General features: G+C 37.3%; 1 protein-coding gene across 1 annotated transcript; it reads left to right on the forward strand.

The window, feature by feature from the left end:
• The first annotated feature begins 2,404 nt into the window (after positions 1-2,404).
• LOC145989858 (U11/U12 small nuclear ribonucleoprotein 48 kDa protein-like) lies at positions 2,405-86,047 on the forward strand. The gene is made up of 6 exons (XM_083125318.1): positions 2,405-2,646; positions 40,287-40,458; positions 45,740-45,802; positions 59,347-59,512; positions 67,839-67,965; positions 85,186-86,047. Exons 1-6 carry the CDS (start codon positions 2,527-2,529, stop codon positions 85,777-85,779), a joined length of 1,242 nt encoding a protein of 413 aa, XP_082981444.1. The 5' UTR covers positions 2,405-2,526; the 3' UTR covers positions 85,780-86,047.
• The last annotated feature ends 58,132 nt before the right edge of the window (positions 86,048-144,179 follow it).

The raw sequence follows: 144,179 nt of genomic DNA on the forward strand, positions 1-144,179 counted from the left end.
TAAGCCTCAACAGGTTTCAAAAATGGATCCTCTGGCTTTGTAGAGAGTTACGGTGATTTTTATTTTTATTTTCATTTGGTATTTTAAGTCCACTTTATGCACACAAAGGCTAATCGAGACTGCATCTACAGTTTAAAGTGGGATCCTAACCACTGTGTCTCCACCGGGTATCGAACATCGAACCGGGGACTCCTTGATTACAAGGCGGCGACTCTACTACAGCGCCATCGGGAAGGATGAGAGAGAGAGAGAGAGAGAGAGAGAGAGAGAGAGGAGAGAGTTACTGTGACTACGATAATTACGATAATGAAGAATTGAAAGTAGCAGAACGACTAAGCTATTCTTTTGTCAATATTGGGATTGTTAATGAATGTTATGAATGTCAGTTCAAATTGAAAAAAATAAACTAAAAAATTCCAGAGTGCCGTTACAAATCGTTAATTTTTCTCTTTCCACATATTACTTTGCTACTATGTAGACATTTGCATGCTAAGATGTAGAAAGTGCTGCATATTCAGTGTGTGGAATTGCGATTTATTTCTGAGAATGGAGTAGTGGTAAAAGGATCACCTCACATGTTTGGATTATACCCCCCCCTACACACACGCACACACAATATATCGGCTGTTGTTCTTATAAGGAAGTATAACATGTATGAATTGTGTCAAGAAATATTGAAGCCTATTCACATCCCTACGGAACTTGGAAGAAAGCCCACGTAGAGGTTGGGAAGTTTTGTTCAGACAAAATTGGGATGTATAGTAAATTAAAAAGCAAAGTCCTACCTTGTGCTTTGCACCAAGCCATGAAGGCGTGTAGGGGGTGTGGAGTTAGTGGAGTCAGGGCCCCACGCTTTCTTCATCAGGCCGAAGGTGGGAATGATGTGATCAGCACCACGCCCCTGTCCGCCTTACCCCCCCCCCTTTCCCCAGAGTTTCCTCCAGGTACCCACTTATACGACGCTGGTTGGCACCGAAGCAGTTTGGACAGGTGGACAAAATCCCGATTATCCCCCGTCGGGGATCGAACCCAGATCTCTCACATGGTAATAAAACGCCCTAACGACTGTGCTACTGCGGCACATACAGTAATTAAGGCAAGAATTGTTTTAGCGTTTCGTTCAACGTTTCTAGGGGAATCATTTTCGGAGATATAACGTGTAGCTCTTGTCGGTTCTGCGACCTGGCTTGAGAAAAGGCGATTTTCTGACGAACAACATTCCACCTGACAAGTCACGTGACATTCCCACCTTTCCTGTGTCTGTTGGCTATTGCATGAAAGACGAGTTGCTCTTGAGACAGACAGAATCACCCGATCACCTAATGGTGCAATGTGTGTTGCCTACTCTTCCGGCATTATTTACTGCCATTAAAGTCTTATGGGGAAGAACTTTTTTCCACCACTGTACGATGAGATTTATGATTAAACTTCTATATTTATTCTTTAATGCTGTTTTCATTAGTAAAATATTTACACGTTAATGTTAATGAAATATTTCACGTCATATGAAAACGATTTTGTCAGACAATGTTTAAAGTCCACTTTTATGCTCCAATAGGCTAATCGGGTCTCCCCGATGGCGTAGTGATAACGTCGCCGGTAATCAAGGGGTACCGTGTTCAATACAAAGTGGAGGTTCGGATCCTCCTTTAAACTGTAGGTCCAGTCCCGACTATCCTATCTGCACATAAAGGCTAATCGGAATATTGTAATCAAGAGGTCTGTGCCTAACACCTTCTCAAAATTTTTACAAGACTCCCCTAATATTTTTTACTAACATTTAATTTCTTGTAATTTTAGCGCTAATGGTTTGGCCGAACTTGAAACTACAGGACAAATTTGTTGGCTGTTCTTCGCTGCCCGTCATGGGCTGAGGTTGCGCGCTCTCTCTCTGCAAACAACACTCGCGAGTCTCGAGCTCGCGAGTCGACTCTTTCCTTCGTTCAAAGAGTCGCTAAGGTGTGCCACGACTCTTTCAACGAAGGAAAGAGTCGACTCGCGAGCATGCTCCTTCCCCTCTCATCGTACACGGCACGTTTCAGCCAGCTTTACGGGAAAAGGAACAGAGAGGACCCCCCCTCCCTCCCTCTCCTCTCCAGTCCCCATTTGCTGCCCGCAGAATCGACTTGCTTTCTTTCAAAAATTCCGGCCGCCAGGCGAGTATACACTTGCGCATGCGCCTTCCTCGCAAAATTCGTGGAAAGGAGAGGGAATAATGGAATAATAGTTGCTTGGCGGGCGGAGGAGTCGTGGCACACATACGACTCTTTGAACGTGTCGTTCAATTCTGGTGAACGAGTCGTTCACCGCTCACAAGAGAGAGTCGTTACTTTTGAATGACTCGTTCACGAACGACCCATCACTACCTGCGTTGAGTATTCTGTGATTCTTTGATTATGATGAGATATTTTGGTGTCAATATGAAACAGAAATGTTAATATTTAATTACAAGTTTAAAGAAAGTTCTTGTCAGTCACATTATGGTATGTAAATGCGAAATCAAGAGTTTCAGAGATCTATTTAGGTATGGATACTCATATACGTCGAGAATATTTACGTGAATACCACAATTTTTTAGAAAGCTCAAGGACTGAAATTCTGAATGTAATCTCAACTTTAGAATGGGATGTAGAGAATGTTTTGCAGGTAATTATTAAACATTTAACACGTAAGTCATGATATGTTTTCACTAATAATTAATTTCACGTGGTTTCGAACAGTGTCCATTGTAAGTCCGTTTTTTTTTCATTTTTAACCCTTAAACACAAGAACGTTTATATTTTTTGTAACATGCATATGTTTACTATCCTTCGGACACCTATAACTTCTGAGTTTCTTGTTTTTGTAACTGAAGAACGTACGTTTCCGAAAATGGTTTGTGGGGCTATGTGTCAATGGTTCGTGGGCTATGCGAGAATGGTGTGTGGCGCTATGCGAGAGTGGTGTGTGGGGCTACGCATATTTTTATCGAAACCAATTTTTAACTATTGTGACCCTACCTAACCTAACCTTAACGGAAATAGTTCGTGGGGCTATGCGTCAATGGTTGAATTTCAGCTATCAAACATTCCCACATCACACAAAACACCTTCCAGATGTTAGAGAATACTACAGGAACATATTACGGTAAGTAGTTTCGGTACCAGTAGTATAAGCCGGAGACACATTAAACTCGTTTGTTTTCAAATAAAAATCATTGCTACTTACCTTATATGCATAGCGGATGATTTTTCAAGCTGGGGATCACTTTTTTTTCCCATGAAAAAAGCGTTATTTTTAACATTATAATCATTTATTGGTCGTTGCTAATTCGGCGTGCAAATTTTGACTCACGTTGTCTATCGTCAGCTGATATGCAGTATCGTCAGCTGATGTGCAGTGTTTGCAAACTTATGAACCGATAAATGCCGCACAAACTATTCACAAAAGGTTTTTAAGCGAAAATTGAGGCTAGACTCTACTTTACGTCCTTATCTGCATGGTGATTGCTTCTTTGCGTTCGCGGTGCGCGGTCGTTTTGCGGCACCCGGCATCTCTTCGGGTAAGTACCTTTTTCTTTTTACACTTTCTGTTCACGATAGCCCCACTATCCATTCACGGGGTCGAGGAATGCCTACGAGGTTAGGTTAGGTTCCATTAGCACTCATTTCACCCCTAAATATGTGCTTCATCATCTAAAAAAGTTCTTCAGTACGTTCAATTGCGCATATCCGGACAACAACAGTTTTTCTCGATTTACTCCTTCAGGAAATTTTTGCTCACTTTGGGATTTACGTTGTTGAATTCCTTATAAAATAAGCTTTCCAACGATATATGACACGTACGTATTCCTTAGGAAAAGGACGTAAACTAGAGTCTTACCTTACATTGGAAAAAAAAAACCTCGCTCACACGCCATCTTGTCAAACTACCGCGTGGTTGCTACACTGTGAGGGGGTTACATAATCGAACGCACGGAACATTTGATTCACGTAGTCGACGGTAATGGCGGCACGAGCTATCGTACAACGGAGATGCATGATTGACGAAAAATACCTTATTTACAGGCAAAATACGTTGCACGATTCTAAAAAACAATTTCCCCGGCTTCAGAAAGTCCCCAACAACGCAATTCCGTAAGTACTTTCTCGTCTTTTGTCCTGTAAATTTTAAGAAATCCGTCTCCGTCTTATACTACCGTTATCGTAGTTTCTTCTGTAGAAATCTGTCCAAAGGATAGTAAACTAGTTCCATTTTGGCCTCCTAATCAAGAATCTGGTGTAAAAAACCGGGGGTCACGTCTGGAAATTGTATATTTTGATGAAAAAGGTTTGTTAGTGACAAAATCCATCCACGGGTATCCCCAAAAACCATCCACGGGTAGCCCCACAAACCATTGACGTTAGCCCCAAAAGCCATCCACGTGTAGCCCCACAAACCATTCACACGATGTTAGGTTAGGTTCCATAAGCACTCATTTCACCCCTAAATTCATCGAAAAAATAGGGATCGTACTAGAATTGAACATCATAAATCATTTTCATGTAAAACAACGGCGTGGTTGGACACAATGACAGGAGATTACATTTTTGTTCGTAAAACTACACATATACACCTATATATAAAAAAAATTCAATCGGCTTTTTTTCAAATTTTCAGACGTGACCCCCATTTTTTTTCAACAGATTCATGATTAGGAGGTCAAAATTAGTTATTATACTGAAAATTAACAAAATTGGAGACTCTCTATATTGTAAATTTGCTCCTTTAAAAATTGTAAACTTTTGGTATCAGTTCGTTACATCAAAGACACTTTAAAATCGGATATTTTGTGTTTTGTATGGTTCGTACTTACCAATTGTGTATTGCGGAACATATTTGAAGGTGCCATTAAGGTTTTCACACGATTAAAAACCTTTTTTACACTAAAATAAGCCATTTCTCGAAGTGTTACGGAATGCACGTCATGGTGCGAGCACCACAAACCATTCACAGATAACCCCAAAAACCATTCCCGGATAGCCCCACGGACCATTTACAGAAGGTTAGGTTAGGTTCAGTTAGGTTATTATTAGGTTATTAAGTTACTTATTAATTGAGGCCTTCTAATCACGAATCTGAAGTTAATTAATTGAGGCCTTCTAATCACGAATCTGAAGTTAAAACTTGTCGGAAACGTCTAGAAATTGCAAAATATGCTGGTAACGGTTCCGATTGTTTTATGATTTCTCCTAGCACAAAGATTAATTATCATAAAATTTTGGAAATCATTGTAACACGAAATTTGAACCTTACTTAAAGTAATGAGCACTGTTTAAACTCGAAAAAAAGTTGTTTATGTTGAAGAAAAAAACAACTTTTTAATAACCTTATGCACTTCTCATGGACAAGATATTCTCAGTCGACAAGCGACACTAAATATCGTAGAAGTAAGTCGGAACCTTAGTAGAAAGCATTTAGGGACTTTATTTTAATGCTAAGGGAATCAAACCTAACCTTCCTAACCTAACCACGAAAGCATAACAAAACCTTAAGTAATAGCTTAATCTCCACAGTATGTGTTAACAGACGTACATCAAAATCGGATCGTGTAAAAATTGCATTCGTAGCATTATGAAATCGCAATAAAACAAAAGGAACTTGTGCCGAAATGTATATATTCCTGATAATACCACGACACCAAATTTTAACTATGTTTGCCTAACCTAACCACATGTCAATGGTGCGTGGGGCTAGCTAGCGTCAATGGTTCGCAATTATTTTGCAATTTCTAGTTCCTGATACTTCCACGAGACCAAATTTTAACTACAGGATGTTTGCCTAACCTAACCACTCGTCAATGGTTCGTGGGGCTAGCGTCAATGGTTCGCAATTATTTTAAAATTTCTAGACGTTTCCGACAAATTTTAACTTCAGATTCGTCATTAGCAGGCCTCAATTGGTGTTCCCCTGTGCTTAGCACCACGCAATGAAGGCGTATAGGGGGTGTGGGGGTAACGCCCCACACTTTCTTGATCCGGTCGTGAGTGGGGGTGATGTGATCAGCATCACGCCCCTGACCACCTTTACCCCCCAGGGTTTCCCCCAGGTACCCATGTTATTCGACGCTGGGTGGGCGCCGGGGCCGCTTCCATCGTTAGAAAAGTTCCCGGATTTGAACCGGCCGGGGATCGAACCCGGGACCTTTAGCATGGTAGTCAGACGCGTTACCGACTGAGCCACCGCGGCCACACGGCCTCAATTGGTAATTATGTCAAATATGAAGAAAATCAGAGAGGGGTCCGCTCATCTTAAGTCATACCAAAAGTGCTAAGGGCCCAAGTTCCATTTGTTTTATTGCGATTTCATCATGCTACGTATGCAATTTTTACATGGTTCAATTTCAATTTACTAATGTTAAAACATACTGCGTAGTTTTAGCGGTTACTTACTGCGTGTACTGCATGTTTGGGGCCTCCCCATGGTGCAGTGGTAGCATTGTCGCCTTGTAATCAAGGGGTCCCAGGTTCAATACCTGGTGGAGGCACATAGTGGTTCGCATCCCACTTTAAACTGTAGGCCCAGTCCCAATTAGCCTTACTGTGCATAAAGGACTTAAAACACCAAATCAACCAACTTACTGCGTGTTTCCTTGACACTGGTTTTTCACTTCCCAATACATGCATTTGTGGTTTGGTTAGGCGGGTCAGATTTAGTTCCCTTAGCATTTTAATAATTTCCCTAATACTTTCGTTGTTAGGGTAGGTGGGTCAGGATTAGTTCTCTTTCCCTTAAAATAAGATCCATAAATGCAGCCAAAAAGTTCGAATTACCTTGTCCATGGGGAGCAAAAATAAAATAATTTTTAAGTTGTTTTTTTTTTTTCAACACAAATAACTTTTCCAGAAATCCAAACATTGCTCATTACTTGAAGGAAGGTTCAAATTTCGTATAAAAATGATCTACGATAATTAGTCTTTCTGCTAGAATTTAAGAAAAAATCATCAAACAATTGGAACTATTACTGTGCTAAGTGTCGTAGATAGTTTCAAGTACATGATTTCCTTCCACATAGCTGTCTTCAGAATCAACAAATTTTGGCATTCCTCCTCATCCACGTGTTCATCATCAAATTCAACACATTTTCCAAAATCGATACCTTTGACCCCTTGAGAAAATGATATATTTTGCAAGGTTCATGAAGATTATGTTGTTTATGAACAATTTTTGTTGTTTTTGGCTTGCAGAAATGTGTTATTGTGAATTAACTTATGTCTTAATATCTCAGAGTGAACAAAACAGTCTGAAGGCTTTATTGTACTTATATTACCCTGTTGAGGAGTAGCTCGAGAGTTCATACAAGAATGTGTATGTGACAAATTTATAATACTATAATACTACAAGAAAGTAGTGCTTAACAAAAGTACAAGATCAGTACAAAAACATAATAGTATATGGGTCATTCCATGTCAAGTGAACCAATGAAAAACACCTGACAATCTCTAATTTTATTCATACTTAATTGTCATGAAGTACCACCTAAGGTAGGAAAAAGTGGCAAACTTGCAGATTTGTATCTGTTATAGTTCTCCAGTTAGAACTCTCTGAAATATGGAAAAAAGCACAATTTTCGGCACACATACAATTACAAAAAAATACATAAATCAAGCTAGAATTGACATAGAAGGTAGGGATAAGATGCAAATTGTTGCTTGTGCTATGATCTTTAATTAAAGTGAGAATCAGACCTTCTGTAAACAAAAGCACGTGTACCCTAACAGTGTTGCAAACTTATTAAAAAAAATAATCCACATAGCCTACAAGGTGTAAAAACATTCCATTTGTCAACAGATGCGGAATAAGCAGTGTATCACTGATGACCTGTTGAAAGTTATTGAATGTATGTGAAAAAAAAGTTAAAAATGTACATCTTGCCTGGTGGCCGACTTTCAGACTCATCACCGAAGTTACGGCTCAGGTGTTATTTGTGAGTGTCCCTTCATCAATTTCATCTGACGATCACTCATTCTCATCGTCGGGATTAGCCAAAAGTGGAAGAAAAGCAACGCTAAATTAAAAAAATCAAATACAAAATTTACATCTTGTCCACCACTAGTAAGATGGTTCCGTACCAAAGGATTAATTTTCTCCCATATTTTACTAAAAAAACCTTGCTAGAAGAATGAGACACATTGAGATAAATTACATTTTGAAACCGGTGTCTCTTCATATTTTTTTTTTTCATGTTTGAAAGTGTTATGATTTATTATTATAGATAATGAAAGTAAGCTCTAATACATATGATTTGATTGACTAAATTAATAATTATTAATTTGATAGAAATAATGGAAATAACTCATTTGGTTTGATTGATTTGCTTTATTTTACTTCCCCCTCTTGTGCCACTTATGACTAATTTGCGATGGGGATGAATGATGATGATATGATGAAATCGATAAATGGACATTCACAAACAGCCATGCCCAGGGCACGATTCGAACCCGGGACCCCTGGCATCGTAGCACGATGTGCTAACCACTCTGTCACGGGGGCAGCTAACTAATTTGGAATTCAAATATCACCTATCCCTCATCGTCTCGTAACTAATGACAAATGTGCGTGTCACAACGTGGTCGATCTACACCTCAATGTCACACATTCCAGTATCCTCCAGAGTGTACTTCAACATCTCGAAAGTTACTTCATCCAAAAACACACTCGTATGTTGGTCATTCCATGGCAAATCACCGAAATGGTAGTCGCCACTACGTCTCCAATTTTAATAAAATTTTGCACAAATGTATGTCTGAGGGTATTATGGAAAACTGTAAAATTACTTATGTCTACGGTCATTAGTTTGGGCTACAGGACTGATTAAAGTTACCGTCTCAGTGTGTAGTGACGTGGTAACGTACAGCACGAAGGTACAAGATAAATGCTTGTAGCGTAACGAAAAGAAATGACATATGATTTCTAGTTGTTGTATTATGTAAAGGAAATATATACAATGAAAAAAGTTAAGTTTGGTGACAACTATATTAATTTGTGGTTGTCTTTTTCATAACCAAAAAAGCAACTTCCGACACATATATGTGGAAATCTATGTCATATTTTAAAGTGGAAGGAAATAAAGTGCAATCTTCATAGTTCTCACAAGAACAGTTCCAAAGGTGTGGAGTCTCCACACTAAAAAGGAAGACTGCAATATATTTCCTTCTTGCTTAAAAAGTGTGTCATGTATGTTAAAAATATGAAAAAGCTAAAAAAAGCACTCTTTTTGGGTGCAAAGTTCCATATGAGGGAAAGATATAAAGAAGAAATGAGCGGCAGTAAAATATTGTACTATTCCAACATGTTCCTCAGGAGAAATTTCATGATTGCACTCTGAACCATTTTCATAGAATACTGAATTATGTGTATTGCCGTTCTACTAATATCTGCTTTCACATATAATGCGTAATTGAGTTTTCCTTTCAAATATTTCAGGTTGCTGTACCGCAACCCATGCACTCACACCTGTAGAAGAGTATATTCCAAAACATAAAAGTTAATGCAAATTGTGAAACATTTGTGCATTTTGATCCTCATTTGTTTCATGTGAATTTCAGGACACTTTTGTTTTCTCGCCAAATCTATTGTGTGATATGAGGCTGGCTTCTGGTGGTGTACCGTAATATTTTGGTGAGAGTAGTGGTGTTTTTAGATTATTTAGTGTGAAGAACAGTAAGACTTGTTAACAAACTGTACTTAGAGACAGGAAGACATTCATTCTGTGTGTGATAACTCAAAGTGAAATAAACACAGACATGGCATTGGCTCAGGGCTGTGTGTCACATGAACCCTGAGTGGAGTGCAGTGTAGGCTTGAAGATAGACAGTGCTTGTCACCTACATCACTACACACCAAAAACAGGAACTGTAAGAAGTCACTAAGGACAATTACTGTAGAAACAGCAAGGATATATGGTGGTAAACTGATTCCTGGGCAAAAATTGTGTGGAAAGTGTCCCAGACAGCAGTGCTGGTCCATTGAAGAGACTGAATTCAAGTCTGCATGAAATACAAGTATCTCCCATGAAGACACTTACTCATGTGAACAAAGAGAAGAGGAAAATGTATGGAAAGGCAAAAATGAAACAAATACAATCTTCTATTACAAAGCATGGTGCAGCAGTTTTACATATCCCTAAAGAGTCAGAAGAATCTGCTGAGGCTACAAAAATTCATGCTGAACGCGACCTAAACCTTCTCATGTCAGAACTTCAGCAGAAATTCATCAAGTCTTCAAGAGCTGAACAGCTTCCAATACTCACACTTGCTCCTCATAGTTGGCAAACAACAAAGGTTAAAGAATATTTCAACACTACTGAGTACATGGTACGAACAGCCAAAAAACTGAGAGCTGAGAAAGGAATACTGCCTTCACCAAAGACCGGCATTGCTCTGGATTCAGCAACTGTGCAACGTATTCACACTGCATTTGCGACATACAAATGAGCTGTTTTCAGTGAACTAAATTGACAACCTTCACTGTCAATGTAAAATTATATTCCACACTGCTACTCTCCGATTGATCCCTTGAAATTACTTTCCACTTACAACTTCCAGTTGACTTGGGATATGATTATTAGAAACTCCCGTATTACAGACATTCTACACTGCATGCATTTCGTATGTCCGCAACAGATACCAAATGAGGCAGAGTGCAATTTTCATATTTCCTGTAAATAATACCAAAGTTCAGGTGTTTCCAATTATACCACCTGCATAGTGTTGTCACCTTTCCCATTACAAGATTTTAACTCCTGAAATAGCCTCATTTTGCACTTTCTTTCCCACACATACTGTAAAAAGTGTCTGTAATTTATAACCAGAAACATTAAACAGCAATATGAGGGTGTGTGCTGATGAACCATACATAGAAGTCATACTGTGACGAATATAAAGACTTTGGCTGATTTCCTCAGCAGGGGGAAATTAATAAACTTACCTGATTTTCTGCCGCACATCTTAACGACAATGAATTTCAACCACTTCCTGGGCATACACATACAAAGGTAAGGCAAAATCTACATTTCGTTACAACCAAGTATACTTTACTTTGTACAATAAAGCAAAAACATACTTTCTATCTCAGTTCGTTGTTCCTTAACAATTATGTGAAAATGTCGTTGTCTTGTACTTTTTTTGAAGGATCACATTCTTTAGAGGCACCCTGTACAATATGTATTATGTTTTGAAACGAGATATTTCACACAATGATATTTCCTTACTAACTCTATACGTGCACGAAAGCTTGTTACAATCTGTTACTATGAGGCGACCCGTTTCCGGACAATTCTGGTGACTTCCCATGGAATGACCTTTTCATACCGTTCAAAAATGCTGGATTATGCAGCAAAGACAACAGAAATATTTTGAGGCAGTCACATTTTATTGTACGCTACATATAAAATAAAATGCATATTTGGGGGTGAATTTTTAAATATTGTCACATGTTTCTTCTCTCTTGTTGAGAGGTGTTCATTTTAAATCAACCTCCCTCACCCTACGGCCTGCCCTTCTTCACCCGCAATAGTATTCTGGAGTGTGAGGATGTCACCATCCGGATGGTGAACACCTCTGAATTATAGATCGACTCCTGCATCCGCCATCCTCGGAGGATCGTCACTGACAATGTGAAATCACACTATCATATACCAACATTCGACATACCACTTCCGTTTCTGTACTTAGTGAGAAGTATTGAGGTTGGCAACAGCCTAATAACGGATTTCTTCCGCATCATGTAGTCCATTCTATGAAAGTACGCTAATGGAAGAAAAATGTGTAAATTACATTGGATTATACATTTTAAAATATATTTTCATTAAAGGTTTCTGTTTATAATAATAATACGTGATTATTGTATACATTACAATCGATCACGTGAACAGCAAGAAAATAGCGCCAGTTTCGAACATGGCGACTTCCATGCATGCAGGAAGGTCTCCCGTGTTTTCAGAGTAGTCTTTCGGAAATACAGCTGTTTGAAAAGTGGAAAGAAGCAGGTTGTTCTTAACGTTTATGTGACATTGTGTCGGTGCTATCCTGAGCAAGCAGTGAAGTTGGTGTCCAAGTGTAATTGTGTGTCTGCGTCTTTTTGTTTTTGGTGTGGTGAAAGAAAGGAAAACGACCGGTCAAGTTGTGAGTCCCGCGAAAAAAAACAAAACGTTGTTGCTCGTATAAACAAGTACACCGATTTTGAGATAAGCGCAATACAACGCGAGGTGCTTTCGTATTTTTCAATGAAAGAGCCGTCCTGTCCGGGGAAGGTGTTGATAGTGATGATTGATGACGATCTCCCCAATTTTAGCAGTCGACGTTAAATCGCCTCTTATGCTACGTTGCGTTCCTTTTTGGGAAGCAAATTTGACAGACCGTACTGTGACAGGATGATGTCTAGCGCCGAAAATGCCTCCAGTTCAAAAAGGAACTGCTGAATCAAGGTAAGAAAATACATTACTTGCATGAGAAGTGTGTAAATAATGTGCTTATTATCATCTTGTTTTCTAGTGCACAAGAAACTGAGAGAAAGATAAACAATCTCTTTTTATTCCCCGGCTTATCTTTGTATAGCTTCTGCTAAAACTGGCGGTATATTTGTTGCACAAAGGAGAAAACAATACTCAACATGTCAACATTGTTGGGCAATAATTTGGTGGAAGAGGAAGCAATAAAACCAAAAGGCTTGAATTTACTGAAACGAATCTCTCACCCTCTTGTATAACTTTGGCGCTGTCATAATCAAAGAGAATCTCTTAACCCAGTGTCAGATAAATGGAACTTTTGGCGTAGAAAAATATGTTCATTCTTGAACAAGAACACCTATTTAATCACTTGTAGAAAATTTATTATACTTCAATGTGTAGATTATCAGTTAAAATAAGAATACGTTTTTCCATGTTACGTAAAATTAAAGGTTGCGAGTGAGCAGCATATGATGGCCGCGTCATTCACAAACAGCTGGTGCAGAGTGATACGTTACTCGAAGTGAGACGGTTGTTTACAGAGGGTCGGAAGGTTCATGATTCTTACTTTAGATATATCACATGACTACTTTTCAATTTTTTTCATTACAAGGTCATTCAACCTTTTTTTGAAATTCGAAGTTTTCAAAAATCTATATTTTGAATTTTTTTTAAAAAATACCCATAGAAACATACATATTTCAACATCAAGTCTTAGAAGTTTTGTTATTGGATCGCAATGGGATCATAGTTTATATTTTAAAGAAAAATATTTAAACATTTTTAAAACATTAAATTTAATATTTAAAATATATTTTAAATCAATTCAAAAATACAAAAAAGTTTACATTATATATAGGGTAACACTTTACTATAGGGGTGACGGATTTCTTACTTTTTACAGGAGAAAGTACTTACGCAAATCATTTTCTGTAGCGTTGTGAATGTAGTTTTGATCCATTTTAATGCGAATGCATGTTGTTTTCTGTAAAAATCTCTGTCTGACATGCTGTTTCTGCTGCCGCCATTTGCTTTCTGCACGAGAGCACAATGTTCCGTGTGTTAGATGACGTAAACCTCGTAGTCAGTGTTTCAAACTCACCGTGACTATAACATCACTATAACATGACGTGTCGAGCATTTTTAATTTTGATTTTAACTATGCTTGCCTAACCTACAGCACCTTGAATAATGTAGTGTGGAAAACGACCCAAGAAACTGGTTCCCCAGACGGATGAGAAACACAGATGGCTGTGCGATCAATGTCGGTGCTAATTTTCTTATGAAAGTAATTCGGCTTTGTTAGTTTTTGGAATATATTATGTAGATTTGTTTGTCTTGAAAGGCGGTATGTGAATTGATGGAAACAGTTATATTTGTGGAGTGATTTGCAGTCACGAAATGACATTAATTTGGAAAGAAAAGAAAAATAAAATTAATAAATAAATAGCATGCGTAACACAAGAAGAAACATCACAATGTGATTCCGGACGTCAGGTCTTAGACTGTGTATTAGAGTTTATTTTTCAATGTTATTAGAATATAAATAGTATCCTGAGAGAAATTTCATACTGAGGCGACAAACCACAAATGTCGCTTGAAAGCGAGCAGTCTTTCGAACCATAGGGACACAAGCTCTGACTGCACCGTTTCCTCAAGGAGATTTTAGACCAAAGCGATACGCGACAAACGATAAAAGGATTTCACACCAAAGCGACATGGGTCATTCGGTCCAAGGCATCTTTCATACCGAAGCGACCCATGTTGCTTGGAAAGGAGCCAATCAAGAGCAACATTTCACATTGTAGCGACATGACGAGATGCACAGGCCAGCAGCGTTCGGTTGGTGAAATCCTCAAGCGATAAGTGTCGCGTGCCGCTTGTCGCTTTGGTGCGCAATCTCACTAAAGCAAGACACTCATTGCATCGCGTATGCGCGAACAACAAACCACGGCAACATGTTGCAAGCTATTGAGGAAATGGCCCAGTTTAAGCGACGCAGAAGCGACAAAAGTGACACGTGTGGCTTATCGTGTCGCCTTGATCTGTTGTTGTAATGTGCGGTTTCTCGTGTCGCCTATCTGTTGTTTGCAAGCAACACTTGCTAATAGACTGAAGGCACCATGTCGCTTGTCACTTAATTGGGAACTCCCCCTGCAGCGCGTCGCTTCGGTCTGAGCACCCTTCTTGTAAGGAGCTTTCCGACCGAAGTAACAAGTAGCTCGCGAATACGCCATATGAACGTGTCGTTTGCTGTTTTGACCCTCATGTGCAATGAATCCTATTTTACAGTCTGGAAGTGTGTGTCACTAGTGTGACTGTGTGAACATCCCATGTTGCTTGTCCCATTGGTTTGAAAGTTTCCTTACACACATGTCGATGGCACGAAGAAAGTTTTGTGGGGTTCCCCTTGTCGTTTCATGCAATCATCATTATCATCATCGCCGCGATTAGTTTAAAGCGGAAGAAAAGAGACAGTAAATATCAAATATACAAATGCTTCTGTGTGTATATCTTTAAAAGAAATGATGATGATGATAATAATAATGAAACCAGTTCATACACAAAAATTTAGTTGCCAAGAGCATTCCGCATGTATTTTTTTGGTCCCATATTATTAACGAAAGTATGACGATAACAGAACATGATCGACTGTCTAGAATGTTCGTTAGTATCTGCGCGACCACTGTACCAAATATCATAGCAATTATCACATTCAAGAAATGCTTCATGTAAAAGAATCAGACGTTGCAGTCGAATACCAAGCACCGGGTTCAGTAAGTACTCGTAAATGTAAGTAATAGACATTATTTTCGTTAGAAAATCATTACTTCACCTAAAGAAATGTTCCGCATTCCAGAATAGTGCGTTAGCAATGTAAAAAAGTGCTAAATAAATGATTCATAGGTGTCACCTCTGTAGTAAAGTAGTACCATATATATATATATATATATATATATATATATATATATATATATATATATATTGTAAAGTTGTTTATTTTTAATTTGTTTTAAAATGTATTTTAAATATTAAATTTAATATTTAATATTTTTTTAACAAACATTTGTTAAAAACTTGCCTCCCCCACAAAAAAAAAGTGAGACCTAAAGTTTGAGTGCCTTTCCACCCTCCATATTTGCCCGTTCTTGCACCTTCCAGTTTCCACACCTTTGGCCCACTGAAAGATGTACTAAGTTGATCGAGGTTCCAGAATGACGTTGAGGTCCAGTAAGCGGTGCATGAGTGGTTACGCACGTGTCCAAAATATATATTTTTTCCTGTGGAATCATTGCCCTTATCAAGTGCTGGAATAGGTGCATTGAACTAGGGGGGGGGGGGGCATTCCATGCCAAGTGCACCAATGAAAAACAGCTGACAATCTCTAATTTTATTCATACTTAATTGTCATGAAGGAAAAATGCAAAATTTCAGATTTTTATCTGTTGTATTTGGTCTAGGAATTAATTCGTATGGTTGTTACGCACACATTGAAGCTGTAGTTCAAACACAAAATACATAAATACCTTAAGAAAAATATTGTCCATCGTGAGCCACCACTTTCGCCCATCTGTCAGGCAAGTTACGGATTCCGTGGCGAAAGAAGTCCTCATCCTTTGAAGCGATCCAGTCAGAGACCCATTTTTCGATATCTTCTGAAGAAGTGAACCGCTGTCAAATCAAATCGTTATTCATGCAATCGAACAAGTAGTAGTCCGAAGGAGCAACGTCTGGTGAATACGGCAGGTGGGGTAAAACTTCCCATCCGACATTTTCTAAATAGGTTTTGACCAGTTTTGCGACATGTGGGCGAGCGTTATCATGTTGAAAAATAAGTTTATCATGTCTGTTCTCCCATTCTGGTCGTTTCCTGGCCAGAGCTTGCTTCAAACGCATTAATTGTCATCGATAACATTCTCCATTAATAGTTTCACCCGGTTTCAGCAGCTCATAGTACACCACACCTTTCATATCCCACCATATTCACAGCATAACCTTTGCACAGTGAATATCTCGTTTCGGTTGTGATGGACCTGGTTCACCTGGCTTCACCCAGGCCTTTTTTCGTTTCGGGTTCTCATAATGGATCCACTTCTCATCGCCAGTAACAATGCGATGCAAAAACCCCTTTCTTTTCTGTCTTTGAAGCAGCAATTCGCAAATGGTTTTTCATCTTTCAACGTCTCTGTCTTTCAATTCATGTGGAACCCAATGTGACATCTTTTGAATCATTCCCATGGCTTTGAGGCATTTGGAAACTGTTGTTTGATCAACGCCTAATGCTTCTGCAAGTTCTTCCTGCGTTTGACACGAATCCTGATCGAGCAATGCTCTCAATTCTTCATCTTCAAATTTTTTTGGCTGTCCAGGTCGCTCTTGGTCTTCCAGGCCGAAATCACCACTTCTAAACCGTGCAAACCACTTCTGACACATTCGCTCAGCTAGCGCATGGTCACCATACACTTCCACCAAAATACGATGACTTTCGGTAGCACTTTTCTGCATGTTAAAGTAATGAAGCAGAACACCCCGGAAAAACACTTTATCTGGCACGAACTGCGCCATGTTCAGTTGACTACAAAATGCTGTTGTTGACGTGTCAATCAACTGCTCTATACTACGAACGATGCATGCTGACAGGAGTTTTCAACGCATGTGTGGATACACGGAACTGTGGGACGATACGCTCGTTACGCCATCTCTTGTCCAGGCGCACGAATAAATTCCTAGACCAAATACTTCTCTAGGTAGTATGAACAATAGCACAGTTTGCCGCACAAATGCAATCACAAAAAAAGTCATGAATCAAGCTAGAATTGATGTAGAAGGTTGGGATAAGAACCAAATTGTTGCTTTTGCTATGAGCTTTAATTAGATATATCACATGACGACTTTTCATTTTTTTTCATTTGAAGGTCATTCAAACTTTTTTGAAAATCGAATTTTTCAAAAACCTATAATTTGAAAATTTTTAAAAAATGCACGAGGGACAATCCATGTCAAGTGGTCCAGGATATGAGAAAATCGTTGCTCGACAATTTTTAAAAAAATATTTTTTTCTGTGCAGTTACTTTACCATGTTGTTAGTTGAAAACAGTCATTATTTTAATTCTAGTGGCTGTAGGTTTCGAGTGGCTGCCATATTTGATTTAAAAGATCCGCCATTTGGTGGTGTCGTAAGGGGTTACTGAATCTGAAATACTCTTATGTGATCAAAAGTATCGGGACACACTTCGAAACGTGTGTTTATCATAGAGGGTGACACAGTACTGGTATCTACCGCGTGGAACACATAGTGAGCGAACTCAGTAGTCTGCAGACTGTGTGAGACAGCAGTATGGGATGGTCTGAGGAACTCGCAGACTTTCAACGTGGTCAGTTGGTTGAGTGCCACTTGTGTAGGATGTCTGTGTGTGAGATTTCCACCCTCCTAAACATCCCTCTGTCCAATGTTATAGTGAAGGGATGTGTACAATCCAAAATCGTGCTGCCCAACCTCCCTCGTTGACCTTCAGAGACCATCGAGTGTTGAAGAGGGTCGTACAGCATTATCGTCAATCATCCATCACCACCATCACACAGGAATTCTGAACTGCGTCAGGATTTACTCCAAGCACCATTACTGTTTGGCGCAAGGTGCGGCAACTTGGTTTCCGTGACCGAGCAGCTGCCCATAAGTCAAACATCACACAGACAAATACCAAACGCCGCCTCGTGTGGTGCAAGGAGCGTCGAAACTGGACCATAGAACAGTGGAAAACCGTTGTGTGGAGTGATGAATCACAGTACACAATGTGGCGATCCGATGGTAGGGTGTGGATGTGGCGAATGCCTGGTGAACGACATCTACCAGCCTGTATAGTGCCGACAGTGAAATTCGGAGGTGCCGGGGTTACAATGTGGTCATGTTTCTCCTGGAGGGGGCTTGGCGCCCTTGTTGCTTTACATGGCAATGTCACGGCACAAGCTTCCGTTGACATTTTAACAGCTTTAATGCTGCCTACCGTCGAAGACCAGTTCGGGGATGACCGTTGTGTCTTTCAACATGACCGAGCACCCTTCCATACTGCAGGGCTTGTGGGGGAGTGGTTTGACGACAACAACGTCCCACAAATGGACTGGCCTGCGCAGAGTCTTGATTTGAAACCCATAGAACATCTCTGGGATGTTTTGGAATGCAGACTTCGTGTTAGACCACACTGATCCACATCAATACCTCTTCTCATTTTGGCGTTCTGCGAGGAATGGGCTGCCATTCCTCAGGAAACCTTCCGGCACCTGATTGAAAGTATGCCTGTGAGAGTGAACGCTGTTATCAAGGCTAAGGGTGGGCCAACACTGTATTGACTGCCAGTGTTCCCAATGGAGGGTTGCCCAAACTTGTACTTTATTTTCAGGTGGGTGTCCGGATACTTCTGATCACATAGAGTATCTCAGCCCCATCCTATCGATGTGGAACAAAAACCAAAATGATCAGGAAACTGTAAGCTACAAGACTGTGTATTAGCCATTGTTATATATGAATTATAAAAGGGTGAAATTTACGTTTGAAAAAGTAGGTCATTAATGCTATAAGTCCCGATTTTAGCAGATAATATTTGCAAGAAGGGAAATGGTCAGGAAATTGAGCTTTACTGGATAAAGAGCTCTGATATAGATGCGCTCATTCACCAAGTTTCAACCCTTAGACATGCCCCCTTTTTTTTCTAGAAATGATTAAAAAGTAAGAAAAGTGAAAAAAGTGCACCTTTCACAGGTAGATAGATATCTCTGGTGGAGGACCTGATAAAAATATACAATCCCTCCCCATAACAGTTTGGTATGAATATATTATGTACTAAAAATTAGGATTTTCAGATTTCATTAAAAGTACCTTTAATATTAACACAAAGTTATACCTACAAATAAGCATACGCAGAAGTACGAATAAATGAGCACCTCACCATAAACAAATTTCATATAATTCACCGCTTACATCGGATCCATTAAATACCCTTTTGTCTCGTACTTTTTGCAAATGTGTGTGACCGTTCCGTTCAAACTCTTCTAGATATCGAAAGTTCTGTCTCATTGTTGTCTCGCACGTTATTCAATTCCCTTCGTGCTGCATTACCGCCCCCTCAACTTAGTCATAATCCCTATCAAACTTAGTCAAATCCCTATCAAACTGGAATTTTTGTCCTGGAAATTGACTGTTTGGGTGGTGGATAATTTACCATTCCCCTTGATATTGGGAAGTGATTTTTTAGTGTCACATCAAGTTACAATATCTTTCCCAGATAATTTAATTTCCTTCCCTTACTGGCCGGACGGTATTGCATTGTGTAGTTTGGATATTTCTGCAGAGGGGATTGAGGATACAAATACCAATATGGGCACGTGCAACCTGGATTCTCATGTCGTACAATTGAACAAACTGTTTTCATTGTATGACGATGTTGTAACTGAAAAAGTAGGAAAGTGTCGTCTTGGTCCTTTTAACATCCCTTTTAAGACTGATATCCCGGTTCGAATACTATCATATTTATGTAGCACTTCAATTCTCTTAATAATCTGCTACCTAATTTACGAAGATCTTTAAATAAATAATTGAAGTGTGTAAAATTTAAGAAGGTGCTACATTAAGTATCAATCGCCCAGCCCAATATTACACCCTGATTCTCGTGGATCGACTAGGTTTGCTCGCAGGAGGCAAAGAACTCAAAATGCATGAGTGAACAAATCTGGATTCACGGAACCTTGTTGAGAAATGGGGGAATCGTCTAGTTCGCCCCTCCCAACAAAATTATGTACGACCGATAGGAACCCAGATATAATGCTCTCATTCACACAATATATCATAAATCAATGGCTTATATTTAGACAAGTGATGAGTTTACTATTTGCTTCATTGAAAGATGTACTCAATGTTAACAGGCTTTTATTCATAAATAATTTCTATGTGCAATAACATCAATGATTCGACCAGTACAATAAACTTCGAAATCTCAAAAACTCAGGCTATAACAAATCGACGAATATATTTTATGTAGCCAATAAAAATCACATGTTAACAATAACTGGACCTCAAAAATAACTTACATTCTCCCGTTCTTTTTTTTTTTGTTTAGCTGTCAAGAATAAATAGAAATCTGTAGTCCCCAAATTTATAACCTACACATTCACACACTCAGTCATGCACTCAATAAAAAAACATAGTTATTAAAACATACTATATACACTCAGTTGGAATATATCCCATCAAGCATACTTACACTGCCAAAAGTATCGCCAAAAGAAGTCACTACTAGATTTTGTAGAACTGTTACGTATTATTCGGCCAGGTCAGAGAGAGAATAGGATAAAAGGAAGGAGGGCCACAAGGGCTAAATAAAAAGTGAAAGAGGAGAGAGGAAACACTCACCGGACAAAGGAAAAATTCAAATTTTCGTGATGGTATGTCACATCTTCAGGAGTAGAGAGACGTTGTAGAACTAAGTGACTAGAGGGAAGAGTAAGCATGACCTGCAGTGTTGCCAAGTCCCGAAGGAAAAAAAAGTGTTTACAGTACAAAAAAAAGATATATGGTTCTTTCGCCTGGCTTGTCGAAAACTGTGATGGGGGGGGGGGGGGGGTTGGTTTGGGAAAAGGTGGTGGTGAGGGTGAGGATAGGGGATGAGGGGCGTTACTGGGTGGCCTTGTTCAGGCCTGGAGGTGTGGTTGCATTCATGATCGATATGTAGGCCCTCTCCCATCTTCTACGTATTGAGGTGTTGGTGGATTGGGGCAAGGAATGGACGATTGCTACCTGGAAGCAGTCATTAAAAGGAATATTGTGGTGATTGTTGTGAATGGCAACAGCAAAGTCCAGGTTTTGGGTAAAGGAGCGGTGGTTGTTGATGCGGAGGTTCAGGGCTGTGGATGTTTCCCCCCAGGTAGAAGCTCCCACAGATGTTGCACGTGAGGATTTAAATTAGGTTAGAGCTGTTGCAGGTTCCTTTGGGGTAGATGGTGAATTTGCCGGTGGCAGTGTGGATCTGGAGGGTGCGGGAAGTGACAAATATGGGGCAGGTTTTACACCTTGGGCGGTTGCATTTGTCGGGAGGTGCGAGTTGATTGTGAGTAGGTGGATTGTGGTGGACCAGGATGTTTTGGAGATTGGGAGGGCGTTTGAAGACAACTCTGGGCTTGTCGGGGAAGATATTTCTGGTGTCAGGATCACTGTGCAGTATGGGAAGGAGGGAACGTAGAGTGTGTCTGATTTTGTTGAGGTGGGGGTGATATTGGGTGACAAGTGCAGGGGGATTGGTGGGAGTGTATGAAGCAGCTCGGGATATTTGTTTGGTGACCAGGGTGGAAGGATATCCATGGTTGGTCAAGGCTTGGTGTAAGCGGAGGTTATAGTTCTGTCGGGAGGTGGCTGAGGTGTTGAGGCGTTGACCTCTGAGGGCCAGGGAGAATGGGATGGCTTTCTTGGTGTGGAACGGATGGGAGCTGGAGAAGTGTAGGTATTGCATATGGTTGGTAGGTTTGATGTGGATGGAGGTTTCCAAATGTCCTTCCTTCATGTGCACATCCACATCCAGGAAGGTGATTTGGTTGGTGGAGTGAGTCCAGGTGAAACTGATGGAGCTGAAGTGGTTAAGTTTGTCTAGGAAGGTGGTCAGGGAAGGTTCTCCATGTGTCCAAAGCATGAAGATGTCATCGATGAAATGTAGCCAGAGGAGAGGTTTGAGAGATTGGGTCTCCAGGAACTCTTTTTCAACTTTGCCCATGAACAGGTTGGCATAGGATGGGGCCATTCTGGTACCCATGGCTGTGCCCCGGATTTGGAGATACTGCTTGTTCTCGAAGGTGAAGTTGTTGCACGTGAGGACAAGGTGAGCTAGATGAGTCAGGAAATTAGTGCTGGTGTTGTGGGGTTTTGGTCTGTTGTTGAGGAAGGATTCTATGGAGCAGAGGCCATGGGAGTGAGGTATGTTGGTATAGAGAGAAGTAACATCGATCGTGGCAAGGATAGTTTTGGCAGGTAATGGTGGGAGAGAGTTAATTTTCTGAAGGAAGTGGCTGGTGTCCCGGAGGTAGGAGGGCAGAGCTTTAACAAGAGGCTGGAGGTGGGAGTCGACAAAGGCTGAGATTCTTTCAGAAGGTGAATTGTAACTGGACACGATGGGTCTGCCAGGGTTGCCAGGTTTATGGATCTTGGGCAGCAGGTAAAAAGTGGGGGTGCGGGGATTGTCTGGGATGAGGATGGATATGGTGGAGGCTGTCAGGCCCTCCGGGGGACCTCGGGTGTGGATAAAGTCCTGGATTCTGTTGAGGTGTGTAGCTGAAAGGTCAACCGTGGTGGTTTTGTAGGTGGAGGAGTCGACCAGCTGGCGAGTGGCTTCCGCCAGGTAATCTTGAGAGTTCAAGAACACCGTGGTGGATCCCTTGTCAGCTGGGAGGATTTTGATGTGGTGGTTCTGGCGGAGATCTTGCAGGGCTTTATCTTGAGAGGGATTCAAGTTGGGTTTGTTGTGGAGGTTGTCAAGAAATGAGCTGTCAGTGATAGTGGAGATTATGGCAGTGATGTATCTTTCCAGGGGATGGTTGGTGGGCAGGGGGAGTGGGTCTTGGGAAGATGGTGAGCAAAATTGGAGGAGGCTTGAGTGGGTTTCTTTGGTTGTGGTTTGGGGGGGGAAGGGTTTTTTGCCCAGAAGTGTTGCCATCTGAGGTGTCTGGCAAAGGTGAGGATATCGAATAGGAGACAGAATTGGTTGTGGGAAGTTGTGGGGGAGAAGGTGAGGCCTTTGGATAGAATATCAATTTCGGTAGGGGTGAGATTGTGGTTGGACAAATTTTGTACACTTTGGTTGTGTTGGGGTAGGTTAGGGTCGTTGGTGACCATGGGTCTGGTGGGGTTGGGTTTGTCCGTGGACTGGTTGTTTACCAAGGTGCGAGAATTGTGGGTGCAGCTTTGGTGTTTGTGTGGTTCTATTAGTGGTGCTGGAGGAGGGGGTAGTGGCAAGGGAGGGTCTGGCAGTAGACGGCATGTGGATTTGGGAGTGAATTGTGGTGGGAGTGGAAGGGGGAGAGTGCAGCCAGCCTGAAAAGCCTGGCGGCATAGGTTGGACAGTTTGTGTAGGTGTTTGTTGCTAAGTTCGTTTGAGATAGAATGGGCTGCATGCCAGAAAGATTCAATTTTTTGGTTACATTCACCTGGGGTCAACAAAAGGATTTTTGTGAGGGATTGGATGGATAAGGACAGTTCCTGGGCACGATTAAGCTGGGATTGGTACATGGTGTGGGTTAGCTCAATAGCAAAGTATCTCGCAAGTGGGAAAATCATGGGTTTAATACTTGGGTGCATAGCAGAAAAAGGCTGTTTGGGTGTGAGGCTTTTAGGTGTTAGGCCTAATATCAAACATGAATGCAGGAAGCGTGCATGGGACATGGCCTTGGCATGGGAAACAATGAGGGTTCTAAGGCGGTTCAGTTGAAGTGAGTTGTACTCAGAAGGATTCATTCCAAAGTTGGAAAAATTGGATAAAAGGAAGGAGGGCCACAAGGGCTAAATAAAAAGTGAAAGAGGAGAGAGGAAACACTCACCGGAGAAAGAAAAAAATCAAATTTTCGTGATGGTATGTCACATCTTCAGGAGTAGAGAGACGTTGTAGAACTAAGTGACTAGAGGGAAGAGCAAGCATGACCTGCAGTGTTGCCAGGTCCCGAAGGAAAAAAAAAAGTGTTGACAGTAACCCCCCCCACCACCACTCACAGTTTTCGACAAGCCAGGCGAAAGAACCATAGGGTAGACCGGGGCTATATCGATCATTTCACATTGAACAGTACATAAAAAATTGAAAAAAACTTTTCCTCCCAAAACTGTTAATTTATTCTGAAACGCCATTCTTTTGGCTACAAAAGTGCACAATTTAAAATTATATGTTTATATTTCTGATAGTTGTAAAAATGGAAAAACTGAAACACTACACATTGCAAGATTTTCCTAAACTACGGGGTAATTCTGATCATTGACGGGGCTATTCTGATCACTTGCAAAATCACATGTCTAGATACATTTTCCACAAATGAATTGTATCTTACCAAAGCCCCGTCACATATGTATTTCATGAAACCAAATGTTCCATCGTTGACCTCGTATCCAGTCACCTTTAACAGTACTTTCGTTGGAGTAGTACAACTGACCGCAAAAACGCAAGTGATATTGTCTTCATCGTTACCGACATTCTTAATTTGCTGTCGTATTTTCATTTTCTTCCCTACAGGCGTATGCTCGTCAGATAGCATGCTCCCACTTTTCTTCTACATCGTTTTGTCTTTTCTGGCTGTTTGGTGAGATATGGGATTAATTCAGAGAATGGTGAAGTGGAAGAGGATCGTAATGATCGTAAAAGCCCCAAAAGCCGATATTTCTTTCATTGGTTGGCTACACTGCGCTATACAACTTTGGCGCCACGAACGTGTATGACTAACAACTAATATACCTGCCACATTGTTACATATATAGTTACCCACTTACTAATAATAATGTGGCTGGTACAGCTTACGTTCTGAAGCTTATCTGTTTAACTATGCGAAAATGCACATTCAGAGTACATACATTGTTTCCAAAACCAATTTTTTACAGGCACATTAATTTACAAACAGCAGCAATATCGTGCGCATCTCAACCGTGTAGGTTCTCCTTCTCCACTGATGCCATGCAGTTTGCCAACCCGAGCATTAACAATGCGCTAGGATCGAATATTCTTTCGTCGATCGGAATAGCCCCTTGGTCGAAATAGCCCCGGGCTACCCTATATATATTTTTTGTACTGTCAACACTTTTTTTTTTCCTTCAGTTCTAATTTATATCCTCACGTGCAACATCTGTGGGAGCTTCTACCTGGGGGAAACATCCACAGCCCTGAACCTCCGCATCAACAACCACCGCTCCTCTTCCCAAAACCTGGACTTTGCTGTTGCCATTCACACCAATCACCACAATATTCCTTTTAATGACTGCTTCCAGGTAGCGATCGTCCACTCCTTGTCCCAATCCACCAATACCTCAATACGTAGAAGATGGGAGAGGGCCTACATATCGACCATGAATGCAACCACACCTCCAGGCCTGAACAAGGCCACCCAGTAACGCCCCTCATCCCCTGTCCTCACCCTCACCACCACCTTTTCCCAACCCCCCCCCAACACTCACAGTTTTCAACAAGCCAGGCAAAAGAACCATATATATATTTTTTTTGTACTGTCAACACTTTTTTCCTTCGGGACCTGGCAACACTGCAGGTCATGCTTACTCTTCCCTCTAGTCACTTAGTTCTACAACGTCTCTCTACTCCCGAATATGTGACATACCATCACGAAAATTTGATTTTTTTATTTGTCCGGTGAGTGTTTCCTCTGATTTATTTTAGTTTTGTAGCAAAGAGGCTAATTAAACTTACTCGTGAATTTAGAACAAATTTTAAAATTCTTAACAGTAAATATCTCGTTTTAGGGAGTTACAAAAGAAAACTTGATTATACAAAAACTCGTGTTGACCCCTTTCCTTCCCCGTTGCGTAACTTGGCAGAATCCAGATCGATTTGGAAGATAGGCAGCTCAAACGGGTTACATCAGCTATATAGCCATGCCAATTATGCAACAAAGGGGAGGTAAAAGGTCAGGCTGTTATTCCACGAACTGGTTGATAAACCAGAACTCTCTCCTCTCCGGCTGGTGTCTGTACTTGGTCTGTGTTCCCAGCGCTGCCCGATCGGGAAGAATATTTACGCATGCGCAAGGTTACCTCTCGGGGAAGCGCCCTCTGTCGAGAAGGCTTCGCAACTTGACAATGTTACGTAATAATTAGTGACGGATTTTGGCGAATCTAATACTTCACTCACATACATCAAGGGGAGAGTGAAGCTGTGGCGGGATGATATTTATGTATATTTATATCAACTGTCACAACAACTTGACATGGATTGTCCCACATAGAAACATACATATTTCAACATCAAGTCATAGAAGTTTTGTTATGGGATTGCAATGGGATCATAGTTTTTGACATGTATAAACAAATACTATACACTAGGTAAGACCATATGTCACGGGAATATTACAGTTAAATCTAAAAGTTCATTAGACTCTAGAAGGAAAACATTATCGTACCTTTCCTTCATTCATGGCAACAACTTTAATTTATTGTACCGTAATTTTCAAGAGCCATGTTGCTGCATTCATTTCTTCCTTTGAAAGGTAGTAACTATGGCCAGTGGGACATCTGGGTTCCACAAGGGTGAGGATCTGAGTGACAGTCCCTTGTAGTTTATATGCAGTCGCTTTTGAAATTAAATGATGGAGAAGGACCAGCAGGGTGCAGAAACTCAACTTCCACCGTATTTGCAACCTCATTCTTGTCCAAGACTACAGCAAACCACCAATGATTGTCGTTTTCACATGTTACATATCCTTTCACTCTGTTTCACGCCTGCTCCTAACATAGTAAAAGTGCATGACTGTTCACTTGTTGAAAATACCTTTGTCACCAACACTGTATCAGACACCGGGATGAAACTGTGAAATTTATGTGTACCTGGTATCGGTTTTGCAGACAGAAATCTATCTGCAAGTATTGTTTGTTCTTCATTGTGTAGTTTCTCATTGAAGAAAAAGAACTGTATGGAGTTGATGTTTTCCTCACACCATGTAAATAGTAGGGATGGCCAATAAAATCCGGATTCCGGAAAATTTGAAATCTGGATTCGGAAAATATACTATCCTGATTTCAGAGAAAATCCGGATATCTGAGGGAATCCAGATTTTGGAGGCAAAACAGGTTCTGGAAGGATAATGGACTACAGAGGGAAAGCGAATTTTGGAGGGAAAATGATTTTGATCCATATTTTCAATAATTGTCTCATGAATTTAACAATATATTCTAATCTACCAACCCAATGTCAACCTGTCTTCTACGTAGTACACTCTGGACTGCATTTAGCAGACTAACGAGACTATGACGTCTGGACTCTCAGCCAGTACAATCCTACGTGGAGCTTGTTTGTGATATTGTGATCTGCCCATGTGTGTTTTTGTTTGTCCCTTTGTCTGCTTCATCTTATCACAATTCATCCTCATCTTCGCGATTAGCCAAAGATGGGAGAAAAGTGAAGTTAAATTCAACAAATAATCAAATCAATTAATGTAATATGTCGTTCAACTAATAAAGTGTGGGCTATGATAAATTTCTTCTTAATTTAAAGCGATAAGATAAAATATCCCCTGTACAGTCACGGACACTTCTGGGTTATAACAATTCCATTAACATTCAATGGAATTGTTACAACCGAGAAGTGTCCATGACTCTACAAACCAATTGAAGGGCATCAGGGAAGGGACACATACATGAGAGAGGTAGGGAGGCCATATCAACATTCACACAGGAAAGATAGATTGATTGAGTTGGTGGTTTAAGTCCACTTTATGCACAGTAAGGCTAATCGAGACTGGACCTACAGTTTAAAGTGTGATCGAAATATAGGAATGATAGCCAAGAGGTTTTACAACAGGTGACGACATCGGTTACTTTCACTACTTTCTTGTAGACTGGAGGGGCTGGAGAGAATTTTAATTAGAAGATTTGGTGAACGGATTACCAAGGCAGATGTGTCTTTTAAAATGCAGAGAGAGAGGTGGATGGGAGTAATACAAGCAGAGAAAAATGGTGGAAGGGAAAATAAGACGTACAAGAGCAATGAGCAAATGTGAATGAAACGCGAAGGAATTCGGGATAGGGCGAGGGAATATCTGTGTGTGAAACTCAAACTTTATATCTGGCAACCCTAATTTATCAGTATTTGGCTCCTGCCCACCCGGTCAAAATTTTCTGGCACCGCCCATTAAAGAAACCGACTGGGCTTAGTAATACAGTATATTTCCCTTCTTTTATGAAACAATTGCATTACGTTATGTTTTCCTTTTTGGCCATCAATAATTGGTACAGATTAACAAAAAGTTGGTACTTGAGATCAGATCTGCAACAATCAGATGTAATCTAAATATTTTTTACACGTATGATACGAGAGCAGTGGCGTGTTAATCATGTAGGTGTGCTGAGGGTGTGTGGAATGAAATTGGGGGGGGGTGATGTTTAAAGTAAAGAAAACGTGAAACATGCATGCATTACATCAAATACCAATGAACATTGAATAGGCTTTTGTGAAAATATGCCAATGAAACTGGAGACTACATACGTGTTTCAGTTTTGTTTGTTTTGACCACTACAAGCGCATGTTTTGTAATTTGAAATGAACAAAGGTTGTTTATGCAGGCCAATGACCATATACTGTGTCTTAAAAAGGAAAATATATTTTTAACCAAAAAAATTGTAATGGTGGAAGAAAGACAAGAGCCACTAATAATTGTAGAGGAAATAATAGAGGAAAGCAAATGTGGGTTCTTTTTCAGATTACGATCAATGTTATTGTCTACAATGACAGCGGTGTTACTCCAATGTGATGACAAAGTTTTAGTAAGTCATACATAATGTAACATGGCAGATGCGGAGTATTAAGGGGTGCTGTACAACCATTTCGCACCTTCTTCTCCACACCACCAATGCATGAGAGCAAGAAAAGTTTGGTCGAAAGCAGAGAGAAATATATATGACATTTTGTGTTGTATAAAATTTCATTGTTTGAGCTCCAAAGCATGTAATAGGCTTTTTGTAGGCCTATCGTCTATCTATCAGCATGTTTGAAATGGCCAAGGTGAAGGAACTTAGTTCCGATCTGAAGGATGTTATTATAAATTTGGCCCTTAGAGGTTATTCGTTAAGAAAAATTGGACAAATAGTCAATAAATCACACTCCACAGTTCAATACATAGTAAACAAATTTACAGAGGAAGGTTCAATATAGAATGTGCCGAGAAAACCAAAAGAGAAACGGTTGAATAAACGTGATGAACATTTTATTTTAAAAAGAGTGCGAGAAAACCCCCGACTAAGTATTCCTCAGTTACGACCGTTAGTAGAAAATGTTGCTGGCAAGATGATGTCCGATCAAACTGTCCGACATGCCTTGTGACAGTATGGATATTATGTCAGAATACCACGAAAGAGGCCGTATGTAAATAAGGTGAATCGCAGGAATAGACTTTAATTCCGGAAAGAGCACATCGACAAGGACCAGAAATTTTGGTATAGTGTCATATGGTCAGACGAGTCTAAGATTAATATATACTGGTCAGATGGGATAAATAGGGTCTGGAGAAAATCAAATAAAGACAATGATCACATTAAGGCTTGGCTGGACCTTTGGCACCCGAATGGGTGCATTTTTTTAAAAAAATACTCTCTATTTGAAAAACTGCTGTGATATTCCAAAATATGAAAAATTACATCAGCTTAGAATTGCTTCTAGAGCATTGACGTGAATTTTTGTGTAGTTTTCTTTCACTGTTGTCTAGATATTATCAATAGTTTCATGATTATGTAATTCTATTAAACTATTGATAATATCTAGATAACAGTGAAAGAAAACTACACAAAAACCTCAAATTAGGCTAAAAAAATCCTGAAATAGGTTGCAAAAAGACTTAATTTGGTACAAAATTTCTGAAAAATACTGATTAGATACAATCGTTAATAACAAAATTTCACAAGAACCGTAATAACCAAATATTAATTTTCTAAACAAATTTTGGTGCTACGATAATTTAGCTGCTACAAAACGAATAAGCTAATATCATTATATCAGGGGTGCCCATCCCCCCACCCCCGAGGCCAATGGCGCATCTCGCCCAAAATCATGTCATGCGTCCCCCCAAATCATATCATTCGCACCCTTAAACCATACCGTAATCCCCACAAAATAGTTAATTACGACGTCATGTCTACCGAAAGTACCTTTTTCCTTAGCTTTACTGAACATTAGAATTGATCTGCCCCTCCTCCCTGAACAGGGGTGCCATCACTCAAGACCACCCCTAAAATCGGTCATCATAATCGAGAATATCGCGTGGATCCCACTTTAAACTGTAGGTTCAGTCCCGATTAACCTAAGAGTGCATAAAGTGGACTTAAAACACCAAATCAATCAATCGAGAATATCGCTTGTCTTGTAATGCGGCTTTAGTATAAAAACTTCAGATTCATGTCAGTAAAGCGCCAAGCACACATCGTAGCAAGAAACCAATGCGAGCGAAGCAAGGAAGAAAATTTTTACATTAATTTCTTTGCAGGCTTTGAAGAATATTAATTTAATGGGGTGTCAATACTTTCTTATGTAAAATGGCTAACGCTGTATTTGGAATCTTCGGTTAAATAAATAAAATGAAGGGACAAACGCATATGAACGGCGCACAACAAAAGTTCCATAGAGGATTTTACTGGCCATGGTTCCAGACGCCAGAGCCTTGTTAGTCTGCAAACTCAGTCCATGGTGTACTACGTGGAAGTGAGGTTGACATTTGGGTGTCTTTGAAAAAGGGTCACCCCTTAAACTCCTTAACTCGAAATCATACAGCTTTACATAATTCCATAAATGACAGCGAAACAATTGAATATTGACATACAAGGTCATTATGTCATTCTAGATGTTCAGTAATTAATCTTCTACAAAAGAATGTTTATCATAATCTACAACTTCCACCTCCTTCCTTCAAAATGACACAGTGCCGACCTCTGTAGCGGAGTTGTTGGTACAGCATGCTGCAGCGCCAGAAGTTCCGGATTCGTTTACCGTCATGGGTGTTCTTTGTGAGTGTCCCTTCATCAGTTTCAGCATATCATCACTCATCCTCATCGTAAATGATCTTAATGACTTTAAAAATATATGCATGTTGTATTGGATGAAAGGGAACACGTGTATATGTTCACTAATTTGAAAAGTTTAGAAAGTAACTTTATGGAAGTACTCTAATATGGTACAAATATTCAACACATTATTGCCTATTTTCATAATAATAAACTGGGTAATTATAGTCAGTTTCAAAATAGTTATATGACCATAAAGTAGATGTGCGTTTGTGTTTTTTTCTTGTGTAGTGGTTGTTATTTGTTTTTGTGTCTTGTGCAGTAGTTGTACTGTGTAGAGTGTTTAGGTTTGTCTTGTGTAGTAGTTGTGGTGCCTAGTGTGTTTGTGTTTATTTTGTGTAGTAGTTATGCTGTCTAATGTGTTTCTGTTTGTCTTGTGTAGTATCGGTGGTGTGTATGTATGTGTCTTGTGTTGTAGTTGTGCTGTCTAGTATGTTTGTGTAGTAGTTGTGCTGTCTAGTATGTTGATTTTGTCTTGCGTAGTAGTTGTGCTGTCTAATTTGTTTGTGTTTGTCTTGTGTAGTAGTTGTGGTGTGTTTGTGTTTATATTTTGTTATAGTTGTGATGTGTTTGTGTGTGTCTTGTGTAGTAGTTGTGCTGTCTAATGTGTTTGTGTTTGTCTTGTGTAGTAATTGTGCTGTCTAATGTGTTTGTGTTTGTCTGGTGTAGTAGTTCCTCCATTCATATTGGGGGTTAGGCGTAGAGCTGACAACTCTGCACTGTAAAAAGACATGTCAAGAAACAACAATATAAGGCCATGGATGTTCCCAAGGTAAAATATTCCAGAGGTAAAATATTCCCCCGTTCGGATCTCCGGGTGGGGACTACTTTGGGAGGTCTCTGGACTAAGGATAAGATCTACATTAGGAATAAGGATATTAAATTAGGCACCTGGAATGTTCTGAGCCTTTACCGGCCTGGGGCATTTCAGTGTACAGTTAATGAAATAGTTAAGTATAAATTAGATGTAGTAGCTGTCCCGGAAGTTAGGTGGCCAGGAGAAGGGAATTGTAAAACTAAAAAATATACTTTTTTCTATGGTGGTACTGAAAATCATAATTTTGGAACAGGCTTTTTTATAAATAATAGAATTATCTCGGCTCTTAAAACAGTAGAATTTATTAATGATAGGATATCATATGCAGTTTTACAGGGTAGGTGGTATAAAATTATTTTAATAAACATACATGCACCAACGGAAGATAAAGATGATAATACTAAAGATGATTTTTATACAGAGTTAGAACAGGTCTTCGATAAATTTTCTCAGTATGATATGAAAATTCTGTTAGGTGACTGTAATGCAAAGATTGGCAAAGAAGAGACATTTAAACCCACGATTGGTAAAGAAAGTCTTCATGAATTAAGTAATGATAATGGTATAAGATTGATTACTTTTGCAACCTGAAAGAATTTAATTGTGAAAAGTACCACTTTAAAATATAAAGATATCCATAAATATACCTGGTTTTCTCCAGATGGTAAAACTCATAATCAGATAGATCATATTCTCATTGATAAGAGAAGGCATACTAGTATAATTGACGTTTGTACACATAGAGGTGCTGACTGTGCCAGTGACCATTATTTAGTAATTGCTAAATTAAGAGAAAGACTCTCAGTGATAAATCATAAGCAACAAAATCTAAAAGTCCTAAAATTTGATACAGGAAAGTTTACTGATGAAAGAATTAGGAAAGATTACCAAATTAAACTGTCAAATAGATTTGATGTGTTGCAGGATTTAAGTGATGATGAAAATATAAATGAAACAGACGTTAATAAGAATTGGGAGCACATACGTAATGCAATAGAATCCGCAGCTATAGAAAGTATAGGATACCATAAACCGAGAAAAAGTAAGCCATGGTTTGATAATGAATGTCATAATCTAATAGAAATAAGAAATCAGGCTAGACTTAGGTGGTTAAATAACTCTGATGATACAAATCTAACCAATTATAATAGAATAAAGCGAGAAGTTAACCGCACATTTAGAAGTAAAAAAAGAGATTACTTGAAAAGCAAAATTAACGAAATTGAAACAAACAGCAAAAATAAAAATATCAGAGATTTATATGAAGGTGTAAATGAGTTTAGAAAGGGGTGGCAACCTAAAGTAAACTTGATAAAAGATAAAGACGGTGATTTTCTAGCTGACCCAAGTGATATTCTAAATAGATGGAAGAACTACTTTAATGACCTTTTAAATGTCCATGTAGGAGATAAATCAGAAGTAAATGAAGTACACACAGCAGAACCTTTAGTTCCAGAACCTAACTTGAATGAAGTTAAAGATGCTATTAAAAGGCTAAAGAATAACAAAGCACCTGGCATTGATTTAATACCAGCTGAGTTAATTAAATATGTTTGAAATTCATTAATATGTCAAATTCATAAATTAATTTGTTTAATATGGAATAAAGAAGAAATCCCTCAACAGTGGAAAGATCGATAACTGTTCCTGTGTTTAAAAAAGGTGATAAAATGAACTGCAATAATTACCGTGGAATTTCTCTACTCTCAACAACATATAAAATATTATCTAACATTCTTTTAACAAGACTAACCCCATATGCTAATGAAATTATAGGTGATTATCAATGTGGATTTAAACGTAACAGATCAACTACAGATCAAATTTTTCACATCAGACAGACACTTGAAAAAAAGTGGGAATATAATCAAAATGTCCATCAGCTATTCATTGATTTCAAAAAAGCATATGATTCGGTCAAAAGAGATAAATTATATAATATATTAGTAGAGTTTGGAATACCTAAGAAGCTTGTTAGTATGATAAAAATATGCACCAGTGAAACAGAAAGTAAAATTCGTGTGGGTATTAATATGTCTGACAAATTTACAATTCATGATGGGTTAAAACAAGGAGATGAATTATCTCCATTGCTCTTTAATTTTGCCTTAGAATATGCTGTTAGGAAGGTAAAAGAAACTAAAGAAGGACTAAAATTAAATGGTGTGACTCAGTTGTTAGCATATGAAGATGATGTAGACTTACTGGGGGATGATGTGAATACAATTAAGAATAATGCTAAAATATTTTTCAAAACTGCTAAAGAGATAGGTTTGGAAGTTAACAAAGAGAAAACTAAATATATGCTTACATGCTGAAACCAACTGTTAGGTAATAATCAAAATCTAATTATTGATAACAACTCGTTTGAACCAGTTTCCAAATTCAAATACTTAGGAGTAATATTAACAAATGAAAATGATATTAAAGAGGAAATAAAAAGTAGGCTTACTTCACTAGATGCATGTTACTTCTCTCTTCATAAACTTTTATCTTCTCGTAATATATCTATGAAACTAAAAGTTAAAATATACAAAACAGTAATTTTGCCTGTAGTATTATATGGATGTGAAACTTGGTCCCTTACATTGAAAGAGGAACATAAATTGAGAGTATTTGAAAATAAGATCCTTAGGAAAATCTTTGGACCTAAAAGGGATGAGGAGACAGGTGAGTGGAGAAGGTTACATAATTTAGAACTACGTAATTTGTATTCATGTCCAGATATTATTAGAATAATTAAATCAACAAGACTTAGGTGGGCAGGCCATGTGGCACGAATGGGAGAGGAAAGAGGAGTTTACAGGATTCTTGTTGGGAAACCTGATGGTAAGAGACCTGTAGGAAGGCCAAGACGAAGATGGAGGGACAACGTTGAGATGGACCTAAATGAAGTCGGTAGGGATGGAAAAGAGTATATAGATCTTGCTCAAGATAGGGAAACATGGAAGGCCTGTGTTGCTGCAGCCATGAACCTTCGGGTTTAAGAAGGCTAGAGAGTTAGTTAGTTAGTTAAACAAATTTTCATTTCTTTATATCATTTTCAAAATTATCTACAAATTATTATAATACTGCACTCGTGCTGTTAGAAAAAGTTACTTGTTGATATGAAAAATAAATTACGTATGTATAATTTCCTGCACAATATCAGGGTGGATACTCACTTTGAATTCCTTGAATTCCGGGAATTACACCTGAATTATTAGCTCCGGAAATTATGCGTGAATTATTGGCTCTGGAAGTTATTCATGAATTTTGGCAAAACATGAAAATAGGTACAAGCGGATATTTTCTTTATTCTAATTTTTTCTCCGTAGACATGAAAAATTGCAACTTTTATTAATCCAAATCCCATTAAATTTAAACACATTTATAAATACCCTGAGGCAAGTTTATCTCAGTTTAGCTTTTATTTTTTTAGGAAGAAAAATGAAGCTACATGGAGAATGAACAAAAATTTCTCAATCTGTTTACTTTGTTAGTATCTTTTGCAGAACAATCTATCTGACAGACGAAAGATTATTACAAAATAATATATCTTGAAGTTGATTAGGTTAATTTTTTGGTACATTGGAATCATACAAACCCTTTATATTGTTAATTTTTTTGTGTGTAGAAGGGAGGTTGAGAGTTGGTAATACGTAAGGTTGGAATAGAGATAACATCTGCTTGTATCCTTGAATTTTTGGAAAGTTTGCCTTGAAAACCAGGAATTATACTTGAATTTTATCATGGTACTAGTGACCATCATGAATCTTTTTCCGTTATCCACACTCAAATTCCACCTTTTATCTGTCAGGATCATTTCATGTGCTGAAAATTGTCTTTCAACAGAAACATAGTCAGTAGTGCAAATTTGAATGCTGAAACATTACTTCGTAAGGTGTGAATGCCAAAAAGGACCAAACTGACACAAGAGTGAGCAAGGCTCACAGATCAGAAGTTTGCACTTGGGACTGTTGATTGATTGATTGATGTGTTGTTTTAAAAGTCAACTTTATGCACAGTAAGGCTAATCGGGACTGGACCTACATTTTAATGTTGGATCTGAAACACTTGTGCCTCCAGTGGGTATTGAACCGGTAACCCCTTGATTACAATGTGATGATGCTACCACTTCACCATCGGGGAGGCTGCACTTGGGACTGTGAAGCAGTAGAGACGATTGGGTGCCAAAACTGAGAATAGGGAGGAGGGGGGTTCAAGGACAGTTTACTTTATCTTAGTAGGCAAGGCTTAGCATTAAGAGTCTATAGTATAGTGCAGGGGTAAAAAGTAGGGGGGAACTGTCCCCTTTCGCTGCCACTGTTTAGTTTAAAGCTTTGATAAACATCATATACTAGGAGGGAGGGAAATCAACAGAAAATATGTTTCACACACACCAGTCATTGAATTATTTCACCACCAAACCTAGTAAATACCTCTGTGAGATATAAAAACCTATAAAAGGTTTAATTTAGGCACATAAACCTAAAATAGGTTCTAACAAGCAAAGTAGGTTATTTTAGGCACTATAAAACTTTGTCGGTTGTTTAGTTTTTTAATGAAACACTGATATACCTTATTTGTTATTTACCTGCAAAGGAAAAAAATAGGTTAAGAACCTAAAATCCGAGATCTATTCATAACAACTAAGTATGAATAAAATTCGAGATGGTCACATTCAAAATTGACCAAAATTTGGTTCACTTGACATGGAATGACCCGGGACTATGTTGAAACATAGTACTGTGGTCCTTTTGGTTCTTGTAATAAATATTTGTTACAACATATTTCCGGTTATATGTATATTGAATGAGCCTAGTAAGTTGATTGTTATCTAACCACTTCTTAATTGCATATAATACAATACATTAACTTGATATATGGTGGAGGCACATAGTATTCAGATCCCATTTTAAACTGTAGGACCAGTCCCGATTAGCCTTACTGTGCATAAAGTGGACTTAAAACACCAATTCAATCAATCAATCAATTTACTTGATATACAGTCATAATTGTCGAGTTTAGTAACCAAAACTGTGTGGTTCACTAAATCAAAGACTTTAAATAAAGCCTGCATCACACGGAACTGGGTTTCCAGTAGGTATGCCCTAGTTGGCGCTGGACTGGTTACCAATTTGCTAGTTTTCACCTCACACGGAACTTATCAGCGTACTTGTCTAGACTTTTGTTCCCATACGAGGGAAGTTGTAATGGCGGCCACGTGAGATGTAAACAATGTATCACTTCACATTTTTAAAAGCCGATAACTATTCAACCGAGAGGAATAATGTGTCGTATAAAACGTTATTAGGTACAAAACAATGGCGCTGTTAATACATACTTTACAACGTTTACTGTACACGCAGGGAAGAATATTTTAGTTGTTTCAAATGTAAACACCGTGTGTTCAGCATAGGTGGTGTAACTCAATGCGGTGTAACTCATGCTGTATACATTATACATTGCTGGAGTAACACTCAGAAACCACAGACAAAGATGCTCCTTTGCACACTCACAGATTATCTTCACATGGCGAAACTTTGCTCTGATTGGCTGTTCCACAGAATCCAGTCGAGGAAAGCAAGTAGCAATTAGAACATGTCCTATTCCTCCAAACCAGTCAAGCAGTCATCTAGGTGGCCATGATTGCTACCTAGAAAGTTAGTTCAGCACCAACTAGGGCATTCCTACTAGAAATCCAGTTCCGTGTGATAGGGACTTACGTCTAGTTGATAACATGCAATTGGTGTTTTTTGCTGAAAGCCTGAGAAACGTCTGTTATCACGTTAACTGCCATGTCGGTCATAATGACCGAAACATGTGGCTTGACTTTGTTGTTTCTATGGTGCTTTGGTCACGAGTATAACAATAATGCACATAAGGCATAACCGAGTATGCATGGGTTACAACTGCACATTAAAAGTTTTTTGACTCTTCCATGTTTTACAGAAAGAAAAGCAAAATTTTCGAGTTTGCCCAATAACCACTCTGGTGCAGGAGGCAAAATTGCTGAAACTACCTTGACAGTTAGTGTATGAAGAAGATCCCTTTGTTTAAAGTCCACTCAGATGGGCTAATTGTGACTAGATCTACAGTTTAAACTAGAATCCAAACTGTTGTGCAATGTGCCTCCATCTGGTATCAAGCCTAGGATCCTTTGGTTAAGGCAATGCACATTACTACTATGTCATTGGGGAGATACCTTATGCTTTATTGTTAATCACTGTGTGAGAGGAAGTAAATAAGCATGTATTTCCAAAAAAATCCAGTAAAATTAATAGAGTAATTAAGTTTTACTTTCACCTCGGGATTTCTACTTTGCTAAGCTAGAACATTTCAATTAAATAATACAATAATAAAACTTGAAACACCACTGTTCTTAAAGTGCTTCCCCTATGGCATGGTGGTAATGTTGTTGCCTTGTAATCAAGTGGTCACGCGTTTGCTACTGGCTGAAGGCTCATAGTGGTTGGAATCCCACTTTAAACTGTAGGTCCACTGAATATCTGTGTATAAAGTGGACATAAAAATTGAGAACATATTAGTAGCTGTAAAATTAGAAATATTTTTCAAAACTGCTAAAGAGATAGGTTTGGAAGTTAACAAAGAGAAAACTAAATACTATATGCTTACAGGCCGAAACCAAGTGTTTGGTAATAATCAAAATCTAATTATTGATAACAACTCGTTTGAACCAGTTTCCAAATTCAAATACTTAGGAGTAATATTAACAAATGAAAATTATATGAAAGAGGAAATAAAAAGTAGGCTTAATTCACTAGATGCATGTTACTTCTCTCTTCATAAACTTTTGTTTTCTCGTTTAATATCTAAGAAACTAGAAGTTAAAATATACAAAACAGTAATTTTGCCTGTAGTATTATATGGATGTGAAACTTGGTCCCTTACATTGAAAGAGGAACATAAATTGAGAGTATTTGAAAATAAGATCCTTAGGAAAATCTTTGGACCTAAAAGGGATGAGGAGACAGGTAAGTGGAGAAGGTTACATAATTTAGAACTACATAATTTGTATTCATGTCCAGATATTATTAGAATAATTAAATCAAGAAGACTTAGGTGGGCAGGCCGTGTGGCACGAATGGGAGAGGAAAGAGGAGTTTACAGGATTCTTGTTGGGAAACCTGATGGTAAGAGACCTGTAGGAAGGCCAAGACGAAGATGGAGGGACAACGTTGAGATGGACCTAAAGGAAATTGGTAGGGATGGAAAAGAGTATATAGAACTTGCTCAAGATAGGGAAAGATGGAAGGCCTCTGTTGCTGCAGCCATGAACCTTCGGGTTTAAGAAGGCTAGGGAGTTAGTTAGTTAGTAAAATTAGAAAGAAACCCTAGTCAACAGTAACAAAATTACAAAATTAAAACAATTATTTAATGTGTATGTTAGTTTCTTCAACTGTGGAAGTTACAGTTTTGGAAGTCAAATGTACTGAATATACCATATTTATGCATGTATAATGTGCACCCTGCTTTTGGATGGGGAAAAGCACAAGCAATTATATATCGTTTATAATACACAGTACAATTGAAGTTCAAGAAATGGCTTACTTAGTTGTAGGTTGTAAAGCTGTTGCTATGCCGATCAAGAGCGAATGACATCATACTTAATCAATGAGTCACCAACCCATGCCAGCTCTCCCTCCAGTGTGTTTAGCATCCCATTGTTTTCGCTTCTGTAACCACATTGTTTATTCTGTAGTAGAAGAAATATGATCAAAATTATGTTGTATGTTTGCAGTGCTCAGGACGTTATTTTATATTATTTCTTGTCCGACACGGATGTACATTCCGTGTGACAGGAGGTACATGCTCAAATTCTACAAGATGGTGCCGCTTTTTGTGATGCCTGAAAATGCTATGATACAAAGTGAAAAACTATGGGAAGTGGCCATTTCATTTTTATAGTGGTTTAAAAAAATATGTATTAAGAAATCCAACCTGGTAATTTGTGCCTGTTGTATGTTAAACGCCGTGACATAGTGTAAACATTAATGGTTTCATGTTGCCTGTCCAAATTATTCCATGCATAATATGCAGCAACAGTTTTTGGGAGCAAAAATTATGGAAGAAAAGTGCACATTATACGTGAGTAAATACTGTACTAAGTAAGTTTTATTCATGTACCCCATTATCTACCAACCATTATTTTGTCTTTGCAAGTACACTGACAAAGCAAAGTGCATTATTTGTAATTGTTAACATATTTCTTACAGGGGGAGGAAGCTATCGCAATATGTCCTGTGAATTCAGAGCATAGAGTTCCCAAGAGATGCCTAGAGGACCATGTGTCAAGATGCACGTGGAAGGCCGAGGGGTATCACCAGGATGATCATCCTCTACCGGCCAGCTATTCAGATGAGCAGAGCCATTCTAGCATTCAGATTGGTAAGAAGTTTTTTCGTGTTTTCTGTATCTAAGACCTATGCTTCTCGACAGTTTATATAGCCTGTTAGCATCACTAATAGATAGGGACGTGACGTTTTAGTTTTAACGATAATACCGAAAAGTTGAGGAAAGCAAAATAAAGTTTTTAAAAGGTATTTGGGTAGGTTACGAAGACAAGTTTTTGGTGTTTGGAAATAGCGAAATAACTCGAATTACGCCATTTTTCAGAATAACACCGAATTTGCACTTTAATGCGAAAAACTCTGCGAAATATGCACTATAAACTGGGCTTAACACTTCTGTTCAAAAAGAACTACCAAAAGCGCTATGAATTTTTTTCCATTTCTAGTCTAGCTAGTGAAAGTTCGATTCAAAAGAGTTTGTCATGCTTCATGTATTGCAGTTTGGTGCAGAAATAACTGACAATGCTTTGACCTCGTCCTGAAATAGATTTTGCCACGGGAATCTTCTCTGAAGGGAAGTTTTGCAGAAACGGGAAAATGTTCAGAGAGAAACACCTGTTGTGTGTGGAGGAGCATAGGGGTGTGGTTGCATGTGTGTACACAAAATGGTATTTTGAGAACTGACTGTGTTTTTGGCATTGTTAGGGAAATTTCAGTCAGTCAGATCACTGAAGCTGCATGGTTTGTGCAGTGTCTTTCATTTCCTTTTCCTTCTGTGCTGTACTTCGCAGCATCCCAAAGCCAGCAGTGAATGCATTAGTTTGCTTCTGAAAGACTTTATGCTTTAGATAGAAGTACATTATTTTGTAATCACTGAATTTCAAAATAACATTGGAGCGGAAGGATTCCTTGATTAAGCGCAATGGAAGTGAGAGGCTGTTTCACGTCCACTTTATGCACATAAAGGCTATTCAGGACTGGACTACAGTTTGTTGAATCCGAACCACTGTGGTGCCTCCACCGTGTATCAATCCCGGGACCACTTGATTACAAGGCAGCCACATTACCACTACACCGAGGGGGAGGCCCGAGAATAAAAGTAATGTGAGTGTAACAACCGGCAACTTTCTGTCTTCAAAGACTTCGAGAAGCTTAAAAGAAGGAAAGAAGATATGGTGTGCATCACACTTCGAACTGTGGAAGCCTTTGTTAAAGCAATAATTCGATTGGAGTGAATGAAAAAAATAAAACTGCTATCTTTCTATTTAGAAGTTTTTTTTATACATAGGAAGTGTGGTGAGTGAATACTGTGAACATTTACTACGCACCATCTGTGCATGGAAAATCATCAATATTATTGTAAACTGAAAAGTGAATTTAAGAAAACAATTTTTGAAAATTTTATTCCTTGAGAGTGAAAGGTTTGAAATATGATTGTGTTCAAAGATTTGGGTGATATCCTTCAATAAACATTTCATATTTAGTGGCCGATGAGATGAAATAGTTTTCCAAATGCAAGAAATTTGGTAATTTCTCACAAAGGTTAGTCTTCGATTTATTTATTTTTGTCATTAAAACTAAAATTTGCCTTAATTCTCCATAACTAAAGCTATGTGACAATCTGAAGCATAGAAGGAACAATAAATAGGAATGTGAAAATAACACTGATTTTCTATTAATAACACCGAAATTTGCTTTAAACCACGAAAAGTAACACCTAATTGCAGTTAAAAATAAACCCTGAAATTTAGGGAAAAATAAAACTAAAACTTTACGTCCCTACTAATAGACAATTCAATACATAGAGAACTTGTTAAAATGAGCAAGTTGCAACTCTTCAGCTTCACTTACAAAACTTTAGCTTTACTTACAAAACTTTTACCAGGCTAAGTGATTTTAAAGTGCTTTTCAGGGCCGTGTCATCCGTGGAGCGGCGACTAGCATGCCAGACTGTGAGAGCGTGTTAAAAATAAGCATGTACAAGAGGTTACATGTTACAAGAGGTGTTAGAAATGTTGTCCTCCTGCACTCACACATTTACCGCATCTTTATAGAAAATTTTCACTAACACATATGTTCCTCTTCTGAATTTGCTTCAATTTCTCTCTGATGTTTCAAAGCTTGGTAGCTCGCCACGCAGATGTCAAGGAAATATCTGTTTCTTGTGCAAGGCGTTGAAAGACTTTTTGAGGAGTATGTTCCAATCGTGCTCCAACATCGTCTAGTTTCTCCTCAGTAAGCACACACCATTTCGCACTTCACTTCTTATCAAGATCAGATACTGTTTCCCTAAATTTGTTCATTAGTTTTTGAACACTGTCTCTGTGTGGAACAGGAACGTCTGGGAATTCTGCTGCAAAATACCTTCTAACATCCTCACAACAATTAGTAATGATGTAAGAGTCGTACACAAAAGACCATTGTTTTAAATTGTACGTATTGTGTGGTATTATTAGACTGCATGAAAGCACCGGTAATGTGTAAACTGAAACAAAACACTTGTTAACACTTCACAAACTGGATACTGAAGCACTGACGAGTCCAGAGAGAACGAGGGTATGCCAAGGTCTGCATAGACTTTAATCGTTAGCAGACAGGAATCTCTGACACCTGTAAGCCTCTCAGGATAGGTTTTCAAATGTGTAGTGATATTGTCAGCATCAGAAATGAGCGGGGGGGTTACACACGTGGTCCTGAACGACGAAGTTTCCGGAAGGACCACCCACAGGTCGCAATGCAGGCAGACACACAGTCGCTTTGCAACGTTGCTTCGGGAGTGTGATGTGATCCCTTCAGCTTTTACTTTGCAACTAGTTTGTTGACACCCATCGGACAGAACGTGCCAGAAATAGCCATCAAGGTTAACCGCCAGTTTGAGTTGCAATCAGTTTAAAATAAGAAAATTAAAATTTTTAAGAAAATAAAATCCTGATGTAGTTTAAAAAATCGACAGTTTACTACTCTTACGGTCCCATACCTTTGCATATTGTAGGTACCATGCATAGATGTGTGTGTCCTACGTTTGCACCCCGTTTTTGGCACCATGTTTTGTTTTCTGGTTTTATCTAAAAACCCATCTGTTTTGGGTTTTTCGAAAAACCCAGGCAAAATGCCAACCCTGGTTCAAAGATTTGTTTGATATTCTTCAATAAATATTTCGTTTTTAGTGGCTGATGAGATGAATTAGTTAACCAAATGCAAGAAATTTGGTCATTTCTAGTTTCTAGGGTGTCTGCCTGTCTAGATAGTCATGAAAGAGTAATAAAATCAACAAGTAGGTCAAGAACTCAATATGTCAAGAAATTATGCTTGTGGTCAGTCACAATGACTGATTCATTGATTTAGTTTTTTCATCTTCACTTTTCTCCACCTTTAATTTATGTACAATTTCTTCTAAGTTGGTGATAAAAGACGAATAGAAGAGAAAATCACAAATATATAGGGACAACAACACCAGCCCTTCATTAGATTATACTGGCTGGGAGTGCAGACACCTTGCTTGTCTGCCAAATGTAGTCCAGGATGCATTAATAGATAAAGCAAGTCTAATTCTCTTGTTAAATACAGCTTCAGTAACACCAAATTACAGTACAAAATATCAAAATTTAGGGAAAAATAAAACAAACTTCACATCCTTAGTTATAGTATATGGTTGAAATTTCCATGAATACCTATTGTTTATCATGTACTATTTTTCTACTTTTTTGTTTCATTTACAGTATTGCAACCTTAAGGGCATGAGGAAGGGTTTCCACAAGGCCCTGCCTTCTGTGGCGGCGGCGAACATTATTGCCAACTTGTCTCTTTTGGAGATAGCTAGGTCTGCTTCTTCCTGCACTCGTTTGACTGTTAACTGAGGCATCTGCTCCACTATGATGCCATCACTGGCTCCGGTCCAGGTAGACCAACTACTGCCATAAATATACATTTTGCACATGATATTGTTACATGGCTCTATTGCATCACCTCCCTCTTACCTCACCAGCTACTTTTTAATAGTTGCATGGCTGACATGAAGGTGACATAATATTGTTCTCTGAGAATACTTTATTTTCGACCATCGTTGGATTATTTAGATGGGTGATGCTGCCAGATCTAGACAGTGAAAGCTAAGAATAAATTGTCATAACTTTAAAGTTAACGGCAATACCAGCACCTCCACCCCCTTTTTGGTACCTAAAAGTACCTTAGGAGACACTAATCGTGCTTTCGAAAATTTAGCTCCTTGAAAGTCAGTTTTAAATCTATTTGAGGTGAAATCTAGCTCTTTTATTCTCATCAGGTTCAGCAACACTGTCAAGAGACCATAGGAGGCAAGGAGAAATACATTACGCTTATGGGAGTATTTGTTCTCTTGGGAATATCAAACTTCCGGGTATAATATATTAACCGAAAGAGGACAGGTTGAAGCTGTAATTGTCAGGCGGAAAAGTTGATACTTCCATTTGATTAGCTGTTTGTTTATTTATATATTTAATAGAAGATTCGAAATACAGCATTAGCCATTTTTTATTGGAACGTATTAACAAAAGAAAATAACAAAAATAATAGCATAAAATAAGAAAATTAATTACATGTAATAATCGTAACATGAGGTTAAGCGACTTGTATACTTTTAGTCAACAGTCTTCTAAAACGTGCCAGATTAACAAAATGTCTATTTGGCTTGTCAGATTATTGTATTGGCTGGGCAGTCTAGGGAACAGTGAACGCTGGATGAGGCACAATCTTGGCTTCTGAGAAGTGAAAAATTGAGTGCTTCTTTTTGAGTGGGGTGGCACTCGAAAGGCAATTTCCTGTAGAAGGTGGTCACTTCTGATGTTGCCATAACTATTTTATGCAGGAATATATGGTCTGCCAGTCTATATCTCTCGTGAGGAGTTTGGATATTTAATATATTCAGAAGAATTGGCTTTAGTAAGTGTTTTGTGGATAAAATTCGGTGATGAACAATGGGCAGGAAGAAATTTAGGACAGAATTTAGTCTATCTAAATTTGAGGGGCATGCCATAGACCATATCGGAGAACAGTATTAGTTTTTGGTGAAACAAAAGATTTGTCAAAAGTGCTGAGAGCAGTCAGGTTGTTTATTTTGGTAAGAAAACATAGTAGACCCAGCATACACATGGAACCCTTAGTGACTGCAGAGATGTGGTCAGAGAAGGAGAGGCAACTCTTTGAACACAATTATTTTTTATGAAATATTTTGTATTTAATGCATTTTTCTGTAAGAAGGTTCCCCATTCAGACGATATTGAAATAATGCACACAAGGTGTGAAACTTCACTCTTCACCTTAACACAATATGGTGTCGTAGTTCCCAAAGGATCTTTTGTTAGTTTTCAAATTGACTATTTGCTTCTTTTTTTCTTTCAAAGGTGAAGAGGAGCAGAACAATATTATTATGGAGGCCAGGAGGAACAGTTCCCAATTGAAACCAGGTAAGCTAACTTGATAATCAACATTAAAACACCATTTATAAATACTTACGTTTCATAGTAACTTCAAGTCAACTGTTAAATTTAAAATAATAAACTATTACATACCCATGCTCAGAGCTCGCAAAATCCCGGTCGCCAGGTTGCCATGGCGACTAAAACTTTCAGCCTGGTGACTGTGATCTTTTGCTGTAATATGTACGAAATTTTGATGGATCTCTAAGTTCAAATTGCAGTACAGCGTAAGTTAGCAAATGATCTTTTTTTCAACGTTGTGAACATTCAAAGTCCGTAACAATTTCTTACCCTTTGTCCCCCAACACCCCATTTTCTGCTTTATCAAATAATTTAGTGATGTTTTGAATACCGTGATGCTCAGCATCTTATACAGAGTCTTTCAAAAGTTACACAACCCAAACGTTGGAAATGTATATCATGAAAACCGTAAGAGATATTTACACCGGGTTTTCTGCATTATAAAGCCTCATCCATTGAGATATTTTTCAATGCTTAAAATTATCAGTCCACTCCGTACAGAAAATTATATAAATTAATAACTGATGGAAAGCAGCATTAAAGTTTTTCCAGAAATGAACTTCTGAGCAAGAAAAATATGTAAGAAATTATCGAAGGATCATAATTAGACATTTGATGACTGATGCCATGTCAGTAAGTCATTTGCGACCCATATTGGCCATGTTCAACGTTTGATGAATTTTTGACTGGCAATTTTATGGATTGAGTGAAAGTGCCATTTTTGGGACATATCTCCGTATATGGCAACACTAGCAGGTCGAAATATTGCCAACAGTCGCATGCAACATATGTCTAAGTATTGGCTATACATTTACGTGAAAAATCGTAAATAAAGATGTTGTGCCGAAATTGGACTCTTGAGAGAGTCCTAGGCTGCCCCAGGTTACATTCAATTCTCTTCGCTCACTTTTGCCGCTACCGTGCCTGTTTTTTTAATTGATTCAGCATGGCGTATTCATTGTACCAGTGCATGTGCATGTCTGAAAAGTATTTTACTACTCATTCTTACACTCATGTGCAAGAGGATTTCCAATGAAAATGCTCTGCTTCTGCTATATCTCACAAAGCAACTGTTTTAGAACCAGTCAAACACCAACAAATGATCCCACAAATTGTTTAAGAGTTGGTATTTATTGTTGGAAATCAGTTGTCAGATGTTTTCAGCAAATTAACAATGTTTTTTTTTTAAAATAATGTAATTGCTTTTATTTAGATAAATGCTAATATAAATTTATGAACCCAGTGATAGCCTACAGGATTAGTTTAGTGCAGAAAACCCGGTGTAAATATCTGTTACAATTTTCATGATATACATTTTCAAAGTTTGGATTGCGCGACTTTTGAAACATACTGTAGTATGCACAATTGCTAGTAGGCGGTTTCCTGGCGCTTGATTTTCAGAGCTGGCACCTAGCTTTGAAGAAAATTTATCGAGCACTACCCATGCTAGCTTTCCAACATCCAGATGTAATATTCTTGTGACACCAGTCCACAAGCTTTCGAATGATAGTTTCATCCTTCTGGTTTGGTTACCCTGTTTGTATTGTTTTGGAGCATCCAGTTCCCCCTGCATATAGCACTGTGCCATGAAAGCACATTTAAGGGATGTTGGTATAGGGCCCCACCCATTCTCGATCTTGGCCATTTTCGAGATGATGGGATCTGCTCCATGCTCCAGGTTCCTTTACCCCTACTATTGCCCGCAGGTACCCATTGATTTCAGGCTGGGTGAGCCCCAGAGCCTCTTTATGCAGGGACAAGACCCAAAAAATTCCGACTTTGGGAATCGAACCTGGTCTCCAACTTGCAGTCAGACACCCTACCAACTAGACCACCAGATGAGGGTGAATATTAAGAAAATTACATGGAAAATGTTTTTATTATGTGGAGAATTATAATTTAATTTAATGTCAATAGCTGAGCCCAACAAGTGGTTGACTTTCGATCTCAGTATTGAATTTTCAGGGTTTGAATCCCAGCCTAGGCATTAGTGTTGTTTTGTGATGTCTCTTCATTGAATCATCTCTCATTCTCATTGTTGTGATTAGTCAAAAGTACCAGAAAAGGAATGCAAAAGGAAAAATACACACACTGTACCACTGTTGTCCAACCTGGGTTATATATGCCCCTAGTATTATAAGATATCTAAAGGGATTGGCATAACATATGTTTTAAATAACCTGTTATGACTAGGGATGGCCAAACGGATCCGGATCCAAAAGTTAAGGATCTGGATCCGGATCCGAAAATTCTGAATCCGGATCCGAGAGTTCCTGATCTGGATCCGAGAGTTTCGTATCTCAATCCCATTATAATATTACCACACCTTAAAAGGTATTATGATCTTCGATTACAAAGAAATTTTTCATTAGTTAGTCCTACAAGAATTTTTTTCAAGTGTTGTTCCTAAAATACTTCGCTATGCATCGGCTAACACACTCGTGCACAAAAATAATCTTACTTGTTTAACATAAAATGTCAGAGGTGATTTTGTAAATGCCATTGAAACGAATATGTATTCGAATGTATTCAAATTCGAATGTATTGGAAATGAAAACACATAAATGTGAGACATTCCATTCCAGGATGAAACCTTTAACACATATAACAAGATAGAAATGTTATACAAAAATTATACAATTGTTCTACAGTTACAGTTTTACAAATTAAAATAAAACATTATAATATATGCAGTGTTATATAATTACAAAGTGTAAGACTAACAAGGGAGATTATCTAAGTGTCCCCCTCCGATTTCCATGAAACTTGGCAGTATAGTGGGGCCCAAAGGAAGAATTACGTGTTTTTTTGTTTCAGCTAAAAAACTGTTTTAGGGGGCAAAACCCCTCAAATGTCAAGATGAGGACAAATTGAAGTGAGGATCTGACCCCTGTGTCCCCCTACGATTTCCATGATACTTGGCAGGCGTGTGTATAAACGGGCCCAAATGAAGAAATGCGTGTTTTTTTTTGTTTCGGCTAAAAAACTGTTTTAGGGGACAACCCCCCCCTCAAATGTAAATATGTGGACAAATTTAAGTGGACATTTGACTTATGTGTCCCCCTCCGATTTCCGTGAAACTTGGCAGGTGTATAGTGGGGCCCAAAGGAAGAAATACGTGGTTTTTTTTTTGTTTCAGCTAAAAAACGGTTTTGTCCTCCTCCATAGTTGAGCAGGTTAAGGGATTCAATCGTCTTGAGATCGTTCGCTGTGGGACGGCGTAGGTTCGAATCCGGCTCTGGTTGGAATTTTTCGGCCTACGTATAGGGCCGGTGGCAACCCACCATCGTGACGAAATTGGGGAGCTCCGAGTGAGTGAGTGTAATCCGGTCGAGACGACCTACTATAACGGCTGGGGATACGTTGGGCTGACCCCCCGACTATTCCAATACTGGTTGAAGATCTCCACGCTTAGAGGTGACGAGAGAAAGTGTGGGAGGAGACCGGCAGTCGGTATTTATGCCCAGGCCCTTCATGGGCTGTTGCGCAAAGGATGATGATGATTATTATTATTATTATAAAAAACGGTTTTACAGGGCGAAACCTACTCAATTGTCAAGATGAGGACAAATTGAAGTGGGGATCTGATCCCTGTGTTCCCCTCCGATTTCCATGAAACGTGGCAGGTGTATAAAGGGACCCAAAGGAAGAAATACGTGTTTTTTTGTTTCAGCTAAAAACTGTTTTAGGGGGCAAAATCCCCTCAAATGTCAAGATGAGGACAAATTGAAATAAGGATCTGACCCCTGTGTCCCCCTCCGATTTTCATGAAACTTGGCAGGTGTATAGAGGGGCCCAAAGGAAGAAATACATGTTTCTTTTTGTTTCGGCTAAAAAACTGTTTTAGGGAGCAAAACCCGCCTCAAATGTCAAGATGAGGACAAATTGACGTGGGGATCATCTGACCCCTGTGTCCCCCTCCGATTTCCATGAAATTTGACACGTGTATAGAGAGGCCCTATGCTCTCTGTTTCTTCCTATGCCATATATACACCTCTATACACCTGCCAAGTTTCATGGAAATCGGAGGGGGAGACTTAGACCTCCCTTGTAAGTGTATTAATTAATTACAAATCGTGCATGTGCGATATATATATATATATATATATATATATATATATATATATATATATATATATATATATATATATATATATATATATATATATATATATATATATATATATATTAGCAGGTAACAATATGTTATAAGCACATTCTTACTTTCCAAAGAAGCGCATGTGGGATGGCAAAATGGATCCGGATCCGAAAATTCTGGATCCGGATCCGAAAGTTCTGGATCCGGATATGAAAATTCCGGATCCGAAAAATTTTAGGATCTGGATCCTTAGGATCCGGAACCAACCGGATCTGATTTCGGATCCGCCAGGATCCGGATTTGGCCATCCCTAGTTATGACCATGTAAATTGTATTTTATTACTCTTTGTGATGTTTTTTGTAAAGTTGGAATCAGGGTGGATTTTTGGCGATTTTTAATGATAGTTTGCAATGTTTATTTACAGTTTAATGATTATAACACTATACGGTTTAACATGATTAGTATCTTGCATATTATTCTACAAATGTTTGATATTTTTACCTATAAAAATATTGAATTTTAAATCAAGAGAAATTTAAGTGTGTTTACAGTTTACATTTCCTTTCGCATCAGCTTCACCCCATCAGTACATATATTTTCTTTCCTTTCTGAGAGCCTAAGAAACACCATTAAATGATTTCAAGATTAATGTACTTTCACCAAAAGTGATTCTGATGTCTACAAAATCCTTTTGTACATTATTCTATAAATTATTTATTTAAAGTGATTTAAATCAGTGATTATTTTTAAGGAATCACGCAATTTAAATATTGATTTATATTGTAATTTAAATCAACCTGATTAACAGGGTGATTACAAAGTCGCTATACATTTCTACATGAACAGGATTTATTGCACAAACACTGAAAAGCATATCACAGTAGGACACAATATCAGTGTAACTCAATGTGACCACCCCTCAAATCTAGACACAGATGCAGCTGATCCAACACAGCCCGAAACACCTTCTCCAACATTGCTGGTGTAATCTCAGCAACTAATATTTATAAATAATTTTAATTTGCTTTAATTAAACTTTTCAAATATTTTAGAAGGCCGTTTACCAGAAAACCATAGAAGCAATTTTAAGTGTGTTTAAAATAAATCCGATTTAAATAAAAATCAAGAATGATTTTTTAAATAAAAATTATGATTTTTATCCACCCTGTTCTGTTAGCACAGCAGGTTCTACTCTTGCAACAAGTTGAAACTTTCATTGAAAAAAAAAAAAAAAAAAAGAGCCACATATAGCCCTCCCTGCCCACCCCATTGCTCAAATGATGAACATTTTTTTATCCATCTTATTTACTGGATTTTACTCCATGAAAATATTCCTTGGTCCAAGGACATTCCCATCAGCTGATGAAGTGAAAGTGGTAGTTTGTAATTGTTTTCGAAACCTGGAGAAACACCTCTGCTGTGATGGTATAATCTCAAAATATAAGGTCAGTCAGTGGAAAACAGGCCACCTCGTATATCTCAACGTATAGATGTTGCAGCTCCATGAAACTTCTGCCACTGGAAGGGGGTTCCATTGTTGCCTGGTAGATGGCAGTTGTGTCATAGGCTTGTGTGAAGCAGTACAAGTGTGAGCTGTGTGAAATGCAGACATGCAGGGACTTGCTGTCTGGCATATCGTGGAGGTCAGTTAGGAAGAGCAGTGAGCAGTTGAGCGTTTGCAGGTGACGAAAGGTGCTAGGACGCAAGACATTCACCATCGAATGACGGCAGTGTATAGGGAAGGAGTGGAGTTGGAGTTTTTCTTCAGAAATACGTCAGTGCAGGACAATCCACAACCTGGACCCTCTGTCAGTATCGCAAACAATAGCATCATCCAACCTGTGAGACAGCTTCTTCCGCCACCAGGAAATGCATGACTGCTCTCTGCTCTTCCTTACTGTCCTCCATGAAATACCAGACGGCTTGTCCTTGCATGTCAGCACTTGACACAGCGCACACTGGCACTCTGCTTCACACAAGCCTGCAACACAGCTGGCATCTGCCGGGCAACAATGGAACTCCCTTCCAGTGGCAGGAGCTTCGTCGAGTTGCGACATTTACACATAGGTGGCTTGTATTTACATGTAGGTAGCTTGTCTTATACTGACTGATCCTTTTAAAAACAATGTTGAAAAGTGTAAGTCCTTAAATATAGTTCGTTCCAAGATCTTTCAAATCACCTTGATACACATACAAATACAAATGAACATATCAGTTTATATATACACACGTAGATAGAAAGAGTGTATTTGACATTTAGGAACAAATTTGACATCAAGAAAGAACAATTTTCCTGCTATTGTGAGAAATGTTAACATGATAGAATAATTTAATTTTAAATTCGAGTGAAGTATAAGTTGTGTTGTATTTAGGATTTTTTTTTGTTTATCTTTAAGATTTAACCCTATAAAATACTTATAGTGTTTTCATATCTATGCTTATGTAAACTCTATGCTTAGCCATAGTTTAAAGAGCATTCTGTAGTTAAATTGATCAGTCATGAACATACTAGGACTATTCAGAAATCAACTTCCAATTGGCTCGTAAAAAGCAATACCTAACTGCAGCGACATGACGCATTCGCAGTAGCCAGCAGTAATGTGTAATTGCAGTCCACACACAACCGCAGTCATTTTACGTCAACAGTGCATGAGTAGCAACTGACAAACATGAACGCTCATATTACTGCTCCCTCATACTCCCCCATAGTTGTGAGGTGCATGGTGTGATTTGATTCCTTCAAGCAGAAGGAGTAAATGCAGCCAAAATTCATCATCAATTGTGTCATGGAAATTCGAAGAAATTCCTCAGAGAGTTGTGAAATTGTGAAATGGCATTTTGCTTGCACGATTTCTTCAATCTGTCGGACGAGTTCATCAGTCACACTTGAATGTCTTCCTTGGCCTCCCTCATTATGCACATCTGCACACCCTGCCGTACATTTCATGCACCAGTCTCTTACAGCACTATCATAATGTCATTGCCATAAACACGACACAAAGTTCCTACGTGCGCACTGTTGATGCAAATGGACTGCGGTTGTGTGTGGAGTGTGATTACATATTACTGCTGGCTACTGAGCCTGTACCATGTCACTGCAGTTATGTATTGCTTTTTACGAGCCAATCGGAAGTTGATTTCTGAATAGCTCTCATCTGGGTTGTAACAATTCCACTGTATGTCATTAATTTCAATAAAAGCTTGAAGTTTGTTCATGACTGTATGTAAATGATGTGGGAGTATCATATCCAAGAATTACAACACTGTTATATTTAATTTGGCTTTACCATTTCAGCAAATCACCAGTGAGTATTGCAGGATCTTTGTGTGTGTGTATTATGTAACCTATATCCTTTTTTGAATATCCTTTATGTATGGCGTGTTAAGTTTTCAAAATTGTGTGCTCTTATCACAACAAAGATAACTTATACTTAGATTGATACTTACCGTATTTACGCATGTAATGCACATAATACACACCCTAGTTTTTGATGGGGAAAAGCAACAAACAATCATGTCTCATACATAATGTGCAGTACAATTCAGGTACAAGAAATGGCTTTGTTAGTTGTAGGTCGTAAAGCTGTTGCTATGCCAATCAAGAGTGAATGGCAGTATGCCTATTCAATGAGTCACACCTGTTTCTATGTGACCAAGAGAAAATATCATCTTGTGTATACCCACAGAACCTCCTTCTCTCCCTCCACTGTGTATAGTGTCCCAAAGGTTTCACTTCTGTAACCACCGTGTTTATTCTGTAGTAGAAGAAGAAAGTGAGAGCAAAATTATGTTATGGATTTGCAGCACCCAGGAAGTTATTTTCTATTATTTCTCACCCAACCAATATCGCTGGTACATATTCTGTGTGACGAGAGGTGCGCTTTCGAATTCTGCCAGAACACATGCTGCTTTTCTCAGTGTCACAAAACATTCTGTTACAAAGTGAACAATCATGGAAAATGGCCATTTCAATTTTTACAGTGTTTTTTTTAAAAAAATTTATTACTGTAGAAATCCAACCTAGTAAGTTGTATTTGCGCTTGTTGATTTATACCTGTTTTACACAGTGACATAATGGAAACATGTATGGTTTTAATGTTGGCTGTCTGAAGTATTCCGTGCATAATAGAAACCACAGTTTTTGATGGTAAAAATTTTGGAAAAAAGTGTGCATTATACATGAGTAAATACGGTATATAGAGAGAAAGTACTGATTTTAATTGTAGCTATGAATAGTAAAATAATATTGTCGTCTTGGAAGATGATTTTTGCTCATTTGTATGAAGGTAAGTTTTAAGTCCAAATCCTGCTCGTACGTCAAATGTAAGCGAAAAATCCTCAGAATCTTCATGTAAATGTACATATTGACAATTCTGATAGACGAAGTACAAGGGATGAAGTGGCAGAAAGACTGAAATCAGTTGTCTTTTGTTGAAGTAAATTGAATGCCAAGTCTTGCCTATCAACAAGGAAAGAACCAAGGTCATTTGGTTGCAACCATTGAGGAGGCTACTTCCAGCTGTTCAAAAAGAAGACATGGGTCCTTGAAGAAATTATGTGTCATACGGGCCTCCCCGATGTCGCAGTGGTAGCGTTGTCACATTGTAATCAAGGGGTCCCGGATTGGATACCCAGTGGAGGCACATAGTGGTTCGGATCCCACTTTAAACTGTAGGTCCAGTTCCAATTAGTTGTACTGTGCATAAAATGCACTTAAAACACTAACAAAGTTTATGTGTCATACATGCACTATTACTCAATAACTGTGCAAAATTCAAGAATGGGACGCCAATAGTATCAGGAGTTATATTAGATTTAGGATAGGTTAGGTAACATATTTTCATAGACAAATTCCTATAATTCAAAAGTAAAAGTTAAACAGGAATAAAGTACAATATTGTTTGAATTAATGTACATGAAGCTTATGTTTACATTCCCAGTTTTTAGAAATACAGGATGATTCAAAAGTATGGTCCCATAGGCAACTCTGTTATTAGTGCACATAGCGAAAAATGAAAAGAGGGGAGGAAGTTGTTGGAAATGGTGAGTTTCAATCTAAAGTACTTGAATTTTCAACCTAGTATGTACCGTTTAGGTGTACACTGGTATGAGCCTCATTGGTAGCCGAAAATGCTACATGCTTGTCCTGGAATACTGTATGCCATTGCATTACCACACAATACTGGGTAAATTAAGAATTGATGACTATCATTACATTTAAAGTAAATAAGTAAATAATGTGAATGCGTAGTGCCACAGTGTGAAGTACATATAGTAGCCTGATTCACATTTGTGCCTGTTAACCTTTTCTAGTAATTAATGAACACAAAATACATTTTTATTGTTGCTCAAATGGTACCAAAGCCACCACAGATACCGTAAAATGACAGAGACAACTTTTGCAGCAACAGAATTCTTCTGTCCCTTCTTCAGTAATTGACTGTAAATTTGACAGTTGTACACATGCCCCCGGTGAAAATCTTCTCATCAGTAAAATTAAGAATTTTGAAGAATAACATACTTTTTCCAATTGCTTTTGTTTCATTTCATCGGTAAGGAAATGAATATGATCACAGTTTCTAGTCTAATATTAAATAAAGAATTAAAAGGAACACATATATTTTAGAGAAATGCAAATATCACGAGGAAAATAGCTCAAAATAAGCCTCTGAACCTTTTCACCACCCTGTATACAATACATTCCTTTGGGTGATAGACCAGTCACAGGTGAATGTAATATATGATTTTTCATCTACAGAACATTGCAAGTTTTGTAGTTCATATTTTTAATTTAGAAAATTTTCAACAAAGAAAAAAAATCATTTTTTACATATGGATTTGCATTTGTAAAATACAATAAATACATTGTGAACCATTATTTTGTCCATATTCATAATTATAGCATGTATAGTTAAAACATAATCAAGAGTGATTGATTGTTTTACTTTGCTTTTGTGCCAGTTTTAACTAATCACAAAGATGAGATGAGTAATGACACGCAAAATAAACTAACACAGTTATTTTATTATATTTTTTTTAAATTTATTTTATCTGCGACGTTTCATTGTGTTTTCCCAGAACTTTCTCAAGTTACATATACAACAACACAACTTCAGAAGTGTAGAGTGACTAGCCCATGTGAGGTGGTGTTGTATGTGTAGCTTGAGAATGTTCTAGGAAACCAGAATGAAACGTCACAGATAAAATCAAATAAAAACCACTAAAAATAACTGTGTTAGATTATTTTGCATGTAAAAAAGTGGTTATGCGAACCTTCAAGAAGAACATTGAGTAATGACACAATGAAATTGATGAAGGGACACTGTCAGAGGTCCCGGGTTCGAATTGTGGCCCAAGTATGGTATTCTTTGCATCATATCATCTCTCATTCTCATTGTCATAATTACCCAAAGTGCAGAAGAGTAACACCGAATAAAAATAAGCAAATCATATTAGCATTTTGTAGGTTTGATGCGTATTACTCACAATTCCAGAATATAAAAAAAAGGACGTTAAAAACTATACTTACAGTTTTTAAATCATATTAGATCATGTGTTTTGTCTCAGAAGATGAAATTGAACATTTAGAGATTTACATAAAAAAGATGGATGTGTTGTGCATTTTTAATAATAATAGACAAATATACACTATCATAGTTACTTTGAAAAATGTCAGATCATTAGAATTGTTAATTTACTAAGAGAACAATATACTGGTTGGTATAGTTGAATCAGTAGGCATTAAAAATAAAAACACTTGGTTCCAGGTTTGAGTTCTGGCTTTGACATGGATTTTCCTGCCTTTTCTACCTTCATCCATTTCATCTAAACATTATTCAGGTTTAATGTAATGATGTGTAAGTGTGACATAAGATATACAAAATAAATAAACTGATAAGCCTATATTAAATACAAGTAGAATATTACAGGTTGATTCAATAGTCCTTGAACAACCCCTAAAAAGATGTAAAGGAGTTAGACTGGGTACAAACAGGTTAGACCTAGAGGGTACCATATTTGTGTGTTCCAAGCGGACGTCTGCCATATTGGTGGCCGCCATATTGAATTCAACTCAAATTTTTTAAATGGGAAATGGGTGATGTGATATATCAGGTCAGGCTAGAATTTCACAAGAAATGCAATGGTGAAGGTTTTTTCGGTGTATCCTTAACCAGTGAAGAACACTTAAAGAAAGTACTGCTGTCTGGGGGGGAGAACTTCATGTGCCACTGCAGATGATTTATCAACATCACCTCCAATGAGATCCAGTGTCGCATATGACAGTTGTGTAATTGTCCAAAACACCATTCACAATATTCAACTCCACGATCCAGATCATCCTCACTGAGATGAAGTTGAAGCTGAAGTTTATAGGGGCATCAAGATACAAATGATTGATGGTTGACTAACACCACATTCTTGTCATAATCGGTGTGTGATATGTTTTGCGGACTTTGCAAATGAAGCCAGGACTTCTGTGGCTGTTTCTTCATCAATGGAAGTCACCTGTTATTGCCTGATCCTATCTCCCGAAACTTTTGGGCTAATGGTGCGACTGTCACATGTGGCACTGAATCTGGTGGGGGGTATCGTTCATTAAAATTTCCGTGTTGGCATGAATATTAGCCGCACCCTAAAATTTGAAGGGGGGGGGGAGGGGAAAGAAAAATAAACTAATATAAGCCGAGGGAAGAAAAGAAAATTGGTCCCCTGAAAGATCTTCTCGTTGAAGTGCATTTTTTAGTTTCGGCTCAGCAGAACCCAACATCACACATTAGATTCGTCAAGTCCATTATTCCTTTCAGCCCCTCTGGTGCTTGTGGCTTTAGCGTAACAAACAACTGCAAGTTTGAATCTTGCATCGTAAGTATGCCTTATTCGCAGGCTTGATGATGCTTTCTTCTCCACACGATCGTTCATATTGGCGACAAACCTGTAGATCCACTTCAGTAGAAATGAATACCTGTACAAGCTTAGAGAAGAACGAACACAATCTTAATAAAATCATAGGGTACGTTATGAAGAATGCCTACAGTTTTTACAATGCCCAGTTAGAAACAACAATTCTATTGTTGGATAACATTATGGTATCTACAATGTGACCAGTTTCTACAATGCTATTTTTGCATTATCGTTATTTCAAATGAGAAATCAGCACATTTTTAACAGCATATGATTTGATGAAATGTCATAATTTTTTTAAAGTCGCGAATAAAAGATGCATCCTAATTTTTCAAAATTTTGCAATGGCAGGTGAACTTCTCTCTCCAGACAGCAGTATGATATCGATGTGTTCCTGACATGTTCGGAACATTCTGGCACTGGTTTCTCACAATTGGAAAATGAGACATTTATTACAATCATGCAGTCATAACATTTTACTGGTTAAAGGTATGTCAAAAAAACTTCGCCATTGCATTTCTCGTGAAATTCTAGTCTGATTTGATTTTTCATATCACCCCCTGCCCATTTTAAATTTTGAGTTGAATTCAATGTGGTGGCCATCAATATGGTGGGACTTTTGAATCACCCTGTAATTCATTATTATTAATAATTATAATATTCTCCAGTTATATTTTTGTTTGTGTTTTCATCTATATTAACTAGTATTTATTTTACTCATATGAAAAGTTTGCGTAACCATAGTCATAACGATATCAACATTGTGGTATTGTCTACCCCTTTTCCTAATTTTTCAACCCAGATATTTTCTTTTGTTGCTCAGAAGAAATTGGCATTGATGTGAAATGTCAGGTAAAGGAGGTGCCGCGTTAAGTATCTTTTTATTATTGATGTGATTTATTTCCCTGATGTACAATATTTTTACTAATATGGAAATTGTGTAACATTTTTGCATTTAACTCTTGCAACAATTGTATTTTCCACAGATGATATACCATCACATGTGTTAAAATTTCCTTAACAAAGATATTGGTCAGTTCTATTGTGTGAAGGTTACATATTTTTACTAGGGTTGAACCGGTACTCTCACCGATTCCAACCAATACCGATGCAAATGCTTGAAAAGTATAAAAATTAAAAGTTGTTCAAATTATTTATTAATAATAGTGTGTAAGTATTCCCCAATATATGTACATTAAGTAACCAAGATTTTTGCTCTAAAATATTTGAAAATTACATCAGAATATTAAGTTAGAACAAAATTCAGATTTTTTTTAACACAAAACTGGTGCAAAATTAAAATATACTCTGAATAATATCAAGGATAATTAGACTTCGGGAAAGTGTTGCATGGCATTTTTCAAGACTCCGTGAAAAACCAAAACACTTGAAAATCATTGGTAAATAAATTCAGACTGATGCTCTCCGATGCCAATACCACTGGTATCAGCTCAGCCCTAGTATTTACCAAGATTCAACCTCAGATTGTTCTTTACTTTATGAATACAGGTTATGGAGATGGATTGGTTAGAAAGTGTACACCTAGAACAGCTGATCGGATGTTTTCAGAGTTTAGTGCTGATGAAAGACTAGCTCTTTATGATTATGTAGTGAACAACACAGAACCAGCTGCACCACTCCCTGCGTACGGCATTGAAGATCTTGGAAATTTACCGTAAGTAATTTACCTGAAGTTAATTTTGATTTCTAAGTACATAGTGTTTAAAAAAAATGTTTTTGAAACACCCTGTGCATGTGAAACTAAGCATATTTGGAGGAACATATGTGTTGGTTTAGTTTTCATGGTGGTCCTGCCAGAGTTTGAACTAACAACCCTGAAAGCTCTGTTGATATGATTGGAGTGTAGCATGAAATATCAGGGTAGCAAGCATGCGCTGACCCTGTTTGTCTCACAATGAAAATAAGAAATAACTTCTCAGTAATTCATTTCAATTCTTTATACTTAGAGAAATGTCATATGTGTACTCTTTCATTACAATTTAATATTTTTAATGCAAAATTTAAGAACTTGAAGCAAATTGCAGATATTTTTGCTAAATCATCATTAGTAAAATCGCTCTTCCAAGGAGAGGCTACAGCTTGAGAAATTGAGTTTTGGAACTGTAGTGGTAGGATACCCTGTGTCAGGATGCTAGTGCGCACTAGACAGCTATTTCTGAGAAAAAGAGCTTCAAAGTTTTGAAGTATACCAAGCTTGCCTCATGAGACAACCATATTGTCCAATTCCTAAAGGTGGCCTGGTGGCAATGTATCACTTTCACAAGCTGAAGGTTCTGAGATCTAAATTTGGGGAACAAAAAGAAGTCCTTTGAATCTGGAGATTGGGAAACAAGTGTCATTGAGTTCTTGACCAAAACCTCTCTTCTAGTAGTGTCTGCTTTTGATCCTTTGACAACAATCGTGACAATTTCTTTCTATGAGGCGGTGCATTCCAAAAATGTAGGTCAGAATCTCAAGACACAGTTTTTGAGATGTTAACCTCTTCAGCTACTTCCATGAACTGTCAGGCAATGGTTGGAAAATATTACTTCATTAATTTTCTGCACAATGAATAAGTCTTTGACATTGATGATCTTCATGAAGAGGCATCATCTACAGCAGAATTGCAACCTTCTTTTAAACGTTTGCTAGATCAAACTACTTTTCAGCCCATAGTACACAAAATGTGATGCTAGAGGGCTGTCCAAGATTAATTCAGATCCAATTATTGGTACATAATTTTAAAAAAATCACAAACTTTCTGGACAGACCTCGTATATGTGCTGGCACCATTAAACATGTCACTTTTCCAAACCTACAGATGATATTTCCAAAGCTACAGATGATATGGCAGTTATGTTTGTTTTGTTATTTTATAAACATATAAAGATAGAACATACCCAAATTACAAATCAGTGTGGGTATTTTACGGTTGTTAAAAGCTGTTTTTATTTTTTAATTGATATGAATTTTAAAGTGTGGGGTTTTCAAATGAGTGGATATGTTATTTTAAAAATATGAAAAGAGAACTATATGTCATAAAGCCTTGAAGTTTGTTTAATTTTGAATAGAATGGCTAGGGCTTTCATACAAACTAAAATGTTGGCATTCTGTCTTGATGCAGGTTCATTAGAAGAAGAAAGAAAGAGATATCTACTTAAGAAATTCGTTGTCAGGGAACCGTTGTGGCCTCCAAGTATACCAAAGCATACAGAAAAATCTATGTACCTGCAATTGTTGTATGGTTTGATATTGTCCCATAGTTTAGAATGAATACATGAATATACAGTTACTCACAATGTTGTTTGTACAGACGAAGTGTGAGAAGTAAACGAAAGCAAAAATTACAATAAGCCTTAGTACATTAGGTATTCTCCCTACATGTAGGTATAACACACATGGTGATTTCTTTACAACCCTTTGTTCCCCCATAAACTTTATTAATAATGCAAAATCATACAGTTTAGCACAAACATGTTACTTTGATGTCAAATTTCTGTCTGTACAGTTGCAATAAAAACAAAAAAAACACACATAAAAATGTTAAAAATATGACAGTTTAATAGCCAGATGCATAACCCTTTGCCTTAATAAGTTCTTGGCATCTCCTGTGCATAGAAGCGACCAAGGTCTTGCAGATGTCTGGACTGATTCCCTCCTACTCTAAAGCGACGGCTCTTTTCAGATCTTCTTTTGACTTGCACTAATGTTTATGAACATTTTTCTTAAAAAAATGTCCATAAATGCTCAATTGGATTTAGTTCTGAAGTTTGAACTACATTTAAAATCAACCAGTCCCTGTTGAGTTGAGCAGTATGTTTGCTGTTGTTATCCTGCTGGAATGTGAACACACGTGACAACCCCATTTGTTGGACATTTTTTTCACTTTATTCTTCAGGAAATTGTTACAGACATGTTTGTCCATGATTCCATCAATGACTTGCATTTTTATTCGACATACAGGCTGGGCTCCCCGATGGCATAGTGGTTGTGTTGTTGCCTTGTAATCAAGAGGTCCCTGGTTTGATACCCTTGTATGTATGCATCCATGTGTTGGGTGGTGGTTAATGAAAGGTGCATATAGGGACCAGACAAAATCCCACCCTACATCTTCAAAGGATGTATAGATATATTTAAAAATCCTCTCTTCATTATCTACAACACGATTTTATCTTCTATGCAGTTTCCCAAATGGTGCAAAAAAAAACAACTTCTGTAGGTCCTGTACCAAAATCCCCCGAGAACAGAAACCATCGTCCCCTAGCTCTTTTATCTGCCCCTGCTAAAATATTTGAGCAAGTCTTATATTGCCACATATACTGAGTGAGTTTTTTAGCATGACACAACGAAATATCTCGAAGGGGCTCATCCAATGATGCCAAACTCCACCCCCACCCCACCTCCTGGGGGTGAGGCGAGGGGCAACTGTGAAATCTCAAATGGGAACCCCCATTTTTTATTGCAGATTCGGATTCTCCAGACAAAAATACGTAGGTTTTGTCTGAAACTGTTTTTTTGGATTTGTGATCGCAAAAAGTAAGATTTGGTGCAATTCTCGAGAACACTGTCCTCTTCGTCAGGCTTCGTGGCTGATTATACCGTGTCTGTTTGACCAGGAAACAAGGTGTAATGGTTTGTAAGATAAAACATGCGGTCCTGAAACATGCTCGGCAATCTGTTAAAAACTAGGTTAACCAATTATAAAACTGTAAAACGTTGAAGAAAGGGAATGTAGAGGAAAGATGTTAAAAAAAATGGAAGAAGATAAAAACAAATAGGCTTTAATGTAACGAAAGAAATGAAATGAGCGTTCATGATAATAGAGGAGTTCCAAGGTGGAGGGATGACGTAATAATGCAGGAGTAGCGGGGAAAAGGAGGGGGGAGGGAGGAAGCAAGTGGGCGGGACCAGTACCAGCCATCGGCAGCACAACATTAGCTGTGAAGACGACTAACTTGACGATCCATTCCGTGGAAGTGAGATTGTTTATTTTCACATGGTCAAAGGTTTTTACGGAGCTTTGAAATCTTCAACGTTTTACAGTTTTATAAGTGGTTAACAACGTTTTTGAACAGATTGCCGAGCATGTTTCAAGACCGCATGTTTTCCCCCAAAGACCATTTGACCTTGTTTCCTAGTCAGACACGGCATAATCTGCCACGAAGTCTGAAGACTGAAGAAGAGGACGGAAGTAGTGGTGATAACGGTGCAAGAGAAAATTGAAATGGTGTACATTTATGGAGAAAGTGGCAGGAATATCAATGATGCTGTGATTCTTTATGGTCAACGTTTTCCAAACTGGTGCGATCGCACGCTTCTTTTCGCAGAGTTGTTCAACAGTTCTCCACCAAGCGAACTGTACAACCAAAAAAAAGGAATCGCCGAAGAACAATTGCTGGAGAAAATAATGAAATTCCGGTAATAGCTGCAGTGGCTCATAACCCCCACGTTAGTACTCGACAAATAAGTCGTGAATCGGGAATTTCGTAGACTACTGTGTGCCAAATACTGAAGCGTAGAAAATATCATCCGTTTCATGTTTTGTTGCATTAAGAACTTCATGGCGATGATTTTCAAAACAGAGTGACAATCTGTCAATGGGCACTTCAGCAAATACAAGGAGACCCCAATTTCTTTACTCGAATTTTGTTCTCTGACGAGTCTACTTTTACACACCACGGTACGATTAATCGACACAACATGCATTATTGGAGTGTCGAAAACCCGCATTGGTTACGCCAAGTTGAACATCAGCGCTCTTGGAATGTAAATGTTTGGTGTGGAATAATTGGTGATAAACTTATTGGTCCATATTTTATCGATGGGAACTTAAATGGTGAGAAATATCGAAACTTCTTGCAGAGCAAACTTAGAGTATTGCTTGCAGACCTTCCCTTAGACGTGCGATAAACATTGTGGTTTCAACATGACGGTTGTCCAGCACATTATTCTGTTGCAGCACGGGAAGTATTAGATCGCATGTACAACCGTCGGTGGATCGGAAGAGGTGGTCCACTGTTTTGGCCTGCAAGATCGCCACATCTTACTTCGCTTGACTTTTGTTTGTGGTGCTATGTGAAGAGTGAAGTTTATAATGAACTGCCAACAACGCGTGAGAACATGGTTGAGCGAATCACCAATGCATGTCGAAAGATTTCACCGGGCACGCTTCTTAGTTGTGTCCAATCATTCCAAGTGGGGATAAATCAGTGTATCGATGTGGGTGGTGACATTTTCAAGCACTTATTGTAAAATGATTATTAAAAACAAGCACCCCGATGGTGAGAGGCGAGGCGACTCACCTAAAACAAGCACCCCGATGGTGAAAGGCAAGGGGACTCACATTAAAAAAGCACCCCGATGGGAACAAAATACTGCTACATCCACATCATTGTTCCTGGGTTATGCTAAATGCAGTTTCTTATAAAAATTCAACATGCCTCACGTCATTTTGCGAATAAAAGTGCATTTTTTATTTACCATTTCTGCAATATTTCATTTTGCGATTACAGCGCCATCTATCACAAATCCACAAATGCATTTAACACATTCGGGTCTGGAATCATAATACAGCATTGTTACCTCTGGTCTGCAGTTTTTGGTTGTTTTTAAAAAAAATCATAGAAAAAATATTTTAAATTTGTTTTTATTTACCACATATTTCTTAAATCTACAAAACTTCCTCTTTTCAATGAAAAAAAAATTGTTAAATTTTATTTTCATTTTCAGACGTTTTTTAATATTTTTTCAGCAATGTTTTGTGAAGAAGAAAAAAGTACAACATTGTAACAAATGTTAATATAGAGATACTTTAAGTTCGTAATCTGGAAATTTCAATAATTAACTACATAAACTATCAATACATCTTTTGAATCTTGCATAAGAATACTTCTTATGTGCACATAACAAAAAATAATTACAAATTACAAGTAATTATCGTTTGTATGAAAAAGTGGCTGCAGGACAGGACCAGACGATGTATCAGTTGGTTCTGCGTCATCTGTAAAAATTAAAGAAATAAATAAGTAAACTAAATAAATTAAATAAATTTTCATTTTACATACACTATACAAAATAATAAATGGAAAAACTAAAAATACATCAGTGCATGTAGGAGAATCAAGCAAGAGGCAAGATGAATAGACCCAAATAATTACCTCTTCTCACTTCATTCATAAAATACTAGAGTTTGCAACACTGTTTATATTGTCGACAATAATTATTATGAATATAACCTACCTTCCAAATCTTCAAATTCATCTGCATCATCAAAATCGTCGCTAACTTCAAACTCTGAGGTGGAATCCTCTATGCAGTCTGGATCTAATGATGCCATTCTAAACAATGCACAGTACATCAACCGGACAACAAACAGTCACAGGTGCGAGATAAAAATAGCACATGAGTCACCTAGCGGTGGGAATTTCAACAGAGGGGCTTGAATAAACACGTGCATGAGACGAAGTACGAGCCTAGCCCGTCGTTCAATCGGCAAAGCGATTGCATACCGCAGGACGGGCTATGCCCGTCGTTCGTCCACATTGACTTTAAGTGCACTGCAGGCTATGCCCGTCGTGAGACCCCAATGTGTTAAGACAAAACCTACGTATTTTTGTCTGGAGAATCCGAATCTGCAATACAAAATGGCGGTTCCCATTTGAGATTTTAAATTTGCCTCTCACTGTCCTCTGATCTTCAACCCCCAGGAGGTGGGTGGAGGTTAGAGTTTGGCATCATTGGATGAGCCCCTTCGTGACGAACAAATTTCATTCAGAACTTTTTTTTGATCAGATGCATACTTTTTGAGATATTTCTTTGTGTCAAGCTAAAAAACTCACCCAGTATATAGCAATGTCAAGGAAAATTTGTCTGAATTCCAGCATGGATTTCTGCCCAACTGCTCAATAGAAACAAACCTTGGTGAAAAACTGCATTACGTAAGAATGGTACTAGATGAGGGGGGCAGGTGGATGTAATATATACTGATTTTTCCAATGCTTTTGACACTATAGATATTGATGTACTACTAAGTAAATTGGGCACTTTCATCTTTTCCCAACCCCTCAGGATACTTATGGTGTCATACTTAATGAATAGAAAAAAATATGTTTCATATCAAGGCCACACATAAAGTGAATTTCTAGTATGTTCCGGAGTACTTCAAGGGTCCAACATAGGACCTCTTCTATTTCGTGATTAATTCTAGGAAACTGTTTTTGCAGATGACCTAAACTTCTTCCAAAGAATAAAAAGTATTGAAGACTGTGTTTGTCTACAACAAGACATACATAGATTGAGTGTGTGGTGCTTGTGCAAAGGTCTTTCTTTGAATGCAGCAAAATGCTATTCCATTACTAATTCTAAACAAAGAAGTATCTTAAATTTTCAATATAAAATTAATATTTACCAACGTTAAAAAATTGGAAACTGCAAAGGATCTAATCTATTTTGACTCTAAGCTAATTTTCACTCACCATATTAACAAAGTAATAAGTGATGCTTACAAACTTACCAGGTTCATTATTAGAATGGACATAGGCTTTCGAGACACTCATTATATTACTCTTTAGTACGCTCAAAACTTGAATTCAGGTCTGTTATTTCGAACACTGACAGTATAATACAGACTACAAAAATAGAGCGAGTACAATCAAAAATATTACGTTACATGAAGTACAAACTTGAAGGTACTTATTCCAGATTTGATTCCTAAAGTTATCTAATAGAAGAGCTCCGAATGCACAGGCTTGACGATCAGAGGACAGTCTGCGACCTGCTGCTGCCCTGGAAAATATTTAATGGGAAACTTGGCTTTCCTCTCTGGATCTTACAATTTAAATTACACGTTCCTAACAACAAAACGTGACCTAATCATCAAACATTTTTTGTGAATAGAGCACAAACAAACATTGTCAAAAAATCTCCTATCTGGAGAATGAGTGTCCTCTACAATGCCTTAGGGAAGCGTAACAAAAATATTGATTTATTCTGTATATCTTATATGCAATTTAAAAATGCTGTTATGAAAACACACTCAAGTAACGCTCACTGAAGCATGTATCCATTATGTCATGAACTCTCTAACTCGGCATGAGCCTGTTGGGTTCATTTATGTAAATAAATAAATAAATAAATAACTTTATATGTGATGTAAAAAGTAGGGATAGTCCTACATGAAATTTTTGCCAGTACTAATAAGTACCGGCATAAAATTGCCAATGTTTCATGAAATTGAATGGTCATTTACTTCCTTCATTACTGTAAGCAACTGCAATGGAATTTGCATTTGGAGAAGAAGTTGCATATTTAGACATTTACTTTAAAAAGCCATTGTATATGAATTTAAATTCATAAGAATACTAGCAAATTGGTAGAATTTTGAACTAAATTACAGGCTGTTTAACAAGTTGACTGCCACAATAGAAAAAAATCCATTTTGCTACAATGTTTTATTGCGAGAATAAAATAAAAATATTGAAAGCAATATGTTTGTTGGTGATTAGATGAAAAATTGATATTTTTTAATTATTGTATGTGCATGAGTCATATGCAACTCAAGCTGTGCTAGAATTAATTATTACGCTGCATGCCACATAAGTTATATTTGGCTCACATCATATTTATTGTTTTTTTTTTCTGAGCGTTGTTTTTTTTTCTGAACGTTAAGTCTTTTGTTATTTATAACATAACTGTGCCATATACTATTGTATTGATATTGTTTTAAAAATAAATATAAACGAAGTTAATGTACATCTATTAATTTGATCCACGCTTTTAAAATTGTTTGCATTTATTGCAACAATAAGAGCATCACTAGTTGAGATTTTCACGAACCATCTGCAATTTTTTTGTCCATAAATCTAGCATAAAACTAGCATTAGTTGAATACAACTCATGTGGCAGTTAACATGTTAAGGAGATAGATCAGTAAAATTATTAATTTACCAATTACTATGTCTTGTCCCTAATAAAAGTATTTTATCATTTTTTTTTAATTGTAGTGGACAAAAAGATCATGAAGGCAAACGACCAAAAACTCACATGGAGATTCTGGCTGAATTGAGGGATGCCAAACGTAGACGAATAAGCTACAAGAAGGTCCACACAAACCGTAAAAGTCATGTTGAGGTGAGTATGCATACATGTTGATGAAAAAATATATATATATATTTTTTACATAATTGTGAGGTAGGAATTGTAGCTTTCCTGGCAACGTGATTCGAACAAGTGTTCTTGGGTTATCACCCAGGTTAAGTTGATGTTAGCGTCCAACATTTCGAGTGCATGCATTGCTCTCATCATCAGGGTATGTTGAATTAAAGACCATTGCAAAGTTATATGTGTAAGTGTGAAGGGGGCGGAGCTTAGGTTCTGTCCCTGTGATGGGCTCGTTCTGGATCCTGGTGTTTTATTGGCGAATGTCTGCTTTTGCTGAGAAGTAAGTTTCATGCGTGTAAGCTGGTGTCCCATGTCCCTGTTGAGAGTCTTGCTTTACCGTGAAATGGTCATGGCTTCTTTTATTCTTCTTTCTCAGAAGCCGGGACATCCACCAATAATATACCGGGGTCTAGAATTAGCCAATCACAGGACAGAACCATCACAAATATAACTTTGCAAACATCTACTTAACCTAGCTGGTAACCCAAGAACACTGGTTCAAACTGTGACATAATTATACTATATAGTAGACCAATATTTGTGGTTATTAACAGTTGCATAATAAAGCTCAGCTGTTCTTGGTAAACATTGGGTGGAGTGAGCGGTCACCGACTCACGTGGAGGCACATTGCACAGTGGTTCCTGGGTGGCTACTCACCGGGAATGCCTTGAATTCCGAGAATTGTACGTGAATTATTGGCTCCAGGAATTTTGCGTGAATTCTACTTGAATTTTTCTTCGTAGACGTGAAAAATTACAGCATTTTTAATACAAATCCTATTCACATTTTATGCAAAAGGTAAAAAAAAGGTAAAGTGCTCCCCTGTGCATAGCACCACACCATGAAGGCGTATAGTGGGTGTGGGGGTAATGCCCCACACTTTCTTGATCCGGTCGTGAATGGGGGTGATGTGATCAGCATCACGCCTCTGACCACCTTTAACCCCCAGGTACCCATGTTATTTGACACTGGGTGGCCGCCGGGGCCGCTTCCATTGTTACAAAAGTTCCCAGATTTGAACCGGCCGGGGATCGAACTCGGGACCTTTAGCATGGTAGTCAGACGCGTTACCGACTGAGCCACAGCCACATTTTATGCAAATAAAAATTATTTTTTCGTATAATTTTGCTCGCTACGCTTGCAAATTCCTCCTTTTCTTAGTCTTATCAAGTTTATAACCATAGTTAGGGGACGGCGGGAGTCGGCCCTGGGCACCGAACTATCTAAATTAAAAAATGTTGTAAAATTGATTGATCGATTTGTGGTTTTAAGTCCACTTTATGCACAGAAAGGATAATCGGGACTGGACCTGCAGTTTAAAGTGGGATCCAAAGTACTGTGTCATGTGCTGAAAAAATAATTGAAATCGTTTGTTCAAACACAAATGCTTTAGCACCAACTTCTACCCTCTTTTTGCATAATTCACGAGGATAATAACGTCTTTGATACGACTACTACTACTACTAATAATAACAACAACAATGTTGGTCCCGGTGGGTTCGAATCCCAGCTTGGGCATGGATGTTTGTGACTACATTTATCAATTTCATCATATCACTCATCCCTATATTCGCAAATTAGCCAAACGTGGCACAAAAAGCAAAGTAAAAGAAAACAAATCAATAATAATAATAATAATAATAATGTTAATAACATTATTAACACTATTATTATTAGTATTAGTACATTTATCCTGCCATTTTCTCCATGCCTGTGTGGTTGCGCCTCTGATTGTAAATTGAAACTTAGCACCTTAAATTAAATATTTTAAATATATTATGTATACCGTTTAATTGAATTATAATTTTTGGATGTTGGAATCACATAGACCCTTTATATTATTAAGATATTTGTGTGTGGATGTTGAGAGGCGGTAATACGTAAGGTTGAAATAGAGAAAACATCTGCTTGAATTTTTGGAAAGTTCACCTTGAAAACCGGGAATTATACTTGAATTTTATCATGGTCCTAAAGTAGACCCACTTTAAACTGTTGGTCCATTCCTAATTATCCTATCTGTGCATAAAGTGGACTTAAAAAATCATTTCAATTCACTGGGGAGGCATGAGAACTTCCGGAATTTTTTTTTTTTTCTGAAACTTAAAATGTATTAATAGAAAAATACATAGTACGTTCCACATTGATATACACAATTTTTTTCTTCTTCCCCACTCACACATAATAGTTACACCTCGGTAGATATGTCAACCTTCTCAATGTAGTCTCCCTTCATCTCTATACTTCTCCAAGATCTCCTGAAACCACGTTGTTTGAGTTTGTCTCACCCATGTCGAGACAGCTGGTTGGAGGTCCTCAACGTCTGCAAAATTATGTTCACACAGAGGTTTCTTCAAAGCACTGAACAGGTGGTAATCAGAAGGGGCCAATTCGGGTGTATGTGGTAGCACCTGGAACCCCATAGAAACAATGGCGGTAGTCATCTCCAGACTTGTTGAGGTCACGCATTGTTGTGCTGCACGAGCACACCTTGCGCCCATTTCCCTGGCCTCTTCCTTTGAATTGCTTGGCGCAAGTGCTGAAGGGTGCTCACATATGCTGTGCTGTTCATGGTGGTCCTTGTTTCCAGCCAGTCAATCAGGAGGATGCCATCCTTGTCCCAAAACACCGTAGCCAAGCTATTGCCTGCCGAGGATGTTGTCCAGTACTTCTTCGGCGAGGGGCTATCTTTATGCTTCCTCTGCATGGATTGGACTTTGGTCTTTGGTTCATGGTAATGAATGCAAGTCTCGTCACCAGTCACAAGTTTTGACATGAAGCCTTCTGGATCCTGGTTATGGCATTGCAAGAGAGTGTGACTCACGTCCTCATGCTGTTGTCTCTGTGCTGCATTAAGAGTTTTGTGCATCTACCTGGCAGACAACTTCCCCAGTTTAAAGTGTTCGTGCATGATGTTATGCAGGGTGAGTGGTGAGTCCTGTGGCTGCCTCCATTTCTGAGAACGTTCTTCTGAATAAGCCTGTCCACTCGCGAAATGGTGACTGGCGTCATCACTGTCACTTTTCTTCCGGAACTGGTTCCGTTCTCCCTTGTTGTGCAGCCCTGTTTCCAGCCATCCACCCAGTTGTACAAGGTTCTTTGTGATGGTGCATACTCTCCACACACTGCTACCAATTGCCTGTGAATCTCTGCTGTGTAACACCCTCCTTCCACAGAAACCACGTTGTCCAGCGCTGTCCCTGCTGATCACTCTCCATGCTGTCACCGCACGTACTAACATCTGTTGGCGATATGCACTGTGGTTCACAGGTATTACATCCCCCTATCCTCTGCTGACACCTAGCAGCAGACCTATTCACTACCTATCAGTGACCATTATGACAAGCGAAATGGCAGACCATGGGTAGTGGGAATTTTGAAGTGTAAATCAATATCATCTTTCATCTTGAAAACAAGCTAATCACGATTTACTTAGAAATAATCATTTTTTTCCTTACGACGATGACAGAAACAGCACACAGGAAGATGAGAGTTCTGGCAATAGCGCATGACTCAAAATCAAAGTTTTTCTTAAAAGCTTGAGGAGCGTTGTTATTGCCAAGTGTAGTGAGGTCCACCAGCATGTTTTTCATTCGTGAGTAAAAGTGCTGTCCCAATGAATAAGTTTCTAGGCATGTGTAAGAAACGTGAACTGGAGATAATACAAAACCCGGTGTTTCTGAGAAACCAAAACTAAAGTACAGGAAATATGATAGGACATGGTTTCCATTTGTACTACTGTCGGGTTGAAGAACAGCCTGGATCTGTCATTGAAACGACATTAAAGTGTATTTACCATTCAGCGACTGTGCCTACAAAATCCCTTCCAGCATCGTAAAAAGTAGCATTGATTATGTTCACTTTTCTGCTACTTGTGACTAATCGCAAAGATGAGGATGAGTGATGGCATGATGAAATTTATGGGTCACACCCACAAAGAACACCCATGCCCAAGCTGAGATTCAAACCCCGGACCCCCTGGCATCTTAGCGCATTGTGTTAAGAAGTCCACCATATGTCGACATACAAAGTAGCATATCGTGTAGCACAAAAGTGAGTAAAAATTAAAAAGGGAGGAAATTTTCGTGAGATAATTTCTAATTATAATTTAATTTAATATAATACATATTATATAATAATAAGAACCTCTCTTTATATTTTAAAACTCACACCATAGCTGAAGAACTTATTTTGCCAGCAGTAATTGATATGGTCTCGGGTATGGTTTAATCTGCTCCTAAACAATTGAGCAGTGTTCCTTTTTCTGATAGCAGGATCAGTCATATAATAGTTGACCTGACCGAGAATATACTTAAATGCGCAATTGATCCAACAACTTAAGGACAAGAAACTTGCTATCCAATTGGACGAAGCAACTGATAGGAACAATGATGCGAAGTTGACCTGCTATGTGAGATAATGGGATTAATTGCCAAAAACAATAAGTTTTTTTTTAAGGTCTGTTTTGTGAAAGTATCACAATCAGCACAACAGCAAATGAGTTGTTTGAAATTGCCGACAAGCTTTTGGAGAACTGCATAAGTGACTTACATGGCATACTGTCATTGGCAAAAATAGTAGAGAACTACGTCAAAAGTCGGCCTCCAAAACCCAGATTATTATAATTTTTTTTTTTTTAATATGTGTTGATATGGGAACTCAACACACTTCACTTCTGTATTATTACTCACAGTTGTCTCATGGCATCTTGTGTGCTGTTGAACCAGAGTTTGCCCGGATCGGCTCAGCCAAGTTTTCCCCATGTGTGTTTTTCAGAAAAACCCACCAAAAAAAAGCCAATTCTTTTTTATTTTTTTCCCAGAAAATTTTAAAAATTATTGCTTTAAATACTTGTGAGATTCTAAGATTGTCAGAAAGTTTTGGAAAACTTGTAAAGAAAAGGCTTAGCAGAGCTTATAATACTAAAAATAATTAATGCAGTACAAGTCAAAGTGGGTCTTTTCAGGCTGTTTTCCTCATATTGCTAGAAATGGATAACAGAAATAAGAGGAACATATATATCCAAGAAACAATAAAGCGAAAGTATCAGAAAAGTTTAGTTAGAACATTTGCATTGATTGATACAGCATAGTTGAATGAAGCTTATAATTTTGAAATGTGGTAGCACTTTGGTTATCAGTCACTTCCTTATGTGGGGAAAACCATAGTGGCACATCACAGTTTCACCTGTGACGATCAATTGATACAATAAATTTTTGCGTGTTTAAAACATTACATGGGAGAATTGAGGACATTTTCGTTAATTGTGGCATAATTTAATCGGAACACTCTTTAAAAGAGTTTTTTTTATTTCTCATCATAATGGATTGCTTGCCTATGTGGCTATGCAGGATAAATGGTATTTATATCTGGTTAGAAGCTCTATAACCATGAAGCCTTGCACCTTCATAATCTACCACAAGGGCCTCCCCGATGGCTCAGTGATAGCATCGTCACGTAATCAAGGGGTTTGATACCTAGTGGAGGCACATGGTGGTTTCGGATTCCACTTTAAACTGTAGGTCTAGTCCTGATTAGCCTTACTGTGCCTAAAGTGGAGTTAAAACGCCAACTCAATGAATCAATCAATTAATAATCTACCACAATTTCAATTTTTTTTTCAAGGGTGTTGGGTACTCAAGTAAATATATTGTATGGACTAGAGTTTTGAACTTTGTGCACGAAACTTAAGGAAGCATTATGGTATTATTTGCACTATAATTTGACAATAAAATTTTCAAAATATGGTGCATGATTTAGGAGGAGCATGAGTTGGTGTGGATGGGCAGAGAGGGATAAGTCATGTATTTAGTGGCCACGATAAATGCTGTAAATTTAGAATCATAATGGAAAAATTATTTCTGCAGCTAGAAAATTTTTGATCGAAATTGGACAATGTGTGTCAAGATGGTGGCTTACAAAGAAATGAAATAAATGAGATAAAAAAAATGTGTTTTAGCTGTACATAATTCATTCCAACATAGTCACAACAGTGCATTCACAAAATAATTTGTTTCATAAATTGAAGTTGAGAATGGAATATTCCTAAAAAATATGCTTCAAGGGAGATTTCACGCTGAAGTGATAAGCTGCAAGTGACACTTGTTTCTCTGCTCAGTTTGCATGATGATACCAATATATTGCACTTAGCAGTTTGTTAGTCACCAGAAGAAAACGTAAGAAGAGACTTTGCTATGTGTAAATCATGTTGTAAAATTTGTGCAAGTGATTTAAACTCGTGAGAGGAATGTTGTCCTTGAGAAATAGAAGAAATCATATGCACCAACCTCAAACTGTATGTGCTTGACTTCTCACATTCATTTACAGCCTGGCTAAAACAAAGACATACATACTAGAGCAGTGGTTCTCAACGATCATGAGTCCGTGGCCTGGTAAATTCTTTTTTTTTAGAAGTCAATGTGCGGATCCCAAGGATTTTTCTCATAGATATCTTTCCAGTATTTAAATTTTTTACATAAATTAACATGTACCCTTGAAATTAAATATTAATAAATAAATTCTGGCATAATCGTAAAAAGCAATAGTTTGATTACATGTAGGCTTCTTGACAAATATCAAAATGTGGGAGGCTTTTATGTCATCACATTGTAATAATCGATTGATCGTGGGTTCGATACCCAGTAGAGGCACATAGTATTGCAGATCCCACTTTAAACTGTATTTCCATTCTTATTTAGTCTATTTGTGCATAAAGTGGACTTAAAAAAAAATCTCAACTGAAATATGAAATTAGGATTATGTTATTCGCCAACCACTTTTAGCAGAACCTCTCACCGCTAAGTATAATAGATACCAGGGTCCACTACCGGTCCATGGCCCACCGATTGAGAAACACTGCACAATATTTGACTGATCTATACTTTGGACAGACTTGCCTCCAAGTGTTGCCTGTTTCAAACAAAGCAGTCATGACCTAAATGGCCAAAATACGACCTCTACATGATATTGAAGGCAAATTGCAGCCAAATATTGTGTTTAAATCTTGAAACATTATTCATACTGATAATTTATTATATATATCAACAAATTAGAGGTTCAAAAATGTTGTAAGTCTACCGGTTGGTGTGTATTCTAGACATTTAATATAGCTCATTGGGGTGAAGCATTCATTGCGTATGTCCGAACAACAAACTGAGGCTACATGATTCATGGTACTGAGAAAACTGCCCAGTCCAAGTGACATGCAAGTGACAAGCGAGACACATGCAGCTTGTCATGTCACTTTGGTTCAAAAGGTTCAATTGATTACTTAGCGTTCGCTTCCAAGCGACATGTGTCACTTGCAGCCTTCCAGCTTGTCCCCTGTTGCATGTCACTTCGGTGTGAAATCTCTCTAACATGCTTACATTTGAGTATCATTGCAGGGGATAAAAGATAACAAATCTGATTGATAAAATTAAAAGTCTCACTGTAAAAAAGTTTACAGTTATTGCATTTTTTTGGAAGAAAGGTTTTGTCACTATTCTAGTTGATTTGTTGTGTCACTGTGTTGGTTTGGTAATGTGTTCATCATAAGAAGTACTCAAAATTGTGTTATGTTCATAAATGATGATGCATCCAATTATATACATACATGCATTTCTCTTGTTAAAATAATATGTTTTTAGTTTTTTTCTCACCTATAATAAGGTGCCAGTATGGAGTACTGCTGTGTACTGCCAGAAAAAAAAGCACTGGTTATCATATTTTGTACCCCCCTTCCCCTCCTGTAATTGGGGAGAGGGGGAGGATATGAAAAGTTCAAATTGCACATGGAAATTATCGCTGGCATGTAAGAAACAGAAAAATATTTGCATCATTGTCATATGACCAATGTAACGACACACACCTACGCACAACTTTCACAGACGAAAAGCTAGAATGCAGTGAAAAATGAGCGCCGTTTCTTGCAGCTGCTTGAAATTTTATTTTTAGGCAATGCAGGTTAACCTGTGTTGCAACTGGTGGAACACTTGTGCTCAAAAACAAACGTTTCCTTCAGCGTGCCTCGAAATTCCATTCTCACAACGCAGATTCAACAACCAGTCTTCCCCTCCCCCACCCCCACCCCTTGCTTGCGCCCGAATGGAAAACTTTTATTTCGACATCTGATACTTATAAACAAGCTTCCTTCGAATGCAATTACCAGGCGGGAGTGAAAAGTATTGCTTTAGAACAACAAAGCCGGTCTTCCTTTGTCGGCAAAAATTTTCCCTTGAAAAGAGATGCTAAAGAGAATTCCCTTTTCCCCTCCATTTTCATGAAGACAAAAAAAGTGCAAGAAACATTTCTGTTAAATACATGTGTTAGGAACAATATATATTAAAAAATCGAAATTCTAGCCAAAAATGGAAAAGTTATAACGTAAAAACTACAACCTTGACACAGCGTCTTGATCGAGATGCTTGGGACCGTGAGGGTTACATATGGGTATCTCGACCGAAACACTTAGGACCCAAAAGGTTAAGTGTATACCTCGACTTTAAAAAAAAAAATGGTCCGATGATGCCATAAACCACACCATACAGTGACCTTTTACGGATGCAAGGGCTTCTCTTGAATCTCTTGTGAATTATTTTAATTAAAAAAAAAAAAAAATTGTTTGTTAACATATCCACTTAACCAGAAATGAGCTTCATCTAAGAAGATAATTTTTTCCCCAAAATTATGATCCATTTCAAGATGTTCTAAAACTCAAGAATCAAACATTCTTGAAGCATGTATTTAGCCATGATGAATTGTCACAGTATACTAAACACAAATGAGAACTAATGACAGTTATAACATTTGAAGCATACTTGCCAGTTCATTTCAAAATCATATCATTCTTATTGGAAAACCCTTTACTTCAAGAAAATAATCTTTGGGATGTACATGCAGTTACATTTGAGCTACTGTAAAGGAGTTTTCAACCATCTATATATAGTGCATCAAACACTTTTTGTCAGACTTTTAAGGTATTTCATTTGACTCCCTCGTATTTGTCTTATGTCACTTTTTGACATTTTTCGCTAATTGCACCAATGATTTATTGATTGAATTGTTGTTTTATGTCCACTTTATGAACAGAGAGGCTAATCGGGACTGAACCTACAGCTTAAAGTGGGATCCGAACCACTTATGCCTCCACTGGGTATCAAAGCTGGGACCCCTTGATAAAGGCAATTGCACAAATGAGAATGAATGACAATAGATAAAACTGATGGACACTTGCAAAGAGATTCAAACCCATTCTGGAACTTAAACAAACGTGTGAATCACTGAATCAATTCATTTGACCACTGAAGGGGCTATTAAGTTCTTCAGTTTCATCAATTTTATGTTTCCGCTAATGTAAGTTAGTCAATATTATTGCCAGAATACTCAAAATAGACAAGTCAGTTTTTGTTGTATCAGCTGTCTGGAATTGATGGCATGTACTAAGACATAAGCAGTTTAGCCTCTACAAGGTCCAAAAGTTGTTAACTTTTTAAGATTTCGGGGGTTTGTTATTTGTGTTGGGGGTACCTAAAATTGTTTCTTGGCAGTTTTTAACCCTTTATAACGTGAATTTTTGTTATGGAACAAAATGGTAGTTTGAAACATGTATTTGTATTGGTAACACTTCCTGTGGCAGGATTGAAAACAAAGAATCATCTCACATTGTAATAATACTAATTACAACTAATGGGACCTGAAAGTCCCAACAAGCCACTAATGTTTTGTGTATAAACAGAGAAATTATGTACGTCAGATGGTGCTTAGTTATAAAATATATACTCTTACATGCAAAATATCTACACCGTAACTGTTGCACATTTTAGAATATACTCCTCAGAAGACAAATATATAAATTAAAAGACAAATAAGCAAGAAAAAGTGAATAAAAACAGTCATCACTCTTGACTTCCCATCAGTGGTGTGCCCTGGCTTTTGGTAAAGGGTTAAGTTATATATACATTTTGTTAGTAGTCAGCCCTTATTTTCCATCTTTTCCCCTTTATTGACAATTTTTTTTAAAATTAAAAGGGAAGGGGGAGGGGTGTTACAACCCCCGCCAACATTCCCTTGGGCAGACCACAACCTTATATTCATCTCTATTTTGCTCAAATGGTGTTTCTACATCAGAGATATTTTCTGTCCAGTCACCCATCAATATCGATATTTATGCCATAGCCCTACAACACCAAAATGAGCTGTCTAGTGCATTGTGGCATGCAAGGAGGGAGAGGGGTGGGGTGGCTGTGGGGGCGTCATATCCTCCATTTCACCCAGTATGTCAAAATTAGGAAAGAATAGCAAAATGAAGAAATGAAACAAATTTAAGCAATTATAATAGAATAAAGCGAGAAGTTAACCGCACGTTTAGAAGTAAAAAAAGAGATTACTTGAAAAGCGTAATTAACGAAATTGAAACAAACAGCAAAAACAAAAATATCAGAGATTTATATAAAGGTGTAAATGAATTTAGAAAGGTGTGGCAACCTAAAGTAAACTTGATAAAAGATAAAAACTGTGATTTTCTAGCTGACCCAAGTGATATTCTAAATAGATGGAAGAACTACTTGAATGACCTTTTAAATGTTCATGTAGGAGATAAATCAGAATTAAATGAAGTCCACACGGCAGAACCTTTAGTTCCAGAACCTAACTTGACTGAAGTTAAAGATTCTATTAAAAGGCTAAAGAATAACAAAGCACCTGGCATTGATTTAATACCAGCTGAGTTAATTAAATATGGTGGAAATTCATTAGTATGTCAAATTCATAAATGAATTTGTTTAATATGGAATAAAGAAGAAATCCCTCAACAGTGGAAAGAACCCATAATTGTTCCTTTGTTTAAAAAAGGTGATAAAATGAACTGCAATAATTACCGTGGAATTTCTCTACTCTCAACAACATATAAAATATTATCTAACATTCTTTTAACAAGACTAACCCCATATGCTAATGAAATTATAGGTGATTATCAATGTGGATTTAAACGTAACAGATCAACTACAGATCAAATTTTTCACATCAGACAGACACTTGAAAAAAAGTGGGAATATAATCAAAATGTCCATCAGCTATTCATTGATTTCAAAAAAGCATATGATTCGGTCAAAAGAGATAAATTATATAATATATTAGTAGAGTTTGGAATACGTAAAAAGCTTGTTAGTATGATAAAAGTATGCACCAGTGAAACAGAAAGTAAAATTCGTGTGGGTATTAATGTGTCTGACAAATTTACAATTCATGATGGGTTAAAACAAGGAGATCCATTATCTCCATTGCTCTTTAATTTTGCCTTAGAATATGCTGTTAGGAAGGTAAAAGAAACTAACGAAGGACTAAAATTAAATGGTGTGACTCAGTTGTTAGCATGTGCAGATGATGTAGACTTACTGGGGGATGACGTGAATACAATTAAGAATAATGCTAAAATATTTTTCAAAACTGCTAGAGAGATAAGTTTGGAAGTTAACAAGGAGAAAACTAAATATATGTTTACAGGCCGAAACCAAGTGTTAGGTAATAATCAAAATCTAATTATTGATAACAACTCATTAGAACCAATTTCCAAATTCAAATACTTAGGAGTAATATTAACAAATGAAAATTATATTAAAGAGGAAATAAAAAGTAGGCTTAATTCAGGAAATGCATGTTACTTCTCTCTTCATAAACTTTTGTCTTCTCGTTTAATATCTAAGAAACTAAAAGTTAAATATACAAAACAGTAATTTTGCCTGTAGTATTATATGGATGTGAAACTTGGTCCCTTACATTGAAAGAAGAACATAAATTGAGAGTATTTGAAAATAAGATCCTTCGGAAAATCTTTGGACCTAAAAGGGATGAGGAGACAGGTGAGTGGAGAAGGTTACATAATTTAGAACTACGTAATTTGTATTCATGTCCAGATATTATCAGAATAATTAAATCAAGAAGACTTAGGTGGGCAGGCCATGTGGCACGAATGGGAGAGGAAAGAGGAGTTTACAGGATTCTTGTTGGGAAACCTGATGGTAAGAGACCTGTAGGAAGGCCAAGACGAAGATGGAGGGACAACGTTGTTATAGACCTAAAGGAAATCGGTATGGATGGAAAAGAGTAGAGTATGTAGATCTTGCTCAAGATAGGGACAGATGGAAGGCCTGTGTTGCTGCAACCATGAATCTTCGGGTTTAAGAAGGCTAGAGAGTTAGTTTTAGTTAATTTATATGAGCTAAGAAAAATGTATAAAAAATTCTGGGGTACTTACAATTGTTTTAACACCTAAATTTCATAAATCTGGTCAATAAGGCTGCATTACTGACGCTTAGGTCTAAGAAATTATTTACTGCTCCCTTGCATATACTTCCAGCAGCACCTGCCGTTTCTTGTGAGTAGTAAACACTACATTTAACAAGGATGCACATGTCCCATCGAGTCAGAAACCAACTGTGTCATGTAGCATAGGGTGTAGGGATGTGACGACCTCATCACCCAGTGACTTGTTCACTGCAGTTAGTCAACCAAACAGAGTGAAATGGTCAACATTTTTCTCTGTTGGGATTTACAGAGCTGTCCTGTCATGGTCTATGAACATCCCACAATCGGCAGAAGTGAGGTATGTTTGGTGAACTACAATATGATCCTCCCAGTCATCGAGTCAGATACCAACTGTGTCATGTAGCAAGCGTGTGTAGGATGTGAGAATTTGAAGTGCCAACAGGCGATAAATGATTAACTACCATAGGGCCATTCCATGTGAAATCAACCAATGAAGAGACACTTTTCAATCTCACATATTTTGATTCATTTGAAATTTGGCACACTGAAAGGGCCACGTGAGATGTGAAAATGTGCAAATTTTCAGATCCATGCAACATTTCGGCAACCAGTGCACCTATAGAAGTGATTTAGAGGGCATTGGAAAGGTCTTGAAGAGCTTTCTCACATGAGATATTACATTCCTGTTAAGGGTATATATATAAAAAATTGAAGGTGAAGGTGCTGCAAAGAAAATTTTGGTAGCAATTTTCTTAAAAACGGTCTCTTAATTCTTTTAAGAAAATTGCATATAATAGATACTTACTTACTGAACTGTACAAAATTTAAAAATGGGATGCTAATGTGATCTCGAGTTATGTTAGATGTAAGTTATGTTAGGGTAGGTTAGGTAATGCATGATAACATATTTTGATAAAAAATTTACTATAATTAAATATAAACACAATATTGTTTGAATCAATGCACAGGATGCTAATATTTACATCCCAATTCCTAGAAATACAGGGTGATTCAAAAGTCCCATCACATAGGTAACTCCGTTAGTGCAAATTGCGAAAAATGGTATGAAGGAAAGTTGTTAGAAAGGCAAGTTTCAATCTAAAGTTCTGGAATTTCCAATGTAGTATGCACCATTCAAGCTGTACATTGGTATGAGCCTGCCTCACTGATAGCCGAAAATTCCATATGATGTCATTGAAATACCATACAGCACTGGATAAATTAAGGACTTGTAATGATAATTACATGAGAGGTAAACAAGTAAAGTAAAGAATGTGAATGTGTGACATACACAGTGTCACAGTGTGATTAACGAACACAGCCTGTGTAGCCTGATTTTCATGTGTGTGTGTTTAGCCATTTCTAGTGGACTGGATAAGAGAGGGGTATTTGCGTCACATGTTCAAGTTTTTTACTTCTTTCATTTGCCTGTATTTATTACCACCAATTCTTAATTTACCCAGTACTGTATGGTACTGCGATAACACGAGAGTATTCCAAGCCAAGCATGTGGCATTTTCCGCTATCAGTGAGGCTCTAGTGGACAGCTTGAATGGTGTATGCTACGTTGAAAACTCAAGCACTTTAGATTGAAATTTTCCTATGTTCAACAACTTTCCCCCTCTTTTATTTTTTGTTATGTGCATTAATAACTGAGTTGCCTATGGAACATGACTTTTGAATCACCCTGTATTTCTAAGAACTGGGATGTAAATATCAACTTCGTGTATGTTAATTCAAACAATATTGTGCATTATATTTAATTTTCATTCCTGTTATGCCTTTACTTTTGAATGATAGTAGTTTGTCTAACATAATTCCAGATACCATTGGCATCCTCTCTTAAAATTTTGTACAGTTATTCAGTAATAATGTATGTATGGTATAATATTTTTAAGAAGAATTGAAAGACCCATTTTTGAGAAAATGGCTACCAAAATTTTCTTTACACCATCTTCGCTTCTATTTTTTACACTGACATAGGCTTGCTATATATTGTGTGAAAGAGCCCTTGAAGATCTCTTGAGTGCCATCTGAATCACTTCTACATGTGCCCTGATTACCAAAATATTGTATTTTAAAGTTAACAAGATGTTGAAAAAAGTGGTCAAAATCGCACATTTTGCACCCTGCAATTTTGGAAATACAAAAGAAATGGATCTGCAACTTTGCATATTTTCCTCCCTCAGGTGGCCCTTTCAGTATGCCCAATTTCAAATGAATCAAAAAATACACTCATGCTCATAAATTAAGGATAATAGAGGTTTTGGTGCCCCACGATACAGCACTGAAACAAACTAGTTGTGGTAGCACAGACACATGTTGAACACACAAGAAAGACATCCACATACCCTGTTTAACCCTGTTTATTGCAGAAAACGTGAGAAAAACCAAAGAGCGCACATATGATACAAAGCAAGGGAGATTGTAAATTGTTGTTCCACAGTTCTTGGAGCATGTGCACAGGTTTCAGTATGGAATGTGATGCCCATGCACATTGACACATGCAGTACAATGGCTTGGCCTACTCTGGAGGAGGTTGTCGAGCAGCTGTTGGGATATGGCCTCCCATTCTTGCACCAGTGCCTGTCAGAGCTCCTGAAGAGTCCGAGGAGGTGGAGGACGTGTGGCGACACATTGGCCTAGAGCATCCCAAGCATGTTTGATTGGGTTCAGGTCGGGGGAATGGGCAGACCACTCCATTCGTATGATGTCTTCTGTTTGAAGGTACTCCTCCACAATAGCAGCTCGGTGTGGCCTGGCATTGTCATCCATCAGGAGGAACGTAGGACCCTCTGCACCTCTGAAAAGACGAACGTAGTCTTGCAGATAGCATCCCGGTACACCTGACCTGTTACAGTACCTCTGTCGAAGATATGCAAGGGTGTACGTGAACCCAGGATAATGCCACCCCATACCATGACACCACCACCTCCATACTGGTCCCTTTCGACTAAGTTACCGGGTCGGTATCTGGTTCCTGGTTCATGCCAGATGGTTACACGATGAGAATTATTGTTGAGACTATACCTGGACTCGTCAGTGAAGAGTACCTGAGACCATTCTTCCATTGTCCATGTCCTGTGATCTCTACATTAATTGTTATGGGCTACTCTGTGACCATCTGACAGTGGAATGCAAATTGCAGGCCTCCGGGCGAATAAACCGCCTGTTGACTCGTCTGTACACAGTGAGTCTGGAAAACTGTTCCAGTGGCAGCTGCAAGGTCTCGAGCAAGACCCCTGCAGTACTCAGTCTGTGTCTCTGGGCACTTACGGTGAGATACCTGTCTTCTCGTGGTGTTGTACACTGTGGAAATCCACTGCTGTAGCGCTGAGACACGTTTCCAGTCTGTTGGAATCATTGCCATAATCGTGAGATGACACTTTGTGGCACATGGATCACCTGCTGTCTTTGGCCCGCCTCTAGCCACCCAAGTATCCTTCCCCTCATTACATCATCAATATGTGTTCGTTGAGCCATTTCACACACAGACTCACCATTAGCACAACCGAACACAACTGCACACTTCCTATAGGCACTGTACTCTGGTCAGCAGTTTCGCTCCTGTGAGTCATTTGCTTACAGCACCACCACACACTGGATCAAGGTCATAGTCAACACAGGTTCTTTGGTACAGTACCTGGACATCATTTCAAGCTGCAACGTGCACATCAAATATTTCTTTATACAAGATTCAGCATTATCCTTAATTTATGAGTACGAGGTTGACCTTTTTGATTTGACATGGCCCCGTATATAAGTACAGTGAGTGGTTAAGATCCCGAGTTGTAGGCTGAGTGGAGTAACGGGATATGGACACAGAGTAAATGTTATGAGTAATACAGGCATGGACGTCCGCAGGATTTTTTCCAGGGAGGGGCAAGGAAGGTATTTTTTTCCAGGGGGGGGCAAACGAAGGCAAATTTTCCCCAAAAATAGTGTTGTTCCCTAAAAAACATTGCTTAAATATGAATTTATGGTGTTCATGCAATAATTAACACAAATTATTGTGGCTAAAATGAAATTATATGTGTGAAATACATATTTTTTGGTTGACTTTCATTTTCCAGGGGGGGGCCACGGCCCCCCCTTGCCCCCCCTTCCGGACGCCCATGAATACAGGTATTAGTAATTGTGTGTCTTGTTCTGTCAATTATTTTAAATTGCTGTATGTATGAGGGTAAGTCATTAAATAACAGAAATATTATTTTATTCTTCATGGAGATTTATGCACAACGAACATTTGTATTTTGGGACTCAAAATAGCAACACGAAATAAAGGTGGTGTGATGCTCGAGCAGTATGTGCCAGCACAGTAGCTCGTAAAACATGGCTGCTCCACTGTTAACTTGCACCGTAGAAGAGCAAGGAAGTGTTATTCATTTTTTGTGGTCAGAGGGAGTGAAACCTTCTGATATCTACAGCAGAATAAAGGTTCAGGACTGGGACAATAGTTTAAGTCAGGGAAGAGTGCATGAATGGGTGGAAAGATTTATAGACTGACGACAAAAAATGTCAGTGAACACCAGAATGGGAGTCCAGTTTGTGTGCCAACTGAGGCAGTCAAACAGCAGATCGACCAGTGGATCCGTTAATTTTGAACATTCTCCCCTGACTTAAACAATTGTCTCCGTACCTTCATTCTACTGTAGATTTCAGAAGGTTTCACTCCCTCTGACCACAAAAAATTAATAACACTTCCTTGCTCTTCTACGGTGCAAGTCAACAGTGGAGCGGCCATGTTTTACGAGCTACTGTGCTGGCACATACTGCTCGAGCATCACACCACCTTTATTTCGTGTTGCTATTTTGAGTCCAAAAATACAAATGTTCATTGTGCATAAATCTCCATGAAGTATAAAATAATATTTCTGTTGTTTAATTACACCCTCATAAATTGTAATACTGTGACAAATTTTCTCACCTTCATGTAATATTTGTTGCAGATCATTCGAGAAGTGATACAGAATCAAATGGAGCTTTTGAAGGAATGGTCCAGTCAAGAAGAAGTAGCAGAGGGCCACAACAGAAAGGACAGTGCAACAGCCAGCAACAGAGATGGTGACGAAGAAATACCCACGAGAAGTGTTTTCTCAGATGAACATGGCAGAAAGGACAAGCACAAATCATTTGAAGGAGAAACTCAAAGGGAGAGAGAGTCAAAACAAAGAAGACAATTCAGTGATAGGTACAAAGCACGAAATATGCACAGGGCATATCGTAGTAGACGTGAATCTGATGAATACAGTACTGTAAATGAAGGTGACCAGAATGGGAGACACTACCACCGCCATCGTCACCACAAGCATCGTGAAAAGAAACATAGATCTGAAGCATCATCAGAGGATGATTCTAAAAGCAGACATTCATCCAAAAATAGGCACAGTGATTCTAGGAAAAGCAAGCACAGGCATAAACATAAAAAGCACAGAAAACACAAGCATCATAGACATACGAAAGACAGCAGTGCTCGTTCGGAAAGTGTCTCTTCTAGAGCTAGTCAATTATCTTCATCTGATGGAAGTGATGATAAGTCATAGTAGTTTTTTATTCTAGTCAAATCTTTTCTGCTGACATGAACAATCTAAAGAAGAAGTATATTCTAAGTTTTCATGTAAAAATAGGTATCCTCAAACTATGGCATCTGACACCAAATTTGAATAAGTTAAAATTGCATTTTTTGTAAAGTATTTTCTTTTTTTTAAGAAAAATGTGCAAGACATCTTATGATTAAATTTTTGTTGTTCTTTTCACACATTTTTTCATTAATTTGTGTATTCATTAATTAAAGCTACATGTATGATTCTATTGAGAATTTTGTAATTTTCCTATTGCGGTGCTGTCTTGAATGTATAAACTACAGGGTGAGTCAAAAATCAGGTTACATAGGCATATACAGTATATTTTCATTGTGTGCACCTTGAACATCAATGCATTTGTCCATGAGACGTTTCCAGTTCTCCAGAACCTTTTGCAGAACATCTGGCATAATCATGTTTGCACTTTACCCAATGTGTTTCTTCAGATGCTGGATGTTCTGAATCTTAACTGATTATATGAGCGCCTTTAAATGACCCAAAGGAAAAAAAAATCCATTGGTGTCAGGTCTCGAGACCCTGGTGGCCACTCAGGAAAAATCACCTCCACCCATTTGTCTTTTGTCAGCATCTTCCTTCACTCACAGTCTGAAACTTCCATTGTAACCTGACTTTTGACCCACCCTGTATTTAGAGAATGAATTGAGTAGTGTTGTTAGGTTTGATTTAATCACTAATTCTAGTTATAAGTTTCCAGTGTCTGGGCGTCCTTGCAAGAGTCTATTTCCACAGTGTCATTGGAATTATGCATAATGTAGACTTAAAAATTAACCCAGATAAGCCGGTGAAAAAAATAAATTGCTCAAAATCAGGTGTCATTGTAATGTTTGGATGTCAATGAACACATTTTTATGAATTGTGCTGCAATACATATATCATGCTACAAGTTATGCTATGTCCTATATATAGGACGTCAGGCTCAAAAGGAGGTGAATGTTTCTATTAAAGTTAATCATGACAGTAATGGTCACCAGGCCCTATAGGTTGCACAATACTTATTTACTACAGCAGACATATTGCAATCAGGGTTTGGATTATAAGTGAAAAATGTAGCTATATATGCACATTTGTATTTACACACTATGATTGATACATTTTCGTCCTACAAATTAGTAAATATAGACATTTGTGGTTTTTAATTTATGGCTTATTGCTACATTGGGAATAAAATTTTCACCGTGTTTCATAGGACTTATTTTGTATGGTGGAGCACAAAGCACATTTGATGCATCAGGTAGTAGTTTTGGCATGACACTCTGCATCTGCTTTGCTTATCCTGTTGAACAACCCAGTGATCAAGACAGTCATACCGTGTATCTATATTTAGTCTCTGTGATGGCCTTCCCTGCGATTTTGCTGTACGTTCAGTTCTTTGCAACATATAGCAGGCAATTCTTCTCCAGAAAGTGAGGTGGTCCAGTTTTCCATTATGTTTATGCAATTGCCGTGCATTTTGTACTGATATGTCAAGGAAATGTGAGAGAAGGCTGAAATACCATTTCTTCCCTCTTACTGAGGTTCTATAAAGAGCAATATTTTGGTCCGCACGATCCACACCTCCCATGTACTTATTGTATGTGTGGATAAGGTGTGGTTGCTTTACAATCACACGCTTCTTTTCTTTCTGAAAATATCGACTTACATTGTGCAGCGGATGTACAGAGGAATAATTTGAAGCCATTGTTACCACTTATTATCATTCCACCTTGCAATCAGTATTCCTTTGTCTTCATGTTTTACGAAGTCAGCAGTACCTCTGGCAGTTTTCTTGAACTCCTTTGCTGATTGCAACGGGGCGTCACGTATTCGATCATTCCTAAGAGTCCCTGTAGCCCTAATACCTCTTGCTTGCAGTTCTTCAAGCAACTCAATGGATGTAAAATAATTGTCGAAAAAGAGCTGAAAGGGAAAATTTCCAAATTTGTGAAGCACATCTGCACACAGCAAGACAACGCTTTTGCCTAGATTATTGTTGTTCTGACCTTCAACTCTGTACTTTGCACCTTGATAGGGACTCATCCACACAACGTATCTCTTCCTTGTTGTGCCGGTCCATATTTATAGCCATATCTGATGGGCTTTCCTTTTATAAACTGTTTGCATCCATGCTTACCAAAATATGGAACCATCGCTTCATCTACACAGTGATACTCTTCATGAGGTGCGTGATAGAAGAATCGCTTGTTGAGCTCGTCAATGAGTGGTCTCACTTTTGCAAATTTATCATTCTTATCCAAGTTATCATTGTCACACACATGAAAATTTGACATTATCTACTTGAATCTGTCACGAGATAATGCATTTCCAACTAACACGTTTTGCATATCTTTGTTCTTTTCCCAAAACATGCGAACCCGAGGAACATTGACATACCCACTAAGAAGCAGCACACCAATGAAACACTTCATTTCCTTATCTGTAATATCACCAAGAAGATTTTTCTTTGCAGCGTATTGATTAGAGTATTTCACCAGAAGCTCGAAAAAATGATCATCGAAAAAGAGTTCAAAATACTCTACTGGTGAGAGTGAATTTGAAGCAGTGCTTTTTGCCATCCATTCCACAGCAGGTACTTCTAAATCAGATTGCATCCATCTTGCACTGCCCATGCTCTTCTTTTGTTTCTTCTGTCCAGTGTGACGTGTAGAGTCCGACTGATCACATTGAGATGAAGGGTGCACAATGTCTATTTCTGCTTCTGCACACAACTGACTCCCTGGCATATTGTCAATTACAGGTGATTCTTCCTCTCGAAGTCTTCATCTGTTACGTCATCACATGCATTATCAGGAGGAAATAGTGTAATATCAAAAGATGGTTATTTGTCAAAACTGTCCTCATCGTCATTCAGCAACTCCAGAACTTCATTTAGGGAGAGACCCCTGAAAATATTGAACCATACAATACTATTATGTATGACACGGGGCTTCCCTATAGGCCTGGTGACCTAAATGTATGACACTGCTGTACTAATGTACTAAGAAAGTGGCAACAAAGCACTGCCACATGCAATGTGTCATTATTCATAGGTTTGTATCTTTCTCAGTACAATAACACACTTAAAAGTACTTAAAATATAAAAATCCATTGAAATTATTACCTTTCAAATATAAAACTGCTGTCTTCCATCAGCGCTCAACTTACACGTGACTTCAATAACTCCAGGACTCCACACAACAACAAAGAATGACGTAAATAACGTGCAAACACAAAGAAGAGACTTTTGTGAAAAGGTAACTATCATGCCATCTATCCGTAAAGACTGAAACTGTTTCCACAGGCAGCTACATAAGAAAAGGCACGGTGTCCTTTATATAGGACAAGAGGCTTATCTGGATTAATTCTGTGCCAACACTGTGTAGTGTAGTGGCTTTCGTAATTAAGTGGTATAGGTTTAAATGTTTTGACTTTACTCATGAGCAGGATTTATATGTAGTAAAAGTGTGCTAAATATGTGAATACATATTTTGTTTTTTTCACCAAAATGTGGAGTTAAATTTTGATTTAAAATAGTTAAAATTTACCTTTTTAATAATGTAGGACAGTACACGAGCAGCATAAAGTACAGTCTTGGTGTTGTAACTATTACAGTGACTGTCTTGAAGAGAACCCTGAAGCAAATCTCGTATGAGAGTCAAAATTGTTGCTTCTGGCACTGCTGTAGGGCACATGACAGAACACTTCTAATTAACGCAATTCATCATCATCATCATCCTTTGCCGTTTCCTGCCTCTGGCTGGTTTGGCATAGAAGTCAAGCCTCTCCATTTTTTTCCTGGTCTTCCACCGCTCCTCTCTTTCCACAGTATTCCAATCTTGTCCTCTTCTAACACACACTGCTATCTGCTCCACTAACATCTTGGTCTCCCCCATGGCCTTATTCCCACTCCTTGTGCATTGTAAGCATCCATCCTCTTCATGTGTCCGAACCATCTCATTTGTGCCTGATATATCGTGTCTTGAAGCTTCACCAGCCCCACTGTCTGTCGGATCTCCTCATTCCTTATTCTATCCCTTCTAGTCTTCCCCAATATACTCCTTAAAAATTTCATCTCCACTGCCTGCATCATTCTTTTGTCTCTCTCTGTCATTGTCCAAGTCTCTGCTCCAGTCTCTGCTCCGTATGTAATTATTGGCACATAGTATGTGTTATATATTACCTTCTTGGATTTAATAGATACATTCCATATTAATTTTTGAACGCTTTGATCTAGTTCACCACCCATTTGTCCTCTTCTGTTTACCTCCTTATCTATTCTTCCACTTCTCTCAATTATTCTTCCTAGATATTTAAAGCTCTCCACTACTCTCAACTCTACCGTGTCCACCTTTATTCTTGGTTCATTTCTGGCTCTTGCACCTTGATTTTTTCTGCACTGAATTTTATTCCTGCTCTTCTCATTTCTTCATTCCAACTATCAAGCTGTCTCTGTACTTCTTCTTCCCAGTTTCCCGATATTACTAAGTAATCAGTGAACACCAGGGCCTTCATCTCTTCGTCTCTTATCTTCTTTCCCACCTCTTCGTTAATTGCATTCATTGCAATTATGAAGAGCAGTGGGGAAAGAGCACTTCTCTGTTTTAGTCCATTACTTATACTCACCTACTCCGTTCTTCCCACTAGTGTCTTTACACATCTCTGGTTGGCCTTGTATGTGCTCTGCACTCTGTACACTATCTCTTCCTCGACTCCTTTCTCTCTCAGAGCCTTCCAAATCTTTGTTCTGTCCATGCTAGCATATGCCTTTTCTACAGGGTGGCTCAATAAGTGTCTTAACACCCCTGGTACAAAGCTACTGCAGTGCACAACATTGAAATGGTGACGACCAATTGTTGCCAGGTCAAAGGGGAACCACATTTACGCCACCCATGCCGTCAGTGACCATCTTGAAACCAACGTGATAGTTTTGAATGGGAAGGGAGCTAGAATTTCACCAGGAAACCAACTGTGACATTTATTTGCACCTAACTTCAATTGTTACAGGATAACGGTACCACAAAAGTTATAATGTCAATATGGCATCCCTGTTGTGCAACATACACGTGTAAACGTCTCTCCCATGACCTTACCACATCTTGTAGAACCTCAGGAGAGGTTTGGAGTTTTGTGAGTGGGCCCAAGGACAACTGCAACATGACCCAGCCTTCGGTAGCGAGATTCTTTTCAGTGATGAGGCCAATTTTTATGTGTTGGGGAAGGTGAATAAGCAAAATCTGGGGTAATCTGGTCACACGATAATCCACATTGGACAGATTCTGTTTCTACTCCTTTGATTCATCTTTTGGAACTTTTGTTTGCAATATTTCTTGATATTTCTCTTTTATCATCTTATCCTTCAATTCAGGTACTCACATTTTCTGCGAAGCTGTTTTAGTAATTTCTATTAATTTCGGTAGCCACTGCCCCCATCCTTGTTGGAATTCGTTGTGCCGTTCCTTAAAATTACTTAAAGCAGCTTCGCGGAACACATGAGTACCTGAATTATCTAATACTAGTATTATGAATTTATATGAATTATCCTTCAATTTCCACACCCTTATCCTTATAATTTGACACAACAACAAACACAAATTGTAAGTAATAATACACAAAATATTAAAAATGATTCACAAATAAACATAAAATATGAGGAAATCCACAATAGGCAGTCCTCTATTTTGAAAGCCATTTTTGGTGGTTTTCCCATGGTCCGATTTTGTCTGATTTTGGATATGTTATTCAGCAATGATTTCTGAGCTAGAAATTGTTTAAAAAGCTTCTGAGGCAAAATTGCTTTAGTTTGCCTGGGGAATTGCTTAAAAAAAAAGTAGTTCAATTTTCTCAAGCCTCTTCTAGGTATACCTGTACTTCCAGATAAATGTTGTTTGTCGTCTGAAAATCTAACCATGTAGAAAATGTTTCTGGGAGATAAATTTGTGCTAAGAAGAAGTGACAGGTTACGAGCCGGACTCGGATTGAGTTTTGAGTTTTTGTTTAACTTCACTTTATGCACACAGGCTAATTGGAACGGGACCTACACTTTAAAGTGGGATTGAAACCACTTTACTTTACCACTCTGCTGGGTATCAAATCTGGGACCCTGGGTCAGACTCGGATCAGACCTCGTAATAGAACAAACACTAATGCATTCCCTGTAAAGCAGGGAGGACTCACATGAAGCAGGTTTACAGAAATCTAGAAAGCAACATGGGTGTTTTCCACATGCCTATGTTCCACTTACAACTTAGCAATGCAATAATATACCACAGTTTTGTTGAAGAGTGGTGAACAGCACAAAGAAATGAGAGAAAGTGGACAAATGGAGGACAGTAATGATGTTAACATAGCAATCGAACGCCTGAAATCCAAATCCTCATCCCATTTTCATTCACTGCAGCACAAGTACAGTCACAGCTGATCCAAGAGTTAATTTTGATGAATTGCATTACATCGATACATTGAAAATGATTGAGAAAGAGAAGTTCAAATATTCTGTCACAACGTTGACAAAGTGAAAACCGTAGGATTTTCTGCTGCTACTGCTGTTGTGAGCCTTGTCAGATACGATATACAAGTAGATGCAGCACTCTTTCAGAGAATGACAACTTTTGGCACTGGCGGTGCCTAGAAGTTGTCATGTCTTACGAGCTTCGTGCGTATCCTCGTGCATTAATCGAATGTCAAAGTATGTTGAGGAAAGCCGACAAGTGTCACGTCATGCAATACTCAAATACACCAACAACTTAATGGAATAAGTTCAGTGTAAAGTCAGTGCATTTTGGATGGTGGATCTATCCCACATTGAGTTCCATTGCGTAGGAATGAAGCACAAGAACATTAAGAACATTGCAATCTCTTATGCAGATTTCACTCTGAAAATGGATGGAAGGGCTATCGTTGTTTCCAGTGGTCAGAAGTAGCGAGCTACTTGTAGCGTCGCTACTGTAGCTAGCTACAAAATTTGTAGCTGTAGCTGTAGCGACGCTACATTTTGAAAATTGTAGTTGTAGTGGTAGCGAAGCAACAAAATTCCTGTAGTTGTAGCGATCGCTACAGCTACATTTTTCCTCAGTATTTTGAGGTGAATTTTGAATGTGGCAACAGCATCAGGAAAATCGACAATAACCCTTAATTTTGCAGGAGGTTCATAAAAACTGTCTATTCTATTATCTAGATTGTAGATTATAGATATCTGCGTAATTTATTTAATTAGTATCTGAATAATTCAGATATCCAGATAAGTAACTGACATATATGAACATATTCCTGCTAACAGCTACGTTTTTTTAGCTGCATCGCTATTTTGGGGAGAAACATGCCTCGTTTGCTGCACCACTGGAAAAAAGTGCCTCGTTTGCATCACTCCCGGAACAAATCCTGTGGATATTCATGGTGTAAGACACCAAAATGTCATTAATTGCTGTGTAAGACACAACTTGCAGTGCAAAAACAAGCGATGGATTTTCCACTGAACTAACAAGGGAATAGTGCCAGCAATAAATGGCCAAGTACGTTAACAGCATTGATCATCGTCAGTATATAGGATCTCACCAGCAAGAAATTATTGTTACAAGAATGATAGAGTTTCTGGAATTACAATTATTTTCGCGATAGTATTTGTTCACAAATTTTAAAATTACAATACGCTTAGAACACTCAGGTTTACACGACAGTTTCCTCAATAATTTTATCATATTGCAAATAGTATGTACGAGTTATTGACTTTCCTGCGGAAACGACAATTTTCTTTAGTTAATATATATATATGGTTTTCAAATTTATGTATTTTTCCTACTTTTGCATCACTTTTCTGTAACTTTTGCTAATCATGTCATCATCATCATCATCCTTCTCTGTTTCCTGCCTCTGGCTGGGTCAGCATAGCAGTCAAGCCTCTCCATTTTTTCTTGGTCTTCCACCACTCCTCTCTTTCCAAGGTGTTCCAATCTTGTCCTCTTCTCCTAACACTCTCCACTATCTGCTCTTTTCACCAACATCTTGGTCTCCCCCTTGGCCTTATTCCCACTCCTTGTGCATTGTAAGCTCTTACTGGTAGTCTTTCTGCATCCATCCTCTTCATGTGTCCGAACCATCTCATCTGTGCCTGATCTATTCTGTCCTGAAGCTTCACTACACCCACTGTCTGTGGGATCTCCTCATTTCTTATTCTATCCCTTCTGGTCTTCCTCAAAATACTCCTTAAAAATTTAATCTCCACTGCCTGCATATTTTCTTTGTCTCTCTAATTTATTGTCCAAGTCTCTGCTCCACACGTAATTATTGGCATATAGTATGTGTTATATTTTACCTTCTTGCATATTTCATAAGTACATCCCTGTTCCATATTAGGCTAATCTTCAAACACTTTGATATAGTCCACCACCCATTTGTCCTCTTCTGTTTACCTCCTCATCTATTCTTCCACTTCTCTCAATCATGACAATGAGAATGAATGGTTTATTTAATTATTCTTTTATCTATAGTCACTTTCTGCCACTTTTGGCTAATTGTGAGAATGAGGATGAATGATGAGCAGTGTGGGGAATGGAGGAGCAGGAGGATCCCATCCTCCCAACTTGACGTCTTTCCTAGTTTTTGTTTTGAGTCCATTTTATGCATAGATAAGCTGATCGAGACTGGATCCTAACCACTATGTGCCTCCGCTGGGTATCGAACCTGGGGCCCTTTTGTAGTCAAAGGGCTCCAGGTACTTTTCTTTCAAAATGCTGACTTCATATCAGCCTAAAAAAAATGAAATATTTATTCTCAAGAAAAATATGTTGATGTGAACATAAATACGTAATCCTACCAAATTTTATTTGTGTATAGTTGCAATAATTAATTTGGGTAACACCCTAATTGCAATATTCATATATCAAATTTGAATTGAAATGCCACTTGCATAGGTATGGTATTCTCAAAAACTATAGTAAAAATAAGTAAGTGAAGTAACACTGCTATCAAAATTATCGAACGACTGGAATAATGATAATAAATAACAGAATCTATTTACCAGTAGTAGGGGATTTTTTTAATACCCATATGGTGGTTTCCATTTTTTTTTATGCAGAAGTAGCGCAAAAAGTAGCAAAGTAGCGAGTAGCGAACAGGAGTAGCGTAGCGAGCTACTTTTTGGTAAATGTAGCTGTAGCTGTAGCGAAGCTACATTTTGGAAGAGTAGCGGGAGCTGTAGCGAAGCTACTTTTCAAATGTAGCGTTTTGATCACTGGTTGTTTCTGATGGCTACAGTAGCTTTCCTAGAATCAAGGGAATAACCCTCAGAGACACTGAACCAAGACCAGTGGGCAAGAAAGAACACTAACTAGCTAATGAAAACAACAACAAAGCAATTATTTTCCTTAGAAGCGAGACTTTGAAGAAGGTCCGGTGTGCTGTGTACAATGCAAGTGAGGATGCTCATCTGGACATCGTGCTGCAGTCTCATCATCACAAAATGCAAGTATTTGTACGACAGTAATAGGGGGAAGAGGCTGACTTGTTTCTGTACCATGCCAAGGACAATGGATTCAAGTCATACTATCGCAGTGCTATAAGGTGGGGAACATCTCCCAATACTGTGTTCGACATCCTCAGAATTCAATCATTGTTGGGTCGTGACATCCGCAAACTGTTTTTGTTTCTGTATGTTTTCACAGGCTGTTATACCATACCCAGAATTTTCCTGACCTCCCCGATGGAGTAGTGATAACGTCCATCGCCTTGAATTCAAAGGGCTCAGGGTTAGATACCTGGAGGAGGCATGTAGTGATTAGGATCCCACTTTAAACTGCATGTCCATTCCTGATTAGTGTGTATCTGAATAAAGTAGCAAAAACTCAAAATCACATCCACAATGTGTTCAATTGGGAAATCCTCAGCATTAGACAAATTTATAAAGGTAACTGAACTCTGTTCAGCTGCAAATTAATTTAATTTACATTCCTGTCAGCATTCAGATATTGATGCCGTTGGAAGAAAAGCAATGCCTCTGTTGTACGACTGTGAATAGTTGGAATCTACAAATGAACTATGTCGTCGAATGTTAATTTGAAAAGATACTTAGATTGTTATACCTGAGCGTTTGCCACCTACCGTTTATCCACAAAGTATCACAGCTTTCAAAGTAGAATCTGGAAGTATACAGAAGAGAGGATCAAGGGAAGGATGGGATTGGTATATAAAGAATAACTCCTGCTATGAGGGCTGATGCTTCACGATGTCGATGGAAGTGTAATCGAATGTCTTCTTCAACAGCTCGTGGCGAGTGGTTGCAATAATAATATGATGACAGTCGCTAGCGTGACAAGGGAGTATTTTTTTTATGGTGGGGGGGAGAGTTTGAATTGTAAAAATTTGCATCACCTAGGTTCTACTGAGGGTAGAGGGACTTACACAATAAAGTATTTCCTATATTTGGTACTTTCACTCAAAATTGTAATCTGGTGATTAATTAAAGAGGGATTTGCATTTAGCACTATTATGGTTTTTTCTAAGTTCTTTGCTGCTTTCATTTAAAAATTTTGATTTTGTACGCTAGTGTTTACAGTGATTAAGATGATTAATTAAACTTTGTCTATCCTTAGAAGTTGACTTTAAGAGATCTTGAAAAATAATCTTATTTGGAGGCAATTGTTATTTTCTCGTTTTCTAACTTCCATAAATAATTTTAAATATCAAAATTACGTAAGAAGTGGTACATTGTTGAAAGGTAGTTTTAGTTTAAATATTATTAAATGTAAATAAAAGCATTATCTCTCTCTATAATGCGTAAAGCACTTTATTTTTGCCTTTAGTAGAAAATAGCTAGTCAACCATTTTGAAATTCGTTTTTTGGGGTATTCCCGTGGTCCGATTTTGTCTGAGTTTGGATATGTTATTCAGCAATAATTTCTGAGCTAGAAACTCTTAAAAAACCTTCTGAAGCAATTTTGCCCAGGTCAAAGTGTAAATTGCCTGGACTATGGGTAATTTTTACGATACTGTCGCCATGAAGTGCAGTGAGGTCGTGTTTGTATCACATCAATGTGCTCACGTATTCGTTAAACTCGAATGTACATTTCCCTGTCTTGCAGAATCAAGAACGATCATTCAGGTAAGAGCCAGGGAGGGGCAAATGCCCCCCCCCCTTGCCCATATGTAGAGGTGCCTATGGGGCCATTCCCACCCTTGGTTCCACCCCTGAACCCATATTATTGAGAAACTAAAAATAAACTTGATTGAATAGTGTTCTTCTATTCATCATGTACAAGGTTGTTTGTGAAGGTGAGTGGCATCCATCGCCAGGGAAGAACTTTTGATCTGCCAGGTTCATTTCATATTGATTTTTTGGTATTTGAATCTTGTTTGGTGAAAATCCGACAGAACTTTATTGGCTACCTTTATATTATCGTAACTTAGAGTAGAAATTTGATATTAATAATCTAGGAACTAGAAATCTACACTTGTTATTCATATTTACCATTTCTTAGTGTGATGTTTGGTAAATAGTTACCAGAAATAATATATTACTAAATTTTACTGTAATTATGTATTATTTACACTGCAATTGTAATGAATTTTTAAAGAAAATAAATCTTTGTTAACCATTCATCAATTCATAGGGACCTTGGTTTTTCGCAAACTCGATAACAATGAAAAATGTTAATTGCTGCAGAAAAGTGTTTGTACCTAGTCTGGCCATTAAATACTGTTACACACTATTTTGTGAATAAATTGAATATGGTTTCAGATTTTTAAATGTTCTTTTAGTATGTTACACACAAATAACACCAATCAGTTTTCAAAAGGTACACTTTTCGCACTCACACAGGCTCGAAGTCTCCCTGGCCAGTCACCTATATAGATGATATCAAGGAGCGCTTTTAACTTTCAATTATATTATAGGGTGCCTCTTCTTGCAGACAGTTCCCTCTAGCTCTGGGTACATTTTGTAGTTCAAGGTACTGCGATCATGGCTATCAGATGGCCAATCAAAAGTGGAGATGGAATCGAGTACACTGGTCTCCATTCACCGTCGCGTCATCCTTGCCTTATGAGCTGGCGCAGAATATTTCTTGAACATCCAGGATTAATTGTGAAACATTGTTTGGTTCAACAGTGTCACGAGAGGGTCCAGGACACTTTCCACATACACTTTCACACGTCTTTTAAGCCCTTTTCTCAAAAATGAGTCCTGGTGGAACTCTCATAGCTTACCCCCCAGCAAACCATGACTGAGGAGGCCTGGTGGCATCTATGATTTTTGGGAACTCGCTCACAAACTTTTCGAGAGTTTGAAGCATACACCCTTTCATTTTGGCGGTTAAAACTTGATTCAGTGGTGAACAATTTCTTATCAGTGAAGAGAATCCTGCAATGCTCATTGGCAAGGTATCTCTGCAGGAGCCGTCTCGATTTCAGTTTCCTCTGTTTCTTCACTTGTGTCGTCAGGAAATTTCCATTACTCCATCGGTAAGCTCCAATTCCAAGGTCTTCATTAAGTACCCTGAACATGATTGTTGTGAAATGTTCAGCTCCTGTGCCATTATCACTTACTTTGGGATGGGATTTCGGCGGATGCGAGCCATCACTGCTTTAACAGCCGCAGCTGTTCATATGGTGTGAAGTCGACTAACTCTTGGGCGATCTTTCATGCTACCAGTATCAATGAATCTCTGGATTGTCTGATACACAAACCTTTTGCTGATCTTCGGGATTTTTAGGGGTTGGAAAATCTCAGTGAGTGACTTCCCAACCATATACAGAACAATTATGGCTACTCTGTTTTCATATTCGCCCCATTCCATGCTAAGCACAAGAAGATACACGTTTGCTCTTTCACAGCTGAACACACAATGGTCAGGAGTGAACTTCAGCACAAGCATGGTTCATGAGCCTGACTACTGGAAGTACAGTCCAAGCAGAACGTTTGTAACAGTATTTATGGCCAGACTAGGTATATGTGCAGTACATGCTCGAAACACATTTTGCATCCATTCTAAATAGCAAAATAACTCGAATTTCTCATAAAACACCCCGTTCTCCGGACCTTACGCCCCTTGGCTTTTGCCTTTTACCATAGTTTATCAAGAGAAAATCACTGATCTCCGACATCTCCAGCACCGGATCCAACAAGCATGTGATTCTGTCGACCCTGCAGTGTTATTGCATGTCCATGAGGACTGGCTGAAACATCTTACGTTGTGTGTAGCACAGAACGGACAACACATAGAGCACATCTTGTAGGATGCCAAATATGAACTTCAACTGTGAAAATATCCTCACCAAATAAAGTTAGTGGATAAATAACTGCATATTCTGATTTCTGAGAAAACGCACATGTAAAATGATTATCTACGTGACCCCCTTCCCATTTGAAAATCTGGATGTAATTCCAAGATGTCCGCCATGATACACATTAGCCCCATCTTGTGTGCCCCCACCCTAATTACCCATATCCGAAATTTCATCGCCCTCCGTATGGTCTGTGTAAGATTTTGGTTTCTCTCCCTCTGAATGAAAGAAAGGTATGGTTAAGGTAAAAGCCAATAGATGGCACTGATCATAGGTTACGTCATTCAGTTTGCCGGTTGGATGTAAGAATCCTGAACCGAGGCGCTCCACTTCTAGCTGGCACAACTTCAAAATCATAATCCAACAGGGCACTCGAAGTGACAGGAGAGGTCAACAGGGGACTAGACGCACGTAGTGATGATGGTTTAATTTCTTTTCTTTCATAGAGAATTAGTTTAATATTGTTTTATTTAATTTTGTAGAGTTGTTCGTAGTATTATATTAATTTGCTTGTTGATCTTTACCGAGTGATCGTCATTACAGACAAGCAGAAAAAGGGGGAAATTTAACATAGAAAATTCTTTTAGGCAATCAGATACAACATGGATGGATAATGATACCAATTAAATAGTCAGCAAATGGAGAGAAAGTCAATTATTAGTTAAGGATAACTATTGAAAATTATCTTGTTATATATATATATATATATATATATATATATATATATTAATGTTATTGTTGAGGTCATAATTGATAACGACAGTTTATGTATATATGTATATATATATATATATATATATATATATATATATATATATATATATATATAATATTTTGTTCTAATACCAAATTTAAATTTTGTTAAATAAACTGTCATCCATTCCTATTCAATACAGTTTATATTCTAGTAATTAAAATACTTCATTTAATGTGTACCACGTACCAATGGGGGTCCAGTATGCAGCTTCATAACTATCTTTCATCGCTTAAACGAAAGGGTATCTTTAATCCCAATTAAAACAAATTGTTATATATTAAATCCGAACTAGAGCAAGAAAGAAAGGGCTATATCAGTCAAGTCGTTTTCAAATTAAGAGAGTGGTACCGGACTTTTGCCTCACCCTGTATAGCACTGTAGTCAAGGATCAATAGAAAAGTTACATCTAATACGACTGATAATGAACACAGATCTGTCTACGAAGGGGGTAGCAGGCAGGCAGGCACATATCTAGAAATATACGTATTTCGGGGGGGGGGGGAGGGTCCGAACAAAGTGTCTCAGAAATAATAATAATTTGAATATTTAAATTAAGTGGCCGCGGTGGCTCAGTCGAGTTCCGTGGAAACCTTCAGAGAGAGCGGACGCGGAAACTAGTTGCTCCGTGAAGGACAGTGAAAATTTGCCTTCAGGAAACAACGAGCGGGAGTGCCGTGTGTGTGTTGCTTGTGGCGTTTGGTGCAGTTGGCTGGCGAGTAAGTAGAATTGGAAAAGTACTTTAGAATAGAAAAATGATGAATATCATTAGACAAAATACCACCCAGATATGTTTTCCGTTCGGGGCACCGAGGCCGTCGGCGCGAGAAATTTATGACTTTATACATGCACAATTTCAACTCCACGTAGATGAGATCTTGGGAATACAAATACCTACGCATTTTCGATGTGTTTTCGTAAAATGTATCAGAGAAGCAATAATGACGCGAATGTTAGAAAAATGGAAAAATGTGGTCCGGAAACAAACTTTTGTTATGATAATGGTGAAACTGTAAAAGTGCTTTTGAGTGATGCGGGGAGGGAAAGAAAAGCGGTAAGAGTGTTTAACTTACCACTAGAATTAGATGATGACTGTGTGAAAGAAAAAATGACGGAATTTGGGAAGGTGGAATGTATAGAAAAAGAAACGTGGTCAGAAAACTTTAAATATCAAGTTTACAATGGGGTGAGAATAGTGAAAATGGAACTAAAAAACCGATTCCGTCGTTCATTACAGTAAAATCTCATCAGTGCCATGTGATATACGACGGACAGCCGAGAACGTGCAGGGCGTGTGGAAAAGAAGAACACGATAGCTGGCAATGTGATAGTCGTCAGATAACAACGCTTCGTGTGAATAAAAATCGAGAGACAAATTATAGCGATATCGTATCATTCTACTGAATGATGGGATCAGAACCAGTCACTTTGCAATTAATTGCTGGGTGATGTAAGCTATTCATCATTCATCCTCTGATGAGAGCACTCGTCATTGGCATGACGAGTTAAAGCTTGGCAATACGAAAGGTACAAATAAGATTAAGGAACTAAACTGCTAGAAAAGACAATGGTCACTCGTTGGGTTTTCTGAACCTTTGAACCTGAATCATGGCTGGGTGTTAGGATAGTTACCTGTCTATCTGATGAATTATGATGAATAAAATATACGAAGTCCTGTGTTGGCTTCTGTATTGGTTGACCAGAGCGTCGTCTCACTTCTGCCCTTCTGCTCTCCTAACCTCTTCTCCCTTCTCAATTCCAATCCCAAGTCAGTCCCCTCTCAGCTTGTCTCCTCTCTATATCCCTAGGCCATGGAGCTAGCTCTTCCTCCATGCCGAATCGTGTTTTTAATTGCCACTATGCAAACCGCTGACTCCATAGGCAGAAGAAACTACCTGTTTCCTGAATAGCTCAGGAGGTTTGCATAGCACAACCCTGTGCATTGTTTACATGCCTCAGAGGCTGAGACAACTGAGAAAAACAAGTGAATTCCCTGTTCAACGTGAAGCATTCAGAGAGGCTTTATAAAATAAACATATAATCTTAGGGATTGATACGTTCTACCGCCATGGAGAAAATTTTCCATGTTGAAAATGTTGAAAAAGTCAAATCGCAAAGCTTGACATGAGCCAGGTTCGCCAATTCCATATATTTTCTTAGAAAAAACAAACATACAAAATATAAAAACAACAAAAACAAAATTAATTACATAACATAGCTTTCTCTTGTTTTCCTAACCCCCCAAAATTATTCCGTTACCCAAAACCTTCCAATCCATAATAATGAGTATATATGTCGATATGATATATATAAAAAAATTATGTATCATTACATGACTGGTATTTACAAACGTTTATGTCATTGTATGATATAACTTGCGACGTAACACAATTGTGCGTACGTAAGCCTTTTGATGTAGGATTGCTCATTCCTACGGGTCGCGAGTGCTGGGTCGTTTGTGTTTTGTCCATCGCCAGTGCAATGGCAAAGCTTGACTTCCAGCAAGGAGTTCGCCTTGTGCTTCGGTGTGAGGCGGACGTTTGTGTTGTGTTCGTCCTATTCATACCTCAAAGGACCCATTTACTTATTAAGTGAATGGGAGGAAGAGTTTTGTGCTGTCTTTTGTGTTCCTATTTACGAAGGACCTATTTATGCTTATAAATAGGAGGAAGCGTTTATTTTAACGCGGGATGTTATCGGATTTTTTCCGATGCATTCCTTCAGTACCGTTGTCCAAGATCGCCTCATTTAACGGTGATAGGGACATTTTGAAGAAGAAGAAGACTTCCAGCAAATGTAAACAAAGCGTACCTGCAAATGGCCGACGTGTTTTCACAATGTTTCTATGGAATTGAGCCCGATGTGAACCCTTCAAATACGTTTCGAAAACAAAAAAAGATTATAAGTAAGTACACGAAAGCGTGGATTCTCACATATGTAAGTAAAATCGTAAATAAGCATGTAGAACATATATAAAAAATAGACGTAGTATGTTGCATTGAATCTTGGTATACGAGTGTTCGCAGTAAACTTATCACAAATACACATATCACTGTTTCTGCATGTAAAAAAGCCTGGGTACACCAAAATGTAGTACGTTTTTCTTAATTTATAGCCACTTCACTTATTACCAAACGAAAGGAAAGTTGATGTTATGCACTGTTTGTATCAAATCTTCCCTTCGTTGCAAGCCAAATAAGCCTCTTCAAATATATAAACTGTTACTGGCTATTTCGCTTATTTCTATGTATGAGTAGGAAGTATTCGATGCACATAATTATTTACACTGAATAATAAAACTGTTGCAGGCAAGAAACCCAGATAATCAAAATAACATTCGATTTCCTTGACTATGTTATTATGTACACTGTAGTAGAGCCTGGTAAATACTGTTGATATATAACTGCTTGTAATGAACATATGCATAAAACATTGGCATAATAAAGCATACTTCGTGAAATGTTCGAAAGTGCTGTAGGAATGCTTTGCTGTTACTTGCATGTTCGTTTGGCTATCCGTTGTAAAAATTTCTTCTTATAAAAAAAAATGTACACTAGTTGTTGCTAGTGCTGGTTAATTGGCACAACTGGTGCTTGTCGCCTCCTTGTATTATGATGTAAAATATAATGCATGTTAAAACTGGCTAGCATGCATGGTACGAAACTGAACATGTGAAGAAGGGCTATGGAAAAATATTATTTTCCCCGATGCATTGGAAACATCCACATAAATACACATGGTATAAGCTTGCATGTGTGGGGAAACACTGAAGCACAATTTGAACAACAACTCTGTAATTATTGTTGTAACCAAAACTGCTGCTTGTAGGATATCTGTTCTCTCTGCTTCTCTTCTTTTTTTGTATTACTTGTCTTCTTAACTTAGTTTGGGGCAATGTAAAAGGTGTACCCGTAGAGCTTGGGAGATGGGGGAAAATGTTGTCCCAACTGCAAACAGTGTGGAGGGAAATTTTATCTGGTTCCTTCACTAAGTGTGGTTGATAAATCAATAAACTGTGATTACCGAACTGGGAAATTCATGGTTGAATTCAGTCTTCCCGGTAAAAGTGTAGTCCTCTTGTAGTATTACTAAAAAATGTCTGCATGCCTCCTTCAAGTTGTTGGTGACGAGTCTCTCCGCATGGTAGTTGACTGCTTCGGCGGAGGTCCTTCATAAAAATGCCCGTGATTGATGTAGGCATTGCTCGTCCACGTCGTTTCGTATAGACAGGTTAGGTTAAATAAAAGGAAAATTATAATAATGAAAGGAAACTGCTGAGGATAGGTGTATTTTAATTCACGGTATGCACACAAAACCAAATTCATTCCATTGCCTTTTCTTAAAATTAAATTAAATTAAATTGCCTCATCAAGATTAAAATATGATTAAAATAAATGAATTAAATATCTGCCATAATTCTTTGAAAATAAATAAGGAAAATTTAAAAATAATATACAACCGCAATTAAAATATTAATGTCCATGATTGACGTGTAGCCTTAAATTATAAATTATTGCTTTGCTGCTCTGAATGTACCTGTCTTGCAAGTTGACGGTGCTTATAAAAATAATGAACGAGTGCTGCAGTTAGCAATAAATTCCAAATAATAAAAACTAATATAGACATGGGCAAAGGGTTTAAAACTAATTCATGAAATGAAATGCCCTTACTAATAGATTGATTAAGTTGCTTTAAGGCAAGTTCAAGCGGAGTCCATTGGGGAATAGTAAAATCAGATAAATTCTTGGGAATATCAAGTGGTAATTCAACTTCCTTCAATTTTACCTGTTCAAAAGCTAAAATTCTGGTATGTAAAATTTGTTGATCCACAATAATCTGAGAAAAATCCTGATAATTAAAAAATATAGATTGCTCCTCGTTAATCTGAATAGATCTGTGGGTGTTCAAATTATTATTCAAATTCTGAATGACAATAAATTGACCTGAGCCTGATATTAAAATACCATTACGTGTTCTGATAATCTGAAATAATTTGTTGTCAGTAATAGACTTCACTTCAAAATTACAAAATTTAAAATTATTAAACAAAAGTAAGTCTTGCAAGCATGTTCTGAATTCTGTTTAAATTTTAAAATAATATTATGTTGTGAACCCTTAAAAAATATATATATATAAAATTCGAGTTGCGCAAAGCAAGCTATTAGTGTCCTAAGAGGTTGCTTTGGCAAGCCTCGAATGGCCTCCTAATAAATGATAGGCCGGTGCAACTTTAACCGTAGTTCATTATTATGCAATGTAAAACAAAAAATTCACTAAATGCTACTTCTGACTTTCGTTGAAACTCCAAGTGGTAACAAATATAGCATCAGGGAATTAAAGGAGTGAAATTCAAATTTTAAACACAATAAGGATAATAAACTTTCTCAATTCCAAATTTTCTTTAAACAAAAGAAATTTAACCACTCAAAACTTCTCGAGTCCGCCGTATACTTCAAGTCACTTGGTCTTATAGACAGACCCGCCGCGGAAAAAATATACTTGACTCATATAAGAATGGTGTGCCAATCCCTTAGGTTTGTCCAAACAAAATAGGTCGAGAAAGGTTATGCAATATATTAAAATATAAATACAAATTACTAGTTATTACCTACTGTACTAAAATTAACACGAAGTTAATCAGTAAGAAGTAATGAATTTATTGCTGCATCGTCGAATAAGGTGCAAATTGGATAAGTGAACTAAATTTCCTAATAATAAATATTAATAATAATAATAATATTTAATTCTCAAATTATAACATTTGTGGTAAACCACACTGTTTAAATTTGGAAAGGCTAACGGTGCCGTGGCGACTTTTGCTGCACATGCCTGTGCTAATCACCGAGGCTTAGCCCGGGCATGTTGCTGAAAATTTTGATTAATCTATGTGCATAAAATGCTAAAATTGCCCTTTTGTAAAATTTCCCAGATTTCTATCTAAATTTCGTGTGGCTTTATCCTGATTCTAATCAAATACAAATCGATTTCCTCAAAAAAATTTACTTAAAATAAATATATTCAAGGTAAACGGGAAAATTTTTCGAGAACAACTCAAAAAAGAAAAATCTCGTCTTGTTGTTACTTTGTTAAAATTATTGGTCGTGATTAATCTTAACTGCATAAATGCGACGTTTTATGGCAAAATTTGATATATGTAAAATAAAATATCCCTAACATTGTTGATATGAAAATCTATCGTGAAAATCAAATTCTGATGGCTATATCCGTAACTAAACTGGACCCATGAAAATTTAATGAGCGAACGCCACTGGTTCGGAAAAATATGCAGAGTGTAAAGTTTTCTTTGTCGTTTCCATGCTAATTCTTTTCGTGCTTCTAGCGTGCTCTGGAATGCTTCAACACGGAAAAAGGAATGCGCTGACACGAGATATTCAAAGTTCTTGCAAAGTAGCATTTTCGTGTTCGCTTGGATGAACTGAGCTGAGTTCTCTACAGCGACAGCGAGAAGGCTTGCAGACTCGTTTTTTGCCGTGTTCGGGCGACTTCGGGTACAGTTCGGGTTCCGTCGTAATAGCGGAAGGGGGGGGGATCGTTGCTTCGAGCAACGGGCAAAAGGATTCTCCTGCTAGGACGGTAAAATTACAACGGCCGGAGAAAGAAAATGGAGCGCTATGATTCGCTGACTTGCTGCGTGACGCGTTAATGTTGACAAAACTTTAAATTATTACAAACAAGGTTTAGTAAAAGCTGCGAGAGTCAAAACGAAGTCAAGGAGTTTTTGAAATGACGTCGTAGGCGGGATGAAGGGGAAAAAAATGTCGCGCTCTGTCAGCGTGGCTGCAAAACTCGAACACTTCCGTGATCGCATATTAACAAAGACTTGGGAAGGTGCTAGCAAAATAAAAGACTAATAAACCTTACATAAAGCACAATCAGACCTCGATAATGGATTATAACTTAAAATTTAATACGTAATAAATATAATAGAAATTCTAGGCAAACGTATAGTCGTAAAAAATATGATCAGCAAAAGATACAACAGGTTTGGAACCTGAGAATTTGGCTTACTTACTGCTTTTTGAGTGAAACTTGGAACTTTCTCGACTTTTGCTGTTGACTGATTTACAAAAAAATCTTTAACTTTTACAATTGGCTGGACACAGGGCGAACTAATCAATTCACTTTCAATTTTGCGGCTGTTTTGAACAAAACTTGGACCCTTGCTTACGGCAAACTTCTGAACTCTATCTTTAACAGATACAATATTCTTAGGCAAATCTAAAACGTCGTCTTTAGTAGCTAATCTATTTCGGGATGAATCTTGAACTTCTTCTTGTACACTTTGCTGAATAATAACGGACTGAGTAAAGGGTGGGGGTATTGGCGGGTGAATTGTTTTTAACGGTACCACTTCAACAATTGATGCAACGTCATCGTAAAACTGGTCCACGGACGGTGTATCATTTTTAAGTTCCCTCAACGCTAATTCGTTGGTACACTCATGGTCATAAGTAATATATTTCTTGCGTTGACATTTACAGTAACAAATTACGAAAATTATAAAATACTAATAATAAATGTTGTTAATAATAAACTTGTTATAATAATATAAGGATAGTGAAAGGACTTTTTCAACAGATAAATAAAGTTTGAAGCTTTTACGTATGGAAGAAATCCGTTTAACATAACTAAAATCGCAATGATTTTCATGTTGCTTAGGCAACAAAACAAACAGTTCTTCAAAGCTAACACGTACTTTAAGCATGCCTAGTTTAAATTAGTAGGTATTTTAACTCAACTTATTTATTTCTGATTCTAGGCTCAATTTATCTGTTTAATTCATTTATCTGATATAATTTATTTATTCTCTAAATTTTTTAAGCACTGTTTATCTTATCTTATTTTAAATTTTACTGCAAACTTATGTTATTTAATTTCAGGTGTTTATCTTTATTTTTAAATACTTAAAATCAATCAAACCGTACTGAGGTACAAGGTAAAGGAAAATTGAAACTGATTTACTCCTGACTACCTGAAATAAAATAATTATTATTATTTATGCGATCTTTAAATGCATTAAAATACTAACATCACTAAAACGTGAAGAATCTTTAATTCTCTCAACTCATTCTAAAATATGCTTAGCATATTATTGTGGCAAAGCTTGAAACTAAAACCGTTGTGGTTTAATCATTATCATTCTGCGATGGCAGAATGGATTTCCAGGATTTTGGTCTAGATCCAATATCCGAAGGAAAATACTTGTTATTGGGGTGCAATAAATCTTGACGTCGACGTCTACATATTCATATAAAATAAATATTTTCATTAACTGGCGCTTAAAATAAAACTTTGTTAATAAAATTTATACCTTCTTCTGAAGTGTAACTATAAATTTTTAGTGATGTACTTGCTGAGCTAGTATTTTTAATACAGCAAAAAACTTTTTGTGCCTAAGGCACATTATTAAATAATAAGTCTGCTTTTATTTAACCTTTAATATTATTAGTGCCATTTTTATTATAAATGAATATTATGTCACGCGAGTGGATTTAAAATATTAGACCTGTTTCACTTTAATAAATGCCGTAACTTGGGGTAAAATTGAAATATTTATATTTTTAAAATTTGAAACATTCTACCTTCAAAGTTTTTACCTTCGAAGCTACAACGTGCCAAGGATAAATATTCAACTGTCAAACAAAACATTGTTTCGGACGGAGAAAAAAAAATATAAATATATAATTACAAAAATCTCATTAATATGTGAGAAACGTCCACGCCGTGTAAAGTGCTCACATAATTCTCTTCTAGTTATTCAAATTAAGTTGGCTTAGCCTAACTGTGCTTAAAGCATAAGTATATGTATATATGTGTACGGACTCTTTCACGTCACTACTGCTTACTTGTGTACGGACATCTCACGTCACTGCAGCCTATTTATACATCTATTACTTCTCAACTAGAACTTTTAATTAATCGGGCGGTTTATACCCTAAATCACGGTACGCCACTCAAACTATATACTAATAGCGGACATTAAATGTACAGCGTGCCCAGGAATATAATTAGCGTCTCGTTTCTTTACATATTAACATGAATTGAAAATTTTGAGGCAATGTATTCGTAAGTTAAGGTAATATAAGGCAAGTGAATATCTCGTATAAACTTGACTATCTCCTTAATCTAAGCTCCTTTCATGAGGTGCTAGGAGACTTCAGTCATTAAGAATATAAATGAGTGGTCCTCGGGGCCTTATCCGTTCCCAAAACTATATAAGTATAAAAATGTAATATCCTCGTTGCAAAAATCTTAGCAGGTATAGTTCAAGCATTCTAAATCATTTACAAGTTACGGTCAGTTTTAAATAAAATTTAAATTAAACTTTTAAGGAATTTCAATTAATAATAATAACAAAAACAAAATATTGACTCAGAAAAGCATACTCTCTGCTATGACTCGTTAAAATGCATCATAGTGCCACTGAGTCAGAGTCAATAAACTTTAATTTATTTTCCTCATTCATAAATAACTTTAAAATCCACTTTTAATCCACGTTTTTAATTCATTAAAATATTAATGGTAAAAAATCGTTTACTGTTTACTGTAGCTTACTGCATTATTTTAATCCTCATAACCAACGTTGTGATAATTTTCGTATCCACGATCATGTAAAAAATTTTCCTACCTTTTACGGTCTAAAATCACTGTCAATGCAAGAAACCATCGAATCTAAATGCCTTATTCTTCAACCTTATTTAAAATTCTGGGAATGGTAAAAATTTTCCAGGTGGGAATTCTGTCGTAGCCAAGGTACCAAATTCGCGAACGAACCACAGAGCTACCAGGAGCGGATTAATGGGGAATCGTCCACGGACGTCCCTGGGCCGAACAAATTTTTGATGAAATGGGCCTCCCTAATATCCGACATCGAACCTTCCGCCACGCGGAATGCCGGACGCTCCTGATACCAAAGCGCCAGCCCGACGCGGGTAACCGCGACGGAGCTAGGGCGCAGTTTCCTCCGCATTTTTACATTTCGCTGATTACCGACCCAGACTTGAGGTCGATAAATTTCTGGATCCATCCTCATGTTAGACAAAACATCTATCATGGCATCAAATATTATTCCCCCCATTAATGTTAAAAAAACTTTAAGCCCTATGTTTTTTCAAAATAAGATATGGCAAGGACATACTAAAAAACTAAACAAGTTAGCAAAATTTTGGGGTGGGGTTAAATTTAAAACTGGTTAACAATTTTCCATCTCATTTCCGAAAAAATGGATGAAAGCCCTAAGCATCTCCATCACGTACCATTCTACTGAATGATGTGATCAGAACCAGTCACTTTGCAATTAATTGCTGGGTGATGTAAGCTATTCATCATTCATCCTCTGGGAGTTAACGCTTGGCAATACGAAAGGTACAAATAAGATAAACTAAACTGCTAGAAAAGACAATGGTCACTCGTTGGGTTTTCTGAACCTTTGAACCTGAATCATGGCTGGGTGTTAGGATAGTTACCTGTCTATCTGATGAATTATGATGAATAAAATATACGAAGTCCTGTGTTGGCTTCTGTATTGGTTGACCAGACCGTCGTCTCACTTCTGCCCTTCTACTCTCCTAACCTCTTCTCCCTTCTCAATTCCAATCCCAAGTCAGTCCCCTCTCAGCTTGTCTCCTCTCTATATCCCTAGGCCATGGAGCTAGCTCTTCCTCCATGCCGAATCGTGTTTTTAATTGCCACTATGCAAACCGCTGACTCCATAGGCAGAAGAAACTACCTGTTTCCTAAATAGCTCAGGAGGTTTGCATAGCACAACACTGTGCATTGTTTACATGCCTCAGAGGCTGAGACAACTGAGAAAAACAAGTGAATGCCTTGGTCAACGTGAAGCATTCAGAGAGGCTTTATAAAATAAACATATAATCTTAGGGATTGATACGATATAATAGTGGAAGAGGGGAGTTCCTCGAACGTGAACAATCAGTTCCAACCGGATAATAATCAAAACAAGTTGGAAGGTCTACAAAAGATGATAAAAGAACAAAAGAAAGACAAGGGGATAAAGAATGTGTCTAGTGACATCCGCTCGGTGGAAATATTACCACCGGTAAATATGGCGACTACAAAGGAAGAACACAACCAGAAAATCTTATCGATGGACACAAAACAATCGGGAACTTCCCACCTAGACAAACAAGATGAAAAAGGAAGTGAAGAAATGCAGGATGCCCAGATGCAGGACGAAGGGAACTCAGTTTCATCTTCCTCCCATCCCAGCGGCAAAGGACAACGTCCCAAAAGAGGAGAACAATGGACCTTCGAAATACTGGGAGCTGGAAAGTGAATTTAATACAGAAGAAGAAAGTGACGAAAGTGCCACTTCAGTGTCAAAGTGGAAAAAATATCAGCAGATGGGTGCAAAAAAATGGACGAAGAATACTTCGAAAGGTAGCGAGAACACAGTAGCGAAGAGGAGATCAGTGAGAGAGGTAGGAGGTATGAATAGAGTAATGAACAGAAGAAGTAAGCCCTAAAAAGGGAAATTTAATTTGATATTTCATTTGTTATTTGTATTTTTTTTCAGAGTTATGAGGGACGATCGGAAAGTACTATTAACTGTGTGCTACATTATTCATTTGTTAATGGTATATACCACTAGAATATGTACTATTCATATTAATGGAATCTTTTCGCCTGTAAAATGTAAAATGTTAGAAGAATTTGTACGGGTACACTCCATAGACGTATTGTTTTTGTAGGAAGTTTGTATGTGTGACTTTCCCTCAATATATGGTTACGAAGCCATAGTTAATATTGGTATCAATGGCCGTGGGACAGCAACACTTGTTAGAAACGGCCTAACCATTAATAATGTAAAAAAGTTAGTAGATGGGAGAGGCATTAGCTTTCAAAGTACCAACTATACTTTTGTGAATATTTATGCCCCATCAGGCAATCAAAATAGACAGTCACGTGAACAATTTTTTAATCAGGACATTTTATATTTGCTACCGTTAAATGAATCTAAAATACTACTTGGGGGTGATTTTAATCAGGTATTAAATCCCAGCGATTGTTTAGGAGCTTATCAAAAGAGTCCAGCCCTTGCAACATTCATGGAAGAATTGCATTTGAAAGATATTTGGTTACAGAAGAGTCAGGATATAATATTTACATATTTTAATAATAAATCTGGATCGAGAATCGATAGGTTATATACAAATACAGATCAAATAAAAAATATAACATCCATAGAAGCATTGCCAGCGCCCTTTACTGATTATATGGCAGTAAAAATGGCAATAAACCTGGAAGAAACAAAACTAGTCAGGGGTACCTTCATATTGGAAGCTAAATATACAGTTATTAGAGCTTCCACATATCAATGAAATATTTGCACAAAAATGGGTCGAATGGTGTAAACAAAAAAAGTATTACAGTAATCCTAATGACTGGTGGGTTCGATATGTAAAACCAAAATTTTTTTTTCTGCTGGTATGGAAAAGAAAATGCAAAACGCAGAAACGGATTGATCAACTTTTATTACCAGTGTTTACACAAAGCATGTCAAGGGAGAGATGTCACCAAAAATTACCAAGCCATACAGCAGTATAAAGCCAAAATCTTAACACTCCAGAGGCAACAAATGGAAGGCATAACAATAAGAACCAATTCCAAGAATTTAATTCAAGATGAAAGAACTTCGATGTATCACTATGTACAGATGCAAAAACAACAAAAAACACTCATGATCAACAATCTTGTGGATTCAGGTGGAGAATCGCATGTGAGTCAGCCAGGAATCATGCGGACATTTTATGACTATTATGGGAGCTTTATCAGACCGGGGAGGGGGAATCAGAAGCAAGAGAGACAATACTGAAATCGCTAAACAATGATTTGCAAGAAGAGGATAGACAACTTTTAGATACTGAAGTAACAATAGAAGAAGTATATGAAGCGTTACGAACATGCAACCTTAAAGGAGCACCAGGAAAAGATCGTATTGGTTACAAGTTTTATTTGCAGTTTTTTGAGATTATAAAATATGAACTAATCAAAATCATACAAGATGCCTTTAAAAATGGAAAAGTTTTACAAAATGAAGGCATCATCATATTGATACCGAAAAAATCACACGCAAAACAAGTAGACGACTTCAGACCAATAACATTACTAAATTGTGACTATAAATTAATGGCAAAGATCTTAGCAAATAGGTTAAAGTTAATTTTACCACGGATACTTGCGAGAAACAAACATGCATTGGGAAAAGGCATAACATATTCAGTGCAGTTGGAGGGATTCTCGATCTGATATATCCTATTATATGGTGCAGAAACTTAATGCATGTGTGCTTGCTTTTGATTTCAAAAAAACATTTGATTTAGTGTCACATGACTACCTGTTTGAGGTGCTAAAGGCTTACGAATTCAGTGATAAATTTATTCATATTTTGAAAGGGTTCTATCAACAGGCAACATCTCGGATAATGGTCAATGGATTCCTGTCGTCCCCAATAAATATAACAAGATCAATTCGGCAAGGATGTCCACTAAGTATGCTCTTGTTTGCTTTAACCCTGGATCCTTTGCTGCAATATACCAGGAAAACTACTCCCGACGCGATACACGCCTTTAAAGAAAACCAAGTGTTTGCTTTCGCAGATGATCTATCTGCTTGTATCACCACAAACGAGCAAATGCAAAAAATGATGACAGCGTTACATATATACTGCCGTGCTGGTGGGGCCAAAATAAATATGGAAAAATTAAAGGCGCTATCCTTTGGCACATGGGCCCAAAAATATCCAGATATAGGGATACCATATGTACAGGAAATTAAAATATTAGAAATAATTTTTCACAAGTATCCAATTGGCAAAAGATAGCGAGAGACATTCGCATACAATGTTATCAAATGCGCAGGAAACAGTTGAACATGGTACAACGGGTGTGGTTCTTGCAAACATATATGTTTAGTAAATTAAACTATACGGCCCAAGTGATCCCAATCAATCAAAAATACCTCAGAATAATGAATTCAGCAATTGGTTGGTTTATGTGGTATGGACATTTTTTTCGAATACCACTATCAAATCTATGGCAAATGAAACTAAAAGGAGGATTGGAGCTCACAGATATTGAGATCAAATGCAAATCCCTATTCCTGGCAAGATCCTATACGCTCTATGGCATTGAAGATTCCATTACATCATTATAGATACAGTTATGGACGGATGAATTTCCACCCCAAAATCCGCCAGATCTACGCAGATTGAACAAAGGAGCGTTATATATCCGAAGTTTGATGCAAGAATTCAGTTATGTGAGTAGTATAAAAGTATATACAACCAGCACGAGAAATGATGAACCCCCCTCATGCAGATTTGGCTACACTTAAAACTTGATCAACATGTCCATATGAGCTTTTTGCTCAAGTGTGGAACCCTGTCTAATCCAAGATTTTTGTAAAAATGCCCTCAGGAATTTCCTGTGAAATGATGAGCCCCCTCAGATTGATTTGTCTACTCTTACAAAAGCCATATTTGCCAGATTGTTGTCCATAAGCTTGTTAAAAATATGCCCCTCTTGATATTTTTTTTGGATACACTTAAAACTATGCCATTGTATCATGTTATGCAACAAATTATGATGCAAGAGCTTTTTGCATGATGCAACAAATTATGATGCAAGAGCTTCTTGCATGATGCAACAAATTATGATGCAAGAGCTTTTTGCATGATGCAACAAATTATGATGCAAGAGCTTTTGCATTACACATCAGTTAGTATTGTGAGAGTGGCTGAGGAGTACAGACGTGTTGTTGCATTGCTCCTCATACAGGTCTGATATTTGACATATTTTGCTTGTTTGTTGTAATCCACTCATATTTAGAGTCAGGTTTATATTTGCCCTAGTTTGTTTTACAAGATCAATACATGACACATGGTATTAGGTCAATGCCTTTCCATGCACATCACGACATGCCTGTGCAGACATGCAATTGAGAAAGGTCAGTGCTTCAGTGGATCAATACTTATTCTATCTTTGTGCATGTAAGCTATCAGCTTTACAACCTGTCATAGGTTTATTAAGTATAGAGTTTTGATTTGAACCCCAAGAAATTTTATATAAATACCAAAGCCAAAAATATTAACACACATACACACATACACACACACACTAGGTATACAAAACACACTGCTGAACCCAACTGATATTTTTTATTAAGCATAGAATTTTGATTTGGACCCCAGGAAATCTTATATAATAAACAACAACAAAAATGCCAAATCAAAAATATTGTAATCAATGCAATAAGAATATAACCAGCCCCAATTGGGCCAGGCATCAAAGGAATTGTAATCCAGACAAATGCAGAACTCCCACAAAAATTTGCCCTAAATGCCATAGAAAATATAATCTGGAATATTTCACATATAAACATAAAGGTACTTGTTCTGCACAGTCATCAACATTGCCCCCACAACCATCTACATCTGGTCTGAAAAGGAAGCATGAAACACCTGTTAATGCTGGACCAGCAAAGCAGCCACGCTATGAACCCATCCATAGCAGTTTTAACGGCCAATTAAGGGATCACCGTTTTGTATCAGAGCCAAGATGTGACATTAAGAATTTTTTGAACAGTATAAATCCAGATGTGCAGGCAATTCTAAATGCACAAAATGGCTCTTATAAGCTGTCCCTCAAATTGTTTACACAATATAAGAAGCCAAATGGCACAAAATTTACACAGCCCCACATAACAGAAACTGTACCGGTATATTCAAATGCAAATTCAGACAAAATAATAAGCAGTTTGATAGATCAATTGAATATTAAACACTCTGAATTTGCTGCAAAAGAATCAGGATGGAGCCTGTGCGGAACTTCACACAAGTTCTATGTTAATATTTCTGAATTCAGTCCATTACAAGGATCTACATATCTGCCATTACCTGCCAATATCAAAAACAAAACAGCCGTGGTTAATATAAAAAATAATGATGAGAAATGCTTTTTGTGGTGTATTTTAGCTGCTTTGTATCCAGTTTTAAGGAATCCTCAGAGAATAAGTTATTATAAACAACATGAAAATGATTTTGACGAAGCAATGGAGGGCTTAAAATATCCAATGTCTGTTCAGAATATTGATAAATTTGAAAAAAAGGCCAGGGATATTAATGGTCAACAATTATCTACTAATGTATTTATTTGTTCTACTGGCCATGGCAATTGCTTGATAGATCCTCTCAGAATCAGTACACTTGATGATGATTCTGCTGTTCCGATTGATCTGCTCTTAATTGAAAAGGATGGCACATATCATTACACTCTGATACATAATCTTGAAGCTTTAGTCAGAACACAACTAGACAAAACTCATAAAATATTCAAGTTGTGCAGAAGATGTTTGTCTGTATTTGATGGTAAAAAAATAATAAATGGGGTTCGGGAAGTGAATGCAGAAATTGCTGAAAACAAGTTAATTGAGCATCTGAAATACTGTGGCAACCATAAACCTGTTCATATGGTGATGCCTAATCCAAGTGAAAATGCCAAATTCAAAAAATTTGAAGCCTTGTTGGAACACTCAGCATATATAGTCTGTGATTTTGAATCAAATCTCAAACCCCTTGCATTCTGTAGCCCAGATCCTGATGAACCTTCAATTACATCATACCAGTTACATGAACCTTCTAGTTTTTATTATGTGGTTGTACAGGATGGGGTTGTTAGTAAAGAAGATATATATACATGGGAGCAGATGCCATCAAAGAATTTGCACAAAGAATAGAAAATGAGTGCCATAACATAGCATCTAATGTCTTATTAAAATCAAAACCCATGTTGCCTTTAACAGAGAAACAGATTGAAGATTTCAACAATGCAGAAAAATGCCCGGTATGTGATTCTGAATTTTCAGATACAAATATCAAGGTTCATCGCCATTCTCATACAGATGGTAAATTCTTAATGGCCCTGTGTAAGAGCTGTAATATTAAGATCCAGAGACCAAAATTTGTCCCCATATTTTGCCATGGTGCATCCAATTATGATTTTCATCATCTGATCAGGTACGAGGGGTTTGACAAGCAGAATTTAAATATTTTAGCTGAAAATAATGAAAAATATATTGCCATTAGCAAAATAATTAAAGTTAATGGTGTTCCTATTCACTTAAGATTTCTTGATTCCTACAGAATTTTATCGGCTAGCCTGGCTACACTGGCCACTCAATTATCTGATGATCAATTCAAAATCACATGTGCTTCGTTTCCAAATCAGGACCTGAAATTAATTAGGCGGAAGGGTGTATATCCATATGATTATGTTACAGATTTTTCTAAATTTGATGAGTGTTCTCTGCCACCACAACAAGAGTTTTACAGCAAAATCAGAGGATCTGGAATCACTGATGAAGATTATCACCATGCCCAGTTGATGTGGAACAATTTAAAATGCCAGACATTTGGTGATTATCACAGGGCATATTTAAAACTTGATGTGACCCTCTTAGCTGATATACTTCAGGCATTTAGAAAATCTTCCATGCAAAATTATAAGCTGGATCCAATGTAGTTTTACAGTGCTCCGGGCCTAGCATGGTCTGTTATGTTTTTAAACACTAAAATGCAATTGGATCTGATCCAGGATCAGGACATGTATCTGTTTATGGAACAATGTATAAGAGGAGGCATGGTGCAATGTTCTCAGAGATATGCCAGAGCAAATAACAAATATATTCCTGATTATGATCCAGCACTGCCATCAAATTATATACTGTATGTAGATGCCAACAGCCTCTATGGTTATGCTATGATGGATAAACTGCCATATGCAGGGCTTGAGTGGGTTGAAGATTTTAATATTGAAGATCTTCAGGATTTTGATGACAGTAACTATGGCCTGTTCTTAGAGGTTGATCTGACAATTCCTGATGATTTACACAACACATTTTCTGATCTGCCCCCAATTCCCGAGGTTAAGTGTTCACCTGGCTCTAAACACAAGAAATTGATGATGACTCTAGAGCCGAAACAGGATTATGTCATATATTACAAAAACCTCCAGTTCCTGATGAATCATGGTGTTCAAGTGACCAAAGTTGGAAAAGTTTTGAGGTTCAGGCACTCAAGATGGTTGAAACCATATATTGATACAAACACAGAGCTTCGAACATCTGCAATGATCCAATTTGATAAAACCTTGTTTAAATTGATGGTCAATTCAGTGTATGGCAAAACAATTGAAAATGTCAGAAAACATATTGATGTTAAAATAATTACTGACCCCAGCCGGAGCAAAAAATTGATTGCAAAGCCCAACTTCAATTACAGAAGAATTTATGATGAAAATATGGCACTTTTCAAAATGAAAAAACAAAGATTAAGTGTGATAAGCCTATTTATGTAGGGGCTGTGATATTGGAATTGGCCAAATTACACATGTTAAAATTGTATTATGATGTGTTGAAGCCTTTTTATAGGGATCGTGTAAAACTGATGTACATGGACACAGATAGTTTTGTTCTTGATATTCAAACAGAAGATGTTTATCAAGATATAGCACAGCCTGAATTGTTTAAATATTTTGAAACCACTGAACATTCAAAAATTAAACTCCACAACAAAAAGATGCCTGGCAAGTTAAAAGATGAGACACTTGGTGATGTTATTGTGGCATTTGCTGGGTTAAGGGCCAAGATGTACAGTTTTGAAACATGTAGTGGCGCTGTTGCCAAAAAGGCCAAGGGCATTGGCAAAGTGACTGTAGACAATGAGCTTGAATTTGAAGATTACAAAAATTGCCTCAAGTTATGTAGCACAATCAGAACATCAGAATCCAGAATTCAGAGTGTGGATCACTTGTTGACTAGCAATATTGTAAGAAAAGTGGCTCTGGACCCACATGATGATAAGAGATGCATTTTGTCATGTGGCATACATACTTTACCATGGGGTCATTGTGATTTGAAAAGTGGTAATCAATGCCCAATTACAGTGCATGATTTGAAATAAATAAACATGCCTATGAACTTATTTGGGTTCAAAAAACATGCTATTATGGAGCTGCCAACACCACAACCCTCTTCTGATATAATATCTAAACTGAGTGCTTTGTTAATTATTCATCTGAACAGCATACTTACAGATGTTGATGATGAAACAGGTAAAACATTGTACATATTTAACAATAATTTAAATCATTACCAATTACCTGTAGGTGGTCAATTGCAATTTATTACAACCCCTGAGGGTAATGTCAAGATTTCAGTAGGGAGAAATATTTATAGAATTAAGCACTCAAACATGATTTCTGGCACTGTTTATACTGTTTCTGCTGGTGACTGCTTATATATTGAGGTCCCTGGATCCTATGACAAGCTTATACCTTTTTTTATAGAATTAAGAATTAGATATTCAATAATAAATAACCACTAAAACAAAAATGCCTAATGATATATTTGGCCATACAAGACATGAAGATCACAGTGATGAGATTCTGATGCTTGATGTCAGAGTCAAGAAATTAAGAAGTGATTTACAAGCTTTACAAACCACACTCAATGCCAGTCTTCAACTAGAAATTACAAATTTACAATCACAATGCATGGACCCTCTTCTTAAAATTAACTCAGAACTCAAATTATTGCTTCAGAAATATACTGATTTGGCCACATTGGATAATTTTCAAAGTTTAGAAGAAGCTGTGGCAGCTCTTCAAGCCAAATTTAAGACCCAGGCCACCAACTCTGAGCAATTGAAACAGCAATTGGAAGAGCAGATAAATAATGTCCAGACACAGCTCCAAACAATTGTTAAAAGCATAAAATCACAAGAAGATTTTGATCTAGTGATTTCCACTCTAAAGGAACAGATTCAAACACTCCAGATACCTAATCTGGACCCCTTGAACAATGCCATAGCCGAGGTTAAAGAAAAAATTGAGACACTTGAAAATTTTATGAACAACTTGCCATCTTCTGATGCTTTGAGTGCAATAACTCGGAGTGTTGCAAACATCAAGCTGCAACTTGTAACATATGAAGATTTTGGAAAAATTCAAAGTACCATAACCCATCTTGATTGTACAATAGCAGCAGTGCAAAGTGATTTGACAAATGTACAAGAATCTCTAGAATCCCGCCTGCCTGGTATTGTAGACACACTTGTCAGTGTCCAGCAACAGATCACAAAGCTTGAAAACCTCAACACTGAATCTGAGCTATCTCATTTTCATCACTTGATCGATGATATCCAAACAAAACTTGAAATTTTACAACAATCAACACCCACTCAGGCAGATATAGCCCTGCTCCAAAATGCTATGCAAAATGTGGCTGATGCTTCTGAATTAAATAATGTGAAATTGGCACTTGAATCTTTGCAAAATACTACATCACAGGAACTTAAAAATATTAAGAGAGCTGTGAATCGCATATTGAAATCAGAAGATATCAAGAATATCCAGACAGAGATCAAACAACTTTTCTCTGAACACAGTCAACACATTGAAAAATCGCAACAACTTATTCCAATTTGAAATGCCTATTCCTCATTAATTGGAACAGTGTGTCAAAATGTTGGATAGCCTGGTTCATATTTTTTTACATTCTCAAATCTGAATGAAAAATGTGGCAAACAGTAATCGAAAATACATTTCCGTTGTCTGCATTGTAGGCAGTAGAAAATTGTTACAAGTTCTTGTATTTAAATATGCACAAATTGTTGGTGATCTTGGCTATACTGCCAGTTTCATCTTCAACACCCGAGAGGATGTGTTTAACTAAAGAAGATTGAAATAATGTCCTCGATTCAACGGGAGATCCTCGACTAATGGACCCTGCACTGTTAAGTGTACATATATACGAATATTAAAATAACACCGATGATGTTATTTTCAATTTTCTAGCAAGGAGGAAAATACTAATTCTAACATTGTAATTCTTTTTTTAAAGATAGACTGGGACTAGCTTTTTCAAAAGCATTTTCTGCTCATTTTATGTGGGAAACATTAGAAGTTCGTATATAGACTTAATTTAATAAATGTGCGACCTTTCATGTGGTGGCAGAGTGGATTTTGATAGCCAGATCATACCTAGGGACGCTATATGTCCCGGATTCAGGGCTAATCCCGGAATGGGATAATTTGTCCCGGTGTTCCGAATAGTTTCTTCGGGATGCACAAAGTTCTGGAATCAGGTGGGAAAGAAAACATGATTAAGACTATACTTTCCTGAACTTTGTTTGTATTTAAATGCGTGGACGTAATTTTAAAATGCTCATTTTACAAAACAATCTAACTCTACATTGAACCACTCCCTCTCCATAGTACAAGAGTTGGCGAGATGCAGACGGTACTGCAAACATCTTTCACTTCACGATGGCGCCGCCGTCTGCTAGCAGTGCTGAATTTCAGTTACGATTCTCTTCCATTGTAAGTAACCTGCTTACTATAAAGAGTCAGTGCTTGGTTGCTTATCTGTTCAGTCCGCAGTTTTCAAATAAAGTTCTCACACAATGTGTGATGTAAATGACAATTATGTTGTACATACATACAACTTTATCGGGTCCAGCCCCTCCCGCTACGTTCCCTAACAAGCTACCGGTCAGTAGTGTCCCGGATTTTCACTTATGAAATATAGGAACCATAATTGAACCAAAAGTTGATCCCCCCACTTACGTGAGCTATATATATATACGCCCATGGATACAGTTGATGAAAAATAAAGTTCCTGATTAATATTTTATGCATATTATCATAATTAGTATTGTTCATACATCTTCTTTGGTAGTGTTCTTCAAAGCCTTATAATCCTTGCTTTCCAATAAGTTTACAAGAAATAAATAACCATTGATTGTACAACAAATGTGAGATAGGTAGATTTTTGTTATTTAATTCTTGTTCTTCGTAAGTTTTTCTCGGGGGGGGGGGATTCCCGACTCCATGGGCCCTCTCCTCCTAAATACGTCTTTGGTAGCAGGGGACAGTCACCCGGACTTTAAGCAGAGGTCGTGACATTGCCAGTTCGAGTCGAAATGAAATTGATATGTAATTCTGTGTTGAACTAGAATGCAAGTGGCAGTTTCTACCTTGGTCCAATGATAATAAGAGTACCTCCGTGGCTGAGAAGTTAGCGCCTCTTCATCTATTTCATCATATTATCACTCATTCTTATCTTGACGATTAGCCAAACAGCGGCACAAAAGCCAAATGAAATAAACCAAAGCAACCAATCAATCAACCAGAGAAACATTAAAACGCAAAGCCCCTCAACACTCTAAAACTAAAATCGCACAATGCAGGAGGTAAATACTAATTCGCAATATTGGTTCGAGCGAACTGAAATGAACAAAAATTGCCATACCTTCGAAAGACTTGTAAGACGTGCTCTCTAGCGCCTACAGAGCAGAAAGGGGAAACGACGGTACGAGGTGAATTTAACCATTGAAAAGAATTGCAAATCTATGCGCTAGTGTTGCAGTATGCAGATGGGAAAAAATGTCCGAAACTGAACACACGAATGCGCATTTCCTGATGTACGATACTTTCTTCTTTATAAGCAACTAGCGGATTTTCCGGCGTTGCCCGGGTATTTATTCCTTCCAACCTTCTATTAGACAGGAAAATAATGAATTGTAACTATAGTGTAAAATTAACTTGGAGTTGAACGGCATTGAGAGTGTCACCATTCATCTTAGTGGTCCCAAAAACTATGGATTCCACACTAATATCGGTCGTTTTCGATTATTTTTACATGTCACCCCCCTTCCCACCCTCGCCGCTAGAGGTGCCAGAGGTGCCTTACCCTCACAGTATTTCTATCCAGATTGTAAGTGATATGTGTTGAAATTGCTTGAGGATAGCAATATCCCACCTTCTGTGTAGGCAACAAACTTCGCCGTGCTGTGTTGAAGGAAGAATAACTTACAGGATGTGACACAAAAATGCCACGCAACAGAATGCTATTTTATGTTCCCTTCCCACCACCAGCCCTAGGGGTGCCTGCCGGGGTGTCTTACCCACACAGTATTTCTTTCAAGATTGCAAGTGATACGTCTACCAAGTTTGGTTGAAATCGCTCCAGGCGTTCGAGAGTTATTGTTGAACAAACACACATACATCCATCCATTTATATATCCCGATCAGTCTCTCTGTGCGTAAACTTTACATCAAACATGAAATCTGACTGGTGTCATCACTGTGGAAAAACTATAGAACCACATGTAACATAAACAACCTCTTTGGATTCGCTATCGACTTTAGGTTCATCCCCGAGCAGTCTCTCTGTTGCATAACCTTCACATGCAATCGACCGCTGTGGAGACACGCATACAGACTCTAAATAAGGATGTCATAAGGAACTCTTGTGCGTCGCATGTCTGGTATGCAGACTGCTAATAAAAACCCGCTGTAACTTTAACAGGTCTCACATGCAGGCTTCAAAAACACTTTGTAAAAATACTAACAATGACTGCAGCTGTTTTGACCCTATAAGAATGTGGGACATTGTCCTTGCAGAAAACTTTCCTCTGGTTAATTGCTATTTATGTCCTTCTTTATGAACCATTGGTTTAATATATATATACACTTCACTTGGACATTGTTTCTTCAGTTCATTGTAATTTTCTCTGATATTCTCAGTGTGGACAGCAAATGGAGAACGGAAATTATTATCGGAACTTCACATATTTTGATACACCACCACAATCTTACACAATATCAGTGTTCCGAACAAGTACATTTTAGCATTGTAATCAAGGGGCCTCGGGTTCGATACCCTGATCCCACATTAAACTGTAGGTCCATTTCTTATTAGTCTTATTGTGCATAAAATGGACTTAAATACCAAATCAATCAAGTAAGTTTTAATTTGTGAACACATCTATTAACTATTTTTACAATACTTGTTTCGGTTATGCACCGTAATCATACAAAACGCAATATGTACAGTCACGGACATTTCCGACTTGCAACGTTTGCATTCAAAGTTTATACCAGTGTTACAAGCCGGAAATGTCCGTGACTACCACACACACAGAAAACTAAACAGGTGTTAATGTATTGGTGATTGTTAGTTTATTCGTTCAGTTTTCTCTTTTTTAACATTTCCACCAACCGTTCCTCCATCTCTTTCCCCGTTCCTCCTGTTTTCTTATTTTCTGCTCTCTCATTCCTCACACCTTTAAAAAGTTCCATCAATTCAAAGCAGATTCTTAAACATAAATGAGAAGGTACATATTGTGCTTTCTGTATTTTTTCTTCGAAATCACCAAACACTGTCGCATTTCTTTTCTTCTCAATAATAAAGCTGAATATCTTAACCAATGTGTCCACCTGTACTTCAAAATCTTTACACGTTTCTTCTAATTGCCGCAAATAAATCTTCGGCCAACCCGTTTTCTTCGCAGAACGTGACGTAGCTCGCGACGTGCTTTTCTACTTGCCATCTGTGGACCTTACCCCATACATTTCTTCTGTCTGTTACACTCTCTGTCTCCTCTTATACGTCATCATACAATAAACTGAACCCCAGTGGAAGTGTAGCTATCTGAAAATAGAAAATATATATTAGTTTTATTTCAAGATATTGTTTATAATTATATATTCATACACATATTTATTTTCAGCAATAGCTGGTACAAAACGGGGTAGCTCTTTTCATTGCCTTTTTGGCGACGAGCTAGCCGAATTTCTCCTCCGAGGTTATGCCCGAGCGGACGAATTTCTCACGCGTCATAACCAGATCCGACGGAGGTTCCTGGCAGCCGTTGAAGAGCAGCAGGAAAGGTAATCAGCATTCTTTTCCGAATTATATAATTATGTAACATAGAATTTTAAAACCGTAACCTGCCATTTTACTGATTCCTTACTTCATTATTTTGAGAATGATATGTAAATATCATATACTATCATTTTAACTGTTATCATTTTTTTCAAGTAAGTTGGCTCAGTCGGCAACGCGTCTGACTACCATGCTCAAGGTCCCGGGTTCGATCCCCGGCCGGTTCAAATCCGGGAACTTTTCTAACGTTGGAAGCGGCCCCGGCGCCCACCCAGCGTCGAATAACATGGGTACCTGGGGGGTAAAGGCGGTCAGGGGCGTGAAGCTGATCACATCACCCCCACTCATGACCGGATCAAGAAAGTGTGGGGCGTTACCCCCACACCCCCTATACGCCTTCATGGCGTGGTGCTATGCACAGGGGAGAACTTTACCTTTTTTACCTTTACATTTTTTTCAGAATACGACATAGAAATGAGGAGAGAGCCGATCGCCTACGGCTCTTGGTGGCCCCCGATGTCCTCCAGAACGCGAACAGAGATCCTCCTCCATCTCCTCCTTTAATAGACTAGATACAGAGGAGGTAGGGGAGGAGGAAGAAGAGGGAGAAGAGGAAGCTGTAATTCATCTAGATGTAGAGGAGGGAGGGTAGGAGGGAGAAGAGGGATAAGACGTACCGACGTACCTGTATCACCAGGATCGTCATCAACCAAAAATGAATAAAAATATATGGTAACACAGGTAATATTTTATTTTCTTACCTTGCATATTGACCCGTTCTCGACTTCTGATGTATCCGTTTCCTCTATTATCTCAGGAAACTCACGAAACTCCGCCCAATTTACGACGTCACAACTCATCAACGTCACTTCCAAGTTTTTAATCAAACTGTTCAGGGTTCGATTCCCAATGTTGGTAAAATTTGATACTTAATTCTATTTGTTTAAAAGTCCCGATTAGCTTTTGTGCACAAAGAGGAAATGAACTAAAGTGGAAATAGGGTGTGAAAGTTAATGCTGAAACCAAGAGATCCCGGGTTCGATTCCCAATGTTGTAAAATTGCCTAATAATTACTTTCTCTTTAAAAAAAAGAAGTGTGTTATCAGTCCCGGTTAGCATTTATGCACGAACAGATATTCAAAAAGCAAAACAAGATGGCTGACAATGTTGTGTATTCAAAATTTTCCAGGTTCGCTTCTTTTCAATTAACGACCGACAAAAGTCTCACGATTTCCAGGAACTACTAAAAAATAAGAAAAAAGAACAACGTTTTACGCATTAAACATGTTTTCCGCACCCCCCACCCCAGAAACCATACTCACACACAATTCCTAGAATTTCAACTCATTAACGTCACCTGAAACACGCAAATTCCAACAATTTCAAGAATTTCAACTCATTAAAGTCACCGCCCAAATTCAAAAGAAAGAAATATGCCCCAAGGGCTCAAAAACTAGTGAACGGGGGTGTGTTACTACTTCTCTCGTTCTTGTAACAATAATTTCTTGCTGTTGAGATCATATATACTGACAATGATCAATACTATTAACGTACTGAACCATTGATTTCTGGCACTATTGCTTTGTCAGTGTACTGGAAACTGGATCGCTCGTTTTTGCACTGCAACTTGTATTTTACATAGTAATTATTGATATTTTGCTGTCTCTTACACCATGGATATCCACAGGATTTGTCCCGGAGGTGATGCAAACGAGGCATTTTTTCCAGCGGTGCAGCAAGCGAGACATGTCTCTACCCAAAATAGCGATGCAGCTAAAAAACGTAGCTGTTAGCCTGAAAAAATTCATATTTCATCATTTCATCACTCATCCCCATCTTCGCAAATTAGCCTAGAGGCACAAAACGCGAAGTAAAATAAACTAAATCAATCAATTCATATATGTCTGTTAGTTATCTGAAAATAATAAATATTCAGATATTAATGAAATAAATTACGCAAATATCTATAATGCGCCATATTGAGGAATTTATAATCTAGATTATACGTATTTCCATGTAATAGACTCAGGCCCGTAGCCAGGAATTCTTTAATTCTTTAATTTATCAGAAAAATGCCTACATTTCAGCCTAATTTACCTCTACATTAATAATACTACCAGAATACTAAGGCTTCAAAAGTGAACACTAAGAATAATGTTCAGACTAAAGTATAGGGCATCTTGCAAAGGATTATTACTCCCTACATCTACAAGTCAATAACAATTATTATAAATACTACGAACTTGGACAAAATATAGTCAAATACACAACACAAGAAGGAAAATAATTACAAGTAAAACAGCAGACACTCAATATCTCATACCATCAGGTAAAAAATATTCTACAATAAACTGCCTCATAACATAAAACTGTTAAGTCCCCTAAACATATACAAATACAATCAATAGAAACTACTTGAAATAGGAAAACTGTCTACAGTCTCACAGATTGATGTGAAATAACAGCAAAACTTAGAAGCATGCACAGTCAATAGTGCTCAATTTGCATACAGTTCACATGCAAACTCCAATGAAAAGGTTCAAAACAGTCTCCCAGCTCAGTTCTCATCTATACTTGGAAAACAAAATCCTGCAACAAATTATCAGAAATCCTACCTTTCCTACCTTTCCTACCCTTGCTTGAATAGCTAAAGTGCAATATTCATACTAAAATATTGAAAAAAGGCATATCTATGTACATAAAATTGTGTACACATATGTTTGTCTGCGTGTACTCTTAGATAAATTGATAAAAAAGCAATATAGTTATAAATCAAAGACTATACCTAATAATATTAATTTCAAAATAAGCTGATAGAAAAAAATATAATAACTACAGTATAAGCTTTTAATTTTTGTTAATTACAAAAAATAAAAGTTAAATACAGTAAACAAACTTGGTCCCTTACATTGAAAAAAAAACATAAATTGAGAGTATTTGAAAATAAGATCCTTAGGAAAATATTTGGGCCTAAAACAGATGAGGGGACAGATGAATGGAGAAGGTTACATAATTTAGAAGTACATAATTTGTATTCATGTCCAGATATTATTAGAATGATTAAATCAAGAAGACTTAGGTGTGTAGATCATGTGGTACAAATGGGAGGGGAAAGAAAAATATACAGGATTCTTGATGGGAGACCTGATGGTAAAAGACGAATAGGAAGACCAAAACAAAGATGGAGGGATAATGTAGAGATGGACCTAAAGGAAATTGGTAGGGAAGGAAAGGAGTATATAGATCTTCCTCAGGACAGGGACAGATGAAAGGCATGTGTTGCTGCAACCCTGAACCTTCGGGTTTAAGAAGGCTAGAGAGTTAGTTAGTTATACATTAAATAAGCATAATATTTGGATTGTAAGTAGAGAATATAACAAATGTACAATGCATTGTGCGAAAACTATGTCAACTTTGCATTATAAGCAGAAAATTAAACCAGTTTGCCTTAGAAATACATTTTAAAAATAGCCCAAAATAGCATGCGTAATAGAAAATTAAGAAAACTTTCTGATGCATAAAGGTACTGACTAGTGCTGAATGAATCAATTACTGTAAAATATTATTCTCTGATTCAAATAATTTAACTGTAAACATCATCTTTTGTGTGTAAAATATAATTGTTAGTTGCACTGATAAGTACAAATATTAACTTTATACGCCTTCATACACTCTAAATAACATAACTTTGATATATAAATTAGTAACAATTTGTTAAAATTAAGTTAAACTGTAGAATTGTTTTCTTAAATAAATATAAAGTAGTAAAAATACTAAACAAATAATTCCTTCTTTTCCTATTTAAAGGATGCCAAACAGTGTAAACCAGTTGTTAGTGGCTAAATAACATAAAATTTGAAGGCAGTAACAATATTTTTTAAAAATACTGTTTTTTACCTAACTTTGTGAATTAAATACTAGTACATTTTGTCAAATTATAAATAAAATATACCTATTTCTTTGGTATTTGTACTAAAGTGAAGAAAATGTTACTAAAACTTGCCTAGTACAGTAAATCTGAGAGTTTTAGCTTTATTTGTCCGTAACTGGATATAATTGTAACTTGTTAATCTCGCCAAACACAATCTTTACCTCAATTTTGGAAGCTAGCTGAACTTTAGCGTTTCGAATTACATATAGTGAAGCCCTCTATAGTGGAAAAATACACCCAGTATGTAAAAATTTGGAAATGTTGTCTCCTTCTCTGTCGAACCAGACCAAGAGTGTTCTCAAGTGTTTCAATATATTTCTTAACATAACTAACTTTTCAAAAAAATAATACCTTGTGCCAGAGAGCTTAGTTGGTATAGCGTTAGGCTTTTAACCTATCTGTCCAGGGTTCGAATCCCTGTCTGGCCGATTACAATTTTTAAATTTTGTCATCGGATCTTGTGCAACAGTAAGTCGTGAGTAAAGTTTTAAGTTTCTCAAATATCAGCATCTTTAGCTAACAGTACATCATAACCAGTATTATTATAATAGAAATGTTCTGGTGGTAGAACCTACACCTACTGTAATATCTCTGTGGTATTAACTTACATGCAGCCCATAACTTTTGGGACTGTTTCTCCTCCGTTACATTTCTTCGCCATTTACCCTTAGCGTCGCCTCAGCCTCAGAAGCAAAAAAAGCGAAATCTTATATTTGTTCTTTTTATATCTCTGAAACCACCTATACTATAGAACTACATTTAATGAATTTTGCAGTCTTCCTGTTTGATCTGTTAAATAATCCAGTCAATAAAAATATACTTACATAGAAAAATTAGTTTTTCAGATACTTTAATCGGGTAATCTGCTTTTGCGTACTTCCTCAGAAATATAGTTCTTTATAAATTTAGCACCTGATATAGAATAAGTCGAAGTCTAGTTAGAGTTGGCCTGCAAGTGCTTCTGGTACAAGTAGTTACTTGAAAAAGCAAATATTGGGTGTATAAAAGGTAGCATTCTTGTGAAACAGTAAAAAATCAACCTCATTTCCTCGTAATATTAGCTGTAAATGCTTCTTGCAGGTCAACAAAGCTCTGGCGTGTGGTCCTATGCCTCCTACAATCCTTTGTAAGGTTCGTGTTGTCCTATAAATTGTCGATATACATACTAAGTCCCTAGTTACAGCCTAAGGTTTTAGTTTCAAACAGAGGATTTCAGTGTTCAGATAGTGATTGTAGCCTCGTATAATAAACCAAATGGAAATAACCCAAATGTTGATGCACCCAAAGAAGCCAGTAATACTTCAAAAATACCTTGAAAAAGGCTATAAGGCTAAATTATTCTTCTAGCATTGAAAAAAAGTTTAGCAAGTGGACCTATGGTCCATATAGTCAGTCGTCTGTGAACTTCGTCTTGTCCTGTGAATTGTCAATATATTGATAAATGGTTATATTATTTTTTAAAGAAAAAAAAAGGAACAATGTTGGTAAGCGTCTAGTTATGGACCCCATCGGTAAAGGAATTTCAGTCTTTATAGGCACACAATAATTTTCGTTACACTAAACATTTGGCCTCGTATAAAGGCAAATAGTCGAAATGATAAAACATTTCGTGTACTTTATCCAGTAAGCCCTAGCTAGAAATACAATAACAGCGTTACAGACATAAAAAATTAAGCAAGCTTTGATATTCTAGTGGCACATAATAAATATAAAATATCCTTTAAAATACTCTGACAAATAGTTGTGGGTTATCTGAAATCAAAATTTTCAAGCCCTCTCTCCTGCATAAATAGGCTCTAGAATTCACTAAGCCTCAAAATAATATTGTGTACATAAAATGAAAAGCAGAAGGAGAGTGATGCTGGTCACATCATCTCCAAACAGCAAAAAGAAAAGTATATGGATGGAGCCCTACCTGATATATTTAGAAAACTTTACCTAGTATAAGAGTAAAAAATACTCAGCAAACTCTAAAATAAACAAACTTTCCTACGTAGCAGGCGTAACCTGACCTAAATAAATACATATAGAAATACAGAACCAAAAATAGCATAGTGGAAATCAGTAAACCCTAATAATAATAATAATAATAATAATAATATATTCTGTGGCTTACATTTTAGCTAAAAGTACTTTTTATTTAGTGTTTTTGAAAAGATTTAAGTAAATACTAAACTCTAAGTTAAAAAATTGTAAATGTATATATAATACAAAACAAAATAAATAAAAATTAATACACACCCTGCAAAAAAACAGTAAAAAAGTTGAAAACATCTCTTTGTGCATCCAAAATATAATAATAAATCCTTCCTGACTGGATTAAATTGTGTTATTTGAATAATATTAAGCCTAAACTTGTAAAATAAAAGGGTAAAACTTGACGAAACACACTTCATGTGTACAAAATTTAATTCAAACCACATCTAAATTGTGTTATTTGAGTGGAAAGAAACCTAAATTTGGAAAAAATCTCTCTCTCTCTCTCTCTCTCTCTCTTTCTCTCTCTGTGTGTGCGTGTGTGTGTGTGTGTCTGTGTAAGTGTGTAAGTGTATGTGTGTGTGTGTGTGTGTGTGTAAGTGTGTGTGTCCAAAATGTAATAAAAAACACGTTCAAATCGTGTTATTTGAGTAAATATTAGAATAAACTTGTGAAATAAACAGATAAAAGTTGAGAACACACACACTTTGTGTGTCGAAAATATACCTAAAACTCTTTCCTGAATAGTATAAATAGTGTTATTTAGGTAAAAATAGGTATAAAATTTTAAAATAATAAGTTAAAAAGTTGTAAAAATATCTTTGTGAGTCCAAAATTTAATAAAAAATGTTGCCTGAATAGTATAAATAGTGTTATTTTGGTAAAAATTAACATAAAGTTGTAAAGTAATTAGTTAAGAGTTGAAAAAATATCTTTGTGAGTCCAAAATTTAATAAAAAATGTTGCCTGAATAGTATAAATAGTGTTATTTTGGTAAAAAATTAACATAAAGTTGTAAAATAATAAGTTAAAAGTTTAGAAAATGTCTTTTTGCGAGTCCAAAATTTAATAAAAAAATGTTGCCTGAACAGCTGAAATTGTGTTATTTGAGTAATAATAAACCTAATAAACAGATAGAAGTTGAGAACACACACTTAGTGTGTCGAAAATGTAACTAAAAGTCTTTCCTGAACAGATTGAATTGTGTTATTTTGGTAAAAATAAGCCTAAACTTGTGAAATAAACAGATAAAAGTTGAGAACACACACTTTGTGTGTCGAAAATATAACTAAAAATCTTTCCTTAATAGTATAAATAGTGTTATTTAGGTTAAAAATAGGTATAAAATTGTAAAATAATAAGTTAAAAAGTTGTAAAAATATCTTTGTGAGTCCAAAATTTAATAAAAAATGTTGCCTGAATAGTATAAATAGTGTTATTTTGGTAAAAAATTAACATAAAGTTGTAAAATAATAAGTTAAAAGTTTAGAAAATGTATTTTTGTGAGTCCAAAAGTTAATAAAAAATGTTGCCTGAACAGCTGAAATTGTGTTATTTGAGTAATAATAAGCCTAATAAACAGATAGAAGTTGAGAACACACACTTAGTGTGTCGAAAATGTAACTAAAAGTCTTTCCTGAATAGTACAAATAGTGTTATTTTTGTAAAAAAATAATATCAAGTTGTAAAATAATAAGTTAAAAGTTGAAAAAATGTCTTTGTGAGTCCAAAATTTAATAAAAAAAGTAGTGTGATTTGTGGTACAACCAGGACCACTTACAAGTGTACAAATGATGAGCTCATTTGATTAAACAGCCCGATTTGCCCACACTTAAAATTATGCCAAGATGCCCTTATTCCCCAATTCTTCAAGTGTAATATGCTCTTAATTCTAAGAATTTTGAATCCTAGTGTACAAATGATGAGCCCCCTCAGATTGATTTGCCTACACTTATAAAAGGCACTTCTGTGAGATTGTTGTCCATAAATTTGTTAAAAATATGCCCCACTTGATATTTTTTTTCCCACACCTAAAACTACACCAAACGTATTAACACACACCCACACCTACCCACCCACCCACACCCACACCCACACCTACCCACCCACACCCACACACACACACACATACACACGCACACACACACACACACACACACACACACACACATATACATATTTACTTCCGGTTTAAGTTCAATTGGGCACCAGGCTCAACTTGTTTATCTAGTACTAAAACAATGTAATTCTTCTAGAATTGCTCTGTGACTCTCTCATTTCTTACATCATAAACATATGATTTTTCACCTATGAGAATAACACTACATATAGTGTCATCAGGGAGTGTATCGTGGAATTCACAGATAATTTTAATAAAAACTCTCGGGAAATTCGCGTGAAAAAGTATGACCCCTCGGGAAATTCCCGTGAAAAATTTTGACCCCTCGGGAATTTCCCGTTTTTTTCTTCTCGGACCGGCTTAGGGTATATAAAGAGATTTTGCATTGCATATCAGCCAGTATTGTGAGAGTGGCTGAGGAGAACAGATGTGTTGTTACAGTGCTTCTCATACTTACAGGCCTGTTTGGTTTAATATATAATTCATATTAAATATATTTCTGGTATATTGAACAAAAAGGGCTTATATTTTGTATAAAAAATCTGATATTTGTTGCATCCAGCTTGTTTGTTGTAATCCACTCATATTTAGAGTCAGGCTTATATCTGTCCCAGCCTGTTATACAAAAATCAATACATAACACTCAGCGCTAGGTCATTGCCATTCTAGGACATGCATGTCTGTGCAGGCATTTGCGGAAGGTCAGTGTAGATCAATATTTATTCTCTTTTTCCACTTGTAGGCTATTAGCTTTACAACCTGTCATAATAAGCATAGAGTTTTGATTTAAAACCCAAAAAAATTTATATAATAAACTGAGAATAAAAATTAATAATATTAACATATTAAATATACACAAGAAATAAACAAAGCACACAGCTGAACAAAATATATATATATATTAAGTACAAAATTTTGAATTGAACCCCAGGAAATCTTATATAATAAACCAACAACAAAAATGCCAAATCAAAAATATTGCAATCAGTGTAATAAGAATATATCCAGCCCCAATTGGGCCAGACACCAAAAGAATTGTAACCCAGGCAAATTCAGAACTCCCACTAAAATATGTCCTAAATGCAATAAAATATTTAGCAAGGCATATTTCAATAGACATGTGGGTTCTTGTTCTGTACAGGCATTAAAATTGCCCCCACAACCATCTACATCTGGTCTGAAAAGAAAGCATGAAACACCTGTTAATGCTGGACCGGCAAAGCAGCCACGCTATGAACCCATCCATAGCAGTTTTAACGGCCAATTAAGGGATCACCGGTTTGTATCAGAGCCAAGATGTGACATTATTTTTTTTTGAACAGTATAAATCCAGATGTGCAGGCAATTCTAAATGCACAAAATGGCTCTTATAAGCTGTCTCTCAAATTGTTTACACATTATAAGAAGCCAAATGGCACAAAATTTACACAGCCCCACATAACAGAAACTGTACCGGTATATTCAAATGCAAATTCAGACAAAATAATAAGCAGTTTGATAGATCAATTGAATATTAAACACTCTGAATTTGCAGCAAAAGAGTCTGGATGGAGCCTATGCGGATCTTCACACAAGTTATATGTTAATATTTCTGAATTCAACCCATTACAAGGTTCCACTTATGTGCCATTACTTGCCAATATCAAAAACAAACAAGCCTTGGTTAATATAAAAAATACCGACCAGAAATGCTTTTTGTGGTGTATTTTAGCTGCTTTGTTTCCAGTTTTAAATCATCCTGAGAGAATAAGTTATTATAAACAGCATGAACACAATTTCGATGAGGCAATGGAGGGTTTAGAATATCCAATGCTTGTTCAGAATATTGATAAATTTGAAAAAAAGGCCAGGCACATCAATGGCAAACAATTATCTATTAATGTATTTACTTGTTCTACTGGCCGTGACAATTGCTTGATAGATCCTCTCAGAATCAGTACACTTGATGATGAATCTGCTATTCCGATTGATCTGCTCTTAATTGAAGGAGGTGGCACATATCATTACACTCTGATACATAATCTTGAAGCTTTAGTCAGAACACAACTAAACAAATCCAATACAATATTCAAGTTGTGCAGAAGATGTTTAATTGTATTTGATGGTAGAAAAATGGTGAAAGGGGTTCGGGAAGAAAATGCAGAAATTGCTAAAAACAAGTTAATTGAGCATCTGAAATACTGTGGCAACCATAAACCTGTTCATATGGTGATGCCTAATCCAAGTGAAAATGCAAAATTCAAAAAGTTTGAGGCCTTGTTGGAACACCCAGCATATATAGTCTGTGATTTTGAATCAAACCTCAAACCCCTTGCATTCTGCAGCCCAGATCCTGATGAATCTTCAATTACACCATACCAGCTACATGAACCTTCCAGTTTTTATTATGTGGTTGTACAGGATGGGGTTGTTAGTAAAGAATATTTATACATGGGAGCAGATGCCATCAAAGAATTTGCACAAAGAATAGAAAATGAGTGCCATAACATAGCATCTAATATCTTATTAAATTCAAAACCTATGTTGCCTTTAACAGAGGATCAGATTGAAGATTTCAACAATGCAGAAAAATGCCCAGTATGTAATACTGAATTTTCAGATGCAAATATCAAGGTTCATCACCATTCTCATACAGATGGTAAATTCTTAATGGCCCTGTGTAATAGCTGTAATATTAAGATCCTGAGACCAAAATTTGTCCCTATATTTTGCCATGGAGCATCCAATTATGATTTTCATCATTTGATCAGGTACGAGGGGTTTGACAAGCAGAATTTAAATATTTTAGCAGAAAATAATGAAAAATATATTGCCATTAGCAAAATAATTAAAGTTAATGGTGTTCCAATTCACTTAAGATTTCTTGATTCATACAGAATTTTATCGGCTAGCCTTGCCACACTGGCCACTCAATTATCTGATGATCAATTCAAAATCACATGTGCTTCATTTCCAAATCAGGAGCTGAAATTAATTAGGCGGAAGTGTGTATATCCATATGATTATGTTACAGATTTTTCTAAATTTGATGAGTGTTCTCTGCCACCACAACAAGAGTTTTACAGCAAAATCAGAGGATCTGGAATCACTGATGAAGATTATCACCATGCCCAATTGATGTGGAACAATTTAAAATGCCAGACATTTGGTGATTATCACAAGGCTTATTTAAAACTTGATGTGACCCTCTTAGCTGATATACTGCAGGCATTCAGAAAATCTTCCATGCAAAATTATAAGCTGGATCCAATGTATTTTTACAGTGCTCCGGGCCTAGCATGGTCTGCAATGTTTTTAAACACTAAAATGCAATTGGATCTGATCCAAGATCAAGATATGTACTTGTTTATGGAGCAATGTATAAGAGGAGGCATGGTGCAATGTTCTCAGAGATATGCCAGAGCAAATAACAAATATATTCCTGATTATGTTCCAGCATTGCCATCAAATTATATACTGTATGTAGATGCAAACAGCCTCTATGGTTATGCCATGATGAAAAAACTGCCATACGCAGGGCTTGAGTGGGTTGAAGATTTCAATATTGAAGATCTTCATGATTTTTATGACAGTAACTATGGCCTGTTCTTAGAGGTTGATCTGACAATTCCTGATGATTTACACAACACATTTTCTGATCTGCCCCCAATTCCCGAGGTTAAGTGTTCACCTGGCTCTAAACACAAGAAATTGATGATGACTCTAGAGTCGAAACAGGATTATGTCATATATTACAAAAAACTCCAGTTCCTGATGAAACATGGTGTTCAAGTGACCAAAGTTGGAAAAGTTTTGAGGTTCAGGCACTCAAGATGGTTGAAACCATATATTGATACAAACACAGAGCTTCGAACATCTGCAATGAGCCAATTTGATAAGACCTTGTTTAAATTGATGGTCAATTCAGTGTATGGCAAAACAATTGAAAATGTCAGAAAACATATTGATGTTAAAATAATTACTGACCCCAGCCGGAGCAAAAAATTGATTGCAAAGCCCAACTTCAATTACAGAAGAATTTATGATGAAAATATGGGACTCTTCAACATGAAAAAAACAAAAATTAAATTTGATAAGCCTATTTATGTAGGGGCTGTGATATTGGAATTGGCCAAATTACACATGTTAAAATTGTATTATGATGTGTTGAAACCTTTTTATAGGGATCGTGTAAAATTGATGTACATGGACACAAATAGTTTTGTTCTTGATATTCAAACAGAAGATGTTTATAAAGGTATGTTACAGCCTGAATTGTTTGAATATTTTGATACCACTGAACATACAAGGATTCAACCCCACAACAAAAAGGTGCCTGGCAAGTTAAAAGATGAGACACTTGGTGATGTTATTGTGGCATTTGCTGGGTTAAGGGCCAAGATGTACAGTTTTGAAACATGTAGTGGTGTTGTTGCCAAAAAGGCCAAGGGCATTGGCAGAGTAACTGTGGACAAAGAGCTTGAATTTGAGGATTACAAAAATTGTCTCAAATCATGTAGCACAATCAGAACATCAGAAAATAGAATTCAGAATTGTAAGAAAAGTGCCTCTGGACCCACATGATGATAAGAGATGTATTTTATCATGTGGCATACATACTCTACCATGGGGGCATTGTGATTTGAAAAGTGGCAATCAATGCCCAATTACAGAGCATGATTTGAAATAAATAAACATGCCTATGAACTTATTTGGGTTCAAAAAACATGCTATTATGGACCTGCCAACACCACAACCCTCTTCTGATATAATATCTAAACTAAGTGCTTTGTTAATTATTCATCTGAACAGCATACTTACAGATGTTGATGATGAAACAGGTAAAACATTGTACATATTTAACAATAATTTAAATCATTACCAATTACCTGTAGGTGGTCAATTGCAATTTATTACAACCCCTGAGGGTAATGTCAAGATTTCAGTAGGGAGAAATATTTATAGAATTAAGCACTCAAACATGATTTCTGGCACTGTATATACTGTTTCTGCTGGTGACTGCTTATATATTGAGGTCCCTGGATCATATGACAAGCTTATACCTTTTTTTATAGAATTAAGAATCAGATATTCAATAATAAATAACCACTAAAACAAAATGCCTAATGATATATTTGGCCATACAAGGCATGAAGATCACAGTGATGAGATTCTGATGCTTGATGTCAGAGTCAAGAAATTAAGAAGTGATTTACAAGCTTTACAAACCACACTCAATGCCAGTCTTCAATTAGAAATTACAAATTTACAATCACAATGCATGGACCCTCTTCTTAAAATTGACTCAGAACTCAAATTATTGCTTCAGAAATATACTGATCTGGCAACATTGGATAATTTTCAAAGTTTAGAAGAAGCTGTAGCAGCTCTTCAAGCCAAATTTAAGACCCAGGCCACCAACTCTGAGCAATTGAAACAGCAATTGGAAGAGCAGTTAAATAATATCCAGGCACAGCTCCAAAAAATTGTCAAAAGCATAAAATCACAAGAAGATTTTGATCTAGTGATTTCCACTCTAAAAGAACAGATTCAATCACTCCAAATACCTAATCTGGACCCTCTGAACAATGCCATAGCCGAGGTTAAAGAAAAATTGAGACACTTGAAAATTTTATGAACAACTTGCCATCTTCTGATGCTTTGAGTGCAATAACTCGGAGTGTTGCCAACATTAAGCTGCAACTTGAAACATATGAAGATTTTGGAAAAATTCAAAGTACCATAACCCATCTTGAGGGTACAATAGCAGCAGTGCAAAGTGATTTGACAAATGTACAAGAATCCCGCCTGCCCGGTATTGTAGACACACTTGTCAGTGTCCATGAACAGATCACAAAGTTTGAAAACCTCAACACTGAATCTGAGCTATCTCATTTTCATCACTTGATTGATGATATCCAAACAAAGCTTGAAATTTTACAACAATCAACACCCACTCAGGCAGATATAGCCCTGCTCCAAAATGCTATGCAAAATGTGGCTGATGCTTCTGAATTAAACAATGTGAAATTGGCACTTTAATCTTTGCAAAATACTGTGTCAAATCTGCCTACATCACAGGAACTTAAAAATATTAAGAGAGCTGTGAATAGGATATTGAAATCAGAAGATATCAAGAATATCCAGACAGAGATCAAACAACTTACTCAGACAGTTGCCACTCTACCAACCAATCAACATATTAATGAACTGCATGCCCTGTTTGAGGATATCGGAAGACAGGTCCATGATCTTACTGCTCAAAATTCAAAATTGGCAGTTATTGAAAATTTGCAACAAATTGTAGCTAATATCAAGCAACAGCTAGGGACCATGGAATCCAATCAAGCAAATGCTTTGTCTGTTTTTGCCACCCAGCTACAAGAAATTGTGCAACAATACAAAAAACTTGTTGTGGACATAAAAATCAAGCCAGGCCATGATGATGTTGTTAGAACCATCAATGAGCACCTTGAATCTGTAACAAGTAGATTGCTTACAGCAGAAAAAGAAATAACCGGCATAATTGAGAATCCAAAACATACAGTAATTCTTGAATTGTACAGCATCCCCAACAAAGAATATGATTCACCATTTACACCAGGTGGCAAAATATATATGCTGTCCCCTGCACAATTTTATTACCAGTTTTTTGTTGGGGGCACACTGAGACCACTCAAGATCAAATATTGGCTTCAACCACAGGCACACCACTACCCCACCTTATCAATAACAATTGCTGACAACAAACCAAAAATCACCAGTGTAGAGTTAGATGATTTTACAGATCCCAATACATTAGAAACAGCCTATGCTGAAGATGATGGCTCTCTGGAATTTAAAATACAAATAGGGGACAAATTATATTTAGAAAATCCTGTAGTATCAGCTGCTGAACACCCCATAGTTGCAATATTCTTGTTTTCATATTATGTCTAGACAAATTATTGTTGATGAATTACACAGACAGGCCAGACATAATTATAAGAGACTGCCAGTAGTCACAAAAGGCATAGATGATTTATGGCAGAGCGACTTGATTGAGATGGCAAGTGGACAGCTGAAAAACTTAGACAAAATCAACAAGGGCTACAAGTATCTACTTACTGTAATAGACACATTTTCAAAATTTTCCTGGGCTGTGCCACTCAAATCCAAGACTGGAAAATGTGTTACAGAAGCCATCAGGACAATCATCAATCAGAGTGGAAGATCACCGCGCTATTTGCAAACAGATAATGGCAAAAAATTTTATAATTCTGTGTTCCAACAATTTATTAAAAGCCAGTCAATACAACATTACTTGAGTTACAGTGATCTCAAAGCCTCAATTGTAGAGAGATTCAACAGAACCCTAAAAAATCTTATGTATTAACAATTTACACTTCAAGGTAATTATAAATGGCTTAATATTCTTCCAGAACTTCTACATAAATATAACAACTCGGTCCATTCCACAATCAACATGAAACCCTCTGAAGTAACTTCATCTGATGAGCAAAAATTGATCAGGACTGTTTATTATCCTAGATACCAGCCAACAACAAGAAAGGCCAAATACAAGGTGGGTGATCAAGTAAGAATCAGCAAATATAAGCACTTATTCAAAAGAGGCTTTACAAGAAACTGGAGCACTGAATTATTTACAGTGGTTCAAGTTAAACCTGGGACCCTTAACACGTATATAATAAAAGACCACCGAGGAGAAATTCTCAAAGGCAGGTTCTATGAAGAAGAACTCAACAAAACTAAACAGCCTGACACATATCTCATAGAAAAAATCATCCGCAGAAAAGGCAACAAGTTATTTGTCAAATGGCTAGGACTTCCAGAACACAGCTGGATCGATGCAGACAAAGTGATAATATGAGCACCTGGGATGTTATAAAAAGGCTGCCAGAACCTGAACAGCAGATTAAGAGAAATGGCAAGTTGCTGCCTGAAAATATTAGATGTCTTATTGTTGGGCCATCAGCTTGTGGTAAAACTACACTAATGGTAGATAATTTTTTATTGGCACCCAACTGGTTAGACTGGAAAAACAGGCACTTGTATGTTTTCTCTAAGAGCTTGGAACAATTAAAATATCAGCAGCTGATGAAGCTATATGATGGATTGGATATTGCCACTTTTGAACCAGATGTTAAGCCACTCCATGAATGTTTCGATAATTCTGTTGTTGTGTTTGATGACATTATACTGGATAATCAAAACAAGGTTAGAAATTTCTTTACACAGGGCCGACACAAAAACATTGATTGCTTCTACCTTGCACAGACTTTTTCAAAAATACCCAAGCAGCTGATCCGAGACAACAGCAATTTTATATGTGTGTTTCATCAAGATCATACCAACCTCAAACACATACATGATGAATATGTAGGTGGGGACTTGAGCTACAATGATTTTTCCAAGTTTTGCAGTCGGTGCTGGAACCAGGACAGTTATGGGTTTGTCACAATTGATATGACAAGAAAACCCAATAGTGGCAAATATAGAAATAAAATTAACAATTTTCTAGACATTGAAACATATATAAATAACCTTGAAAAGGCCAATCATTGATGATCTTAAATTAAGAGATTATCTTGTAAAAAGATTTAAGGGATGGAAATCAGAGAACCGAGGAATTTATGAACAACACAAACAAACAGAACAGCCTATTATTGATGCTATTAGTGAATTAGGTAAAAATAACAAAACTGTTACAGAGCAAAATCAAAATTTGATCACAGAGCTTGTACCTGTAGCTGCTAGGAACATATTAGATTATCCAATCACCCCGCTTTCCAGTATTTATACACCTAGTCCTGTTGCTCCTCGAAGAATTGAAGCTAGTCAGGATCCTATTGAATTGGGTCTTCTTGCTCAAAAATATTTAAGCACACCTAAAGACAACAAAGATGAGGTCTTTGGCTTATATGCTGACACAGAGCGTGATGGTAGCATCATACATAGAATTGGCCTTTTCAGAGTAACATTTATGGGAGATGATCTAATTGTATATTCAGAATCTCATCTTGGACAAAGAGGTGGTTTTGTTAAATATCCCGGGAACACCTGGATTGTGGGAACTGATGACTAGGAAGAGGCCTGGCAGCTATACAGATCAAGATTATGAGCACTATAAAGAAATATTAATAAAATCAGATGCTCTATACCAGAACAATGATCCCACACAAAAAAGAGTCAAGTCTAGCAGTGGAGCAAAATACAACAATTTAATCAAGCCCATATGGTCACAAATTAAGACAGGCAGTGGAATCAAACAATACAACACCCTGCCTAAAGAATTTGTGTGGGTTGATGATGTCAGGAAACTTGTAGATAGGTTATTGGTGATAGCTGGGGAGGAAAATGCTAGCAACCACAATTTTTACAATGAAAAGGTTGGAATTATGGACATGATAAGCACAAAATTGTCTAATTTTATAGTGAATGACACTAAGGGGATTGGATATCTTACAAAAATTATTAATACTCTACCACCTAAATTTTGGAATATTTCTGAGGGTCGGGGGCTTGTCAATGACATTATAACCAAGCTGCCATTTGAATTACACATTCCAGGCTATCAGTATTGTGGTCCAGGCACAAAATTGGACCATAGATTAAACAGAGGTGATCCTGGTGTTAATCCCCTAGATGCTGCTTGTAGAGACCATGACATAGCATACAACACACATTCTGATCTTGACAAGAGACATGTTGCAGACAAGAAATTAGAAGAGGCTGCATTTGGTAGATTTGTAAGCAAAGATGCTTCTTTGAGTGAAAGAATAGCAGCATTGGGAACCACCATAGCTATGAACACCAAACAAAAACTGGGGTGGGGGCTGTGAATATGTATATAATAAACCTACAATGAAGGCCAAGGGTGTTATGTATCAAATACCTTATGCAGGTCTTAAATCTCTTAAAACTATTGATAGTCTTTCAACCAAAAAGCAGCGCAAGAAAAAAAGCTCTTGTATTGCCAAGGGTCATGGTATGAAATTGTTGCTTAGTACCCCCCAATTAAAAAACTACAACAATCCCGGAAAAAATCACATGTGGGGGTTTCATATTTACTATCCCGGCCATCTTAGCAGCACTTGGGGCTGTTGGGAGCTTGGCTTGGGGATCAGCTGCCATAGCAGAAACAGTAATAGATGCCAAGAAGAATAAGGCAGAATTAGATGAATTGAAGCGCCATAACCTGGCCATGGAGAAACAAGGAAAAGGTGTTATGAGAGCCATGAATAAGTTTAAAAAAACAAGAGCCGCTTACAAACCAAGATATTGAAGCTTTAATCAAGCCACTGGGCATCAACAATTTTAGAGGTGTGTACATGTCTGATTCTTTGCCAGAGCAACCACTCAACAAAGAGTGTGGCATTGTTAATTTGGATAAGTACAAAAATCAGGGCACTCACTGGATCTGTTATCTTAAATATTTAAACAATGAGGCATTTATGTTTGATTCATTTGGAGGTGTTCCACCTGAAAATTTAATAAAATATCTAAAATCAGCTAATCTTTATTACAATAATGCCCGTGTTCAAAACTTCAAAGATGTTAATTGTGGACATCTGTGTTTATCTGTTCTTAGATATATGTCTCAAATAAATAAACCATCAATTGAAAATTTTCAAAAGGCCTTGTGGTATTTAAAACATCATGGGGGTATTCCATCCCACCAGCCAAAATTCAATATTGAAACTCAAATTGCTTGATGATATAGTGTATTCCAAAACAATAGCTCTCAGAGCATTTTATGGCATGTACTTGATCCCTAATATTACTCACCACAACAACTCAATTGCAGTAGGGGATCAAAAAATTGTCATCACTCCAGGGCAGTATAATCTGTCCACTCTAAATGCTCAATTACCCAGAGGTATAGTGTTAAGTCAAAATTCTGTCACTCACAGAGTAGAGATTGTATCTGCTACAGAAACAGTGGATCTGGGTACTATAGGAGAGCTGTTAGGTTTTGAGAACAACACAAAACTTGAAGCGGCCATCAAACACACTGCTATTAATATACCTAAATTCTTAGCCATAGAGACTCTAAATATTCACTGTAATGTGGCTGAGGGTATGATCACCAAATCAAATGGCATAGGCACTCACAAACAAACTGGCATCATTGCAACATTTAAACCTAATTCTGAATTTATGGAGCCAATCATCTACACTCCATCCCCAACATTATATTTTCCTGTGTGCCATAATAGAATAGATTATATTAAATTGATGGTCACTAATGAAAAAGAAGAATTAGTTGATTTTGCTGGAGCCACAACAACTGCAATCATAGAGATTAATATTTAAATAAAAATACATACAAAAAAAATGGAAAATATTGAGAGTTATGAGCTACAATCATTCCCCCCAAACAGGAGAACATTTGCAAATTTAAATCAACCGAACACAGAGATTGAGGTTGATCTTGATGTAGGGGATGGCTTTATACACCCCCACAGAGCAGATCTATACATCAAATTTGATGTTGTAAAGCTCGATGGAACAGATTATCCGGCAAATTCAAATATAAGATTGATAGATAATTTTGTGCCGCA

The sequence above is a fragment of the Lepisma saccharinum genome, chromosome 7, assembly GCF_977018435.1.
Source record: "Lepisma saccharinum chromosome 7, izLepSacc3.1, whole genome shotgun sequence".
Classification (NCBI taxonomy): domain Eukaryota; kingdom Metazoa; phylum Arthropoda; class Insecta; order Zygentoma; family Lepismatidae; genus Lepisma; species Lepisma saccharinum.

Excerpts from the sequence above, each read along its gene's own strand:
- LOC145989858 (XM_083125318.1), top strand. The coding sequence starts at position 2,527 with ATGGATACTCATATACGTCGAGAATATTTACGTGAATACCACAATTTT. Across the intron at positions 2,647-40,286 it reads ATGTAGAGAATGTTTTGCAG|GGGGAGGAAGCTATCGCAAT; the intron begins GTAATTATTAAA and ends TATTTCTTACAG. Across the intron at positions 45,803-59,346 it reads CAGTTCCCAATTGAAACCAG|GTTATGGAGATGGATTGGTT; the intron begins GTAAGCTAACTT and ends TTATGAATACAG.